We start from the raw sequence: 140,448 nt of genomic DNA, 5'->3' as shown, positions 1-140,448 counted from the left end.
CACAGACACAGGCCAGAACTGGCCTGCGCAGCACGCGCTGGTCTCGGGCTGAAAAGCGACCTGCTCCCTTCCCCTGCCCACACAGGACGGCTCCTGCCCTCCTACTCTAACTTTGAAACCCCTCCCGGCACATCCCAGCTCTGTCCCTCCCAGCCGCTCCCCAGCCCACATGCCTCACCTTAACTTTCAGAGGGCCGAAGGTACGAATCCAGCCCCCGCACAAATCACATGGGCGAACTGGGACCATCCGGCAGTCGCCAGGTTCCTCTTCATAGTCTCCAGTGAAGACAGTGAAAAAAACAACCACCACCAACACCAGCAGAATAGGCAGCAAGTAACCCATCAGCCAACACCAGCTACTTCGCCAAAAGCCCGCTACATCACGCCCACCACAGTGTTACGCGTACCTGCTCTTTCCAGGGTCACACCCTGCGGCCATCATCTCTCAGGGTACCTGACAAAGGAAGACGCACAGAATTAGCACAGCCCTTGCGAGAAGGCACTGGCCCCACGCTCCTCCGCCCTAAGGCGCAGCTCGCCTCAGACGCTCGTCCCGTTCCAACGATGGCCCGCGCAGCGCCTGCAAAACAAAAGGGAAACGCTTAACTGAGCAACCACCCAATACCTCTATATTCAACACGGACCCAGCCCACACCCACCTCACCTCCTCGGACCGCACGTCGGCCTGCGGCTCCACCCCAACCCTGACGTGACTCCCTAACCCTAAGCTCAAATGCTAAACTGACAACCTAATTCTAAGCCCTTGACAGCTGAGCTGTGACTGTTGACCCCTGACCCCCATGAAGTCTGGCCCTAGGCAGGCACTGTGAGCTTTCACCAGTGACCATGCGGACCTTTGACCCTGACCCCATGACATTTGACCACCTCCCCCATACGCTCCTATTGCTGTTGCACCTACCCCTGACTCCAGATCCCCGGGCAGAGCAGCTCCAAGCCAAACGCACCCACGCACCACACAAAACGTAGCAACGAGGCGATTCAAAGAGAGACAGAAAACTCTCCGCAAGAAGAATGACCCCCGGACGGGAGCTGCCAGCCGGCAAGATGAACTACGGCATCGAAGACCACGAAGGCAGGAGCCTCGACGACGGCCCCGAAGAATAAGAGGCAAAAGGAACGGCCCATTACAAGATGGTACCGTCAAAACCGAGATCGTGGACGCGCAAGAAGCCTGTCATCAAGACCTAGGAACATCAAGGGGCGGGGAAGAAGTCGTGTTCCGAGACAACACACGGCTAGAGAGCAGAGCTGACAAAGCAGCCCACAAGAGCGCCGCAAAAGAGAACCGGCTGGCACCTTCCGACGCCGATCCACGCTTTAGACCTCCGAGCGCAAGAAAAGCGGCACCCGTCTGGGACGATGCCGATGAGTAAGGCCGTTCGAAACCCTAGGGACTGCTGCCAAAGCGCACGCCACGCTCCCCGAGGGCAAAGACCGACGACGGCGTCGAGACCCGAACAAGGTCGAAGGCACACAAGACAGACTACACAAACTACACACCACCACAGGCACAGGCCGGAACTGCCCTGCCCGGCACGCGCTGGTCTCGGGCTGAAAAGCGACCCGCTCCCTTCACCTGCCCACAGAGGACGGCTCCTGCCCTCCTACTCTAACATTAAAACCCCTCCCGGCACTTCCCAGCTCTGTCCCTCCCTCCCTCCCTCCCGGCCGCTCCTCGGCCCGCATCCCTCACCTTACCTTTCAGAGGGCCGAGGGTACAAATTCAGCCTCCGCACAAATCACATGGGCGAACTGGGACCGTCCGGCAGTCGCCAGGTTCCTCTTCATCATCTGCAGTGAAGACGGTGAAAAAAACAACCGCCACCTACACCAGCAGAAGAGGCAGCAAGTAACCCGTCAGCCAACACCAGCTACTTTACCAAAAGCCCACTTCATCACACACACACACCACAGTGTTATGCTTACCTGCTCTTCCAGGGTCACACCCTGCGGCCATCTTCTCTCAAGGTACCTGAGAAAGCAAGACGCACAGAATTAGCACAACCCTCGCGAGAAGGCACCGGCCCCACGCTCCTCCGCCCTAAGGCGCAGCTCGCCTCAGATGCTCGTCCCGTTCCAACGATGGCCCGCGCAGCGCCTGCAAGACAAAAGGGAAACGCTTAACTGAGCAACCACCCAATACCTCGATGTTCAACACGGACCCAGCCCACACCCACCTCACCTCCTCAGACCGCATATGGGCCTGCGGCTCCACCCCAACCCTGATGTGACACCCTAACCCTAAGCTCTAATCCTAAACTGACAACCTAATCCTAACCCCTTGACAGCTGACCTGTGACTGTTGACCCCAGACCCCCATGAAGTCTGGCCCTAGGCAGGCACTGTGAGCTTTGACCACTGACCATGCTGACCTTAGACCTTGACCCCGTGACATTTGACCACCTCTCCCATACGCTCCTATTGCTGTTGCACCTACCCCTGACTCCAGATCCCCGGGCAGAGCAGCTCCAAGCCAAACGCGCCCACGCACACCACGCAAAACATAGCAACGAGGCGACTCAAAGAGAGAGAAAACTCTCCGCCAGAAGAATGACTCCCAGACAGGACCTGCCAGCCGGCAAGATGACCTACGGCGGCCAAGACCACGAAGCCAGGAGCCTCGACGACGGCCCCGAAGAAGAAGAGGCAAAAGGAACTGCCCATTACAAGATGGTACCGTCAAAACCGAGATCGTGGACGCGCAAGAAGCCTGTCATCATGACCTAGGAACGTCAAGGGGCGGGGAAGACCTCCCCTTCCGAGACAACGCACGGCTAGAGAGCAGAGCTGACAAAGCAGCCCACAAGAGCGCCGCAAAAGAGAACCGGCGGGCACCTTCAAACGCCGATCCACGCTTTAGACCTCCGAGCGCAAGAAAAGCGGCACCCGACTGGCACGGTGCAGATGAGTAAGGCCATTCGAGAACCTAGGGACTGCTGCCAAAGCGCACGCCACGCTCCCCGAGCGCAAAGACCGACGACGGCGTCGAGACCCGAACAAGGTCAAAGGCACACCAGACACACTACACACCGCCACAGACACAGGCCGGAACTGCCCTGCCCGGCACGCGCTGGTTTCGGGCTGAAAAGCGACCCGCTCCATTAAACCTTACCAAACAGAACAGTTCCTGCCTTCCTCCTCGAACTTTGAAACCCCCCCCGGCACTTCCCACCTCTGTCCCTCCCTCCCGGCCGCTCGCCAGCCCGCGTCCCGCACGTTAACTTTCAGAGGGCCGAGGGCACGAATCCAGCCCCCGCACAAATCACATGGGCGAATTGGGACCGTCCGGCAGTCGCCAGGTTCCTCTTCATCACCTGCAGTGAAGACAGTGAAAAAAACAACCACCACCAACACAAGCAGAAGAGGCAGCAAATAACCCATCAGCCAACACCAGCTACTTTCCCAACAGCCCACTTCATCACACACACACCACAGTGAAAAAAACAACTACCACCAAAACAAGCAGAAGAGGCAGCAAGTAACCCGTCAGCCAACACCAGCTACTTTGCCAAAAGCCCACTTCATCACACACACACACCACAGTGTTATGCTTACCTGCTCTTTCCAGGGTCACCCCCTGCGGCCATCTTCTCTCAGGGTACCTGAGAAAGCAAGACGCACAGAATTAGCACAGCCCTCGTGAGAAGGCACCGGCCCCACGCTCCTCCGCCCTAAGCCGCAGGTCGCCTCAGACGCTCGTCCCGTTCCAACGATGGCCCGCGCAGCGCCTGCAAAACAAAAGGGAAACGCTTAACTGAGCAACCAGCTAATACCTCGATATTTAACATGGACCCAGCCCACACCCACCTCACCTCCTCAGACCGCACATGGGCCTGCGCCTCCACCCCAACCCTGACATGACACCCTAACCCTAAGCTCTAATCCTAAACTGACAACCTAATCCTAACCCCTTGACAGGTGACCTGTGACCGTTGACCCCAGACCCCCATGAAGTCTGGCCCTAGGCAGGCACTGTGAGCTGTGACCACTGACCATGCTGACCTTTGACCCTGACCCCGTGACATTTGACCACCTCTCCCATATGCTCCTATTGCTGTTGCACCTACCCCTGACTCCAGATCCCCAGGCAGAGCAGCTCCAAGCCAAACGCGCCCACGCACACCACGCAAAACATAGCAACGAGGCGATTCAAAGAGAGAGAAAACTCTCCGCAAGAAGAATGACTCCCAGACAGGACCTGCCAGCCGGCAAGATGACCTACGGCGGCCAAGACCACGAAGACAGGAGCCTCGACGACGGCCCCGAAGAAGAAGAGGCAAAAGGAACGGCCCATTACAAGATGGTACCGTCAAAACCGAGATCGTGGACGCGCAAGAAGCCTGTCATCTTGACCTAGGAACATCAAGGTGCGGGGAAGAAGTCGCGTTCCGAGACAACGCACGGCTAGAGAGCAGAGCTGACAAAGCAGCCCACAAGAGCGCCGCCAAAGAGAACCGGCGGGCACCTTCCGACGCCGATCCACGCTTTAGACCTCCGAGCGCAAGAAAAGCGGCACCCGACTGGCACGGTGCCGATGAGTAAGGCCGTTCGAAACCCTAGGGACTGCTGCCAAAGCGCACGCCACGCTCCCCGAGGGCAAAGACCGACGACGGCGTCGAGACCCGAACAATATGGAAGGCACTCAAGGTAGACTACGCAAACTACACACCACCACAGACACAGGCCGGAACTGCCCTGCCCAGCACGCGCTGGTTTCGGGCTGAAAAGCGACCCGCTCCTTTCACCTGCCCACAGAGGACGGCTCCTGCCCTCCTACTCTAACATTAAAACCCCTCCCGGCACTTCCCAGCTCTGTCCCTCCCTCCCTCCCTGCCGCACCCCAGCCCACGTCCCTCAACTTGCCTTTCAGAGGGCCGAGGTAACGAATCCAGCCTCCGCACAAATCACATGGGCGAACTGGGACCGTCCGGCAGTCGCCAGGTTCCTCTTCAGCACCTGCAGTGAAGACAGTGAAAAAAACAACCACCACCAACACAAGCAGAAGAGGCAGCAAATAACCCATCAGCCAACACCAGCTACTTTCCCAACAGCCCACTTCATCACACACACACCATAGTGAAAAAAACAACTACCACCAAAACAAGCAGAAGAGGCAGCAAGTAACCCATCAGCCAACACCAGCTACTTTGCCAAAAGCCCACTTCATCACACACACACACCACAGTGTTATGCTTACCTGCTCTTTCCAGGGTCACCCCCTGCGGCCATCTTCTCTCAGGGTACCTGAGAAAGCAAGACGCACAGAATTAGCACAGCCCTCGTGAGAAGGCACCGGCCCCACGCTCCTCCGCCCTAAGCTGCAGGTCGCCTCAAACGTTCGTCCCGTTCCAACGATGGCCCGCGCAGCGCCTGCAAAACAAAAGGGAAACGCTTAACTGAGCAACCAGCTAATACCTCGATATTTAACACGGACCCAGCCCACACCCACCTCACCTCCTCAGACCGCACATCGGCCTGCAGCTCCACCCCAACCCTGACATGACACCCTAACCCTAAGCTCTAATCCTAACCCCTTGACAGGTGACCTGTGACCGTTGACCCCAGACCCCCATGAAGTCTGGCTCTAGGCAGGCACTGTGAGTTTTGACCACTGACCATGCTGACCTTTGACCCTGACCCGTAGACATTTGACCACCTCTCCCATATGCTCCTATTGCTGTTGCACCTACCCCTGACTCCAGATCCCCGGGCAGAGCAGCTCCAAGCCAAACGCGCCCACGCACACCACGCAAAACATAGCAACGAGGCGATTCAAAGAGAGAGAAAACTCTCCGCAAGAAGAATGACTCCCAGACAGGACCTGCCAGCCGGCAAGATGACCTACGGCGGCCAAGACCACGAAGCCAGGAGCCTCGACGACGGCCCCGAAGAAGAAGAGGCAAAAGGAACGGCCCATTACAAGATGGTACCGTCAAAACCGAGATCGTGGACGCGCAAGAAGCCTGTCATCTTGACCTAGGAACATCAAGGTGCGGGGAAGAAGTCGCGTTCCGAGACAACGCACGGCTAGAGAGCAGAGCTGACAAAGCAGCCCACAAGAGCGCCGCCAAAGAGAACCGGTGGGCACCTTCCGACGCCGATCCACGCTTTAGACCTCCGAGCGCAAGAAAAGCGGCACCCGACTGGCACGGTGCCGATGAGTAAGGCCGTTCGAAACCCTAGGGACTGCTGCCAAAGCGCACGCCACGCTCCCCGAGGGCAAAGACCGACGACGGCGTCGAGACCCGAACAAGGTCGAAGGCACACAAGACAGACTACACAAACTACACACCACCACAGACAGAGGCCGGAAACTGCCCTGCCCGGCACGCGCTGGTTTCGGGCTGAAAAGCAACCCGCTCCCTTCACCTGCCCACAGAGGACGGCTCCTGCCCTCCTACTCTAACGTTAAAACCCCTCCCGGCACTTCCCAGCTCTGTCCCTCCCTCCCTCCCGGCCGCACCCCAGCCCGAGTCCCTCAACTTGCCTTTCAGAGGGCCGAGGGTACGAATCCAGCCTCCGCACAAATCACATGGGCGAACTGGGACCGTCCGGCAGTCGCCAGGTTCCTCTTCATCACCTGCAGTGAAGACAGTGAAAAAAACAACCACCACCAACACAAGCCGAAGAGGCAGCAAATAACCCATCAGCCAACACCAGCTACTTTCCCAACAGCCCACTTCATCACACACACACCATAGTGAAAAAAACTACCACCACCAAAACAACCAGAAGAGGCAGCAAGTAACCCATCAGCCAACACCAGCTACTTTGCCAAAAGCCCACTTCATCACACACACACACACCACAGTGTTATGCTTACCTGCTCTTTCCAGGGTCACCCCCTGCGGCCATCTTCTCTCAGGGTACCTGACAAAGCAAGACGCACAGAATTAGCACAGCCCTCGTGAGAAGGCACCGGCCCCACGCTCCTCCGCCCTAAGGCGCAGCTCGCCTCAAACGTTCGTCCCTTTCCAACGATGGCCCGCGCAGCGCCTGCAAAACAAAAGGGAAACGCTTAACTGAGCAACCAGCTAATACCTCGATATTTAACATGGACCCAGCCCACACCCACCTCACCTCCTCAGACCACACATGGGCCTGCAGCTCCACCCCAACCCTGACATGACACCCTAACCCTAAACTCTAATCCTAAACTGACAACCTAATCCTAACCCCTTGACAGGTGACCTGTGACCGTTGACCCCAGACCCCCATGAAGTCTGGCCCTAGGCAGGCACTGTGAGCTTTGACCACTGACCATGCTGACCTTTGACCCTGACCCCGTGACATTTGACCACCTCTCCCATACGCTCCTATTGCTGTTGCACCTACCCCTGACTCCAGATCCCCGGGCAGAGCAGCTCCAAGCCAAACGCGCCCACGCACACCACGCAAAACATAGCAACGAGGCGATTCAAAGAGAGAGAAAACTCTCCGCCAGAAGAATGACTCCCAGACAGGACCTGCCAGCCGGCAAGATGACCTACAGCAGTGAAGACCACGAAGCCAGGAGCCTCGACGACGGCCCCGAAGAAGAAGAGGCAAAAGGAACTGCCCATTACAAGATGGTACCGTCAAAACCGAGATCGTGGACGCGCAAGAAGCCTGTCATCAAGACCTAGGAACATCAAGGTGCGGGGAAGAAGTCGTGTTCCGAGACAACGCACGGCTAGAGAGCAGAGCTGACAAAGCAGCCCACAAGAGCGCCGCAAAAGAGAACCGGCTGGCACCTTCCGACGCCGATCCACGCTTTAGACCTCCGAGCGCAAGAAAAGCGGCACCCGTCTGGGACGATGCCGATGAGTAAGGCCGTTCGAAACCCTAGGGACTGCTGCCAAAGCGCACGCCACGCTCCCCGAGGGCAAAGACCGACGACGGCGTCGAGACCCGAACAAGGTCGAAGGCACACAAGACAGACTACACAAACTATGCACCACCACAGACACAGTCCGGAACTGCCCTGCCCGGCACACGCTGGTCTCGGGCTGAAAAGCGTACCGCTCCTTTCACCTGCCCACGGAAGACGGCTACTGCCCTCCTCCTCTAACATTAAAACCCCTCCCGCCACTTCCCAGCTCTGTCCCTCCCTCCCTCCCGCTCGCCAGCCCACGTCCCTCACCTTACCTTTCAGAGGGCCAAGGGTACGAATCAAGCCTCCGCACAAATCACATGGGCGAACTGGGACCGTCCGGCAGTCGCCAGGTTCCTCTTCATCATCTGCAGTGAAGACGGTGAAAAAAACAACCGCCACCTACACCAGCAGAAGAGGCAGCAAGTAACCCGTCAGCCAACACCAGCTACTTTACCAAAAGCCCACTTCATCACACACACACACCACAGTGTTATGCTTACCTGCTCTTCCAGGGTCACCCCCTGCGGCCATCTTCTCTCAGGGTACCTGAGAAAGCAAGACGCACAGAATTAGCACAGCCCTCGTGAGAAGGCACCGGCCCCACGCTCCTCCGCCCTAAGCCGCAGGTCGCCTCAAACGTTCGTCCCGTTCCAACGATGGCCCGCGCAGCGCCTGCAAAACAAAAGGGAAACGCTTAACTGAGCAACCAGCTAATACCTCGATATTTAACACGGACCCAGCCCACACCCACCTCACCTCCTCAGACCGCACATCGGCCTGCAGCTCCACCCCAACCCTGACATGACACCCTAACCCTAAGCTCTAATCCTAAACTGACAACCTAATCCTAACCCCTTGACAGGTGACCTGTGACCGTTGACCCCAGACCCCCATGAAGTCTGGCTCTAGGCAGGCACTGTGAGCTTTGACCACTGACCATGCTGACCTTTGACCCTGACCCGTAGACATTTGACCACCTCTCCCATACGCTCCTATTGCTGTTGCACCTACCCCTGACTCCAGATCCCCGGGCAGAGCAGCTCCAAGCCAAACGCGCCCACGCACACCACGCAAAACATAGCAACGAGGCGATTCAAAGAGAGAGAAAACTCTCCGCCAGAAGAATGACTCCCAGACAGGACCTGCCAGCCGGCAAGATGACCTACGGCGGCCAAGACCACGAAGCCAGGAGCCTCGACGACGGCCCCGAAGAAGAAGAGGCAAAAGGAACTGCCCATTACAAGATGGTACCGTCAAAACCGAGATCGTGGACGCGCAAGAAGCCTGTCATCCTGACCTAGGAACATCAAGGTGCGGGGAAGAAGTGGCGTTCCGAGACAACGCACGGCTAGAGAGCAGAGCTGACAAAGCAGCCCACAAGAGCGCCGCCAAAGAGAACCGGTGGGCACCTTCCGACGCCGATCCACGCTTTAGACCTCCGAGCGCAAGAAAAGCGGCACCCGACTGGCACGGTGCCGATGAGTAAGGCCGTTCGAAACCCTAGGGACTGCTCCCAAAGCGCACGCCACGCTCCCCGAGGGCAAAGACCGACGACGGCGTCGAGACCCGAACAAGGTCGAAGGCACACAAGACAGACTACACAAACTACACACCACCACAGACAGAGGCCGGAAACTGCCCTGCCCGGCACGCGCTGGTTTCGGGCTGAAAAGCAACCCGCTCCCTTCACCTGCCCACAGAGGACGGCTCCTGCCCTCCTACTCTAACGTTAAAACCCCTCCCGGCACTTCCCAGCTCTGTCCCTCCCTCCCTCCCGGCCGCACCCCAGCCCGAGTCCCACAACTTGCCTTTCAGAGGGCCGAGGGTACGAATCCAGCCTCCGCACAAATCACATGGGCGAACTGGGACCGTCCGGCAGTCGCCAGGTTCCTCTTCATCACCTGCAGTGAAGACAGTGAAAAAAAACAACCACCACCAACACAAGCCGAAGAGGCAGCAAATAACCCATCAGCCAACACCAGCTACTTTCCCAACAGCCCACTTCATCACACACACACACCATAGTGAAAAAAACTACCACCACCAAAACAACCAGAAGAGGCAGCAAGTAACCCATCAGCCAACACCAGCTACTTTGCCAAAAGCCCACTTCATCACACACACACACACCACAGTGTTATGCTTACCTGCTCTTTCCAGGGTCACCCCCTGCGGCCATCTTCTCTCAGGGTACCTGACAAAGCAAGACGCACAGAATTAGCACAGCCCTCGTGAGAAGGCACCGGCCCCACGCTCCTCCGCCCTAAGGCGCAGCTCGCCTCAAACGTTCGTCCCTTTCCAACGATGGCCCGCGCAGCGCCTGCAAAACAAAAGGGAAACGCTTAACTGAGCAACCAGCTAATACCTCGATATTTAACATGGACCCAGCCCACACCCACCTCACCTCCTCAGACCACACATGGGCCTGCAGCTCCACCCCAACCCTGACATGACACCCTAACCCTAAACTCTAATCCTAAACTGACAACCTAATCCTAACCCCTTGACAGGTGACCTGTGACCGTTGACCCCAGACCCCCATGAAGTCTGGCCCTAGGCAGGCACTGTGAGCTTTGACCACTGACCATGCTGACCTTTGACCCTGACCCCGTGACATTTGACCACCTCTCCCATACGCTCCTATTGCTGTTGCACCTACCCCTGACTCCAGATCCCCGGGCAGAGCAGCTCCAAGCCAAACGCGCCCACGCACACCACGCAAAACATAGCAACGAGGCGATTCAAAGAGAGAGAAAACTCTCCGCCAGAAGAATGACTCCCAGACAGGACCTGCCAGCCGGCAAGATGACCTACAGCAGTGAAGACCACGAAGCCAGGAGCCTCGACGACGGCCCCGAAGAAGAAGAGGCAAAAGGAACTGCCCATTACAAGATGGTACCGTCAAAACCGAGATCGTGGACGCGCAAGAAGCCTGTCATCAAGACCTAGGAACATCAAGGTGCGGGGAAGAAGTCGTGTTCCGAGACAACGCACGGCTAGAGAGCAGAGCTGACAAAGCAGCCCACAAGAGCGCCGCAAAAGAGAACCGGCTGGCACCTTCCGACGCCGATCCACGCTTTAGACCTCCGAGCGCAAGAAAAGCGGCACCCGTCTGGGACGATGCCGATGAGTAAGGCCGTTCGAAACCCTAGGGACTGCTGCCAAAGCGCACGCCACGCTCCCCGAGGGCAAAGACCGACGACGGCGTCGAGACCCGAACAAGGTCGAAGGCACACAAGACAGACTACACAAACTATGCACCACCACAGACACAGTCCGGAACTGCCCTGCCCGGCACACGCTGGTCTCGGGCTGAAAAGCGTACCGCTCCTTTCACCTGCCCACGGAAGACGGCTACTGCCCTCCTCCTCTAACATTAAAACCCCTCCCGCCACGTCCCAGCTCTGTCCCTCCCTCCCTCCCGCTCGCCAGCCCACGTCCCTCACCTTACCTTTCAGAGGGCCAAGGGTACGAATCAAGCCTCCGCACAAATCACATGGGCGAACTGGGACCGTCCGGCAGTCGCCAGGTTCCTCTTCATCATCTGCAGTGAAGACGGTGAAAAAAACAACCGCCACCTACACCAGCAGAAGAGGCAGCAAGTAACCCGTCAGCCAACACCAGCTACTTTACCAAAAGCCCACTTCATCACACACACACACCACAGTGTTATGCTTACCTGCTCTTCCAGGGTCACCCCCTGCGGCCATCTTCTCTCAGGGTACCTGACAAAGCAAGACGCACAGAATTAGCACAGCCCTCGTGAGAAGGCACCGGCCCCACGCTCCTCCGCCCTAAGCCGCAGGTCGCCTCAAACGTTCGTCCCGTTCCAACGATGGCCCGCGCAGCGCCTGCAAAACAAAAGGGAAACGCTTAACTGAGCAACCAGCTAATACCTCGATATTTAACACGGACCCAGCCCACACCCACCTCACCTCCTCAGACCGCACATCGGCCTGCAGCTCCACCCCAACCCTGACATGACACCCTAACCCTAAGCTCTAATCCTAAACTGACAACCTAATCCTAACCCCTTGACAGGTGACCTGTGACCGTTGACCCCAGACCCCCATGAAGTCTGGCTCTAGGCAGGCACTGTGAGCTTTGACCACTGACCATGCTGACCTTTGACCCTGACCCGTAGACATTTGACCACCTCTCCCATACGCTCCTATTGCTGTTGCACCTACCCCTGACTCCAGATCCCCGGGCAGAGCAGCTCCAAGCCAAACGCGCCCACGCACACCACGCAAAACATAGCAACGAGGCGATTCAAAGAGAGAGAAAACTCTCCGCCAGAAGAATGACTCCCAGACAGGACCTGCCAGCCGGCAAGATGACCTACGGCGGCCAAGACCACGAAGCCAGGAGCCTCGACGACGGCCCCGAAGAAGAAGAGGCAAAAGGAACTGCCCATTACAAGATGGTACCGTCAAAACCGAGATCGTGGACGCGCAAGAAGCCTGTCATCCTGACCTAGGAACATCAAGGTGCGGGGAAGAAGTGGCGTTCCGAGACAACGCACGGCTAGAGAGCAGAGCTGACAAAGCAGCCCACAAGAGCGCCGCCAAAGAGAACCGGTGGGCACCTTCCGACGCCGATCCACGCTTTAGACCTCCGAGCGCAAGAAAAGCGGCACCCGACTGGCACGGTGCCGATGAGTAAGGCCGTTCGAAACCCTAGGGACTGCTCCCAAAGCGCACGCCACGCTCCCCGAGGGCAAAGACCGACGACGGCGTCGAGACCCGAACAAGGTCGAAGGCACACAAGACAGACTACACAAACTACACACCACCACAGACAGAGGCCGGAAACTGCCCTGCCCGGCACGCGCTGGTTTCGGGCTGAAAAGCAACCCGCTCCCTTCACCTGCCCACAGAGGACGGCTCCTGCCCTCCTACTCTAACGTTAAAACCCCTCCCGGCACTTCCCAGCTCTGTCCCTCCCTCCCTCCCGGCCGCACCCCAGCCCGAGTCCCTCAACTTGCCTTTCAGAGGGCCGAGGGTACGAATCCAGCCTCCGCACAAATCACATGGGCGAACTGGGACCGTCCGGCAGTCGCCAGGTTCCTCTTCATCACCTGCAGTGAAGACAGTGAAAAAAACAACCACCACCAACACAAGCCGAAGAGGCAGCAAATAACCCATCAGCCAACACCAGCTACTTTCCCAACAGCCCACTTCATCACACACACACCATAGTGAAAAAAACTACCACCACCAAAACAACCAGAAGAGGCAGCAAGTAACCCATCAGCCAACACCAGCTACTTTGCCAAAAGCCCACTTCATCACACACACACACACCACAGTGTTATGCTTACCTGCTCTTTCCAGGGTCACCCCCTGCGGCCATCTTCTCTCAGGGTACCTGAGAAAGCAAGACGCACAGAATTAGCACAGCCCTCGTGAGAAGGCACCGGCCCCACGCTCCTCTGCCCTAAGGCGCAGCTCGCCTCAAACGTTCGTCCCTTTCCAACGATGGCCCGCGCAGCGCCTGCAAAACAAAAGGGAAACGCTTAACTGAGCAACCAGCTAATACCTCGATATTTAACATGGACCCAGCCCACACCCACCTCACCTCCTCAGACCACACATGGGCCTGCAGCTCCACCCCAACCCTGACATGACACCCTAACCCTAAACTCTAATCCTAAACTGACAACCTAATCCTAACCCCTTGACAGGTGACCTGTGACCGTTGACCCCAGACCCCCATGAAGTCTGGCCCTAGGCAGGCACTGTGAGCTTTGACCACTGACCATGCTGACCTTTGACCCTGACCCCGTGACATTTGACCACCTCTCCCATACGCTCCTATTGCTGTTGCACCTACCCCTGACTCCAGATCCCCGGGCAGAGCAGCTCCAAGCCAAACGCGCCCACGCACACCACGCAAAACATAGCAACGAGGCGATTCAAAGAGAGAGAAAACTCTCCGCAAGAAGAATGACTCCCAGACAGGACCTGCCAGCCGGCAAGATGACCTACAGCGGTGAAGACCACGAAGCCAGGAGCCTCGACGACGGCCCCGAAGAAGAAGAGGCAAAAGGAACTGCCCATTACAAGATGGTACCGTCAAAACCGAGATCGTGGACGCGCAAGAAGCCTGTCATCCTGACCTAGGAACATCAAGGTGCGGGGAAGAAGTCGCGTTCCGAGACAACGCACGGCTAGAGAGCAGAGCTGACAAAGCAGCCCACAAGAGCGCCGCAAAAGAGAACCGGCTGGCACCTTCCGACGCCGATCCACGCTTTAGACCTCCGAGCGCAAGAAAAGCGGCACCCGACTGGCACGGTGCCGATGAGTAAGGCCGTTCGAAACCCTAGGGACTGCTCCCAAAGCGCACGCCACGCTCCCCGAGGGCAAAGACCGACGACGGCGTCGAGACCCGAACAAGGTCGAAGGCACACAAGACAGACTACACAAACTACACACCACCACAGACAGAGGCCGGAAACTGCCCTGCCCGGCACGCGCTGGTTTCGGGCTGAAAAGCGACCCGCTCCCTTCACCTGCCCACAGAGGACGGCTCCTGCCCTCCTACTCTAACGTTAAAACCCCTCCCGGCACTTCCCAGCTCTGTCCCTCCCTCCCTCCCTGCCGCACCCCAGCCCGCGTCCCTCAACTTGCCTTTCAGAGGGCCGAGGTAACGAATCCAGCCTCCGCACAAATCACATGGGCGAACTGGGACCGTCCGGCAGTCGCCAGGTTCCTCTTCAGCACCTGCAGTGAAGACAGTGAAAAAAACAACCACCACCAACACAAGCAGAAGAGGCAGCAAATAACCCATCAGCCAACACCAGCTACTTTGCCAAAAGCCCGCTTCTCACAGACACACCGCAGTGTTACACTTACCTGCTCTTCCCGGGGTCACACCCTGCGGCCATCTTCTCTCAGGATACCTGACAAAGCAAGATGCACAAAATTAGCACAGCACTTGCGATAAGGCACCGGCCCCACGCTCCTCCGCCCTAAGCCGCAGCTCGCCTCAAACACTCGTCCCGTTCCAAAGATGGCCCGCGCAGCACCTGCAAAACAAAAGGGAAACGCTTAACCGAGCAACCACCTACTGCGTCGATGTTCAACACTGACCCAGCCCACAACCACCTCACCTCCTCAGACTGCACATCGCCCTGCAGCGTGGCTCCTCTAATGCTGCGTGCACCACCTGCAAAAACCGAAGTGGGAGACGCATGCCGAGAGGCCACCCGAAACCGCAGCCTGCCTGGACCTATTCGCAACTCCCTCTCCTTTCCCTTGGCCGCTCAAATACCCCGCTCCTTCATCAAGAGCTTGCCACCTCAAGGCATGTGTATTGTCTGCACAAACACAAACAAGGGATGCTTTCAACTTTGCCAACAATACAACACTCCAAAGGAACAGTTCCTTTAACCCAGTAGTCATGACTCACCTTGCCCGAGTCACCTCCGCTACCCATGGCCTGCTTTGCTCCTTGCTTCCTACCTACAAAATAAAAGGAAAAAACAACCCTATCAGCCAGTCATAGAGCCACCAGCTGCATTTTCCCTCTGACTCCAAGCACAGACCCACCTCTTTAAGGCACTCCGCTCCCCTCCTTTGGCATTTGGGGCACGCATCTTGTCCCTCTGCATCTGAAAAAACCCCATATTGAGCAATTCAGCCTGGAGGCAGAGCAAGAGCTTAACAACTCCAGAGATCTTGATTCCATCTAGGAATAGCAGTACTCCAGCTACAACCAGCCATTTAAAAAAAAACAAAACAAGAAACCCAGGGCCAAACTTTAAGCCCATCACATGCAAGCCTCAACACTTTAGAGACTCAAATCCACTTCACCACCCCTCAACAGCCTCTGCCACAAGCCTACAATCATTTCCGTAAAAAAATCTCCACGTTGCTGTCCACACAGCCCACCAATGCCTACTCCATCCCAGATCAAGTACTACCCTCGCCTAAACCGTCTAGGCACAGCAACATTTCACCTGTAGACTCTTATCGCTGTTCCACCTACCCCTGACTCTAGATCCCCCGGGCAGAGCAGCTCCAAGCCAAACACACCTGTGCACAGACCAACACAAGACAGAATACTACAGACAAGGTGATTCAGAGAGAAAACTCTCAGCAAGAAGAATGACTCCTGGATGGGAGGTGCCATCAGGCAAGATGACCTACAGTGTCCAAAACACTGAGGCAAGGAGGCTCTACGGCAGACCCCTAGGAGTCCAACGTAACAGCCCGTTAGAAATTGGTACTGTCAAAACCGAGACCGTGGATGCGCCAGAAGCCTGTCATCAAGACCTAGGAACATGAAGATGCAGGGGAGAACTCCCAGTCTGAGAAAACAGACGTCTAGAGAGCAGAGCTGCCAAAGCAGCCCAAAAGAACACTGCAAAAAGCAACGGCTGGAATCTGCCGAGACCGATCCATGCTGTAGAGCTCTGAACGCAAGAAAAGCAGCACCCGATTGGCGCTGTGCCGATGAGCAAGAGCATTCGAAACCCTCGGGATGGCGCCTAAAACGCATGCTGCGCTCCCCTGGCACAAAGCGCAATGAGGACATTGATACCTGAGGAAGGTCTAAGGCACAGAAGACAGACTACACAAACTGCACGCCACCATGGACACAGGCTGGAACTGCCCTGCCCGGGACACTGCTCTCATGCTGAAAAGCAACCCGCTCCCTTTGCCTGCGCAAAGGCGGCTGCTTTGGGACAGCCCTCTATCCTGCACTAACTTTAGAACTCCTCCCTGCAATTCCCAGCTTTGTCCCTTCCTCCCAGCCTCTCCCCAGCCTGGGTCCCTCAACTTAGCTTTCAGAAGGCCAAGGGTCCAAATCCAGCCTCCACAAAACCACACAGGCTAACTGGGATGTTCCTCAAGGGGACACATTGCGCTTCAACATCTGCAATGAAAAAAACAAACGAACAAACAACAAATCAGAACAGGGAGTAAGCATCCCACTGGCCAACGCCAACTACTTCCCCAACTCCCACCTCCTCACAAGTGCCACCGTGTTCGCTTCCCCACTCATTCCAGAGTCAGACCCTGCAGCCGTAGTCACTCGTGGTACCTAAGGTACCGAGAGACACCAAGTGAGCGTGGCGCTCATGAGAATTCATCAGCCCCACGCTCCTCCTCACTAATCCACAGCTCACCTCAAATGCTCATCCAATTCAAAGACAGCCCACACAGCACCTCCACAACAGAAGGTAAACGCTGAACTGAGCAGCCCCATAATACTTTGCTATTGAACACCGACCCGGCCAATGACCGCCTCACCTTCTCGGTCCGCTCACCGGCATGCAGCTTCGCAGGAAATCTTATAGCTGACTTCAAGGGACATAAAGGGTGCCTATAGGAAACCTGCAGAGGAACTTTTTACAAGGGTGTACAGCAATAGGACAAGGCGGTAACGGCTTTAGTCCTAAAGAAGGTACATTTAGTTTAGGCATTAGGAAGACGTTTCTCACTAGGGGTGGCGAGGCACTGGAACGCGTTGCCCAGAGAACCTGCAGGTGCTCCCTCCCTGGAAGCATTCAAGGCCAGGTCAAATGGGGCTTTCAGGAACCTGGTCTCACAGAAGGTCTCGGGGGGGGGGGGGGGGGGGGGGGGGGGGGAGCATGGAACTAGAGGATCTTTATGGTGCCTTCCAACCCAAACCTTTCTACAATTCTATGACATTCAAATCCAACCGCAAAACTCCTCTGAGAAAGGCTAGTGAACCCTCCTCCCTTTCCCAGCAGTCCCAAAACTTAAGAAACCCCTTTTCTTCTCCTCAACTGTCAGGAAAGGAACCCCACTGCTTCCCGACACCTCCTGCCCTCAATCTGCAACCCTGAACCCCCTTCAGTGGCTACTCCTCAGGAGCCACTCTTCGGAGACACATCCCAAATTCTGGGGGCACCTCCTAACCTACAGCTTCCCAGAGACTCTGAGTTCTGCTACATGCCCACAAAATAAAGTCAAGTCCCAATCTACAAGAAGCCTGCCACCAGCTGCAAAGATTCTAGGGACAACATGGCATTATGTGGGCAATTAGGAAAGGCAATGAGGCATCCCAGAACCTGAAAAGCATTGAGCCTCACGGCCCTTCCGCTTTCATCAGTAATACTAAAGCTCCATAATCAAATACATACAAGACACTCACCCTAACCCCTGCAAAACAATATCACCATCAGTCCCGTTAAGAGAGATATCATCAACTTTTACAGCATACAGCAAAACTGGTGAAAAAAACAAGGTTCCATTTTCAGTAAAGTTGGGAATTCCAGGGAAACAACGCATGAAGAATTAAAAACAAACCAAAACAAACAATGCATACTATTAAACCATCTTTCTACCCCTGAACACTCAAAACAAAACTACTGACCTGAAACAAAAAAAGGAAAAAAATGCTGCATACAAATGTTACTTTCTACCACACATGCTGCTGAACCTTGACTGGTCCTGAAGCTCTTACCTCAGGCAGACACCTCTTCCCAAAGGGCTGAGCCAGCTCAAAAGCTGCAAAGCACTCAAGGAAGAGCTGAGCACCAACACCAGAGAAACCCAGGAGCACAATGAGCTCCCTCAGCAGAGGCTGTGGCTCAAATAGCCTGAGCCTCCGCCCACCACCCTTAGCACAATCACCTGGGAAAGGGAAGGGCAAACCACCAGCAGTTATAAAGTCAGCTGGAGGGGCAGCAGCACTGTTCTCACCTGCCTTAAATTTACAGCAAATGAGACCCTGAACAGAGAAAGTAACCCCCCCAGGAAGTGACACTACTTGCTCCTGTGCTACAGCTACACCTATTGCATCAGCAATGAGACCAGGCAGGGAATTCAAATTAATTTGTCTGGGGTGTAGACAGAAAGCCAGAGATGCCCTTCCAAACTAGGTAAGAAACTAGCTCATTAAATGCAATGACATTGTTGTTACCGAAATTGATGGGCTTCAGTTTCCTATAAAAAAACCAAAACGCTCTGGGGTTATGCTTCATTTCTAGCAAGGCTGTGCATACCACCTTACTTCTACCAGAACTACCTTCTGGATAGGAATGAATCAAAAAGCAGAATTCCATCCCTTAAGAATTCCATCTCCAAAATATCTCTGGTTGCAAAACAAATTCTTTACTGTGAATAGCCAATGATGCAGAGTCCCCCGAGCATGTCTCCAGCTGACTCCCTTAACAGAGGTACAAGAGCCCCAAAGCACAAAAGACACCACAAAAACCCATGGAAATACACGGGGGAAAGAGGCAACAGCCATGCCCCAGAAGGGCAGGGGGGCAACAACAGCCCCTGCAGTCATGCAGAAAAGGGTCAGCTGAAGCCACACCCCTGCACTTTGGAGAGGGGTGGGGGGGTGGCAGCCACAAATAACACCAAGAAAACATGGAACTTCAGGGATACAAAGCAGGTGGGAGGAAGGGGGTGACGCCCCCACCAATCAGCATGGGAAAAAACTCACAGGGAAGGTGGGTTAGATGGATAATTCGCCATGGTAAGATACATGCGCAAGAACATGCACAGGCTGGGGGGGTCATGCATGAGGTTTATCTTCACCAGGGGCTCCACCTAGGTAATCCATAGGAGGTAAACTCACCTGGGATCATCTGCAGCAGCAATTCCACTCTGGGGAAACCTCCTAAACTACAGCTTCCCAAAGACTCTGAGCTCTGCTCCATGCCCACAAAGTAAAGTCAATTCCCAAGGCTTGTAATCTACAAGGGGCCTGACACAAGCTGCAAAGATTCTAGGGACAACGTGGCATTCTGTGGGCAATGAGGAAAGGCATCCCAAACCCTGAAAGGCACTGTGCCTCACGGCCCTTCTGCTTTCTTCAGAAATACTGAAACTCTATATACAAATACATACAGGACATTCACCCTAACCCCTGCTAAACAATGTCACCATCAGTCCCATTAAGAGAGATACCATCAACTCACACAGCATACAGCAAAACTGGTGAAAAAAACAAGGTTCCATTTTCAGTAAAGTTGGGAATTCCAGGGAAACACAATACATGAAGAATTAAAAAAAATACAATACATACTATTAAACCATATTTCTACCCCTGAACACTCAAAACAAAACTACGGACCTGAAACAAAAGAAAGAAAAAAAGCAGCTGTATACAAGTGTTACTTTCTACCACACATGCTGCTGAACCTTGACTGGTCCTCAAGCTCTTACCTCAGGCAGACACCTCTTTCCAAAGGGCTGAGCCAGCTCAAAAGCTGCAAAGCACTCAAGGAAGAGCTGAGCACCAACACCAGAGAAACCCAGGAGCACAATGAGCTCCCTCAGCAGAGGCTGTGGCTCAAATAGCCTGAGTCCCCGCCCACCACCCTTAGCACAATCACCTGGGGAAGGGCAAATCACCAACAGTTATAGGGTCAGCTGGAGGAGCTGCAGCACTGTTCTCACCTGCCTTAAATTTACAGCAAATGAGACCCTGAACAGAGAAAGCAACACTTACTGGTAACAACAATACCTGCTCCTGTACTACAGCTACAACTATTGCATCGGCAATGTGACCAGCTAAGGAGTTAAACTTAATTTTTCTGAGGCGTAGACAGAAAAATATACATGTGCCTCCAAACTAGATAGGAAACAGTATAGGACAGATAGGAAAGAATTAAAAAGCAGTAATATGCAGCATCATAAAAGTAGACATAGAAGAAAAATTCAAATAGTGATGGGCTACAGGACAGGAAAGAATTAAAAAATAGGGACAGAACTGGTTAACAGAGATAGAAAATTTTGAAAAGTAACAGAACCAGTAATAATGGAAAAGTATGAAAAATAGGGACAGCAAACTAAAGAAATGAAGATGTAGAAAACAATCTAAGAAGTGACAGGACAGACAAGAAAGTATTAAACAGTAGTGACAGCAAACTACATAGAGAAATAGAAATGAAATTTAAAGGTGATGGAGTGCAACACAGTGGAAAAACTTAAAAACAAAGTGAACTGGATAAAAAGTGACACAGAAAGAAAATTTTAACAGTGACAGCATTAAAGAAAGGCTAGAAAAAAATAAGGCTAGGGTAAATAATAGAGAGACACAGAAAAAGTAAATGTAAGAAGTGGCAGGGTACACAAACAGCCAGGAAAGAACCAAAAGCTGTGGTACACTGCTTGCTAAAAATAGACATAGAAGGAAAATGTAAAAAATGATGGCATACAGGACAGGAAAAAAGTTTAAAAATGGGGAGAGAAAGATAGATAAATAGAGGTATGGAAAGAAAATTTTAAAAACAAGGTGGTGCAAGACAGGTGAAAAACCTAAAAATATACAGACAGTGAACTAACCATAGAAAGAAAATTTAAAAAGCAACCGCTTACAGGACATACAGGAAAGAACTCAAAAATAGGGACAGCAAACAGACACAGAAAGAAAATTTTAAAAGTGAGATGGTACAGGACAAAGAATAAAATTAAAAAACACAGACAGTGAATAGGTTAAAGTAGGCATAGAAAGCAAACTGGAAAAAAGTGACAGGTGTCATGTTTTAACCCCAGCTGGCAACTAATCACCACCCAGCTGCTTGCTTGCTGCCCCCCTGCAGCAGGATGGGGGAGAAAAATCAGCAAAAAACTAAAACTCACAGATTGAGATAAAGGCAGTTTAATAGGTAAAGCAGAAGCCACACAGACAAGCAAAGCAAGACCAGGAATTCATTCCCCACTTCCCCTCAGCGGGCAGGTGTTCAGCCATCTCCAGGAAAGGAGGGCTCCATCCTGTGTAACGGTTACATGAGAAGACAAATGCCATCGCTCTGATTGTCCCCCCTTCCTTCTCCTTCCCCCCAGCTTTATATGCTGAGCATGACACCATATGGTCTGGAATGGCCCTCGGGTCAGTTGGGGTCAGCCATCCTGGCTGCGTCCCCTCCCGGCTCCTTGTTCAGCCCCAGCCTGCTCCCTGGTGGGACACGGTGAGAAGCAGAACGGCCCTTGACTCTGTGCGAGCGCTGCTCAGCAATAACAAAAACATCCCTGGGTTATCAATGCTGTTTTCGGCACAAATCCAGAACCGAGCCCCATACGAGCTACTGGGAAGAAAATTAACTTGATCCCACCCAAAACCAGCACAACGGGGTACGTGACAGAGGCAAAAGAATTAAAAAATGGGGACAGCTAACTAAACAAACAGACATAGGAAGAGAATTTAAAAGGTGATAGGCTACATGACAGACAGGCATAACTTAAGACAGTGAATAGGTTAAAGTAGACATAGAAAGAAAAAGCAAAAAGCAACGGGGTACACAATAATCAGGAAAAAATTAAAAACAGTGATACACAGCTTGATACTAGTAGACATAGAAGGAAAATTTAAGAAGTGATTGGGTACAGGACAGAAAAAAAATTTTAAAATAGCCACAGTGAACTAAAACTGAAAGATAGAAAGGAAATTTAAAAGTGACACAGGGGCACAGGACAGTGTAAAAAAAATAAAGACAGCAAACAGGATAAAAGTAGACATAGAAAGCAAATTTTCAAAGAAACAGGGTACACAACAGACAGGAAATAAATAAAAAAATAGCAGTAGGCAGCTTTATAAAAGTAGATATAGCATCCTGGTTTAACCCTGGCCAGCAGCTAAGTACCATACAGCTGCTCGCTTACTTGCTCCCCAACAGTGGGATAGGGGGATAATGGGGAAGATAAATGTGAGAAACTCAAGGGTTGAGATAAAAAGATTAGTAATTAAAAAGACATTTTTTAAAAAAGAGTTATAAGAATAAAAAAACCCCAGCAAATGAAAACTATTGCTCACCACCAACTGATCAAGACTCAGCTGTTCTCTCAACCACTCTATAAGCCCCCCCCACCCCAGCGCCCACCCGTTCTCCAAACCGCCCTGAGCCCCCCCATGCATGTTCTCTCAGGCAACCTGTGAAACCCCCCACCCCCGCGCGCCAGTTCTCTCAGCCGCCCTCTGAGCCTCCCCCACCCCCGCGTGCACATTCTCTCAGCCGCCCTCTGAGCACCCCCCTCACCCCCATGCGCACGTTCTCTCAGCTGCCCTGTGAGCACCCAGAGCACACCCCAGCCTCCACAGAGGCAGCCCCCACCTCCCCCGGGCCACCCCCGCCTCTGACTTTCCCGGTCCAGGGGCGCCCCACCCGCTCACCTTCTCCCTCCGGGCAGCCGCAGCCAGGACACCCTTCAGCTCCGCTCCTGCCTGGGCTCCCGGCAGCCCCTCCTCGGCCCCTCCCACAGCAGGAACTTCCCTAGCAGCCCCCCCCTCAGCCCCTCCCCCGAGGCCCCGCCAACAGCAGTCTGACCACGCCCCTCCCCATAGGAAGATCAAGGGGCACAGAAGAACTCCCATTCCAAGACAACACACAGCTAGAGAGCAAAGCTGCCAAAGCAGCCCAGAAGAGTGCAGCAAAAGAGAAACAGCAGGAACCTTCTGACGCCGATCCACGCTTCAGCCCTCTGAGCACAAGAAAAGCAGCACCTACTTGGTACAGTGCTGATGAGTAAGGGCATTCGAGACCCTAGGGACTGCTGCCAAAGCACACTCCACGCTCCCTGAGCACAAAGACTGATGATGGCGTCGAGACCCGAACAAGGTCTAAGGCACACAAGACAGAGTACACAAAGTACACACCGCCACAGACACAGGCCAGAACTGCCCTGCCCGGCACATGATGGTCTTGGGCTGAAAAGCAACCCGCTCCCTTCACCTGCCCAAACAGGACTGCTCCTGCTCTCCTACTCTCACTTTAAAACCCCTCCTGGCAATTCCCAGCTCTGTCCCTCCCTCCCAGCCGCTCCCCAGCCCGCATCCCTCAACTTAACTTTCAGAGGGCCAAGGGTACGAATCCAGCCTCCACACAAACCACATCAGCTAACTGGGACCATCTGGCAGTCACCAGGTTCCTCTTCATCACCTGCAGTGAAGACAGTAAAAATAAAAACACCACCAACACAATCAGAAGAGGCAGTAAGTAACCCATCAGCCCACACAAGCTACTTTACCAACAACCCACATAATCACACACACACCACAGTGTTATGCTTATCTGCTCTTTCCAGGGTCACCCCCTGCGGCCATCATCTCTCAGGGTACCTGAGACAGGAAGAGGCACATAGTTAGCACAGCACTCATGAGAAGTCACCGGCCCCATGCTCCTCCTCCCTAAGCCACAGCTCACCTCAAAGGCTCATCCCATTCCAAAGCTGGCCCGCGTAGCACCTGCAAAACAAAAGGTAAACGCTTAATCAAGCAACCACCCAATACTTCGATATTCAACACCGACCCAGCCCACAACCACCTCAGCTCCTCGGACTCCACATCAGCCCGCAGCTTCACCCCTCCGAGGCTGCGTGCACCACCTGGAAAAAACAAAGCGGAACACGCGTGCTGATAGGCCGACCAAAACTGCGGCCTGCCCGTTTGATTTGCAACTCCCTCTCCTCTACCTTGGCCACTCAACTACCCTGCTCTGTCATCAAGAGCTTGCCACCTCAAGGCATGCATATCATCTGCAAAAAACACAAACAAGGGATGCTTTCAACTTGGCCAACAATAAAACACTCCAAAGGGACAGTTGTTTTGACCCAGCAGTCACGACTCACCTTGCCCAAGTCACCTCCTCTACCCATGGCCCGCTTCGCTCCTTGCTTGCGACCTTCCAAATACAAGGAAAAAAGAACCCGCTCAGCTAATCCTAGTGCCACCAGCCACATCTTCCCTCTGATTCCTCTCACGGACCCACCTTCTTATGCTCCGCTCCCCTCCTTCGTCACACGCAGCTTGTCCCTCTGCATCTGAAAAACATCCCATATCGAACGAGTCACCTGGCTGCAGGCAAGAGCTTCACAATTCCAGAGGTCTTGATTCCGTCTACGAAGTCCCTCTGGAGCGCAACTACAGCCTGCCATGTGAGAAAAAGAAAAAAATAGTAAAAAGGCCAAAACTTTAAGCCCTTCCCATGCAAGACCTGAGACCTTAGAGACTGAAATCTGCTTCATCACCCCCCAACAGCCCATGCCACACAGCTCCAATCACCTCTGTAGAACACTATCAATGTGGCTGTCCACAAAGCCCACCAACGGCTACACGATCCCAGACGACTTTACAACCCTTGCCTAAACCATCAAGGCAAATCAATGTGTCACCCATAGGCTCCTATTGCTGTTCCACCTACCCCTGACTCTAGATCCCCGGGCAGAGCAGCTCCAAGCCAAACGCACCTACGCACACAACACACACAACACAAAACGTACCAACAAGGTGATTTTGAGAGAGAGAAAACTCTCAGCAAGAAGAATGACTCCAGGATGAGAGTTGCCAGCCGGCAAGATGACCTACAGCGTCCAAGACCACAAAGCCAGGAGGCTCTGCAACAGCCCCAAAGAAGAAGAGGCAAAAGGAACGGTCCGTTACAAGATGGGGACTGTCAAAACCGAGATTGCGGATGCACAAGAAGCCTGTCATCGAGACCTAGGAACATCAAAGTGCGGGGAAGAACTCCCATTCCGAGACAACACACGCCTAGAGAGCAGAGCTGCCAAAGCAGCCCACAAGAGCACCGCAAAAGAGAACCGGCGGGAACCTTCCGACGCCGAACCACGCTGCAGACCTCCAAGCGCAAGAAAGCGGCACCCGATTGGAACAGTGCCGATGAGCAAGGCCATTCGAGACCCTAGGGACTGCTGCCAAAGCACACGCCACGCTCCCTGAGCGCAAGGATTGATGACTGCGTCGAGGCCCGAACAAGGTCAAAGGCACGCAAGTCAGACTACACAAACTACACACCGCCACAGACAAAGGCTGGAACTGCCCTGCCCGGCACGCGCTGGTCTCGGGCTGAAAAGCAACCCGCTCCCTTCACCTGCCCACGCAGGACGGCTCCTGCCTTCCTACTCTAACTTTGAAAACCCTCCCGGCAATCCCAGCCGCTCCCCAGCCCGCGTGCCTCAACTTACCTTTCAGAGGGCCGAGGGTACAAATCCAGCCCCCGCATGACTCACATCGGTTAACTGGGACCGTCCGGCAGTCGCCAGGTTCCTCTTCCTCGTCTGCAGTGAAGACAGTAAAAAAAACCAAACACCACCAACACAATCAGAAGAGGCAGGAAGTAACCCATCAGCCAACACCACCTACTTGCCCAAAAGCCCACTTCATCACACACACCACAGTGTTATGCTTACCTGGTCTTTCCAGGGTCACACCCTGCGGCCATCGTCACTCATGGTACCTGAGACAGCAAGACACACAAAATTAGCATAGCAGTCGTGAGACTCACTAGGCCCGTTCTCCTCCTCCCTAATCCAGAGGTCACCTCGAGCACTCAATCCAAATCCAAAGGTGGCCCGCACTGTGCCTGCAAAACAAAAAATAAATGCTTTATCAAGCAACCATGTAATATTTGATATTCAACACCAACTCAGCCCACAACCACCTCACCTTCTCAAACTCCTCATTGGCCTGCAGCATGGCTCCTCTGAGGCTGCGTGCAACACCTGCAAAAACCAAAGCGGGAGATGCATGCTGAGAGGCCGCCTGAAAGCTCAGCCTGCCCGGACCGATTCCCAACTCCCTCTCCTCTACCTTGGCCACTCAACTACCCCACTCCGTCATCAAGAGCTTGCCACCTCAAGGCATGCATATCGTCTGCAAAAAACACAAACAAGGGATGCTTTCAACTCGGCCAACAATACAACACCTCCAGAGGAACAGTTCCTTTAAGCCAGCAGTCACGACTCACCTTGCCCGAGTCACCTCCTCTACCCATGGCCCGCTTTGCTCCTTGCTTGCGACCTTCCAAATACAAGGAAAAAAGAAACCGCTCAGCTAATCCTAGTGCCACCAGCCACATCTTCCCTCCGATTCCTCTCACGGACCCACCTTCTTATGCTCCGCTCCCCTCCTTCATCGCACGCAGCTTGTCCCTCTGCATCTGAAAAACATCCCATATTGAACGAGTCACCTGGCTGCAGAGCAAGAGCTTCACAATTCCAGAGGTCTTGATTCCGTCTACGAAGACCATCTGGAGTGCAACTACAGCCTGCCATGTTAGAAGAAGGAAAAAAAATAGAAGAAGGCTAAAACTTTAAGCCTTTCCCATGCAAGACCTGAGACCTTAGAGACTCAAATCTGCTTCATCACCCCCCCCAACAGCCCATGCCACACAGCTCCAATCACCTCTGTAGAACACTATCAATGTGGCTGTCCACAAAGCCCACCAACGGCTACACGATCCCAGACGACTTTACAACCCTTGCCTAAACCATCAAGGCAAATCAACGTGTCACCCATAGGCTCCTATTGCTGTTCCACCTATCCCTGACTCTAGATCCCCGGGCAGAGCAGCTCCAAGCCAAATGCACCCACGCACACAACACAAAACGTACCAACGAGGTGATTCAGAGAGAGAAAACACTCAGCAAGAAGAATGACTCCAGGATGAGAGTTGCCAGCCGGCAAGATGACCTACAGCGTCCAAGACCACAAAGCCAGGAGGCTCTGCAACAGCCCCAAAGAAGAAGAGGCAAAAGGAACGGTCCGTTACAAGAGGGTACCGTCAAAACCAAGATCACGGACGCATAAGGGGCTGTCGTCAAGACCTAGGAACGTCAAGAGGCAGGGAAGAACTCCCATTCCGAGACAACGCACGCCTAGAGAGCAGAGCTGCCAAAGGAGCCCACAAGAGCGCCGCAAAAGAGAACCAGCGGGAACCTTCCGACGCCAAACCATGCTTCAGACCTCCGAGTGCAAGAAAGCGGCACCCGATTGGAACAGTGCCGATGAGCAAGGCCATTTGAGACCCTAGGGACTGCTGCCAAAGCACACGCCACGCTCCCTGAGCGCAAAGATTGATGACTGCGTCGAGGCCCGAACAAGGTCGAAGGCACACAAGACAGACTACACAAGCTACACACCGCCACAGACACAGGCCGGAACTGCCCTGCCCAGCATGCACTGGTCTCAGGCCGAAAAGCAACCCGCTCCCTTCACCTGCCCACGCAGGACAGCTCCTGGCCTCCTACTCTAACTTTGAAAACCCTCCCGGCAATTCCCAGCTCTGTCCCTCCCTCCCTCCCTCGCAGCCACTCCCCAGCCCACGTGTCTCAACTTAACTTCCCGAGGACCGACGGTACGAATCCAGCCTCCGCACAACTCACATTGGCTAACTGGGACCATCTGGCATTCGCCAGGTTCCTCTTCATCATCTGCAGTGAAAACAGTAAACAAAACCAAACCACCAACAACACAATCAGAAGAGGCAGTAACCAACCCATTAGCAAACACGAGCTAATTTCTCAAAATCCCACTTAATCACACACACACGCACCCCCACCACAGTGTTATGCTTACCTGCTCTTTCCAGGGTCACACCCTGCCGCCATCGTCTCTCTGGGTACCTGAGACAGCAAGATACACAGAATTAGCACAGCAGTCGCTAGAAGTCACCGGCCCCATGCTCCTCCTCCCTCAGCCACAGCTCACCTCAAAGGCTCATGCCATTCCAAAGCTGGCCCGCATAGCACCTGCAAAACAAAAGATAAACACTTAACCGAGCAACCACCCAATACTTCGATATTCAACACCGACCCAGCCCACAACCACCTCACCTTCTCAAACTCCTCATTGGCCTGCGGCATGGCTCCTCTGAGGCTGCGTGCCCCACGTGGAAAAAACAAAGCGGGAGACGCATGCTGAGAGGCCGCCTGAAACCTTAGCCTGCTTGGACCGATTCCCAACTCCCTCTCCTCTACCTTGGCCACTCAACTACCCCACTCTGTCATCAAGAGCTTGCCACATCAAAGCATGCACACTGCCTGCAAAGTCAAACAAGGGATGATTCCAACTTTACCAACAATGCAACACCTCCAAAGGAACAGTTCCTTTAAGCCAGTAGTCAGAGCTCACCTTGCCAGAGACACCTCCAGCACTCATGGCCCGCTTCACTCCTTGCTTCGCAACTTAAAATTAATAAAAGAAAAAAGAAGTCCCTATCAGCTAGTCAGAGAGCCACCAGCCGCATCTTCCCTCCCACTCCACTCACAGATCCACCTCCTTATGGCACTCCGCTCCCCTCTTCCGTTGCTCTGGGGCACGCATCTCATCTCTCCGCATCTGAATAAAGCCCCATATTGAACGAATCAGCCTGGATGCAGAGCGAGAGCTTAACAAGTCCAGAGACTTTGATTCCATCTAGGAATACCAGTACTCCAGCTACAACCAGCCATTTAAAAAAACAGTACAACCCTCTTATCACTGTGCCACCTACCCCTGACTCAACTGCCCCGGGCAGAGCAGCTCCAAGCCAAGCACACCTGTGCACGGACCAACACAACACAGAAGACTACAGACAAGGTGATTCAGAGAGAAAACTATCAGCAAGAAGAATGACTCCCAGATGGGAGGTGCCATCCGGCAAGATGACCTACAGCGTCCAAAACACTGAGGCAAGGAGGCTCTACGGCAGACCCCCGAGGAGTCCCACGTAACAGCCTGTTAAAAGATGGTACTGTCAAAACCGAGACCATGGATGCACCAGAACCCTGTCATCAAGATCTAGGAACACCAAGAGGCAGGGAAGAACTCCCAGTCTGAGAAAATGGACGACTAGAGAGCAGAGCTGCCAAAGCAGCCCAAAAGAACAACGCAAAAAGAACCGACTGGAATATGACGAGACCAATCCATGCTTTAGAGTTCCAAACACATGAAAAGAAGCACCGGATTGGCACTGTGCCGATGAGCAAGAGCATTCGAAACCCTAGGGACGGCACCTAAAGCGCATGCCGCGCTCCCCCGGCAAAAAGCGCGATGAGGACATCGAGACCTGAGGAAGGCCTAAGGCACAGAAGACAGACTACACAAACTGCACACCACCATGGACACAGGCTGGAACTGCCCTGCCCGGGACACACTGCTCTCATGCTCAAAGGCAACCCGTTCCCTTTGCCTGCCCACACAGGACGGCTCCTGCCCTCCTACTCTAACTTTAAAACCCCTCCCGGCACTTCCCAGCTCTGTCCCTCCCTCCCAGCCTGGGTCCCTCAACATAGCTTTCAGAAGGGTCCCAATCCATCCTCCACAAAACCACACAGGCTAACTGGGATGTTCCTCAAGGGGACACATTGCTCTTCAACATCTGCAATTTAAAAAACAAACAACAAATCAGAAAAGGGAGTAAGCATCCCACTGGCCAACACCAACTACTTCCCCAACTCCCACCTCCTCACAAGTGCCACCGTGTTCGCTTCCCCACTTGTTCGACTCAGACCCTGCAGCTGTCGTCACTCCTGCTACCTAAGGTACCGAGAGACAGCAAGTTAGCATGGCACTCATGAGAATTCATCAGCCCCACACTCCTCCTTCACTAATCCACAGCTCACCTCAAATGCTCATCCAATTCAAAGAGAGCCCACACAACACCTCCACAACAGAAGGTAAACGCTGAACCGAGCAGCCACATAATATTTTGCTATTCAACACCGACCTGACCGACTACCGCCTCACCTTCTCAGACCAGCATGCAGCTTTGCAGGAGACCTTATAGCACACTTCACGGTACATAAAGGCTGCCTATAAGAAACCTGCAGAGGGACTTTTTACAAAGGAGTACAGCAATAGGACAAGGCCGTAACGACTTTAGTCCTAAAGAGGGTACATTTAGTTTAGGTGTTAGAAAGACATTTCTCACTAGGGGTGACGAGGCACTGAAACGCGTTGCCCAGAGAACCTGCAGGTGCTCCCTCCCTGGAAGCATTCAAGGCCAGGTCAAATGGGGCTTTCAGGAACCTGGTCTCACAGAAGGTCTCCCGGGGGGGGGTGGGGGGGTGGGGGCATGGAACTAGAGGATCTTTATGGTGCCTTCCAACCCAAACCTTTCTACAATTCTATGACATTCAAAACCAACTGGAAAACTCATCTGAGAAGGGCTGGTGAACCCTCCTCCCTTTCCCAGCAGTCCCAAAACTTAAGAAACCCCTTTTCTTCTCCTCAACTGTCAGGAAAGGAACCCCGCTGCTTCCTCAATCTGCACTCCTGAACCCCCTTCAGTGGCTACTCCTCAGGAGCCACTCTTCTGAGCCACATCCCAAATTCCGGGGGCACCCCCTAACTTACAGCTTCCCAGAGAATCTGAGGTCTGCTACATGCCCACAAAATAAAGTCAAGTCCGAAGGCTTGTAATGTAAGAGGGGCCTGCCACCAGCTGCAAAGATTCTAGGGACAACGTGGCATCCTGTGGGCAATGAGGAAAGGCATTGAGGCATCCCAAACCCTGAAAGGCACTGTGCCTCACAGCCCTTCTGCTTTCATCAGTAGTACTAAAACTCCATATTCAAATACATACAAGACACTCCCCCTAAGCCCTGCTAAACAATGTCACCATCAGTCCTGTTAAGAGAGATATCATCAACTTATACAGCATACAGCTGAAGTGGTGAAAAAAACAAGGTTCCATTTTCAAAAAAGTTGGGAATTCCAGGGAAACACAACACATGAAGAATTAAAAAAACACAACAATGCCTGCTACTAAACCATCTTTCTACCCCTGAACAATCAAAACAAATGTACTGACCTGAAAAAAAGAAAGGGGGGGGAAAAAAAGCACAGCTGTATACAAGTGCTACTTTCTACCACACATGCTGCATAACCTTGAGTGGTCCTGAAGCTCTTACCTCAGGCAGACACCTCTTCCCAAAGGGCTGAACCAGCTCAAAACCTGCAAAGCACTCAAGGAAGAGCTGAGCACCAACACCAGAGAAACCCAGGAGCACAATGAGCTCCCTCAGCAGAGGCTGTAGCACAATTAGCCCAAGCCTCCGCCCACCACCCTTAACACAATCACCTGGGAAAGGGGAAGGGCAAACCACCAGCAGTTATAGAGTCATCTGGAGGAGCAGCAGCACTGTCCTCACCTGCTTTAAATTTACAGCAAATAAGACCCTGAACAGAGAAAGTAAACTCCCCCAGGAAAGGACACTAATTGCTCCTGTGCTACAGCTACACCTATTGCACTAGCAATAGGACCAGGTATGAAATTAAATTTAATTTGTCTGGGGTGTAGATAGAAAACAATAGATGCCCTTCTAAACTAGGTAAGAAACTAGCTCATTAAACGCAATGACATTGTTGTTGTTACCAAAATTTATGTGCTTCAGTTTCCTATAAAAAAACCAAAACACTCTGGGGTTATGCTTCACTTCTAGCAAGGCTGTGCATACCACCTTACTTCTACCAGAACTACCTTCTGGATAGGAATGAATCAAAAAGCAGAATTAGATCCCTTAAGAATTCCATCTCCAAAATATCTCTGGTTGCAAAACAAATTCTTTACTGTGAATAGCCAATGATGCAGAGTCCCCCTGAGCATGTCTCCAGCTGACTCCCTTAACAGAGATACAAGAGCCCCAAAGCACAAAAAACACCACATGTTCATGCTCCTTTCCATGGCGGGGCATGGAAATACATGGGGGGAAGAGGAGCAGCCATGTCCCAGAAGGGCAGGGGGGCAACGACAGCCCCTGCAGTCATGCAGGAAATGGTCAGCTGAAACCACACCCCTGCACTTTGGGGCAGGGGGGGACACACAGACAGGACAGCAGCCACAAATAACACCAAGAATACATGGAACTTCAGGGATACACAGCAGGTGGGGGGGAAGGGTGTGACACCCCCACCAATCGGCATGGGAAAAAACTCACAGGGAAGGTGGGTTAGATGGATAATTCGCAGTGGTAAGATACATGCACAAGAATATGCACAGGCTGGGGGGGTCATGCATAAGGTTTACCTTCACCAGGGGCTCCACCTAGGTAATCCACAGTAGGTGAACTCATCTGGGATAATCTACAACAGCAGTTCCACTCTGGGGGAACCTCCTAACCTACAGCTTCCTAGAAACTCTGAGCTCTGCTACATGCCCACAAAGTAAAGTCAAGTCCCAAGGCTTGTAATCTACAAGGGGCCTGCCACAAGCTGCAAAGATTCTAGGGACAACTTGGCATTCTGTGGGCAATGAGGAAAGGCATCCCAAACCCTGAAGGGCATTGTGCCTCACAGCTCTTCTGCTTTCTTCAGAAATACTAAAACTCCATATATAAATACATAGAGGACATTCACCCTAACCCCTGCTAAACAATGTCACCATCAGTCTCATTAAGAGAGATATCATCAGCTTACACAGCATACAGCAGAACTGGTGAAAAAAACAAGGCTCCATTTTCCAATAAAGTTGGAAATTCCAGGGAAACACAATACACAAAGAATTAAAAGAAAAAAACCAAACAAAAACAAACAATGCATACTATTAAACTGTCTTTCTACCCCTGAACACTCAAAACAAAACTACTGACCTGAAAAAAAGAAAAGGGGAAAAAAAAGCTGCATACAAGTGTTACTTTCCACCACACATGCTGCAGAAACTTGGCTGGTCCTGAAGCTCTTACCTCACACAGACACCTGTTCCCAAAGGGCTGAGCACCAACACCAGAGAAACCCAGGAGCACAATGAGCTCCCTCAGCAGAGGCTGTGGCTCAAATACCCCTGAGCCCCCGCCCACCACCCTTAGCACAATCCCCTGGGAAAGGGGAAGGGCAAACCACCAGAAGATATAAAGTCAACTGGAGGAGCAGCAGCACTGTTTTCACCTGCATGAAATTTACAGCAAATGAGACCCTGAACAGAGAAAGCAACACTTACTAGCAACTACAATACCTGCTCCTGTACTACAGCTACAACTACTGCATCGGCAATGTGACCAGGTAAGGAGTTAATTTTAATTTTTCTGAGACGTAGACAGAAAAAGACATGTGTGTCTTTAAACTAGGTAGGAAATTAGCTCGTTAAATGCAATAACAATGTAGTTATTAAAATCACATCGGTCAACGGCGAGGCCAGCAGACGCAATGGTAAGTTGGCGGCTAAGCGATAGATTGAGGCAGACCGGGAGGTTCCCGAGGTCCAGGAGCCCCGGCGAAGAGCAGAGGGACCGTGCAGAGCAGGCAGCTCTCACGAGACAGGCTGCCGCTGCATGGGCATTGCCAGGGGCAACTGTGGGAGATTTAAATGGCCCTGAGGAGCACAGGAAGCAGGGTGTGGTGCGTCAGAAAGGTGTGCCGTGGTGCGGCAGTTTGCGCGGCAGTTCGTGAGGGCAGGGCGCAGTGCCCCCCCCCCCCCCCCCCCAGCTCAAGCAGGCTACTGAAGCGGTAGGCATCATCCTCAGGAGACGACCCCAGTATCGCTGCCACTGAGGTGAAAGCCATCGCTAGGAAAAATGCGGTGACGCAGACTGAGCTCCCATGTAAAGGTGCAGCTGTCCGGGTATCTGGCTGCGGGGAGTGCCCAAGTCTATCACTGATGCTGGAGGGCAGCGGGGACACCTCTTGTGTGAGATGTGACCAGGTAGATGATCTGCTCAGCCTGGTGGCAGAGCTGAAGGAGGAAGTGGAAAGGTTGAGGAGTATCAGGGAGCATGAGAGGGAGATAGATTGGTGGACCCACACCCTACCATCCCTGGGGCAGAGGCAGCAGATGGAGGCTCCGCGAGAAGCGGAGGTTCCCCTGCCCCCTCGCCACCGGGCAGGAGGGGACCTAAGACATGCAGGGGAATGGATACAGGTCCCTGCTCAGCGAGTCCCCTCCCGGTCTCCCTCACCTTCCCAGTTGCCCCTACGGAACAGGAACGTGGCTCTGGAACTTGAGGACCAGGTCAATGAAGATCAGGGTGTAGGTTAAGCCCTAACCAGGGAGGTGCCCAGGCTCAGTCGGGCAGCCCCACGCGTTCCCAAAGCCCCCGAAAAAAAGAAAAAGGAGGGTAATTGTCATAGGCGACTCCCTTCTGAGGGGGACAGAGGGCCCAATATGCAGTCCTGACCCATCCCACAGGTTGAGGAGGAGAGGGAAGGCCGATAAGGCAGATATTGTGCTGAGAGTCTGTAACAGACCGCCTGACCGGGTTGAAGAGACGGATGAATCATTCTACAAGCGACTGGCAGGGCACTGGGGCGATTAGTGGAAGGAGCACAAGTAGTGTTTTCCTCAATCCCTTAGTGGCAGGGAAATATACTGAAAGGAACAGGAAACCACACCTGGTGATGACGTGGCTCAGAGGCTGGTGCCATCGGTGGCGTTTGGGGTTTTTTGATCACGGGGAGGTTTACATGGCACCGGGCTTGCTAGTGACAGATGGTATCTGGCTATCTCAAAGGGGTAAAAGAATCCTCGCTCGTGAGATGGTGGGCCTCATAGAGAGGGCTTTAAACTAGGGTTGAAGGGGGTAAGTGTTGAGGAATGGTTAATGGAACAGGGTCACAAGTCTGCAGAGGCATTGTGCAAGCAAGAAGATTTCTGCTTCAACAAGACAGTGGCGAAAGTAAGGAACTTTGTGAAGAGAAGTTGTGGTTGAAGAAATGTAAAAATAAGTAGCCTGTAACCGCAAGTACGTACAGTATGTGAGTGTAACTTTTTTATCATGTAACCAATAAGAGAATGAGTAGTAGGCATATGTTATAGAAATCATATAAAAGAACCGTGTTAGAAATAAACATTGAAGACGCTTGCAGGATCTCATATTGAGTGTTCTGTGTCTTCCCTGCTCAAAACTCTCCGCAAGTGGTGCCCAAACAGGGACCGACAGGGACTTAACACTTTCCCTGTGGAAACCAGTGGAGAGGAGCAGATCAATGGAAAAGTCCTGCCGTGCAGCCAGCAGGAGCCTTTGCACATGTGATAATGCAGATGGAAATGGGTCCCGAGAAATGTCTGGAGTCCATGCGTTTGGCTCGGGAAGGCCTGTCAAACGTAAGGGAAGCTCCAGCCACTCCATCATATATGTCAATCAAACAGGGAACCCAAGAGCCTTTGTGGATAGGCTCACAGCAGCCTTGAATAAGGCAAATATGCCTCCGGCTCTAAAAGCTGCACTGTTGCGACAATGTGCTTTGGAAAACGGTAACGCTGCCACCAGAGCTGTATTGGTTACTTTGCCAGCTGATGCATCAATTGAACTAATGTTAGAACGTATGAGCAAGGTCCCTGTAGGTCCACAAGCAATGTTAGTGGAATCATTGGAGAAACTAGGGGAAAAGTTAATTGAAGGTCAACAACAGCAACAACAAGCCTTTGCAGCCGCCCTTGCACCTTTAAAACCAGCAGGGGGCAATAGAGGCTTTAATGACAGTAGGGGTGGAAAGTTTAAGTGTTATAGATGTGGAAAGCTAGGTCACAAGAGACAACAGTGTAGGGAGCCAGGAGTTTGGTGCCAGAACTGCCGGCAAGACACCCACAGTACCACTGCGTGCCGTTGATCGGGAAACGGGATGTCGAGCGCTAGGGGTCGCAGCGCAAGGACACCAATCGCGGCTCCGGTATCATTGAGGGACGACCTTATGCCAGCTCCAGAGCCACATCTCAACTCACCCCAGCGGGACAACCATCTCCAGCAACGCTTGGCAGCCTCGGATTGGACTTGGCAACAGCAGTAGATGTTACACTTATTGACCCTAAACCACAAAAGATTGCTACAGGAATATGTGGAAAAATAATTATAAATGGCGAGAGACAAGGGGCATTGCTGTTGGGACGTTCATCAAGTGGAATAAAAAGAATATTTGTGCTGCATGGAGTAATAGACAGTGACTTTGAAGGTGAAATCTATATTGTAGCACAAACTTTGTTTCCTCCAATTGTTATACCGAAGGGAAGCAAGATAGCACAGTTGGTGCCATTGTTACAATTAAGCAAGGGAATGACAACTGGAAATCAGCAAATTAGAGGTGATAGAGGATTCGGCTCGACAGGAGGATTAGTGATGTTATCCATGCCTCTCACAGAAAGACCAATAACAACAGTCACTCTGGAAAATAAAGGGGAGAGAGTTATTTTACAAGCCTTGTTGGACACCAAAACTGATATTTCTATCGTCGGCGAACATTTTTGGCCAGAATCGTGGCCAACAAGGACTGGTGCTGGAGGCGTGCAAGGAGTTGGGGGAACAGCTAGTGTTCAACAAAGTCAGGATAGAATTGTAGTTTATCTAGATGGACAAAGAACCAATGCCACAATTACTGTAATGCCCTTCCCTCATGGAGTTTCAGCCTTGATTGGATGAGATATTCTTCTCCAGTTAGGAGTAAGATTGACAACTGAGTCACCTTTTTAGGAGCGGTCACGGATTGGACTTTCCTGATTCCTTTAGTTTGGACAAATGATGAACCTGTCTGGATCGAACAGTGGCCGCTAAGGAAGGAAAGTCTGGAACAAGCAGAAATATTGGTAGATGAACAATTAGCGTTGGGACATATTAAACCTTCAACTAGCCCGTGGAATACACCCATTTTTGTTATCAAGAAAAAAATCGGGCAAATATCAGCTATTACATGATCTCAGAGCAGTCAATGAACAGATGCAAGCCATGGGAGCGCTTCGACCGGGAATGCCTAGCCCAGCTATGTTACCGATAGGCTGGCATTTATTAATTATTGACTTAAAAGACTGTTTTTTCACCATCTTTTTACATCCCAGAGATACTGAACGCTTTGCTTTTACGTTACCATCGGTTAATCGAGCTGGCTCAGCTCGCAGGTTTGAATGGATTGTACTTCCACAAGGCATGAAAAACAGTCCTACTTTATGTCAACTTTTTGTGGACAATGCCCTGAGAGAAATCCGATCAACCTGGGACAAGACGATAATATATCACTATATGGATGATGTTTTGTTGGCCCAACAACAACCATTTTCTGCAAACCAGGAACAATATCTTGAAGAGACATTATATAAGCATGGTTTGAAAATTGCAACAGAAAAGATACAATGTCAACCAGTGTGGAAATATTTGGGATGGCTTATTACAGACTCCCAGGTACGGTCACAAAACCTAGAAATACAGACTGATGTCAAGACTTTGAACGATGCACAAAAGCTGCTAGGAGACTTACAGTGGCTGAGACCAATAGTGGGAATTACCAATGAGGAGTTAGAAGTTTTACGACCTTTGTTAAACGGAACTGATCCGTCCTTACCAGTGAAATTATCAAGTCTGCAAGAAGAGACAATAAAAAACATCTCCACTGTCATTACATCTTGTATGGTGGACCGCTTTGATCCAGATTTACCTGTCGATCTCACTATCTTACACTCCAAGAATCGGTTCATAGGTACATTAACCCAATGTGAAAAGAAAAAGGGGGAGCCTCGGGTTTTAGAGTGGCTCTTTACGTCTTTGCGACCAAAAAAGACGATACGACAAAAAGATGAAAATTTGGCAGAGTTAATTCGTAAAGGTAGAATGCGATTGTTACAGATTTTGGGTAAAGAACCGGGAACAACTTATCTCCCAATTCGGCGAGAAGATTTGGACTGGTGGTTACAACATTTGGAAATGTTGCAATTGAGTTTATTGACCCAGGGTGTGTCTATCAGTTTAAGCCTGTTAAAAAGTCCAGTGCTAAAATGGATGTCTGGAACAGGATGGATTGAAAAACCAAAGAGAAGTGAAGCTCCTATTAAGAATGCATTAACTGTTTATACAGATGCGGGTAGAAAATCGCAGACAGCAGCTGTCACCTGGGAAGTGAATGCACAGTGGAGTCATCAGATAATTGCAGCAGAAAAAGGAGATTCGCTGCAATTGTTAGAATTGTCAGCAGTCGTATGGACTTTTGTTAAGTCGATAAATGAACCAATTAATGTTGTTTCTGATTCGTTATATGTGGCTGGAATAGTATACCGAATAGAAGGAGCAAGGATAAAAGAGGTTAACAATCCTAGATTGTTTGAGTTATTACGGCAACTTCAATCTGCCGTACATCAACGGTCAGAACCATATTGCGTGATTCATATTAGAAGTCATAAATGGTCAGAAGGTTTGGGTGAAGGTAATCAGAAGGCTGATCAATTGGTATCTTTGACTGTACCTCTAAGTGAGTTTGTGAAAGCTCGTGAGGCACGTGAAGCCTTTCGCCAAGATGCCAAGGGACTGTTCAAACAATTCAGAATTACCATAGATGAGGCTAAAGGTATTGTACGAAGCTGTCCAAAATGTAGCCGTTTTGGTCCGGGTTTGGGAATAGGAGTAAATCCCAGGGGTCTTGGTCCGAATGAACTATGGCAAATGGATGTAACCCATGTAAATGGATTTGGGCGTTTAAAATATGTTCATGTAACCATTGATACTTACAGTAAATATATATGGGCAACAGCTCAGGCTGGAGAAAAGGCACTCCATGTAGTTAGACATCTTACTACATGTTTAGCTGTTATGGGGGTGCCTCAAGAGATTAAGACTGATAATGGTCCAGCATATATCAGTACAAAAGTTCAAAAGTTTGTGCAAATGTGGAGGGTGAAACATGTAACAGGTATACCACACTCACCCGCTGGTCAAGCTATTATAGAAAGAACACATCAAGTATTAAAACGATATTTAGTAAAGAATGATGATACCGTGGATATACAAGAACGTCTAGCTCGTACATTGTTTACTTTAAATCATCTTTGTATTCTGGGGCAAGATCAGCCTGCAGCCTGGGTTCATTATATAAAGCCAAAACCAAAGTCTGCTGAGTCGCCAAAAATTAGGGTTAAATATAGAGATTTGAAAACTGGGATTTGGCAAGAACCAGCTGAAGTTGTTTATCAGGGAAGAGGTCACATGTGTGTACTTACCCCAATAGGGTTACAATGGATTCCGTCCAGATGGACTAGACCAGCTGTAAACGATGTTTCTACTGAGATGCCTGGTTTGTAAATAGAACTATAGACTGTTTAATCATTACTAACAACTTTGAACCTTCTCTTGCTTTATAACAGAAAATGGATAGAATTATAACTGGGATGAAGATTTTAATCACATTGTCTGTTATCTTAGGAAAGGGATTGGGAAACCTTCACAAGATTGATCTTCGACAGAATATGTGGATTACTTGGGCTAACGAGACAGCACAGGATTAATTTTGTCCATCATTAGCTACCCCATCTGATCCGTTTCGTACGTGCTTAATTGGGGTCCCTTTAAAAAACATGAGAGGATTTGGGCCTTGGACGACAGCCAAAGTTTATGATGATCTAAATCAAGCAAAGACTGATTTCTGTACCATTCGGCCTGGATTAACCACAAACAATTGGTGTGACACATTAAATATCTCCATAAATCCTTTGGGAGCCCAAACACATAGCATTCTTAAGAAATTGAATGTTACTGGTATAGAGCCTCAGGAACTTAATATTTTGGGGTCTGTACCTGGAGATTATTGTTTAACTTTTGGGGATGATCAAGGTAAAGATTTAGTTAAAATTAAGAACTTTAGACCTGAAAAGCCAAGAAATGATAGTATCTGGATTACCCCTAAATCTTTTTGGTACTATAACATTACTGGTTATTGTAATGGTTGGAATTGGCCCGTAACCGGGTATGGCAAAGTAAAAAAAGGCAAAAATATTACCACCAGGACTATTTCTTATTTGTGGGGATCGTGCTTGGCCAGCTATACCTACAAAAGCACAAGGAGGACCATGTTATCTTGGCAAATTAAAGTTGTTTGCCCCCAGCATTCATCAATTGTTGAATATGAGTAATATAAGTCACAAATCTAAACGTGCTAGATGTGATACATATCAATTGGGACCTGAATGTAAAGATAATGTGGAATTGTGGGAACGCCCGACTTATTTTAGCATCTCTTTTTACACCCCAAGCTGCCTCTGCCAAAGCACTAACCCAATTAAAACGGCTAGCTTGTTGGACAGGAAAACAAATTAATATTACCTCCAGAATAGTAGATGAACTCATCACTGATTACGGCATACCTTATTGCAAAATCGAGCTGCCATTGATTTTTTGTTGTTAGCACAGGGCCACAGTTGTGAAGAGTTTGAAGGAATGTGTTGTATGAATCTTTCTGATCACTCTGAATCTATTCATAAGAAACTTTCCTAATTGCAAGATAACATGAAAAAGCTTACTGTTGTTATAAATCCTGTTGATGACTGACTTGAAAATGGGGAATTACTGGTTGGTTAAAAACCTTGATGAAGGTAGGCATTCGGTTTTTTGTTATTATCATTATTGTACTTATTTGTCATACTTTTTCTTATGTGAAGAAGGGTCTAGAATCAGTTGTGAATCCAGTTTGGATTGTTCAACAAAAAGAAAAAGAGGGAATTGTTGAGGAATGCTAAATGGAACAGGGTCACAAGTCTGCAGAGGCATTGTGCAAGCAAGAAGATTTCTGCTTTGACAAGACAGTGGCGGAAGCAAGGAACTTTGTGAAGAGAAGTTGTGGTTGAAGAAATGTAAAAATAAGTAGCCTGTAACCGTAAGTATGTGCAGTATGTGAGTGTAACTTTTTTTATCATGTAACGAATAAGAGAATGACTAGTAGGCATATGTTATAGAAATCATATAAAAGAACCCTGTTAGAAATAAAGATTGAAGACGCTTGCAGGATCTCATATTGAGTGTTCTGTGTCTTCCCTGCTCGAAACTCTCCGCAGGTAAGGGATAAGACTAGGTGCACCAGAGATGAGCCTGGGGGCAGCGTGTACCGATGTTAGGGGTGGATTCGATAGGCCAGCTCGAATGCATCTATGCCAACGCATGCAGCACAGGCGATAAACGGGAGGAGCTGGAAGCCATCGTGCGGCAGGATACATATGACTTAATCCCCATCACGGAAACACGGTGGGGCACCTCCTGTGAGCGGAGTGCTGCAACGGATGGCTACGAGCTCTTCAGAAGGGATCGGCAAGGTAGAAGAGGTGGCGGGGTGGCTCTCTATGTTAGGCAGGGTTTGGACAGTACAGAGCTACCTGAGTGCGATGACAAGACAGAGCGCTTATGGGTAAGGATGAGAGGGAAGGCCAATAAGGCAGATATTGTGCTGGGAGTCTGTTATAGACCGCCTGACCGGGTCGAAGTGACAGATGAATCGTTCTAAAAAGAATCAAAGGAGCATATCTATCCTTTAAGGGATACAGAAGGGAACGTTGCCACCAGAGATGAGAAAAAGGCCGAGGTACTTAATGCCTTCTTTGCCTTAGTCTTTAAGAGGGAGACCAGTTGTCCTCAGGGTACTCTTGCCTCCTGAGCTGGAAGGTGAGGATGAAGAGCAGAATATATTTCCCCCCCCCCCCCCCCCCCCTTTAATCCAGGAGGAAATAGTTAGTGACCTACTACGCCATCTGGATGCTCACAAATCCATGGGACCAGATGGAATCCATCCAAGAGGGCAGAGGGAACTAGCAGAGGTGCTTCCCAAGCTGCTCTCCGTCATCTATTGGTGATCCTGGTCAATGGGGGAGGTCCCAGAGGACTGGAGGCTTGCCGGTGTGATGCCCATTTACAAGAAGGGTTGGAGGGAGGATCCAGGGAACTACGGGCCTGTCAGCCTGACCTTGGTACCGGGGAAGATTATGGAACAGTTTGCCTAGAGCGCTCATGTGGCAAGTCTGGGACAAGCAGGGGATTGGGCCTGGTCAGCGTGGGTTTATGAAAGACAGGTTCTGCTTGACCAACCCTATCTCCATCTATGACCAGGTGACCCACCTAGTGGATGAGGGAAAGGCTGTGGATGTTACCTACCTTGACTGCAGCAAGGCCTTTGATACCGTCTCTCATGGCATACTCCTCGAGAAGCTGTCGTCTCCTGTCTTAGACAAGCGTACTCTTTGCTGGGTGAAAAACTGGCTGGATTTGATTCCATTCTAGGGAACAGAACAGAGATGTAGCAGGAAAGGAAAAAAAAGAAGGCAGGGAGAACAAAGGGAGAGAGACACAAAGACTGGAAGAAGGACAAAGGGATGACAGAGGAAAAAAAATAGAGATAGGCTGCAGGAGAGAGATGGAGGAGTTCAAAAAAGACACAGGGAGCATGACAGAACGAGAGTGAGAAACAAGGAACAGAGCAGGACAGCACCGGAGAAAAAAACAACTGTGATTGATAGGCTGTGAGAGAGATATGGAGGAAGAGAGAAAAGAGAAAGGACAGCTAGCTTGAGAGGGAGATGCAGTTAGAAAGGATAGAAGAGGGAAGGAAACAAAGAAATACAGAAAAGATAGCAAGAGGAAGCAGGGCAGAGGGACAGCAATAGAAGAGAAAAAGGGACAGGGATCTGGACAGATGGAGAAAAAAGCAGGAGGAATAGATACAACATGATATGATGGGACAGGAAGTAAGATAGCGCGACAGATGAGAATAATGGCGAGAGAGACTATGAAAAGCACAGGAGGTTGAAGAGAGAGAGGAGACATGAATAAAAATAATACAGAGCACCACAAAGGGTCAGGGAAAGAGAAGAAGAGGAAGGACAACAGGGACAGTGAAATACAGAATTAAAAAAAACCTCACCTATTACACACATCTTATCCTCTCATCAAGCCCATTTCAGAGTTACACAGTACCTCAGCCCCTTTAAGAAAAGTAACACTGCGCCCGAGCCCATTTCGGCGCCGCACCGCGCCCGAGCCCATTTCGGCGCCGCACCGCGCCCGAGCCCATTTCGGCGCCGCACCGCGCCCGAGCCCATTTCGGCGCCGCACCGCGCCCGAGCCCATTTCGGCGCCGCACCGCGCCCGAGCCCATTTCGGCGCCGCACCGCGCCCGAGCCCATTTCGGCGCCGCACCGCGCCCGAGCCCATTTCGGCGCCGCACCGCGCCCGAGCCCATTTCGGCGCCGCACCGCGCCCGAGCCCATTTCGGCGCCGCACCGCGCCCGAGCCCATTTCGGCGCCGCACCGCGCCCGAGCCCATTTCGGCGCCGCACCGCGCCCGAGCCCATTTCGGCGCCGCACCGCGCCCGAGCCCATTTCGGCGCCGCACCGCGCCCGAGCCCATTTCGGCGCCGCACCGCGCCCGAGCCCATTTCGGCGCCGCACCGCGCCCGAGCCCATTTCGGCGCCGCACCGCGCCCGAGCCCATTTCGGCGCCGCACCGCGCCCGAGCCCATTTCGGCGCCGCACCGCGCCCGAGCCCATTTCGGCGCCGCACCGCGCCCGAGCCCATTTCGGCGCCGCACCGCGCCCGAGCCCATTTCGGCGCCGCACCGCGCCCGAGCCCATTTCACGGTTCTCTAGCTACAGCTCCAATTTCAAAGTTGTGCAATTACTAGAGCCAGGAATGCACCCCCTTTCCATTAGCACAGCAGCAGCTACATTTACCTCAAGGTATCTACAACTCGATGCCTAATTCCAAGAGACACTTTCACTTACTTCAACATATAAGTTTACCTATGGACACTAAACACCCATGCTTCCCTCTACGCTTCCCTTTGTGATTGCCATTAGTACTGTGATTCCCACAAGGACACCTGTCTTTTTGTCATTTTGTATTTAGTGCTTCATTTGGTCCATTACACATTCCACATACTTTCAGCTATGTCAGTGTTTCAATCCAATTCTACAATTGAGGAGGTATTCTGTTTGATAAGAAAATATGTTCTGTCTCTTGTGATGACTGAGCTCTACAGAGAAGACCACCAGAGGACTCCAGAACACCACTGAAGACCTTCAACACACATGCATAAAGGACACTTACATATGCTAATGACTTCTCAGAAAAAAATCAATGATAATGTATATTATTTCTCGGAAATTTTATGAATATGTATGCAAGGCAGATATTTAACCTATACAATTAGTCCCAGCCAGGAAGCACGTTTGGAGGAGCGATCCCCCGTGCTTCCAGCACTGCAATAAAGAATACTTAACTCCATCACCGAATGCTCATTTCGAGAAACAGAACACTCAAAACAAAATTACTGATCTGAAAAAAGAAAGGGAAAAAAAAAAGCTGCATACAAGTGTGTCGTGGTTCCAGCCCAGCCGGTAACAAAGGACCACGCAGCTGCTCGGTCACTTCTCCTGCCCCCCTCCGGTGGGACAGGGAGGAGACAAAGGAGAGAAAAGAAAAAAAAAAATGGAACCTCAAAGGTTGAGATAAAGGCAGTTTCCTGGGACAACACAAAACAAAATTGCAACAACAACAACGGTACTAACGAAAGACTAAACAAAAAGAGTGATGCACAGTGCAACTGCTCACCACCTGGAACCCGACGCTCCGCCACTTCCCCCACCGAAAGTCGAGCGCTCCCCGGGCCCGCTCCCCATTTAGATACTGAGCATGATGTCACATGGTATGGAATAACTCCTTGGCTAGTTCAGGTCAGCTGCCCCAGCTATGCCCCCCACATCCCAGGTTCCTGTAAAAATTAACTCTATCCCAGCTGAACCCAGGACAAAGTGTTACTTTCTACCACACATGCTGCTGAACCTTGACTGGTCCTCAAGCTCTTACCTCAGGCAGACACCTCTTCCCAAAGGGCTGAGCCAGCTCAAAAGCTGCAAAGCACTCAAGGAAGAGCTGAGCACCAACACCAGAGAAACCCAGGAGCACAATGAGCTCCCTCAGCAGAGGCTGCGGCTCAAATAGCCTGAGCCTCCGCCCACCACCCTTAGCACAATCACCTGGGAAAGGGGAAGGGCAAACCACCAGCAGATATACAGTCAGCTGGAGGGGCAGCAGCACTGTTCTCACCTGCCTTAAATTTACAGCAAATGAGACCCTGAACAGAGAAAGTAACCCCCCCAGGAAGTGACACTACTTGCTCCTGTGCTACAGCTACACCTATTGCATCAGCAATGGGACCAGGTAGGGAATTCAACTTCATTTGTCTGGGGTGTAGATAGAAAACAATAGATGCCCTTCTAAACTAGGTAAGAAACTAGCTCATTAAATGCAATGACATTGTTGTTGTTACCAAAATTGATGTGCTTCAGTTTCCTATAAAAAAGCCAAAATGCTCTGGGGTTATGCTTCATTTCTAGCAAGGCTGTGCATACCACCTTACTTCTACCAGAACTACCTTCTGGATTGGAATGAATCAAAAAACAGAATTTGATCCCTTAAGAATTCCATCTCCAAAATATCTCTCTTTGCAAAACAAATTCTTTCCTCTGAATAGCCAATGATTCAGTGTCCCCCTGAGCATGTCTCCAGCTGACTCTCTTAACCAAGGTACAAGGGCCCCAAAGCACAAAAGACACCACAAAAACCCATGGAAATACATGGGTGAAAGAGGCAGCAGCCATGCCCCAGAAGGGCAGGGGGGCAATGACAGCCCCTGCAGTCATGCAGGACAGGGTCAGCTGAAGCCACACCACCGCAGTTTGCGGGGGGAGCAACCACCAATGACACCAAGAAAACATGGAACTTCAGGGATACACGGCGGGTGGGGGGAAGGGGGTGACACCCCCAGCAATCGGCATGGGAAAAAACTCACAGGGAAGGTGGGTTAGATGGATAATTCGCGGTGGTAAGATACATGCACAAGAACATGCACAGGCTGGGGGGGTCATGCATGAGGTTTAACTTCACCAGGGGCTCCAACTAGGTAATCCACAGTAGGTAAACTCACCTGGGATCATCTGCAACAGCAGTTCCACTCTGGGGAAACCTCCTAACCTACAGCTCCCCAGAGACTCTGAGCTCTGCTCCATGCCCACAAAATAAAGTCAAGTCCCAAGGCTTGTAATCTACAAGGGGCCTGCCACAAGCTGCAAAGATTCTTGGGACAATGTGGCATTCTGTGGGCAAGGAGGAAAGGCATCCCAAACCCTGAAAGCACTGTGCCTCACTGCCCTTCTGCTTTCATCAGTAGTAGTAAAACTCCATATACAAATGCATTCAAGATGCTCACCCTAACCCCTGCTAAACAATGTCACCATCGGTCCCGTTAAGAGAGATACCATCAACATACACAGCATACAGGAGAACTGGTGAAAAAACCAAGGTTCCATTTTCAAAGAAGTTGGGAATTCCAGGGAAACAAAACACATGAAGAATTAAAAACAAACAATGCATACTATTAAACTATCTTTCTACCCCTGAACACTCAAAACAAAACTACTGACCTGAAAAAAAAGAAAGGGGAAAGAAAAAAAAGCAGCTGCATACAAACAATACTTTCTACCACACATGCTGCTGAACCTTGACTGGTCCTGAAGCTCACTCCTCAGGCAAACACCTCCTCCCAAAGGGCTGAGCCAGCTCAAAAGCTGCAAAGCACTCAAGGAAGAGCTGAGCACCAACACCAGAAAAACCCAGGAGCACAATGAGCTCCCTCAGCAGAGGCTGTGGCTCAAATACCCCCGAGACCCCGCCCACCACCCTTAGCACAATCACCTGGGAAAGGGGAAGGGCAAAACACCAGCAGTTATAAAGTCAGCTGGAGGGGCAGCAGCACTGTTCTCACCTGCCTTAAATTTACAGCAAATGAGACCCTGAACAGAGAAAGTAACCCCCCCATCAAGGAAATGACACTACTTGCTCCTGTGCTACAGCTACAACTATTGCATCGGCAACATGACCAGCTAAGGATTAATCTTAATTTTTCTGAGGCATAGACAGAAAAAGACACATGTGTCGCTAAACTAGGTAGGAAATTAGCTCGTTAAATGCATTAACAATGTAGTTATTAAAATCACATCGGTCAACGGTGAGGCCAGCAGACGCAATGGTAAGTTGGCGGCTAAGCGCTAAATTGAGGCAGACTGGGAGGTTCCCGTGGCCCAGGAGCCCCGGGGAAGAGCAGAGGGACCGTGTAGAGCCGGCAGCTCTCGCGAGAGAGGCTGACGCGGCGTGAGCATTGCCAGCGGCAACCGTGGGAGATTTAAATGGCCCCGAGGAGCGCCAGCGACCAGGAGCGTGGCAAGCAGGGCGTGGTGCGTCAGAAAGGTGTGCCGTGGTGTGGCGGTTTGTGCGGCGGTTTGTGTGGGCAGGGTGCAGCCCCCTCCCAGCTCAAGCAGGCTACTGAAGCGGTGGGCATCGTCCTCAGGAGGAGACCCCGGTATCGCTGCCACTGAGGTGAAAGCCATCGCTAAGAAAAATGTGGTGATGCAGACTGAGCTCCCATGTAAAGGTGCAGCTGTCCGGGTATCTGGCTGCGAGGAGTGCGCAAGTCTATCAGTGATGCCGGAGGGCAGCGGGGACACCTCTTGTGTGAGATGTGACCAGGTAGATGATCTGCTCAGCCTGGTGGCAGAGCTGAAGGAGGAAGTGGAAAGGTTGAGGAGTATCAGGGAGTGTGAGAGGGAGATAGATTGGTGGACCCACACCCTACCATCCCTGGGGCAGAGGCAGCAGACGGAGGCTCCGCGAGAAGTGGAGGTTCCCCTGACCCCTCGCCACCGGGCAGGAGGGGACCGGATACAGGTCCCTGCTCGGGGAGGCAGGCAAGTCCCCTCCCGGTCTCCCTCACCTTCCCAGTTGCCCCTACGCAACAGGAGCGTGGCTCTGGAACTTGAGGACCAGGTCAATGAAGATCAGGGTGTAGGTGAAGCCCTATCCAGGAAGGCGCCTAGGCTCAGTCAGGCAGCCCCACGCATTCCCAAAGCCCCCAAAAAAAAGAAAAAGGAGGGTAATTGTCATAGGTGAGTCCCTTCTGAGGGAGACAGAGGGCCCAATATGCAGTCCTGACCCATCCCACAGGATGAGGAGGAGAGGGAAGGCGGATATGGTGCTGAGAGTCTGTAATAGACCGCCTGACCAGGTCGAAGAGACGAATGAATCATTCTACAAGCGGCTGGCAGGGCACTGGGGCAATTAGTGGAAGGAGCACACGTAGTGTTTTCCTCAATCCCTTAGTGGCAGGGAAATATACTGAAAGGAACAGGAAACCACACCTGGTGATTACGTGGCTCAGAGGCTGGTGCCATCAGTGGCATTTGGGGTTTTTTGATCATGGGGAGGTTTACACGGCACCGGGCTTGCTAGCGACAGATGGTATCTGGCTATCTGAAAGGGGTTAAAGAATCCTCACTCGTGAGATGGCGGGGCTCATAGAGAGGGCTTTAAACTAGGGTTGAAGGGGGTAAGGGATAACACTAGGTGCACCAGAGATGAGCCTGGGGGCAGCGTTGTTCTGACGTTAGGGGTGGATTCGATAGGCCAGCTCGAATGCATCTATGCCAACGCACGCAGCGTGGGCGATAAACGGAAGGAGCTGGAAGCCATCGTGCGGCACGATACATATGACTTAGTCCCCATCACAGAAACACGGTGGGACGCCTCCCGTGAGCGGAGTGCTGTGACGGATGGCTACGAGCTCTTCAGAAGGGATAGGCAAGGTAGAAGAGGTGGCGGGGTGGCTCTCTATGTTAGGCAGGGTTTGGACTGTACAGAGCTACCCGAGTGTGATGACAAGGCGGAGTGCTTATGGGTGAGGATGAGACGGAAGGCCGATAAGGCAGATATTGTGCTGGGAGTCTGTTACAGACCGCCCGACCAGGTCGAAGTGACGGATGAATCGTTCTACAAGCGGCTGGCAGTAGTCTTAGAATCGCGTGCCCTTGTTCTCGTGGGGGACTTCAACTGTCCAGACACCTGCTGGAAATATGCCACAGCTGAGAGTAAACAGTGTAGGAGGTTCCTGGAGCGTGTGGAAGATAACTTCCCGACACAGGTGGTAGGTGAGCCGACCAGGGGAGGAGCCTTGCTAGATCTATTGTTTACAAACAGGGAAGGACTGGTGGGAGGTGTGATGGTCACAGGCCGTCTTGGGCTTAGCGACCGTGAAATGACAGAATTCTCAGTTCTTGGTGAGGCAAGGAAGGGGGTTAGCAAAACCAGCGCTCTGGACTTCCAGAGGGCAAACTTTGGCCTCGTTGAGGCACTGGTTGAGAGAGTCCCTTGGGAGACGGTCCTGAAGGGCAAAGGGGTCCAGGAGGGACGGACATTCATTAAGAAGGAAATCTTAACAGCTCGGGACCAGGCTATTCCCCCGTGCCGCAAGTCGAATTGCCGAGGAAAACGACCGGCCTGGATGAACGGGGGGCTTTTGCTAGGAGTCGGGAATCAAAAGGAGAGTTTATCATCTCTGGAAGAAAGGGCGGGCAACCTGGGAGGAGTGCAGGGATCTTGTTAGGTCATAGAGAAAGGAAATTAGAAAGACAAAAGCTCAGCTAGAACGAACCCTGTACGCTGTCGTAAGAGACGACAAAAAATGTTTTTACAAATACATTAACGGTCAAAAGAATCCCAAGGAGCATATCTATCCTTTCAGGGATACAGAAGGGAACGTTGCCACCAGAGATGAGGAAAAGGCTGAGGTACTTAATGCCTTCTTTGCCTTAGTCTTTAAGAGGGAGACCAGTTATCCTCAGGGTACTCTTGCCTCCTGAGCTGGAAGGTGAGGATGAAGAGCAGAATACACACACACACACCCCTTAATCCATTAATCCGGGAGGAAATAGTTAGTGACCTACTACGCCATCTGTATGCTCACAAATCTATGGGACCAGATGGAATCCATCTAAGAGGGCAGAGGGAACTGGCAGAGGTGCTTCCCAAGCTGCTCTCCATCATCTCTTGGCGATCCTGGTCAACAGGGGAGGTCCCAGAGGACTGGAGGCTTGCCGGTCTGACGCACATTTACGAGAAGGGTCGGAGGGAGGATCCGGGGAACTATGGGCCTGTCAGCCTGACCTCGGTACCGGGGAAGATTATGGAACGGTTTGCCTTGAGAGCGCTCACGTGGCAAGTCTGGGACAAGCAGGGGATTGGGCCTGGTCAGCGTGGGTTTACGAAGGACAGGTTCTGCTTGACCAACCCGATCTCCTTCTATGACCAGGTGACCCACCTAGTGGATGAGGGAAAGGCTGTGGATGTCACCTACCTTGACTGCAGCAAGGCCTTTGATACCGTCTCTCATGGCATACTCCTCGAGAAGCTGTCGTCTCCTGGCTTAGACAAGCGTACTCTTTGCTGGGTGAAAAACTGGCTGGATGGACGAGCCCAGAGGGTTGGGGGAATGGGGTTAAATCCGGTTGGCGGCGCGTCACTAGTGGTGTTCCCCAGGGCTCGGTGTTGGGCCCGGTTCTGCTTAACGCCTTTATCGACGATTTGGACGAGGAGACCGAGTGCCTCCTCAGCAAGTTTGCAGACGACACCAACTTGAGAGGCAGGGTCAATCTCCTTGAGGGTAGGAAGGCTCTATGCAGATATCTGGACAGTCTGGATCGATGAGCCGAGGCCAGCTGTATGAAGGTCAGCGAGGCAGAGTGCCGGGTCCTACGCTTCAGTCGCGGCGACCCCGTGCAGCGCTATGGGCTTGGGGAAGAGTGGCTGGAAAGCTGCCCAGCAGGGAAAGACCTGGGGGTGCTGGTTGACAGCCGGCTGAATATGAGCCAGCAGTGTGCCCAGGTGGCCAGGAAGGCCAGTGGCATCCTGGCCTGTATCGGAAATAATGTGGCCGGCGGGAGCAGGGAGGTAATTGTTCCCCTGTATTCGGCACTGGTGACGCCACACCTCGAGTACTGCGTTGAGTTTTGGGCCCCTTGCTACGGGAAAGATGGTGAGTTGCTGGAACGCGTCCGGAGAAGGGCAGCCGAGTTGGTGAGGGGCCTGGAGCGTAAGTTTGATGAGGAACGGCTGAGGGAACTGGGGTGGTTTAGTCTGGAGAAAAGGAGGCTGAGGGGAGACCTTATCGCTCTCTACAACTACCTGAAAGGAGAGTGTAGCGAGGTGGGTACTGGTCTCTTCTATCAAGTAACTAGAAATAGGATGAGAGAAAATGGCCTGAAGTTGCGCCAGAGAAGGTTTAGATTGGATATCACGAAAAAAATCATTTACTGACAGGGTTGTCAGGCATTGGAACAGGCTGCCCAGGGTAGCGATGGAGTCACCATCCCTGGAGGTGTGTCATGGTTTAACCCCAGCCAGCAACTAAGCACCACGCAGCCGCTCACTCACTTCCCCCCCCCCCCCCATCCAGTGGGATGGGGGAGGAAATCAGGAGAAAAAGTAAAACTTCTGGGTTGAGATAAGAACAGTTTAATAGAACAGAAGAGAAGAAACTAATAATGATTATAACACTAATAAAATGACAACAGTAGTAATAAAAGGATTGGAATGTACAAATGATGCACAGGGCAATTGCTCACCACCCACCGACCAACACCCAGCTAGTCCCCGAGCAGTGATTCCCTGCCCCCCCACTTCCCAGTTCCTAAAACTAGATGGGACGTCACATGGTATGGAATACACCGTTGGTCAGGTGTATTGGGTGTTTGGGTCAGGTGCCCTGGCTGTGTCCTGTGCCAACTTCTTGTGCCCTGGCTGGGCATGAGAAGCTGAAAAATCCTTGACTTTAGTCTAAACACTACTGCGCAACAACAACTGAAAACATCAGTGTTATCAACATTCTTCACGTGCTGAACTCAAAACATAGCCCTGTACCAGCTACTAGGAAGACAGTTAACTCTATCCCAGCTGAAACCAGGACAGTATCCACCCCTTATTCTATACCATTGACGTCATGCTCAGTTACCATACCTTTAGTTACATCCTGATTAATCATCGCCACCTTTCCGTCCCTTTAAGACATATGAACAATGAGACATATATATATATATGTATACACACAGAGTGATATCATTCCTTTAGTTCATGAGTTATGTTCATAAAACATTTGTTGAGTTCAATTAGTTTCTGACTTTGGGCTCCATCTGTCATACCAGTCTGTCTAGGCAGGAGGAATGGTGCAACGTCCTCTCAGTCGGTAGAGCAGAATTGGGCTTCAGTGCGGTGGGACGAGCAGCTGACATTTGACGCAGCAGGAGGATGGTGTGCACCGTTGGATTGCTGCATGCTGGAGTCAGTTCTGGTTCCATCACTACTGCATTTTGCTCAGTTTTATCGCAGTTCTTTCTTGCTTGATCCAAGTGAGTCTTACTATAGTACTATGGGTATAGCATATAACAATTATCATAATGATAACATACAGTAGCAGGGTTATATAGCAACTAATATCATACAGTTTAATTCTGGCTATTTTCACCTAAAATCAAATCCCCTTGAGGCACATATCGGACTTCTCCATCTTTTCGCATCACCCACCAAGTGCACCCAGGCCCTTGAGCAAAAGCAATCCCACGAATGGGTTTACCTTTGCTTGAGGCAGGAGTAACCCAGACTGTTTTCCCGAACATATTTTTCATGTGCACTACAGGGATGTCCTGGTTTCAGCAGGGATAGAGCTAACTGTCTTTCTAGTAGCTGGTACAGGGCTATGTTTTGAGTTCAGCATGCAAAGAATGTTGATAACACTGATGTTTTCAGTTGTTGCTCAGTATTGTTTAGACTATAGTCAAGGATTTTTCAGCTTCTCATGCCCAGCCAGGGCACAAGAAGTTGGCACAGGACACAACCAAGGCACCTGACCCAAACTGGCCAACAGGGTATTCCATACCATGTGACATCCCATCTAGTTTAGGAACTGGGAAGTGGGGGAGGGCAGGGAATTGCTGCTCAGGGACTGGCGGGGTGTCGGTCGGCAGGTGTTGAGCTATTGCCCTGTGCATCATTTGTACATTCGAATCCTTTTATTACTACTGTTGTCATTTTATTAGTGTTATCATTATCATTATTAGTTTCTTCTTTTCTGTTCTATTAAACTGTTCTTATCTCAACCCAGGAGTTTTACATTTTTCCCCGATTTCCTCCCCCATCCCACTGGATGGGGGAAGCGAGTGAGCGGCTGCGTGGTACTTAGTTGCTGGCTGGGGTTAAACCACGACAAAAGACTTGATCCCCTTCTACAGTATGTAAAAATTCTGATTGGGCAGGGCCACTCCGAGTGGCAGATCCTCTGGTGTTGACTAACCAGGTGGCTTTTGCTAAGTGTGTATATCCCAATGTTTGAAGGTTCCACCCCCCTTTGCTCTCAATGTAGGCTTTAACAGTCCATTGTATCGCTGGATTTTCCCAGAGGCTGGTGCATGATAGGGAATATGATACACCCACTCAATGCCATGCTCTTTGGCCCAGGTGTCTATGAGGTTGTTTTGGAAATGAGTCCCGTTTTCTGACTCAACTCTTTCTGGGGTGCCATGTCGCCACAAGACCTGCTTCTCAAGGCCCAGGATAGTGTTCCAGGCAGTGGCGTCGGGTACAGAACACGTTTCCAGCCATCCGGTGGTTGCTTCCACCATTGTCAGCACATAGCACTTGCCTTGGCAAGTTTGTGGGAGTGTGATACAGTCAATCTGCCAGGCTTCCCCAGATTTATATTTCAGCCATCGCCCTCCATACCACAGGGGCTTTAACCGCTTGGCTTGCTGAATTGCAGCACATGTTTCACATTCATGGATAACCTGCGCGATAGTGTCCATGGTCAGGTCCGCCCCTCGATCTCGAGCCCATCTATATGTTGCATCTCTTCCCTGATGGCCTGAAGTATCATGGGCCCACCGAGCCATAAATAGCTCACCCTTATGTTGCCAGTCTAGGTCCACCTGAGCCACTTCAATCTTGGCAGCCTGATCCACCTGTTCGTTGTTTCGATGTTCCTCAGCGGCCCGACCCTTGGGTACGTGAGCATCTACATGACGTACTTTTACAACCAGATTCTCTAGCCGGGACGCAATATCTTGTCACAGTGCGGCAGCCCAAATGGGTTTACCTCTGCGCTGCCAGTTGCTCTGCTTCCGTTGCTGTAACCACCCCCACAGGGCATTTGCCACCATCCATGAGTCAGTATAGAGATAGAGCACTGGCCGCTTTTCTCTTTCAGCAATGTCTAACGCTAGAACGCTAGCTGGATGGCTTTCACCTCTGCAAACTGACTCGATTCACCTTCTCCTTCAGCAGTTTCTGCAACTTGTCGTGTAGGACTCCATACAGCAGCTTTCCACCTTCGATGCTTTCCCACAATGCGACAGGACCCATCAGTGAACAGGGCATATTGCCTCTCATTTTCTGACAGTTTTTTATACAGCGGGGCCTTTTCAGCACGTGCCACCTCCTCCTCTGGTGACATCCCAAAATCTTTGCCTTCTGGCCAGTCCGTGATCACTTCTAACATTCCTGGAGGACCGGGGTTTCCTATGCGAGCCCGCTGTGTGATCAGTGCAATCCACTTACTCCACGTGGCGTCAGTCACGTGATGTGTAGAGACCCTCCCTTTGAACATCCAGCCCAGCACTGGCAGTTGAGGTGCTAAGAGGAGCTGTGTCTCAGTACCAACCACTTCCAAGGCAGTTCAAACTCCTTCATACACTGCCAGTATCTCTTTTTCAGTTGGAGTAGAGCGAGCCTCGGATCCTCAATATCCTCAACTCCAAAACCCCAGGGGTCGGCCTCGGGTTTCCCCAGGTGCTTTCTGCCAGAGGCTCCAGGTAGGGCCATTCACCCCAGCTGCAGTGGAGAGCATATTTTTAACATCTTGTCCTGTCCAGACTGGTCCAAGAGCTACGGCATGAACAATCTCCCATTTAATTTGTTCGAAGGCTTGTTGTTGTTCGGGGCCCCATTTAAAATCATTCTTCTTCCTGGTCACTTGATAGAGAGGGCTTACAATCAAACTGTAATTTGGAATATGCATTCTCCAAAACCCCACAACACCTAAGAGGGCCTGTGTGTCCTTTTTGTTAGTTGGGGGAGACATAGCTGCTATTTTGTTAATCACGTCCATTGGGAGCTGACGACATCCATCTTGCCATTTTATTCCCCAAAACTGGATCTCCTGTGCAGGTCCCTTGACCTTACTTTCTTTTATGGCGAAACTGGCTTTCAGAAGAATTTGGATTATTTTCTTCCCTATCTCAAAGACTTCTTCTGCTGTGTTGCCCCATACGATGATGTCATCAATGTATTGCAGGTGTTCTGGAGCTTCACCTTTTTCCAGGGCAGTCTGGATTAGTCCATGGCAAATGGTGGGGCTGTGTTTCCACCCCTGGGGCAATCGATTCCAAGTGTACTGGACACCCCTCCAAGTAAAGGCAAATTGTGGGCGACACTCTGCTGCCAAAGGGGTTGAGAAAAACGCATTAGCAATGTCCATTGTGGCATACCACTTGGCTGCCTTTGACTCTAGCTTGTATTGAAGTTCTAGCATATCTGGAACGGCAGCGCTCAGCGGTGGGGTAACTTCATTCAGGCCGCGATAGTCAACTGTTAATCTCCATTTCCCATTAGACTTCCGCACTAGCCATATGGGACTATTAAAGGGTGAGCGAGTTTTGCTGATCACTCCTTGGCTCTCCAGTTGGCGAATCAGTTTGTGGATGGGAATCGGAGAGTCTCGGTTGGTACGATATTGCCACCGGTGCACCGTCATGGTAGCAATTGGCACTTGTTGTTCTTCAACCTTCAGCAACCCCACAATCGAAGGGTCTTGAGAGAGACCAGGCAGGGTAGACAACTGTTCAGTGCCCTCCGTCTCCAAGGCAGCTATACTGAAAGCCCATCGATACCCCTTCGGGTCCTTAAAATACCCCCTCCTGAGATAGTCTATGCCAAGGATGCACGGAGCCTCTGGACCAGTCACAATGGGGTGTTTCTGCCATTCATTTCTAGTTAGGCTTACTTCAGCTTCCAATACAGTTAACTCTTGGGATCCCCCTGTCACAGGAGAAATACAAATGGGTTCTGTCCCTTTATAACTTGATGGCATTAGAGTGCACTGTGCGCCAGTGTTTACTAGAGCCTTATACTCCTGTGGGTCTGACATGCCAGGCCATCGAATCCACACAGTCCAATAGACCCGGTTATCCCTTTCCTCCACCTGGCTGGAGGCAGGGCCCCTCTAATTCTGGTCAGAGTATTCAGTATTCACTTCTCATAAAATTGGCTCAGAATTCCCTTCAAGAGGATCGGAAATAAAATCAGCCTTTCTACTCCATTTGGAAACTGGAGTGGCATTTTTCCTGGTAGAATCCCCTTTTGTGGTGTTTTTTTCCTTGCAGCTCACGTACCTGTGCATTTAGGACCGAGGTAGGTTTTCCATCCCATTTCCTCATGTCCTCTCTATGATCACATCGGTAAAACCACAGGGCACCTCGCGGTGTGCGTCTTCTATAGTCTCTCTCTTGGGCAGAAGAACGCTCACTCCTAATAGCTGAGACATTGGTCCTTACAAGTGTGGAGTAGGACATATCCTCTTTGAATTGCTGGAAATCCTCAGACAGATTCTCCACAGCCGAAATGCAGGCATGTAGCGAGGAGGAGAGATTTTCTTCGTATTGATGGAGTTGGCAAGCCACTTCATGCACTGTCGGTGCCTCTTCGTCTTTCCAGGCCATTATTGCCAGTGAGTTGGCATAGGACAATGGTGCGCTCCATACAAACTTCCACCATGTGGGTCGCGTGCATTGAACTTTGTCTGGATCTTTGGGTAGTTGTGGGTTGTCCGGGTCACGATGAATTGTCTCTAGCGCAGCTAATTCCCTCAGATATTGAATACCTTTTTCCATGGTGGTCCACTTGCTTGATTGACATATAACATCTTCCTTAAAGGGGTACCTCTCCTTCACACTTGACAGTAGTCATCTCCAGAGGCTGATGGCCTGTGTCCCTTTTCCAATTGCCTTGTCAATGCCACCTTCCCTGGCAAGCGATCCCAGCTGCTTGGCTTCCCTACCTTCTAATTCCAAGCTATTAACCCCATTGTCCCAGCATTGGAGGAGCCAGGTGATAATATGCTCACCTATATGGTGGCCAAAATCCTTTCGCAAATCCTGCGGCTTACTCAAGGATAGGGACCGGGTTATTACCTCTGGTTCTACCTCTTCCTCCAGTTCCCGTGATGGCCTTGGTTCATCTTCATCCTTCACTAAGCGAACTGATTTTTTTGTATATTTCCTTTTCTGTACGGGGGCAACCGATACTGGTCCAGGTTGGTCCTCTGGTTCAGTTGCGGTATCGCTCGTCGGGTTCTGGATAACCGCAGTGTCTGTCGCCGAGGTTTGGGTAGCAGCAGTGCTCATCAGTGGGGCTGGAGGGACAACAGTGCTTGTTGCCAAGATTTGGGTAGCTGCTGTGCTCATTGCCGGGGCTGGAGGGGCTGCAGTGCCTGTTGTTGAGGTTTGGGGAGCCCGACTTCTCGTCGCCGGGGCTGGAGGGGTCACGGTGCCTGTCGCCAAGGTCTGGGTGCCTGCAATGCTCCTTGCCAGGCCTAGAGGGGCCGCAGCGCCCATTGCCGAGGTTTGGGTGGCCGCGGTGCTCATCGTTTTGTTGTTAGGCCTAGAGACTTTCTCTTCCCCTTGAGGGTACTGAGTAATGTCAAACAGGACTCGATAGGCATGGGCCAGGCCCCAGCACGTTGCAGTGATTTGTATCTCTCTGGAGCTGCCGGGGTGACAGCATACCTTTTCCAAATATTTTACTATTCTTCTGGATCCTGCACTTGTTCAGGGGTGAATTTCCAAAACATGGGAGGTGCCCACTTTTCTAGGTACTTGCCCATACTACCCTACACACCCTGACACTCATAATTATCTAGCCTGGGGGCACATCTCTGGGTGATCTTCTTAAATAGCTCTTTAACCTTAAACGAGAGCTGAACCACATTCAGAAGTATGCTAATTCCTAGCAGTAGGGCTAGGACCGTGCTAGTCCCAACACCCCAGGAGTATTCAAATTTTTCAAAATTCTCAGACACCAGAGTAACTGGACTGAAGGAGAAAGGAGAGGGGAAGAAAGGTACCCCACCCATAGACTGGTTTTCCATGGGGAAAGGTAAATGGTATAATTAGTAATAGTTTCCCACAGGTGGCTCCCGCCGTATAAAGGTGACAATGCTAAGTGCAAATACCAGATTAATCCCACAGCCGATGACTTTATCATACCATAAACCAGTGTTATACCATACATCAAAGCGAAAACCTTAATCCACCTCCCACGGATAAGCAGTAAAAGAGGAACTATATACAGCAAGCGAGGTGATACATAACAGAGCTTTAAAAGCCAGAGCAACAACTCTAAGAACGCATAAATCAACACAATGAACACTTGGACCAAATTTGTTTTAACAAGCTCTGGTCAGGTTTGTCGTTATCTCAAGCCTTCGTGCCCCACATTGGGTGCCAAAATGGACTGTCGTGGTTTAACCCCAGCCAGCAACTAAGCACCACGCAGCCGCTCACTCACTCTCTCCCCCCCTATCCAGTGGGATGGGGGAGGAAATCGGGAAAAGAAGTAAAACTCCTGGGTTGAGATAACAACGGTTTAATAGAACAGAAAAGAAGAAATTAATAATGATAATGATAACACTAATAAAATGACAACAGTAGTAATAAAAGGATTGGAATGTACAAATGATGCACAGGGCAAGTGCTCACCAGCCGCCGACCGACACCCAGCTAGTCCCCGAGCGGCGATTCCCTGCCCCCCCACTGAAGAAGGTCAAAGGCAGACAAGACACACTTCACAAACTACACACCACCACAGACACAGGCCAGAACTGCCCTGCCCGGCACACGCTGGTCTCAGGCTGAAAAGCAACCCACGCCCTTCATCTTCCCAAACAGGACTCCTGCCCTCCTACTCTCACTTTAAAACCCCTCCTGGCAATTCCCAGCTCTGTCCCTCCCTCCCAGCCACTCCCCAGCCCGGGTCCCTCAACCTAACTTTCAGAGGGCCAAGGGTACGAATCCAGCCTCCGCACAAATCACATGGGCTAACTGGGACCGTCCGGCAGTCGCCAGGTTCCTCTTCATCGCTTGCAGTCAAGACAAAACAAAAAAAAAAACCACCACCACCAGCAAAATCAGAAGACGCAGTAACCCATCAGCCAACACCAGCTACTTTCCCAAAAGCCCAATTAATCACACACACACCACAGTGTTATGCTTACCTGCTCTTTCCAGGGTCACACCCTGCAGCCATCAACTCTCAGGGTACCTGAGACAGCAAGACTCACAGAGTTAGCACAGCACTCACGAGAAGTCACTGGCCCCATGCTCCTCCTCCCTCAGCCACAGCTCAACTCGAAGGCTCATCCCATTCCAAAGCTGGCCCGTGCAGTACCTGCAAAACTAAAGGTAAACGCTTAACCAAGCAACTACCTAATACTTCGATATTCAACACCGACCCAGCCCACAACCACCTCACCTCCTCAGACTGCACATCGCTATGCAGCTTCACCCCTCCAAGGCTGCGTGCACCACCTGCAAAAACCAAAGCAAGAGACGCATGCCGAGAGGCCGCCCGAAACCGCAGCCTGCCCGGACCGATTCGCAACTCCCTCTCCTTTCCCTTGGCTGCTCAACTACCCCGCTCTGTCATCAAGAGCTTGCCACCTCAAGGCATGCGTATCATCTGCAAAAACACAAACATGGGATGCTTTCAACTCTGCAGTTGCCAGGTTCATCTTCATCATCTGCAGTCAAGACAAAAAAAAAACCTCTCAAAATCAGAAGACGCAAGAAGTAACCCATCAGCCAACACCAACTACTTTCCCAAACTCCCACTCTTAATCACACACACCACAGTGTTATGCTTACCTGGTCTTTCCAGGGTCACACCCTGCGGCCATCATCGCTCATGGTACCTGAGACAGAAAGACACACAAAATTAGCGTAGCAGTCGTGAGACTCACCAGGCCCATTCTCCTCCTCCCTAATCCACAGGTCACCTTGAGCACTCATCCAAATCCAAATCCAAAGGTGGCCCGCACTGCGCCTGCAAAACAAAAATAAATGCTTAATCAAGCAACCATGTAATATTTGATATTCAACACCAACTCAGCCCACAACCACCTCACCTTCTCAAACTCCTCATTGGCCTGCGGCATGGCTCCTCTGAGGCTGCATGCCCCACCTGCAAAAACCAAAGCAGAAGACGCATGCTGAGAGGCCGCCCAAAACCTCAGCCCACCCGCACGGATTCCCAACTCCCTCTCCTCTACCTTGGCCGCTCAACTACCCCACTCTGTCATCAAGAGCTTGCCACATCAAAGCATGTGCACTGCCTGCAAAGACAAACAAGGGATGATTCCAACTTTGATAACAATGCAACACCTCCAAAGGAACAGTTCCTTTAAGCCAGTAGTCAGAGCTCACCTTGCACAAGACACCTCCAGTGCTGATGGCCCACTTCACTCCTTGCTTCACACCTTCAAAATAATAAAAGAAAAAAAAACCCTATCAGCTAGTCATAGAGCCACCGGCCGCATCTTCCCTCCGACTCCACTCACAGATCCACCTCCTTACAGCACTCCCCTCCCCTCCTCCGTTGCTCTGGGGCACGCATCTCATCTCTCCGCATCTGAATAAAACCCCATATTGAACGAATCGGCCTAGATGCAGAGCAAGAGCTTAACAACTCCAGAGATCTTGATTCCATCTAGGAATACCAGTACTCCAGCTACAACCAGCCATTTAAAAAAAAAAAAAAAACAACCAAAAAACCCAGGGCCAAACTTTAAGCCCATCACATGCAAGGTTCAACACCTTAGAGACTCAAATCTACTTCACCACCCCTCAACAGCCTCTGCCACAGGCCTACAATCATTTCCGTAAAAAAATCTCAACGTTACTGTCCACACGGCCCACCAATGCCTACTAAATCTATTGTTTACGAACAGGGAAGGACTGGTGGGAGGTGTGATGGTCACAGGCCGTCTTGGGCTTAGTGACCATGAAATGACAGAATTCTCAATTCTTGGTGAGACAAGGAAGGGGGTTAGCAAATCCAGCGCTCTGGACTTGCGGAGGGCAAACTTTGGCCTCGTTGAGGCACTGGTTGAAAGAGTCCCTTGGGAGACGGTCCAGGAGGGACAGACGTTCTTTAAGAAGGAAATCTTAACAGCTCGGGACCAGGCTATTCCCCTGTGCTGCAATGTCGAATTGCCGAGGAAAACGACCGCCCTGGCTGAACGGTGGGCTTTTGCTAGGAGTCAGGAAACAAAAGGAGAATTTATGATCTCTGGAAGAAGGGGCGGGCAAACTGGGAGGAGTGCAGGGATCTTGTTAGGTCATAGAGTAAGGAAATTGGAAAGACAAAAGCTCAGCTAAAACGAACCCTGTACGCTGTCGTAAGAGGAACGGCTGAGGGAACTGGGGTGGTTTACTCTGGAGAAAAGGAGGCTGAGGGGAGACCTTATCGCTCTCTACAACTACCTGAAAGGAGATCATAGCGAGGTGGGTACTGGTCTCTTCTATCAAGTAACTAGAAATAGGACGAGAAAAAATGGCCTGAAGTTGCGCCAGAGAAGGTTTAGATTGGATATCACGAAAAAAATCATTTACTGAGGGGGTTGTCAGGCATTGGAACAGGCTGCCCAGGGTACTGATGGAGTCACCATCCATGGAGGTGTTCAAAACACACATAGCTGTGGCACTTTCGGACATGATTTAGCAGGCATGGTGCTGTTGGGTTGATGGTTGGACTTAATGATCTTAGAGGTCCTTTCCAAATTTCACGATTTGATTCAATGCGATTTGATTCTATTCTAGGGAGCAGAACAGAGATGTAGCAAGAAAGGAAAAAAAGGAAGGGAGGGAGAACAAAGGGAGAGAGACACAAAGACTGGAAGAAGGACAAAGGGATGGCAGAGGAAAAAATAGTGATAGGCTGCAGGAGAGAGATGGAGGAGTTCAAAAAAGACACAGGGAGCATGACAGAACGAGAGTGAGAAACAAGGGACAGAACAGGACAGCACCGGAGAAAAAAACAACTGTGATTGATAGGCTGTCAGAGAGATATGGAGGAAGAGAGAAAAGAGAAGGGACAGCTAGCTTGAGACGGGAATACAGTTAGAAAGGATGGAAGAAGGAAGGGAACAGAGAGAAATACAGAAAATATAGCAACAGGAAGCAGGGCACAGAGACAGCAATAGAAGAAAAAAAGGACAGAGATCTGGAGAGATGGAGAAAAAAGCAGGAGGAACAGATACAACATGACATGATGGGACAGGAAGTAACACAATGCAACAGATGAGAATAATGTCAAGAGATAGAGAGAGACTGTGAAAAGCACGGGAGGTTGGAGAGAGAGAGAAGACATGAATAATAAAAAGAGTAACGGAGCACCACAAAGGGTCAGGGAAAGAAAAGAACAGGAAGGACAACAGGGACAGTGAAATACAGAATAACACCACACACACAAACATATTATCCACTTATCAAGCCCATTTCAGAGTTACACAGTACCTCAGACCCTTTAAGAAAAGTCGCACCGCGCCCGAGCCCATTTCGGCGCCGCACCGCGCCCGAGCCCATTTCGGCGCCGCACCGCGCCCGAGCCCATTTCGGCGCCGCACCGCGCCCGAGCCCATTTCGGCGCCGCACCGCGCCCGAGCCCATTTCGGCGCCGCACCGCGCCCGAGCCCATTTCGGCGCCGCACCGCGCCCGAGCCCATTTCGGCGCCGCACCGCGCCCGAGCCCATTTCGGCGCCGCACCGCGCCCGAGCCCATTTCGGCGCCGCACCGCGCCCGAGCCCATTTCGGCGCCGCACCGCGCCCGAGCCCATTTCGGCGCCGCACCGCGCCCGAGCCCATTTCGGCGCCGCACCGCGCCCGAGCCCATTTCGGCGCCGCACCGCGCCCGAGCCCATTTCGGCGCCGCACCGCGCCCGAGCCCATTTCGGCGCCGCACCGCGCCCGAGCCCATTTCGGCGCCGCACCGCGCCCGAGCCCATTTCGGCGCCGCACCGCGCCCGAGCCCATTTCGCATTTATGGAGCTACAGCTCCAATTTCAAAGTTGTGCAATCACTAGAGGCAGGAATGCACCCCCTTTCCATTAACCCAGCAGCAGCTACATTTACCTCAAGGTATCTACAACTCGCCCTTGGATGCCTAATTCCAGCAGACACTTTCACTCACTTCAACAGCTAAGTTTACCTATGGACACTAAACACCCATGTTTCCCTCTACGCTTCCCTTGGTGATTGCCATTAGTACTGTGATTCCCACAAGGACACATAACTACCTGTCTTCTTTTCATTTTATTTTTAGTGCTTCATTTGATCCATTACTCATTGCACATACTTTCAGCTATGTCAGTATTTAAAGTCCAATTCTACAATGTACTTTTTGTACAATATATAGAAAAGACTTTACGGCCTCACTCATCAAATATTTGACACTATTAGTTCTAGTCCTCTTTTAATCCTTATTTTTACAAATACATTTAAACTCCAAAAAATTAGCATTACCTGAAGAAGAAATGCCACTATTTAGTACCTGCAGTGCTCTACGGAGTGGTCTTTTCCACATTCCTCGCTCCCATTACATCCATCGCTGCACATCCAGAAGCTTTACTCCCTGAGGTGATATTAGCTGCACAATCCCCGTTCCCGGGCAGCAAACGAGGGAGCTCTGCTCATCTTGACAGACCGTCCACTTCCACACCTCGACACAAAACCAGAAATTGAAAAATATCATTACATCACAAGCTACAAAGAGCAACCAAATATTTTACAAACCCACCACAGACAAATACAGTTACACTCACACACTTCACAACCCTGGCCTACTCCATGCTGGCCATCTAGTCCAACTCCCCCCACCCTTCGCCCACAAAATCCTCAACTGTCTTCCAAAGACCATCCACCAAACAACATATTTCCCTGCGCTGACTGGCAATTACCAGGTTCCAGGGGAGCGCTCCACAGGAATGCCGTTCCTGGGAACCTTGAAAAAAAAAAAAATCACCCTGCCAGTGAAAACCCAGGCACGAACCAATGCCCTGTCCAAACATTGGCAATAACCATTGCCTCATGGAGCAGCTGGGGCCAGGGAAAAGAAAAAAAAAATGGGGCACAGGAGGACACACCAAAAACCAACCCAGATCCCAGCTGCGGTTTTTTATTCTAAGTTTTGGGGATTTTTCCCTAATTCCTTGAAAAAAATCTCAGGTTTACATCCAACCTGAAAGGAAAAAAAACCCAAAAAGTCTAAACCACATAACCCTACAAGGTTAGATACATTCACAACACACCACTCATTCAGACAACACACACGCCAGCCCGCACTCTCACCTCATCTATCCTACCGCCCACAGGCCTGGAGAGGCCGTCACCCCGTGCCTGCAGCAGCAGGGGCCTCAAAAATCGCCCTACCTGCAAAAACCCGGGCCCCAGCCCAACCTCCTTCCAACCTCCCCACAAACTGCCCATCTGTTACACCAATGTTTCAACACGCACCATCATCTCCACCATCCGCTCATGTTCAACCCGATACTGAGCTTTCACAGTACCACATGTCACAGTCCAACCTCCGTAGCAGCCATGTCACCTAAACGCAAGGTTCCTTTAAGCACCTCTCGTGCCCTGTCATCACCTGCAAAAACAACACACAAAGCTTGTCAACGGACACTTCATCCTCGAGAGAGAAGTCAAGTCCTCCACTGCTCCCCTACCCTGCTTCCCACCTATTCCAAAAATAACACATCCTCACAGCCAGTGTCCTCCATGGCACTTGAAAAAAAAAAACAGAGCATCACAAACACAGAGCTCTCCCAAAGTTACCGATCGCTCCAAGACCCGTCACGCTGCTACTCAGACCTCAAGGCCTTGACCAGTTCTAGAGACCTGCCACAAAGCATCCGCATAAACAAGATGAACACCATTGCCCAGTTCCTGCCTTACTCAATGCTAGTTCACAGTCCAATTGCGATCCCCTCAACTCTTTGCATGCAAAGAGCCCAAAGTCATTAAACCTTCTACGCTGCCTCTACAATGCCATACAAGACACACACAAACGTAGAGCCATGTAATTCACATGCAAATGTAATGCCATACAAGGCAGTACTCTTACCTTGGTCAAGGCAAAACAACTCAGAGCACTGCCATACCAGTCAAAACGGAACAGGGCCAATGCAAGAGACTCTCACGTGACAGTCAATACAAGTACAGATCAAAACAATACAAAACCAATACAGAACCGTAGAAGGCAAGGCAGCCTCAGGTGGCAATCCATACAAGTACAGAGCACTGCAATACAAAACACAATGCAGGGCCAGGCTACGCGAGACAGTCTCACACGACAGTCGATACAAATACACAACAAAACAACATAGGGCAAAGGCAAATACAGACCAATACAATGCAAGAAAACTGCAAAACACAGCAAAGCAAAGCAGTCTCATAGAGCCACCGGACGCATCTTCCTTCAGAGTCCACTCACGGACCCACCTCCTTACAGCACTCTGCTGCCTTCCCCCATCTCTCTGTGGGTCACATCCTGCCCCTCCACGTCTGAAAAAAAACCCCACAAACATATTGAACGAGTCACCTGGATGCAGAGCAAGAGCTTCACAACTCCAGAGGTATTGATTCCATCTACAAAGTCCATCTGGAGTCCAGCTACAGCCTGTCATAAAAAAAAAAAAAAAAAAAAAAAAACAAAAAACCCAACAAACAAACAACAAAAACACCCCACACCCCCCCCCCACTGTAGGGTTCAATTATATGGAACTTAGTTACTGGGCCTGAATGTAGCTCATGGTCGCAAGAGCGTTCCAGACACCTTTGAAGGCCCTGAACAGAACAAACAAGAAGATAGAAGAAGAAAGATCCCAATTAGAAAAACACAGGTGCACATTCCATGATAAAGGGAACTTGGCACAACCAACCTCAATTCAGGGGCTTATCTCGACCGATTGAACTAAGACAAGTTTTGCATGCTCTAATATCGCCAATTACATCCTGTGCGTATGCGTGTGTACAGAGCAAGTATAACTAACTGTATCTTATGTTTATACGCGTGGACAGTATCGATGTAACCAATCACTGCTTACGCTTCTGCGCGTGGACACCACATGCTTGCGTGCAGCAGCCAATCAAAGCTTCTAAACAACTTAGAGAATTGTATAAGAATGATCAGCTAAGCTCAATAAAGGGGCAACTTTAATCATCATACTGGTGTTCTATCATCTGGGTCCCACACGGAGTAACCCTAAACCCTACACCCCCACCAACAAAAAAAAAAAAATCAGGGCCAAACTTGGAGCCCATCACGTGCAAGTCTTAACACCTTAGAGAGTCAAATCCGCTTCACTGCCCCTCAACAGCCCCTGCCACACGGCTCCAATCGTCTCCGTGAAACACTATCGGCATGGCTGTCCGCGCAGCCCGCTGATGGCTACTCGAGCCCAGATGACTGTACAACCCTCGCCTAAACGGTCTAGGAACATCAACGTTTCACCCGTAGACTCTTATCGCTGTTCCACCTACCCCTGACTCTACATCCCCGGGCAGAGCAGCTCCAAGCCAAGCACACCGTGTGCAGAACGTCACCACGCGGAACGCTACCAACGAGGTGATTCAAAGAGAGAGAAAACTCAGCAAGAAGAATGACCCCCGGACGGGAGGCGCCATCAGGCAAGATGACCTACGGGGCCGCAACTGCGAGGCCAGGAGGCTCCACGGCAGACCCAGAGGAGTCAAACGGAACGGCCCGTTACAAGACAGCACTGTCAAAACCCAGACGACAGATGCGCCAGAAGCCTGGCGTCGAGACCTAAGGATGTCAGGATGCGGGGAAGAAGTCCCAGTCCGAGAAAACGGACGGCTAGAGAGCAGAGCTGCCGATGCCGCCCGAAATAATGCTGCTGTAGAGCACCGACCGGAACCCGCCGAGACCGATCCATGCTTTAGAGCTCCGAGCACGAGAAAAGAAGCACCCGATTGGCACCGGGCTGATGAGCAAGAGCATTCGAAACCCTAGGGACAGCACCCGAAGCGCATGCCTCGCTCCTCCGGCGCAAAGCGCGACAAGGACATCGAGACCCGAGGAAGGTCTAAGCGCACAAGACAGACTACACAAACTACATGCCACCACGGACACGGGCTGGAACTGCCCGGTCCGGCACACACGGGGCTCGTGCTGAAAAGCAACCCGCTCCCTTTCCCTGCGCAAAGGCGACTGCTTTGGGACAGCCCTCTCTCCTGCGCTAACTTTAAAACTCCTCCCTGCAATTCCCAGCTTTCTCCCTTCCTCCCAGCCTGGTCCCTCAACTTAGCTTTCAGAGGGCCGAGGGTCCAAATCCATCCTCCACAAAACCACACAGGCTAACTGGGATGTTCCTCAAGGGGACACATTGCTCTTCAACATCTGCAATGAAACAAACAACAAATCAGAAAAGGGAGTAAGCATCCCACTGGCCACCAACTACTTCCCCAACTCCCCCCTCCACACAAGTGCCACCGTGTTCACTTCCCCGCTCATTCCAGAGTCAGAACCTGCAGCTGTCGTCACTGGTGGTACATAAGGTACCAAGAGACACCAAGTTAGCATGGCGCTCATGAGAATTCATCAGCCCCACGCTCCTCCCCACTAATCCACAGCTCACCTCAAATGCTCATCCAATTCAAAGATAGCCCACACAGCACCTCCACAACAGAAGGTAAATGCTGAACCGAGCAGCCCCATAATACTTTGCTATTCAACACTGACCTGGCCAACAGCCGCCTCAACTGCTCGGATCGCTCACCAGCATGCAGCTTTGCAGGAGACCTTATAGCGGACTTCACGGTACGTAAAGGGTGCCTATAAGAAACCTGCAGAGGGACTTTTTACAAGGGTGTACAGCCATAGGACAAGGCGGTAACGACTTTAGTCCTAAAGAAGGTACATTTAGTTTAGGCGTTAGGAAGACGTTTCTCACTAGGGATGGCGAGGCACTGGAACACGTCGCCCAGAGAACCTGCGGATGCTCCCTCCCCGGAAGCATTCAAGGCCATGTCAAATGGGGCTTTCAGCAACCTGGTCTCGCAGAAGGTGTCTCTGGGGGACTTGGAACTAGAGGATCTTTATGGTGCCTTCCAACTCAAACCATTCTACGACTCTATGACATTCAAATCCAACTGCAAAACTCCTCTGAGAAGGGCTGGTGAACCCTCCTCCCTTTCCCCAGCAGTCCCAAAACTTACGAAACCCCTTTTCTTCTCCTCAACTGTCAGGAAAGGAACCCCACTGCTTCCTGACACCTCCTGCCCTCGGTTTGCACCCCTGAACCCCCTTCAGTGGCTACTCCTCAGGAGCCGCTCTTCTGAGCCACATCCCAAATTCTGGTGGCACCTCCTAACCTACAGCTCCCCGGAGACTCCGAGCTCTGCTCCATGCCCACAAAATAAAGTCAAGTCCCAAGGCTTGTAATCTACGAGGGGCCTGCCACCAGCTGCAAAGATTCTAGGGACAACGTGGCATTCTGTGGGCAAGGAGGAAAGGCATCCCAAACCCTGAAGGGCACTGTGCCTCACGGCCCTTCTGCTTTCTTCAGAAATACTAAAACTCCATATACAAATACATACAAGATGCTCACCCTAACCCCTGCTAAACAATATCACCATCGGTCTCGTTAAGAGAGATATCAACAACTTACACAGCAGAATTGGTGAAAAAAACAACGTTCCTTCTTCAATAAAGTTGGGAATTGCAGGAAAACACAATGCATGAAGAAAAAATAAAAAAAAAACAAAAACAAAAAAACAAGAACAATGCATACTATTAAACCATCTTTCTACCCCTGAACTGATGCAGAGACTGACACTAGGCCTAGTAGATGTAGAAATAGAACGTATGTTTAGACTCAGTGTATTGCTAAATAAAAGACTCAGGAATTTGTTAGAAGGTTAACAACTGCCTCCGTAAGTTGATTTACGTAGACAAGCCAAGGACATAAAGCACAGGATTCCCATGTCTGTAATATAAGACAAAATAACATGCCCTCTTTGAGGAGGTATTCTGTTTGATAAGAAAATATGTTCTGCCTCTTGTGATGACTGAGCCAAAAGCTAGGTGATAAGCAGAGAAGTTGTTTGTGGGGCCCAGAAGGGGATCATACTGCGCAAACTCATACAACAAAGTCCAAACAGCGGACAAGTGAGGAAGACTATGGAAGACCACCAGAGGACTCCAGAAGACCACCGAAGACCTTCAACATGCATGCATAAAGGACATTTATATATGCTAATGACTTCTCGGAAAATCAATGAATATGTATATTAGTTCTCGGAAATTTTATGAATATGTATGTAAGGCACGTATTTAACCTATACAATTAGTCCCAGCCAGGAAGCACGTTTGGAGGAGCGATCCCCCGTGCTTCCAGCGCTGCAATAAAGAATACTTAACTCCATCGCCGAATGCTCATTTTGAGAAACAGAACGCTCGAAACAAAATTACTGACCTGAAAAAAAAAAAGTTGCATACAAGTGTGTCGTGGTTTCAGCCCAGCCGGTAACAAAGGACCACGCAGCCGCTCGCTCACTCCTCCTGCCCCCCTCCGGTGGGATAGGGAGGAGACAGAGGAGAGAAAAGGAAAAGAAAAAAAGGAACCTCGAGGGCTGAGATAAAGGCAGTCTACTGGGACAACACAAAACAAAATTGCAACAACAACAACGGTACTAACAAAACAGTAAACAAAAAGAGTGATGCACAGTGCAACTGCTCACCACCCGGAACCCAACGCTCCGCCGCTTTCCCCACCGAAAGTCGAGCGCTTCCCGGGCCTGCTCCCCATTTATATACTGAGCACGATGTCACATGGTATGGAATAGCTCCTTGGCTAGTTCAGGTCAGCTGCCCCAGCTATGCCCCCCCACATCCTAGGTTCCTGTAAAAATTAACTCTATCCCAGCTGAACCCAGGACAAGGTGTTACTTTCTATCACGCATGCTGCAGAACCTTGACTGGTCCTGAAGCTCTTACCTCAGGCAGACACCTCTTCCCAAAGGGCTGAGCCAGCTCAAAAGCTGCAAAGCACTCAAGGAAGAGCTGAGCACCAACACCAGAGAAACCCAGGAGCACAATGAGCTCCCTCAGCAGAGGCTGTGGCTCAAATACCTCCGAGCCCCCGCCCACCACCCTTAGCACAATCACCTGGGAAAGGGGAAGGGCAAACCACCAGCAGTTATAAAGGCAGCTGGAGGGGCAGCAGCACTGTTCTCACCTGCCTTAAATTTACAGCAAATGAGACCCTGAACAGAGAAAGCAACACTTACTGGCAACTACGGTACCTGCTCCTGTACTACAGCTACAACTGTTGCATCGGCAACGTGACCAGCTAAGGAGTTAATCTTGATTTTTCTGAGACGTAGACAGAAAGAGATATGTGTGTCTCTAAACTAGGTAGGAAATTAGCTCGTTATATGCAATAACAATGTAGTTATTAAAATCACATCAGTCACCGGTGAGGCCAGCAGACGCAATGGTAAGTTTGACGTGCGGAAAACAGACTCCACAATCAGCGAGACTGTAAAGTAGGTATGTGCATTCAGCGCTGGGCGGCACGGGGGGTAGTCCCACCAAAGTCGTGCGCGCCCGACTTGGCGGTTCGCCTCAAGTTTATACCGTCGGGTGTTACATATTTACAATACGCTTATACATATGCATGACCTATCCCCGCTTCATATTAAAATTAGCTCCGAGAGGTCATTTCCATAGTCCCCTCCCAACTGCGCCTGCGCAGGGCCTCTTTATGGTGGTCGCAGAGATGAAGATGGATGACTCCTCTTCGTCACCGCTAGTAACCTCTTTCCTTGTGCAGGCTCAGTGATTCCTTGGTATTCACCCAAGCCGCAAGACCAGTCTTAGCTGGCTCTTGGGGCCTGCTCCTGCTTCTTATCAAGGACTGTCTTTACCTCATTGGCTGGTTCTTGGCACCAGCTCTTCTTATCAAGGACTGTCTCTACCTCAGCTAATTTCAACAATGTAAGCACTAACTTTCACCCCCCTTTATTATGTCTACTAAGATTCTTTTGACTCCCCTTGTCTCAGTCCCCCCTTTTCTAGAAAATAGTAAATTCTTTTACTATATTTAATCCTAGTACTTCTAACACATTATTTCCCTATCTAGCATCCTCTCAAAGTATTTGTTGGTCTCGAGTCCTTGTCGTAACTGATTCTTTTTCCATTCACTGTAAGAGTCTCCTGTACTCTTACAGCACAAAAGGCCACATCGAACCACTATGCAAAGGACCACAGACAAGAGAATGATGATTATTATAGTGACAAACAAATGCTTTAACCACGTCAAATTTGGCAACCAAGAGATTAGTTTTCCTAATATGCCTGTCAAGCCCCAAGAAGCGTCATCTTGGGAAACTTCATGTAGTATTTTAGTCCTTTCCCATATCTCCTCAAGATCTGTTTCAATTCGTTGGTTTTGATTGATATAGGTACAGAAGCTTTGGTCTATAACTACACATAAGCCCCTTTCTTTTGCTAAAAGCATGTCCAGTCCCATTCTATTTTGGAGCACTACTTAGGGATTGCATTTCCAGTTGCAACCCTTGAATTGCATCAATTGTAGCACTTTCTATAATCTCTCACGTAGCAGATAGATTCACAATAGCTTCCTCCAACTCGCTTACCCCTAAAGAGGGGATTAACCATCGGAAGAAACTATGGTACCCAGTACCTCAAATAACTAGTGGGTTTTCAACCCGTTTTACATGGAGCCAAGGTGTTCTGAAAAACCCTCGGGGAGGCGAAGCTCCCTCAAATACACCGGCCTGAGGTGCGAGGTATCCTCGAACACAGTGTCCCTTCCAGTTGTGGGGTGGTAAACTCTTTCTGGCCCTGCCATCCCCACAGAGCCACCAGTATCCTGGCCCTGTGGTGCATCTTGGACCGAGATGCGTCTCCCTTCTGTCTTGCTCTTGCCCCTTCTTCCCTGGCCCACCCTTTGGTTTCCGGATATAACAGAAACTGATACTTAAGTTTAGCCCAAGACGTTCTAATTTTCCTTTATCAAAAGTTCCCAGATTTTCCGCAAGGCTACAATTATCCACGTCTCCCCAAATATTATCAGTAACATTTAAGTAACGGCCAGTAATTAAGAGCTCTTTAGGGTTGGGCACCTCCAGGTCAAAGTTGGGTCCCCGCTGGGTATTTCCTTTTCCATGAGGGCATGATCCATTCCTGTCTGGCCCGCCTTTAAGAAGAGATGTCCAATTTGTAGTCGGGATTCCTAAAAAGGGGAGTTCCATGTTCCCCTGAGTAAGGGGATTACAGACCCAACAATCTGATAAATTTAGTACTTTCGAGATACTCTCTGTCATATTTAAACAAGTATTTCCATCCCAAGCCTGCCCCTTAGACAAGGTCCAACTCGGGAACATATCAACATCTCACCAATTTGAGCTTCAAAGGTCCTTTTTCTTGTGAAGTCCATTGTCCTTTGGGTGCCTTCTTCACCCTAGTGTGATGGATCCAGGCATTCTGTTCCTTGATCTTAATCGCGGTGAAGGAGGCAAGTAGTCCTTGAAACGGTCCTTCCCACGGCGGCTCCAAAGTTTTTTCTGTAAGAGACTTTATATACACATAATCTCCTGGTTGTATATTATGCACAGGCCCATCCAAACCTCTCCCTCGAGTCCCTACCGCATGCTTCCTGATTTTATTAAGTTGCTTACCTAACGCCACCATGTAAGAAGTCATAATTTCATCCCCCGCTTGTACAGACACCCCTCTCTGTATCCCATAGGGTTGATAGGGTTGTCCATACAGAATTTCAAAGGGGCTCAGTCCTCCTTTCGCCCTTGGTCTCGTCCGTATACGCAGAAGGGCTAAAGGGAGAGACGGAGGCCATGTCAAATTTGCTCCTTGTCCTAATTTCACAATTTGCGGTTTGATTAAGGGGCTCATTTTTTCCACTTGACCGCTCGACCGGGGGTGATACGGAGTATGAAGCTGCCAATCTATACCCAAGTGGCGGCTAATTTGTTGTACTATTTTTGAGACAAAATGTGGTCCCCTGTCAGAGGATACGGTTGCTGGAACCCCAAAATGTGGTATTCTCTCTTGTACCGGTATTTTAGCTACCTCCCGAGCTTTAGCCGTTCTTGTTGGGAATGCTTCTGGCCAACCTGAAAAGGTATCAGTTAATACCAATAGATATCGATACCCCCCTTTTCTTGGAAGGTCTGTAATATCAATTTGCCATTGTTGTCCAGGCCCATTGCCTTTTCCAATCTGGCCCATTTCCAGCTCGGGGGTGTTCTTAGGATTGGTGTGGAGGCAAAGATCACACTGTTGTGTGATCACACTGTCTCACCGTGGTGTATAAATTCCTAGCCACAATTTCTCCTATCAAATGATTATACAGAGCTTCTGTTCCCCAATGTCTTTTCCTATGTTCCTCCCCTATCAAATGCCGTAATAAGCAAGAGGGAACGATTAGCTTTCCCTGTGGGGTATGAGCCCACCCCTCTTCATTAGATGACCCTGCTAAACCTGTAATGAGCTTTTGATCTTCCTTAGTGTATTCTGGCTTACCTTCTAGGGAAATCCGCCTATCAGGAATTAAGGCCCCTTCTGTTTTTACCTGTGTTTTGGACACTTGTTTTGCCTCTCTGTCCGCCAGCTTGTTCCCTTTTTCCAAATCTGAGCTCGCTTTCTGGTGTGCCTTAATATACATAATTGCTACTTTCTTAGGGAGCTGGACAGCTTCCAGTAACTTCAGAATTTCTTCTGCATGTTTGATATTTTTCCCTTGAGAACTCACTAGTCCTCTCCTTCCAAATTGCTCCATGTGCGTGTACAACTCCAAAGGCTTATTTTGAGTCTGTATAAATGTTCACAACTTTGCCATGGGCCAATTCCAGGGTGTGGGTTAGAGCAATTATTTCTGCCTTCTGTGTGGAGGTGTTCATGGGCAAAGCCCCTGATTCTATTACCTCTTGGCTGGCGGTGACGGCGTATCCCACGTGTCGATTACCGTTTAGGACATAACTGCTTCCGTCTGTGAAGCGAGTTTCCCCGTTTTCTATGGGGCTGTCTTTCAGGTCGGGGCGACTGGCGTATGTTGCTTCGATGGATTCCAAACAGTCACGATGTACCGGTTCTCCTGTGTTCCCGCTGAGAAAAGAAGCTGGGTTGACAATGTTAGCGACTACAATCTCCATGTCATCCCGCTCTACCAATACAGCTTGATATCTCAGGAATCTTTGTGGAGAGAGCCAGTATCCGCCTTTTGCTTCTGGTACTGCTGTTACCGCGTGAGACACCAGAACAGTCATTTTCTGGCCCAGAGTAAACTTTCGGGCTTCCTGTGTGTTTAGTACCACAGCCGCAACCGCCCGCAGGCATTCAGGCCAACCTCTTGCAGTCACGCCTAACTGCTTAGAGAGATAGGCAACTGCCCGTCGATACGGACCCAGGTTTTGTGCTAATATTCCCAGGGCAATGCCCTGCTTCTCATGGGAGTAAAGAAGAAACGCCTTACTCGCATCTGGGAGACCCAAGGCTGGGGCTGACATCAAAGCCTTTTTTAGCAGGGGGATGGTGAAGACCAGCAACAGCTTTCAGGGCTGCCACCTTCCGTGTGGGACAAGGAGCCTGACATGCGCCTTTTCGGAAACAGGCCCTGCCGAGGACGAGAGCCATGAGATGTTCCTCCTCTGGGCAAGCCCGGGTCCCAAATCCTGTTGTGCCTGTGAATAGGCTGCAGGGGGACAGTGAAGACCAGCAACAGCTTTCAGGGCTGCCACGTTCCGTGTGGGACAAGGAGCCGGACGTGTGCCTTACCGGAAAGAGGCTCTGCCGACGACGAGAGCCATGAGATGTTCCTCCTCTAGGAAAGCCCGGGTCACAAATCCTGTTATGCCTGTGAATAGGCTGCAGGGGAACGGTGAAGACCAGCAACAGCTTTCAGGGCTGCCACCTTCCGTGTGGGACAAGGAGCCGGACGTGTGCCTTTTCGGAAACAGGCTCTGCCGAGGACGAGAGACTAACCCTAACCCTAACCCCTAACCCTAACCCTAAGCCCATCCCTAACGACCCTAACCCTAACCCTAAGCCCTTAACACTAACCCTAACCCTATATCCTAACCCTAACCCTAACTGTAACCCTAACCCGGACCCTAACTCCTAACTCTAACCCTAACCCCTAACCCTAACTGTAACCCTAACCACCTAACCCTAACACTCACCCTAACACCTAACCCTAACCCCTAACCCTAACCCTAATGGACCCTAACCCTAACACCTAACCCTAACCCTAACGCTAACCCCTAACCCTAACCCTAATGGCCGTAACCCTAACCCCCTAACCCCCTAACTGTAAACCTTTTCTGACAAGGTGCAGGATGTGTGCCGTTTCCGAAACAGGTTCTGCTGAGGACAAGAGCCATGAGATTTTCTTCCTCTGGGCAAGCCCGTATCCCAGATCCTGTTGTGCCTGTGAATAGGCTGCAGGGGGACGGTGAAGACCAGCAAGAGCTTTCAGGGCTGCCACCTTCCGTGTTGGAAAAGGAGCCGGACGTGTGTCTTTTCGGAAACAGGCCCTGCCGAGGATGAGAGCCATGAGATGTTCCTCCTCTGGGCAAGCCCGCATCGTGAATCCTGTTGTGCCTGTGAATACGCTGCAGGGGGACAGTGAAGACCAGCAACAGCTTTCAGGGCTGCCACCTTCCGTGTGGGACAAGGAGCCGGATGTGTGCCTTTCGGAATCAGGCTCTGCCGAGGACGAGAGCCATGAGATGTTCCTCCTCTGGGCAAGCCCGGGTCCCAGATCCTGTTGTGCCTGTGAATAGGCTGCAGGGGGACGGTGAAGACCAGCAACAGCTTTCAGGGCTGCCACCTTCCGTGTGGGACAAGGAGCCGGATGTGTGACTTTTCCGGAATCAGGCTCTGCCGAGGACGAGAGCCATGATATGTTCCTCCTCTGGGCAAGCCCGGGTCCTGAATCCTGTTGTACCTGTGAATAGGCTGCAGGGGGACGGTGAAGACCAGCAACAGCTTTCAGGGCTGCCACCTTCCATGTGAGACAAGGAGCCGGACGTGTGCCTTTTCGGAAACAGGCTCTGCCGAGGACGAGAGACTAACCCTAACCCTAACCCCTAACCCTAACCCTAAGCCCATCCCTAACGACCCTAACCCTAACCCTAAGCCCTTAACACTAACCCTAACCCTAAACCCTAACCCTAACTCTAACCCTAACCCGGACCCTAACTCCTAACTCTAACCCTAACCCCTAACCCTCACCCTAACCACCTAACCCTAACACTCACCCTAACACCTAACCCTAACCCCTAACCCTAACCCTAAGCCCATCCCTAACGACCCTAACCCTAACCCTAAGACCTTAACCCTAACCCTAAACACTAACCCTAACCCTAACTGTAACCCTAACCCGGACCCTAACTCCTAACTCTAACCCTAACCACCTAACCCTAACCCTAATGGCCCTAACCCTAGCCCTAACCCTAATGGCCCTAACCCTAGCCCTAACCCTAACCGAACCCTAACCCCAACCCTAACCCTAACCCCTAACTGTAAACCTTTTCTGACAAGGTGCAGGATGTGTGCCATTTCCGAAACATGTTCTGCTAAAGACGAGAGCCATGAGATTTTCCTCCTCTGGGCAAGCCCGTATCCCAGATCCTGTTGTGCCTGTGAATAGGCTGCAGGGGGACGGTGAAGACCAGCAACATCTTTCAGGGCTGCCACCTTCCGTGTGGGACAAGGAGCCGGATGTGTGCCTTTTCGGAAAGAGGCTCTTCCGAGGACGAGATCCATGAGATGTTCCTCCTCTGGGCATGCCCGGGTCCTGAATCCTGTTGTGCCTGTGAATAGGCTGCAGGGGGACGGTGAAGACCAGCAACATCCTTCAGGGCTGCCACCTTCCGTGTGGGACAAGGAGCCGGACGTGTGCCTTTCTGGAATCAGGCTCTGCCGAGGACGAGAGACATGAGATGTTCCTCCTCTGGGCAAGCCCAGGTCCCAGATCCTGTTGTACCTGTGAATAAGCTGCAGGGGGACGGTGAAGACCAGCAACAGCTTTCAGGGCTGCCACCTTCCGAGTGGGACAAGGAGCCGGACGTGTGCCTTTTCGGAAACAGGCTCTGCCGAGGACGAGAGACTAACCCTGACCCTAACCCCTAACCCTAACCCCTAACCCTAACCCTAAGCCCATCCCTAACGACCCTAACCCTAACCCTAAGCCCTTAACACTAACCCTAACCCTAAACCCTAACCCTAACTCTAACCCTAACCCGGACCCTAACTCCTAACTCTAACCCTAACCCCTAACCCTCACCCTAACCACCTAACCCTAACACTCACCCTAACACCTAACCCTAACCCCTAACCCTAACCCTAATGGACCCTAACCCTAACCCCTAACCCTAACGCTAACCCCTAACCCTAACGCTAACCCCTAACCCTAACGCTAATGGCCGTAACCCTAACCCTGACCCTAACCCTAACCCTAACCCCCTAACTGTAAACCTTTTCTGACAAGGTGCAGGATGTGTGCCGTTTCTGAAACAGGTTCTGCTGAGGACGAGAGCCATGAGATTTTCTTCCTCTGGGCAAGCACGTATCCCAGATCCTGTTGTGCCTGTGAATAGGCTGCAGGGGGACGGTGAAGACCAGCAAGAGCTTTCGGGGCTGCCACCTTCCGTGTTGGAAAAGGAGCCGGACGTGTGTCTTTTCGGAAACAGGCCCTGCCGAGGATGAGAGCCATGAGATGTTCCTCCTCTGGGCAAGCCCGCATCGTGAATCCTGTTGTGCCTGTGAATACGCTGCAGGGGGACAGTGAAGACCAGCAACAGCTTTCAGGGCTGCCACCTTCCGTGTGGGACAAGGAGCCGGACGTGTGCCTTTCCGGAATCAGGCTCTGCCGAGGACGAGAGCCATGAGATGTTCCTCCTCTGGGCAAGCCCGGGTCCCAGATCCTGTTGTGCCTGTGAATAGGCTGCAGGGGGACGGTGAAGACCAGCAACAGCTTTCAGGGCTGCCACCTTCCGTGTGGGACAAGGAGACGGACGTGTGCCTTTTCGGAAACAGGCTCTGCCGAGGACGAGAGACTAACCCTAACCCTAACCCCTAACCCTAACCCTAAGCCCATCCCTAACGACCCTAACCCTAACCCTAAGCCCTTAACAGTAACCCTAACCCTAAACCCTAACCCTAACTGTAACCCTAACCCGGACCCTAACTCCTAACTCTAACCCTAACCGTAACCCTAACCACCTAACCCTAATGAACCCTAACCCCTAACCCTAACGGCCCTAACCCTAATGGCCCTAACCCTAAACCTAACCGAACCCTAACCCTAAACCCAACCCCAACCCCAACCCTAACCTAACCCTAACCCTAACCCTAAGCCCTTAACACTAACCCTAACCCTAACTTTAACCCTAACCCAGACCCTAACTCCTAACTCTAACCCTAACCGTAACCCTAACGGCCCTAACCCTAACGGCCCTAACCCTAACCCCAACCCTAACCCCTAACCCCTAACCCTAATGGCCCTAACCCTAACCCTGACCCCAACCCCAACCCTAACCCCTAACCCTAACCCCATCCCTAACGACCCTAACCCTAAACCCTTAACACTAAACCTAACCCCTTAACACTAACTGTAACCCTAACCCGGACCCTATCTCCTAACCCTAACCCTAACCCCTAACCCTAACCGTAACCCTAACCAACTAACCCTAACACTCACCCTAACACCTAACACCCAACACCTAACAGTAACCCTAACCCTAAACCCTAACCCTAATCCTAACCCGAACCCTCACCCTAACCCCTAACACTAACCCTAACCCTAACCCTAACTGTAACCCTAATCCGGACCCTAACTCCTAACCCTAAACCTAACCCTCACCCTCACCCTAAACCTAACCCTAACCCCTAACCCTAACCGTAACCTTACCCTAACCTCTAACCCTAACCCTAACCCCTAAATGTAAACCTTTTCTAACAAGGTGCAGGATGTGTGCCGTTTCCGAAACAGGTTCGGCTGAGGACGAGAGCCATGAGACGTTCCTCCTCTGGGCAAGCCCGGGTCCTGAGTCCTGTTGTACCTGTGAATAGGCTGCAGGGGGACGGTGAAGACCAGCAACAGCTTTCAGGGCTGCCACCTTCCGTGTGTGTCAAGGAGCCGGACGTGGGCTTTTTCGGAAACAGGCTCTGCCGAGGATGTGCACCGTGAGATGTTCCTTCTCTCAGTAAGCAGAGGTGCCCAGTGCTGTTGTTCCAGTGCATAGGGTGCAGGAGGACGGGGAATACCAGCAAGGTGTTCCAGGCCTTGTAGCTTCTTTGTGGTAGTAAGAGCCGGACGTTTGATTTTTGGGAGAAAGGCTCCGACGAGAACGAGCATCATGAGATGCTGAGTGTCTGGCGAATTAGAGATGCTTTCCATTGCCTTGTCAATGCCACCTTCCCTGGGAAGTGATCCCAGCTGCTTGGCTTCCCTACCTTCTAATTCCAAGCTATTAGCCCCATTGTCCCAGCATCGGAGGAGCCAGGTGATAATATCATCACCTATACGGCGGCCAAAATCTTTTCACAAATCCCGCAGCTCACTCAAGGATAGGGACCGGGTTATTACATCTGGTTCTGCCTCTTCCTCCTGTTCCCGTGATGTCCCTGGTTCACCTTCATCCTTCGCTAAGCAAACTGATTTTTTTGTATATTTCCTTTTCTGTACGGGGGCAACCGATACCGGTCCAGGTTGGTCCTCTGGTTCAGTTGCAGTATCGCTTGCCAGGCTCTGGATAACTGCAGTGTCTGTCGCCGAGCTTTGGATGGCCGCGGTGCTCATCGTTTCGTTGTTAGGCCTAGAGACTTTCTCTTCCCCTTGAGGGTACCGAGTAGTGTCAAACAGGGCTCGATAGGCACGGGCCAGGCCCCAGCACGTTGCAGTGATTTGTATCTCTCTGGAGCTGCCGGGGTGACAGCATACCTTTTCTAAATATTTTACTAGTTCTTCTGGATCCTGCACTTGTTCAGGGGTGAATTTCCAAAACATGGGAGGTGCCCTCTTTTCTAGGTACTTGCCCATACTACCCCACACACCCTGCCACTCATCGTTATCTAGCCTGGGGGCACATCTCTGGGTGATCTTCTTAAATAGCTCTTTAACCTTAAACGAGAGCTGAACCACATTCAGAAGTATGCTAGTTCCTAGCAGTAGGGCTAGGACCGTGCTAGTCCCAACACCCCAGGAGTATTCAAATTTTCCAAAATTCTCCAACACCACTGTAACTGGACTGAAGGAGAAAGGAGAGGGGAAGAAAGGTACCCCACCCATAGACTGGTTTTCCATGGAGGAAAGGTAAAGGGTATAATTAGTAATAGTTTCCCACAGGTGGCTCCCGCTGTATAAAGGTGACAATGCTAAGTGCAAATACCGGATTAATCCCACAGCCGATGACTTTATCATACCATAAACCAGTGTCATACCATACATCAAAGCAAAAACCTTAATCCACCTCCCACGGATGATAAGCAGTGGAAGAGGAACTATATACAGCAAGCGAGGTGATACATAACAGAGCTTTAACAGCCAGAGCAACAACTCTAAGAACACACAAATCAACATAAAAAAACGCTTGGAACAAATTTGTTTTAACAAGTTGTGGTCAGGCTTGTCATTATCTCAACCCTTCGTGCCCCACGTTGGGCGACAAAATGGACTGTCGTGGTTTAACTCCAGCCAGCAACTAAGCACCACGCAGCCTCTCGCTCGCTCCCCCCCATCCAGTGGGATGGGGGAGAAAATCGGGAAAAAAGTAGTAAAACTTGTGGGTTGAGATAAGAACGGTTTAATAGAACAGAAAGGAAGAGACTAATAATGATAACGATAACACTAATAGGATGACCCCAGCAATAATAAAGGAGCCGAATGTACAAATGATGCGCAGTGCAATTGCTCACCACCCACCAATCGACACCCAGCTAGTCCCCGAGCAGCGATTCCCCCGCCACTCCGCAGTTCCTATACTAGATGGGACGTCGCATGGTATGGAATACCCTGTTGGCCAGTTTGGGTCAGGTGCCCTGGCTGTGTCCTGTGCCAACTCCAGCTTTCTCGCTGGCTGGGCATGAGAAGCTGAAAAATCCTTGACTTTAGTCTAAACACTCCTCGGCAACAACTGCAAACATCAGTGTTATCAAGGTTCTTTGCATACTGAACTCAAAACATAGCACTGTACCAGCTACTAGGAAGACGATTAACCCTATCCCAGCTGAAACCAGGAGAGCAGCTTTGCGGGAGACCTTATAGCAGACTTCACGGTACGTAAAGGGTGCCTATAAGAAACCTGCAGAGGGACTTTTTACAAGGGTGTACGGCCATAGGACAAGGCGGTAACGGCTTTAGTCCTAAAGAGGGTACATTTAGTTTAGGCGTTAGGAAGACGTTTCTCACTAGGGATGGCGAGGCACTGGAACGCATTGCCCAGAAAACCTGCGGATGCTCCCTCCCTGGAAGCATTCAAGGCCAGGTCAGACAGGGCTGGAAGCAACCTGATCTCGCAGAAGTTGTCCCTGGGGGGGTTGGAACTAGAGGATCTTTATGGTGCCTTCCAACCCAAACCATTCTACGATTCTATGACATTCAAATCCAACCACAAAACTCCTCTGAGAAGGGCTGGTGAACCCTCCTCCCTTTCCCCAGCAGTCCCAAAACTTTAGAAACCCCTTTTCTTCTCCTCAACTGTCAGGAAAGGAACCCCACTGCTTCCTGACACCTCCTGCCCTCAATTTGCACCCCTCAACCCCCTTCAGTGGCTACTCCTGAGGAGCCACTCTTCTGAGCCACATCCCAAATTCTGGGGGCACCTCCTAACCTACAGCTCCCCAGAGACTCCGAGCTCTGCTCCATGCCCACAAAATAAAGTCAAGTCCCAAGGCTTGTAATCTACGAGGGGCCTGCCACCAGCTGCAAAGATTCTAGGGACAACGTGGCATTCTGTGGGCAATGAGGAAAGGCATCCCAAACCCTGAAGGGCACTGTGCCTCACGGCCCTTCTGCTTTCTTCAGAAATACTAAAACTCCATATACAAATACATACAAGACATTCACCCTAACCCCTGCTAAACAACATCACCATCGGTCCCGTTAAGAGAGATATCAGCAATATACACAGCATACAGCAGAACTGGTGAAGAAAACAAGGTTCCATTTTCAATACAGTTGGGAATTCCAGGAAAACACATTTCATGAAGAATTAAAACAAACAAACCAACAATGCCTACTATTAAACCATCTTTCTACCCCTAAACACTCAAAACAAAACTACTGACCTGAAAAAAGAAAGACAGAAAAAAGAAAAAAAAAAAAGCAGCTGTATACTAAATGTTACTTTCTACCACACATGCTGCTGAACCTTGACTGGTCCTGAAGCTCTTAGCTCAGGCAGACACCTCTTCCCAAAGGGCTCAGCCAGCTCAAAAGCTGCAAAGCACTCAAGGAAGAGCTGAGCACCAACACCAGAGAAATCCAGGAGCACAACGAGCTCCCTTAGCAGAGGCTGTGGCTCAAATACCCCGAGCCTCCACCCACCACCCTTAGCAAAATCACCTGCGAAAGGAGAAGGGCAAACCCCCAGAAGTTATAGAGTCAGCCGGAGGGGCAGCAGCACTGTTCTCACCTGCCTTAAATTTACAGCAAATGAGACCCTGAGCAGAGAAAGTAACCCCCCCAGGAAATGACACTACTTGCTCCTGTGCTGCAGCTACACCTATTGCATCAGTAATGGGACCAGGTAGGGAATTAAACTTAATTTTTCTGGGGTGTAGATAGAAAATTATAGATGCCTTTCTAAACTAGGTAAGAAAGTAACTCATTAAATGCAATAACAATGTAGTTATTAAAATCACATCAGTCACTGGCGAGGCCAGCAGACGCAATGGTAAGTTGGCAGCTAAGCGCTAGACTGAGGCAGACTGGGAGGTTCCCAAGGCCCAGGAGCCCCGGTGAAAAGCAGAGGGACCGTGCAGAGCTGGCAGCTCTTGTGAGAGAGGCTCTCACCTTCTCTGAAAAACTCAAGAGGAGATCAGAGCTAATAATAGATGTCTTTGGGGTACCAGGGACCGAATGGAAAAAGTCATAAGCGAGACAGGAACTGAACAGAGACACCCTAGACAGCAGAGAAAATATAAGGATGTGCTAGGTGGCAAAGAGAGACGGGAGACTCTGAGGGAATACTAGAGATGGAAAGGGAGCAAAATTGCTACAGGGTGCCATGGAGAACAAGGAAGCATCCTGACTGGGAGGAGGAGAGGTGTCCTGAGGGGCCAGACAGACAAAAAGCGGCTCTGGGACAACAAGGAGGATCTTGGGTGGTCTTCTCACCAGGGTACAGATGTCCTCAGGTGGCCAGAGTAATCCTAGTGGTCTGTGGCTCAAAGATGGCCTCACCTAAAGTGCCTCAAGACTGCTATGGAGCACAAGGCATTGGGGCTGGGAGTAGAAATGTCTCAAGGGAGCCAGAGAGACAGAAAAAGGATTGGGGACACAATGATTAAATCCAGAAGGGGTTTGAACTGAGTAAAGGTGAAGTTGGAGAGCCAGGGGCCAACTAGAGGCACGGCTAGAAGGGAGAGAGGACAGAATAACTGGGCTGGTCACAGATAGGGACTCGGGAAGGTTTCTGAGGGAACGAGAGGGGTGCAAGGTCCGCTACAAAGCTAACAGTGCGCTAACAGCAACCTCGAAGGCATCAGAAGGCATCATGATGCCAACAGAAGGCTCCTGAAAGGGGCTAGAGGGACCAAAGAAGGCTAGGGGACACAGGGAGGAAGTCTAGAGGGCATTTGAACAGAGTACAGATGTCCTCAGGGGGCTGGAGACCAAACAGAGGCACCCTGGATGACAGAGAGGAAGATAAGAGTGCTCTGAGGCACAAAGTAAGCCTGAGGCGGGGTTCTGAGGAAACAAGAGAGGATCAAAGTTTGCTACAGAGCAAAGAGAGAGCTACAGGACACAAAGAAGGTCTCGGGGGGTATGGTGCCTGGGAGCACCGCAGTCGTGAAAGGCTCGGAGGGATGAGAGAGATCAAAAGGGAAGTAAAGTGATACCAGAATGCTGTGGAGCACAAGGAAGGTCTCAGTAGGCATCCTAGATCGCGTAGGGAAGGAAAAAGACCGCTTTGGGGAGTGGAGATCTTGGAAGAGGTGAGACTGGAACAATACTAGTCCAAAGGGGGCCTACAGAGCTAAAGGTGTGCTGGGGGGAACCTCTAACACCTCGGGAGGCATTGTGACAGTAGGGGAGGGGTTCCAAGGGGGACAGACCAAAGAAGGCTGTAGGACACACAATGAAGTCCAGAGGAGATTTGAACAGACTGTAGATGTCCTCAGGGAGCCTGGGACTGAACCGAGGTATCCCAGCTAGCGTAGAGGACAACGTGAGCGTTCCGGAGATGAAATAAGGAAAGGTTCTCGGGGACCAAGAAGGTTGCGAAGTGTGCTACAGAGCCAAAAAGGGGCTGTGGAGCACAAGGAGGGCCACAAAAGGCACAGTGAAGGGAGCAGCACGGTACTAAGAGCGTGAGAGACAGAAGGCGGCTCTGGGACACACCACAAAATTCAAGGGGATCTTCCAGCAATGTACTGAAATTCTCAGGGGATGAGCGACTAAGCGCGACCGCTGGAGGGCTGACGGGCACTTCCGGGGACCGGGAGGACCGACGGGCCATAGAGTGTGACCGCTGGAGGACTGATGGGCACTTCCGGGGACCGGGAGGACCGACGGGCCATAGAGCGTGACTGCTGGAGGACTGACGGGCACTTCCGGCACCGGGAGGACCGACGGGCCATAGAGTGTGACCGCTGGAGGACTGATGGGCACTTCCGGCACCGGGAGGACCGACGGCCCATAGAGCGTGACTGCTGGAGGACTGACGGGCACTTCCGGGGACCGGGAGGACCGACGGGCCATAGAGTGTGACCGCTGGAGGACTGATGGGCACTTCCGGGAGCGGGAGGACCGACGGGCCATAGAGTGTGATGCTGGAGGACTGATGGGCACTTCCGGGGACCGGGAGGACCGACGGGCCATAGAGTGTGACCGCTGGAGGACTGATGGGCACTTCCGGGGACCGGGAGGACCGACGGGCCACAGAGTGTGACTGCTGGAGGACTGACGGGCACTTCCGGCACCGGGAGGACCGATGGCCCATAGAGCACGACCGCTGGAGGACTGACGGGCACTTCCGGGAGCGGGAGGACCGACGGCCCATAGAGCGCGACCGCTGGAGGACTCCCGCCTTAGCCCCGCCCCCACCTTAGCCCCGCCCCTCCCGCCTCAGCCCCCTCCCCAGCAGGGTTTGTAGCCAAAATCGCTTTAATTCGCCTCATTACAGGACTAGCCCCTCCCCCGCCGGGGGGGGGGGGGGGAGGGTTAATGCTCGTGGATGGGGACAGGGGTCCCTCCCGGATGCCGGGGTCCCTTTTCCACGTGGGGTCACGTGTCCTCCGGGGGCGGGGCCTGGGCGGGGTCACCTGCCCCCTCCCACCTGGCCCCGCCCCTCCCGGGGGCGGAGCCGAGGCGGCACGGGCGGGTGTTTGCCTGCGTCGGCGGGCATCTGTGATTGGTCCGTCGGTGGGCCCTGATTGGCCGGCAGACCCAGGGAGACAAGTGGGCGGGGCAAGGGCCGTGGCGCGAGGGGATTGGCTGCGGCCTCCTGGCCGGGCGACGCCAGTGGGTAGAGGTGGGTGGGGTCCGGGTGGGCATCGGCCAATGGCAGGGTGAGGGCAGGGCCAACAGGGCATCCCATTGGCTGCCCAGCACCGCCTTCGTGCTTCACCCCCCGCTGGGGCCCCGGCCCTTGCACCCCATTGGTCGGCTCGGCAGAATCCACCCTCTGATTGGCTGCGGTCGGGGTCCGGGGCGGGCTGAGGGAGGCTGGGGGGGACACGGGGGAGGCGCGTCCTGGGGGTCAGAACAGCAGGGGGTCAGGGAGGACCCCGACCCCCCCCCCCCCCCAGGACCTTCATTGCCAGGGGACACCCCTGAACCCCCAGGGCCCCCCCCCAAACCCTGGGACCCCCCACGGGACCCCTCAGTCCCGCCCAAGACCCTCAATGCCCCCCCCGAGCCACTGAGGGATCCCCCAAACACTGGGACCCCCCCCATGGGACCTCCAGGACCCCCCAAGACCCTCTAGGACCCCTCAGACATGTCCGTCCCCCCCCCCCCAAACCCTCCCCAGGCTCCCCCAAAAATTCCCACCACCACTCAAGACCCCCAGGGACCTTCCCCTAACCTGGAGACACCCCCCCCTTGCCCTCACCCAAAACCCTAAAAGCCCCCCTTGACACACACCCCCACACCACACACACCCCCCCCCAGAGCCCTGGAACCCCCAGCCTCCCAAAAGTGTCCCAAAAGTGTCCCCCTCACCGTTGGGTGCCTGGGGGGGCCCGTCAGGGGGTGGGGGGGGGCTGGATGGGGCTGGGGGGGGCCGTGAGGCTTTTCCCCGGAGGATGTCAATGACCTGGGGAGAAGCTGGGGTCAGCACAGCGGAGCACACAAACCACCCCCCCCCCCCCAGTACTCCCCCACACCCCAAAACAACCTGCGCCATCCCACCAGTCCCCCTAGTGCACCCCTGGGTCCTTCCCCAGCACCCCCTGCCGTGTCCCCCCCCCCCCCCATATCTCCCCAAACCCTTCCACTGCACCCCAAAGCCGAGTGGCTCACCCCCCCTGCACCCCAATACCCCCATTGCACCCCACTCCTGCACCCCAGTACCTCCACTTCACCCCAGTACCTCCATTGCACCCATTGCACCCCCCTCCCTGCACCCCCATACCCCCATCGCACCCCAATACCTCCATACACCCCAATCCTGCACTCCATTACACCCCGCTCCTGCACCCCAATACCTCCACTGCACCCCAGTACCTCCATTGCACCCCCCTCCCTGCACCCCAATACCTCCATCGCACCTCAATACCTCCATTACACCCCATTACCCCCATTCCACCCCAGTATCTCCATTACACCCCACTCCTGCACCCCAATACCTCCATCACACCCCCCTCCCTGCACCCCAGTACCTCCACTGCACCCATTGCACCCCCCTCCTTGCACCCCCATACCCCCATTACACCCCACACCTGCACCCCATTACCCCCATTCCACCCCAGTATCTCCATTGCACCCCGCTCCTGCACCCCAATACCTCCATCGCACGCCCCTCCCTGCACCCCAATACCCCCATTTCACCCCAGTACCTCCATTACACCGACTGCACCCCACTCCTGCACCCCAATACCTCCATCGCACCCCACGCCTGCACCCCAGTACCCCCATTCCACCCCATTACCTCCATTACACCCCACTCCTGCACCCCAGTACCTCCATTACACCCATTGAACCCCCCTCCCTGCACCCCAATACCCCCATTACGCCCCCCACACCTGCACCCCAGTACCTCCCTCGCACCCCAGTACCTCCCTCGCACCCCAGTACCTCCATTGCACCCCACTCCTGCTCCCCAGTACCTCCATTACACCCACTGCACCCCACTTCTGCACCCCAATGCCTCCATTACACCCCACGCCTGCACCCCAGTACCCCCATTACACCCCATTACCTCCATTCCACCCCATTACCTCCATTACACCCCACTCCTGCACCCCAGTACCTCCATTACACCCACTGAACCCCCCTCCCTGCACCCCAATACCCCCATTACGCCCCACGCCTGCACCCCAGTACCCCCATTCCACCCCATTACCTCCATTACACCCCACTCCTGCACCCCAGTACCTCCATTACACCCACTGAACCCCCCTCCCTGCACCCCATTACCCCCATTCCACCCCATTACCTCCATTACACCCCACTCCTGCACCCCAGTAGCTCCATTACACCCACTGCACCCCACTTCTGCACCCCAATATCTCCATTGCACCCCACACCTGCACCCTAATACCTCCATTACACCCCACGCCTGCACCCCAGTACCCCCATTCCACCCCAGTACCTCCATTACACCCCACTCCTGCACCCCAGTACCTCCATTACACCCACTGAACCCCCCTCCCTGCACCCCAGTACCCCCATTACGCCCCACACCTCCACCCCAGTACCTCCTTTGCACCCCACTCCTGCACCCCAGTACCTCCATTACACCCACTGCACCCCACTTCTGCACCCCAATACCCCCATTCCACCCCAGTACCTCCATTACACCCCACTCCTGCTCCCCAGTACCTCCATTACACCCACTGCACCCCACTTCTGCACCCCAATGCCTCCATTACACCCCACGCCTGCACCCCAATACCCCCATTCCACCCCATTACCTCCATCGCACGCCCCTCCCTGCACCCCAATCCCCCCATTTCACCCCAGTACCCCCCCAGGAGACCCCCCCCCCCGCCCCGTACCTGCCGGCTGCTGGCCACGGCCAGGGGGGTGTCGTTGTGGTAGTTCTTGAGGGCGCAGTCGGCGCCGCTGCGCAGGAGCAGCCGCAGGACCCCCAGGAGCCCCCGGCCCGCCGCCGCGTGCAGCGCCGTGCACCCCGCGTACGACTGGGCGTTGACGCTGGCGCCCCGCTGACGGCACCCCAGATCAGCCCCGGGACCCCTGTGTGTGGCCCCGGGACCCCCCGATTTCTCATACCCCCCGCTGCATCCCCAAAGCCCCCCAATTTCTCATAGCCTCCCAATTTCTCATACCCCCCGCTGCATCCCCAAAGCCCCCCAATTTCTCATAGCCCCCCAATTTCTCATACCCCCCGCTGCATCCCCAAAGCCCCCCAATTTCTCAAAGCTCCCCAATTTCTCATACCCCCCCGCTGCATCCCCAAAGCCCCCCAATTTCTCAAAGCCCTCCAATTTCTCATAACCCCCACTGCATCCCCAAAGCCCCCCAATTTCTCATACCCCCCACTGCATCCCCAAAGCCCCCCAATTTCTCAAAGCCCTCCAATTTCTCATAACCCCCACTGCATCCCCAAAGCCCCCCAATTTCTCATACCCCCCACTGCATCCCCAAAGCCCCCCAATTTCTCAAAGCCCCCCAATTTCTCATACCCCCCGCTGCATCCCCAAAGCCCCCCAATTTCTCAAAGCCCCCCAATTTCTCATATCCCCCACTGCATCCCCAAAGCCCCCCAATTTCTCAAAGCCCCCCAATTTCTCATACCCCCCCGCTGCATCCCCAAAGCCCCCCAGTTTCTCAAAGCCCCCCAATTTCTCATAACCCCCACTGCATCCCCAAAGCCCCCCAATTTCTCAAAGCCCCCCAATTTCTCATACCCCCCGCTGCATCCCCAAAGCCCCCCAATTTCTCATAGCCTCCCAATTTCTCATACCCCCCACTGCATCCCCAAAGCCCCCCAATTTCTCATAGCCCCCCAATTTCTCATACCCCCCGCTGCATCCCCAAAGCCCCCCAATTTCTCAAAGCCCCCAATTTCTCATACCCCCCCGCTGCATCCCCAAAGCCCCCCAGTTTCTCAAAGCCCCCCAATTTCTCATAACCCCCACTGCATCCCCAAAGCCCCCCAATTTCTCATACCCCCCGCTGCATCCCCAAAGCCCCCCAATTTCTCATAGCCTCCCAATTTCTCATACCCCCCACTGCATCCCCAAAGCCCCCCAATTTCTCATAGCCCCCCAATTTCTCATACCCCCCGCTGCATCCCCAAAGCCCCCCAGTTTCTCAAAGCCCCCCAATTTCTCATACCCCCCACTGCATCCCCAAAGCCCCCCAATTTCTCATAGCCCCCCCCCCAGCCCCAATACCCTCTGAAGCCCCCAAATTCCAAGCCCCCTCCAAAACCCCCAAACCGACCCACATCCCGCAAACACGCCAAATGCCCCAAACCGCCCCCACCACCCGCCCAGCCCCCCAAACTGCCCCCCCCCCAGCCCCCCCAAAACTCACCTGGATGAGCAGCTCGGCCATCTCCAGGCTGTTGCTCTCCACCGCGTGCAGCAGCGGCGAGCGGCCGCTCTTGATGTCCTGCAAGCCCAGGGTGGGCAATGGGGGGGGGGGGGGGGGGAAGTGAGGGGATGGCAACCCCCCCCCCCCCCCAAACCCCACCACCACCACCCTCCCCTGTCCCAGTCCCCCTCTGGGCACTGCCTCCCCCCCCAGCCCCCCAAAATCCCCCAGACTCCTCCAACCTCCCCACCCCAATGCAGCTCAGACCCCTCCAGCCCATCAGTGTCCCCCTCCCAGGACCCTCCAAGCCCCCCCAGGATCCCCTGAGCCCCCCCCCCCCCCCCCCAACAAACACCCCCCCCCCCCCAAGCCCTACCACCGCGTCGACGTCGGCCCCGTGCTCCAGCAGCAGCAGGACGTTTTCGCGGGCGCCCGAGCTGACGGCCACGTGCAGGGGGGTCAGACCTGGGGGGACCAGGGGTAAGGGGTCACAGGTTGGGGGGGGGGGGGGAGGGGCCAGTCGTCATCACCCCTCCCCCCCCCCCGAGCCCACCCCAGTCCCACGCAGCTTTGGGGCAGCACGAGATGGTTTTGACAGCCCCGTCGGCCCTTGTGGTGGTGCACCCCAATTTCTGGGCCACCCATCAGCGCCCCCCCCCCCCCCACTCCTTTCAGCACCCTCATTTCGGTGCCTGCCCCCCCATTTCCATGCACCCCCACTCCCGCATTCCCCACCCCCACCCCCATTTTGGGGTGCCGCCCCCTCGTAGCCACCTGCCAGCAGCGCGGGGACCCCAACCCGCTGCCTCCCCCCCACCCCCCCACCCCATTTTTGGGGTGCTTACCCTCGTAGTTGCGAGCCTGCAGGTCGGGCCCCCCCCGGGGGCCGGGGCGCAGCAGCTCGCGCAGGCAGCGGGGGCTGCGGCTCTCGCAGGCCAGGTGGGCGGCCGTGCGTCCCAGTCGGTCCAGCGCCATCGGCGAAGCCCCGTGGGCCACCAGTAGCCGCACCAGTCCCGGTTGGCCCGTGATCACCGCCAGGTGCAGCGGGGTCTGAGGAAGCGGGTCAAGGTGTGGCCAGGGCGTGGCCAGGGTGTGGCCAGGGTGTGGCCAGGGCGTGGCCACCGACGGGCGAGGGCGCGCAGCATCCAGCTCCTCGCCTATTGTCCCCCCACGCCCCCCCCCCCCCGTGTCCCCGTATTCCTGTGTCCCTCCAGCACCCCCCTTCCAGCCCACCCCCCTCCCCCTGCTCCCCCCACCCGGACCCCACCCACCCCCCACACCCCCCCCGTGTCCCCCCACACCCCGTCCCACCTGCCGCAGGCGGTTGTAGACGTCCAGCTCCCGCCCCCCCTGCAGGAACAGCCCCACCAGGCGTCGGGCGGCCCCCAGGGCCCCCTGAGCCACGGCGATGTGCAGAGCCCTGGGGGGGACACGAGGGGACACGGGGTCACGGGGGGACGTGGGGGGACACGGGGCCATGGCGATGTGCAGAGCCCTGGGGGGGACACGGGGTCACAGGGGGACACAGAGGGACGTGGGGGGACACGGGGCCATGGTGACGTGCAGTCCCTGGGGGGGACACGAGGGGACACGGGGTCACGGGGGGACATGGGGGGACATGGGGGGACATGGGGGGACACAGGGCCACGGCGATGTGCAGAGCCCTGGGGGGACATGGGGTCACGGGGGGACACAGAGGGACGTGGGGGGACACGGGGCCATGGTGACGTGCAGTCCCTGGGGGGGACACGAGGGGACACGGGGTCACGGGGGGACATGGGGGGACATGGGGGGACATGGGGGGACACAGGGCCACGGCGATGTGCAGAGCCCTGGGGGGACATGGGGTCACGGGGGGACACAGAGGGACGTGGGGGGACACGGGGCCATGGTGACGTGCAGTCCCCGGGGGGGACACGAGGGGACACGGGGTCACGGGGGGACATGGGGGGACACGGGGGGACACGGGGCCATGGCGATGTGCAGAGCCCTGGGGGGGACACGAGGGGACACGGGGTCACGGGGGGACACAGAGGGACGTGGGGGGACACGGGGCCATGGTGACGTGCAGTCCCCGGGGGGGGCACGAGGGGACACGGGGTCATGGGGGGACATGGGGGGACACGGGGCCATGGCAATGTGCAGAGCCCTGGGGGGGACACGAGGGGACACGGGGTCACAGGGGGATGTGGGGACATGGGGTCACGGGGGGATGTGAGGGGACGTGGGGGGACACAGGGCCATGGTGACATGCAGCACCCTGGGGGGGACATGAGGGGACACGGGGTCACAGGGGGACATGGGGGGACGTGGGGGGACACAGGGCCATGGTGACATGCAGCACCCTGGGGGGGACACGAGGGGACACAGGGGGATGTGGGGGGACACGGGGCCATGGTGACATGCAGCACCCTGGGGGGGACAAGGGGACATGGGGTCATGGGGTGACGTGGGGTCACGGGGGGACATGGGGGGGGACACGGGGCCATGGCGACGTGCAGAGCCCTGGGGGGGACACGGGGACATGGGGGGACATGGGGTCACAGGGGGACACGGGGGGGCCATGGCGACGTGCAGCACCCTGGGGGACACAGGGGGACACGGGTGGACATGGGGGGGGGGGGACACAGGGGTCACGAGGGGACACGAGGCCATGGCGACGTGCAGTCCCCGGGGGGGGGCACGGGGGGACACAGGGTCACGGGGGGGACACGGGGGGACACGGCGACACGAGGGGACACGGGGGGGGGGGGACATGGGGAGGGGCGTGGGGGGACACGTTGGGGTGTCACTGAGGGGGGACACGATCGGTTTGAGGACACGAGGGGCCGCGTTTCGGGGGGAGGTGGCAGGGACCTGGGTGGGGGAGGGGGGGGAGGAGGAAGCGGCCCCTCCCCCCCCGCGCTTCCAGTAAAGGGGCGTGGCCGGGGCGGTGACGTCAAGCCGAGGCGGGGCGGGGCCGGGGCAGCCCGGCGGGGCCGGGGATTCCCCGCGGGGGGGGGGGGGCACTGAGGGGTCCCCGAGGGGGGGTCCCATGGGGAGCCATTGGAGGGCTCCTCACTTTGGGGGGGGGGGGTGTCCCATCAGGGGGGCCCCCATGGGGGGGGGTCCCTACGGGGGGGGGGGGCAGAGGGGCCCATTAAGGGGAGGGGGGGCTATTAAGGGGGGGGGGGGGCCATTAGGGGGGGGCCCAGGGGAAGGCTCATTCTGGGTTTCCCATTTCGGGGGTCGATCGGGAGGGTCCTCCTGGGGTGGGGGTGGGGGGGTCCCTACTGGGGGGACCCCCATCGTGGCGGGGGGGGGGGGTCCTCGACTCACGTGTCACCGTCCTCGTCCTGCCCGGTGGCGGCGGCGATGTCGGCGGCCAGTTGGGTTTCGGGGGGTCCCAGTAAAGCCAGGGGGGCCGGGGGGAGGGCCAGGACCCCCGGGGGGGCCGCCAACCCCGCTCCGGCGCCCCCCAGCAACGGCAACGGCAGCTCCCCCCGCAGCCCTGCATGGCGAGTGTCAGCGTGGGGGGGACACAGGACACACAGGGGGACACCCCGGGCGGCTGGGAGACCCTCAGCCCCATCCCACCCACGAAAGACCCCGGGTGGGGAGGGGGGGGGGGGGAGGTCTGGGGGGGGGTCTCACCTGAGAAGAAGGCGGAGGGCGGGGGGGGGAAGCCGAGGCCGAGGCCGGGGGGGGCGCAGGGGGGGGGCGGCGGTGCGAGGGGGACCCCGCGGGGCGCTTTCCCCGGGGGGGGGGTCCCTGCCCTTGCCCCGGGGGGGTTCCTTGCCCCGGGGTGGGGGGGGGTCCCCCTCTATCCCCCCGCATCACCGAGCGTCGCTTCCGCAGAGGCAAAGACGTTTCGGGGGGTCCAGAGCCTGGGGGGCCCCCGCGTCGCGTCCGGAGATCCACGGGCAGCTCGTCCGCCATTTGGGGGGGGGGGGGGGGGTGGTTTGGGGGGGGGGGGGGTGGGCACCGGAGTCCCCCCCCCCCCCGGGAACCTGGGTCCCCCCCGGTCGTCTGGGTCCCCTCCCGGACGCCTGGATCCCGCTGCGGAGCGGAAGAGACCCCGGGACTTCCCCGCCGGCAGCGACGGGACTTTCGGGGCCGCCTCCGCCGGGGGGGGGGGGGGGGGCCCCGGGGCCGCCCCCCCCCCCCCTTCCCCGTCCCGGCCCCCGGCCCTGGCTCCGCCCCCGCCCCGGGGACCCCTGGAGGGGGCGGGGGGTTCCCCGCCAGTGGCTCCGCCCACTGGGAGGGGTCACAGGAGGCCCGGTGTTGTACCGCCCCCTGGCGGGCGGGCGGGGGACACGCAGGCGGCCCGGCAGCCCCCACCCCAATTAAAAGGGGGAGGTGGGTGGCCCTGCAGCCCCCACCCCAATTAAAAGGGGGAGCTGGGTGTCCCTGCAGCCCCCACCCCAATTAAAGGGGGGAGCTGGGCGGCCCTGCAGCCCCCACCCCAATTAAGGAGGGACCTGGGCGGCCCTGCAGCCCCCACCCCAATTAAAGGGGGGACCTGGGCATCTTGCAGCCCCCACCCCAATTAAAAGGGGGAGCTGGGCGTCCCTGCAGCCCCCACCCCAATTAAAGGGGGGAGCTGGGCGGCCCTGCAGCCCCCACCCCAGTTAAAGGGGGGAGGTGGGCGTCCCTGCAGCCCCCACCCCAATTAAAGGGGGGAGCTGGGCGTCCCTGCAGCCCCCACCCCAATTAAGGAGGGACCTGGGCATCTTGCAGCCCCCACCCCAATTAAAAGGGGGAGCCGGGCGTCCCTGCAGCCCCCACCCCAATTAAAGGGGGGGGACGACCCAGGTGGCCAGTGCAGCCCCCACGCATGCACACACCCGCAGACGTGCACCGGCCAAAGCCTGTCCCACGTACACCTCACAGTTCCCCTGTGCAACGCACCACTGCTGTACGCCCTTGCACACGCGTGTGCACGTGTGTGTGTCCTGGCCTGACTCCCCCAGGGCCACCCACCCCCCCCGGCTCCGCCCCGGCCACGTACCAGAAACGGCACGGAAAGTCCCGGTGGTGTCACGCAGTCAGGGCCGTGCAAAGCTCCCCGAGCCCCTCGCACGCCCCTCGCACACCCAGGGCCATGCAAAGCTCCCTGAGGCCCTTGCACGCCCCTCGCACGCCCCTCACACACCTGGGGCCGTGCAAAGCTCCCCGAGCCCCTCGCACGCCCCTCGCACACCCAGGGTCATGCAAAGCTCCCTGAGCCCCTCGCACGCCCCTCGCACGCCTGGGGCCGTGCAAAGCTCCCTGAGCCCCTCGCACGCCCCTTGAATGCCCAGGGCCGTGCAAAGCTCCCCGAACCCCTCGCACGCCCCTTGCACGCCCCTCGCACACCCAGGGTCATGCAAAGCTCCCTGAGCCCCTTGCATGCCCCTCGCACGCCCCTCGCACACCTGGGGCCATGCAAAGCTCCCCGAGCCCCTCGCACGCTCCTTGCACACCCAGGGCCGTGCAAAGCTCCCTGAGGCCCTTGCACGCCCCTCGCACGCCCCTCACACACCTGGGGCCGTGCAAAGCTCCCCGAGCCCCTCGCACACCCCTCGCATGCCCCTCGCACACCTGGGGCCGTGCAAAGCTCCCTGAGCCCCTCGCACGCCTGGGGCCGTGCAAAGCTCTCCGAGCCCCTCGCACGCCCCTTGCACACCCAGGGCCATGCAAAGCTCCCCGAGGCCCTCGCACGCCCCTCGCACGCCCCTCACACACCTGGGGCCATGCAAAGCTCCCCGAGCCCCTCGCATGCCCCTTGCACGCCCCTCGCACACCCAGGGTCATGCAAAGCTCCTTGAGCCCCTTGCACACACCTCGCACGCCCCTCACACACCTGGGGCCGTGCAAAGCTCCCCTCGCCCCTCGCACGCCCCTCGCACACCTGGGGCCCTGCAAAGCTCTCCGTGCCCCTCGCACGCCCCTCGCACGCCCGGGGCCGTGCAAAGCTCTCTGAGCCCCTCGCACGCCCCTCGCACGCCCCTCACACACCTGGGGCCGTGCAAAGCTCCCCAAGCCCCTTGCACGCCCCTCGCACGCCCCTCGCACACCTGGGGCCGTGCAAAGCTCCCTGAGCCCCTCGCACGCCCCTTGAACGCCCAGGGCCGTGCAAAGCTCCCCGAGCCCCTCGCACGCCCCTCGCACACCCAGGGCCATGCAAAGCTCCCTGAGCCCCTTGCACGCCCCTCGCATGCCCCTCGCACACCTGGGGCCGTGCAAAGCTCTCCGAGCCCCTCGCACGCCCCTCGCACGCCCGGGGCCGTGCAAAGCTCCCCGAGCCCCTCGCACGCCCCTCGCACGCCCCGTGCTCATGCACGGGCAAGCAGCTGCCGCCCCCCCCCAGGGCCCCCAGCAAACACCCCCTGCCAAGCACATGCCTGCACACGCCTGCCCTGCGCACCCACACGCGTGTGCACACGCGTGACCGGGCCTGCCCCCGGTCCCGCCGCCCCGTGACTCAGGCCCGACAGGTTCGGCGGCTCGGGGAGCGTCTCCCCACGGCCATGGGGCCCCCGTGGGCAGGCGACCCGCGGCCCCCCGCCATAACCGGCCCCCCCAGCACCGGGTCTCCCCCGGCTTCTCCCTCCGCGACGCCCGACGGCACCCCTGAGCCCACCGGGGCGCCGGCTTCGGGGCCGGCCGGGACCCCCCCATTCCTGGCCTGGGTGGTGGCGGGGGCTCTGGTCGGGGTCCTGCTGGCGGGGGCCCTGGTGGCCGCCATGCTCCACCGGCGAGTCCGGCCCCACGCTAGACGCCCAGGGTAAGGACGCCCGGACCCCTGGGTCCCCCCCTCCCCAGGTGCCGGGGTCATCCCCGGTCCCCCACCCTGGACACCAGGGCTCCTACCCACCTGGGTGGGTGCTCTGCCTCCCCCCCCCCCCGCCGCCCCCAGCCCAAACTGGTGTCGTCCCCCCCTGGACCCTGGGGTCTCCCCCCACCCAGGGTCCCCCTTGGCTCTTTACAGGGACGCGAGGAGCGGGCACCCGGGAGAGAGAAAACCCGCGGCCCCCCGGGAGGGGGATCGAGGCACGCGGACGCCTGCGTCCCCCCCGGTGGCCGGGGTCCACCTCCGGAGACCTGGGTCCCCCCCGGATGCCGGGGACCCCCCATCTCCGCTGGTGCCCCCAGAGGTGGAAGCACCGAGCTGTGAAGCGGGGGAGTCGCCGTCCCGGGTGCTGCGCCGGGGGGGGGGGGCCGGTTTTGGGGTTCCCCTGACCCCCCCCTCCGCGATTAAAACACCACTGACTCCCCCCCCTCGTCTTCTTCTGCCTAGGGGGGTGCGGGGGCCCGACCTTTGGGGGAAGGTACTGGGGGGGGGGGGCTGGGGTGAGGGGACAGTGAGATGAGGGGCTGGGTTAGGGTTAGGGTGGGTTAAGTAGGGTTAAGGCCGGGTTAGAGAGGGTTAAGGTAGGGTTAGGATGGGTTAGGGTGGGTTAGGGTTAGGGTTAGGGTGGGTTAAGTAGGGTTAAAGCTGGGTTAGAGAGGGTTAAGGTAGGGTTAGGATGGGTTAGAGAGGGTTAGGGTTAAGGTGGGTTACGTAGGGTTAAGGCTGGGTTAGAGAGGGTTAAGGTAGAGTTAGGATGGGTTAGAGAGGGTTAGGGTTAGGGTGGGTTAAGTAGGGTTAAGGCTGGGTTAGAGAGGGTTAAGGTAGGGTTAGGATGGGTTAGGGTGGGTTAGGGTTAGGGTTGGGGTGGGTTAAGTAGGGTTAAAGCTGGGTTAGAGAGGGTTAAGGTAGCGTTAGGATGGGTTAGAGAGGGTTAGGGTTAGGGTGGGTTACGTAGGGTTAAGGCTGGGTTAGAGAGGGTTAAGGTAGGGTTAGGATGGGTTAGAGAGGGTTAGGGTGGGTTAAGTAGGGTTAAGGCTGGGTTAGAGAGGGTTAAGGTAGGGTTAGGATGGGTTAGAGAGGGTTGGGGTTAGGGTGGGTTACGTAGGGTTAAGGCTGGGTTAGAGAGGGTTAAGGTAGGGCTAAGGCAGGGTTAGGATGAATTAAGGCAGGATTAAGTCAGGGTTAGGATGGGCACAAGGAAGAAACATTTTACTTGGGGCGTGGCACCCCAAGCGTCGCACGCGTGTGCGAGAGGCCGCGCGCGTCATGCGTGTGCACGAGGGTCTCTCCTCCTGTCACCTCCTTTATTACAAAGCCAGCCCCACATGGGGCAACTCCAGACCCCCGGGACCAGCCGGGGGGCCCTGACCCCCACCCCCCCCTTCATGGAGACCCAGGCATCCGGGGTGGCCCCCCTATTTCCGTCTGACCTCGGAGTACACAGTGCCGCTGTCGAGCCGGGGGGGGCCGTGGGGTGCCGGCCCCCCCGGGGCGCTGAAGGTCAGGGTTGAGTACTTGACCTCCTCCTGCAAGGCACCACCATGAGTCTGGACCCCACAGCGCCCCCCCCCCCCCCCCAGGAACGGGGAGGGGACCCACTTGTCCGGGCCCCACAGCCCCCCCCGGAATGGGGAGGGGACCCAGGCGTCCGGGTCCCCCAACTACCACCCAGAGCCACTTACCATGCCGTCTATGCCGTCCGTAGCCGGGGCCTCTGTGGGGCAAAGAGGGGGGTGAGATGAGCCCCCCCCCAAGGCCTGGGGGTCCCCACGATACCCCAAGACATGGTGGCGGGGCAGAAAAGGACTCACCGCGGGAGGAGGCGCTGGGTTTGGCTCCGTTGAGGGAGATGGGAGCGGAGGACCTGGGGGCAGAGGGGAGCTCTAAGCAGGGCCGGGGGGGCCAGGGGGGCTCCAGGGGGGTCAGGGGGGTCCCATCCCGTTACCTGCCGACGCGGCGCCAGAGCAGGTACCCGGCAGCCCCCAGCAGCCCCAGCCCCAGCAGCGTCCCCAAGACGATGCCGGCGATGGCCCCGCCGCTGAGACCTGTGGGGAGGCGGAGGGGCACCCCAAAAAGGAGGGCCCCAGCAGAGAGGGAGCAGGGGCACCCGCCTCATCGGGGACCCTCGGCATCAGGCAGGACGGCCGCCCCTGCTCCCATCGCCCCCGGGCCCCACTCACCCTCGTCCTGCAGCAGCAGCACGGTGGCCTCGGCAGCACGGCCCAGGATGGGGTTGGTGGCCCGGCAGCGGTACTCGCCGGCTTGGCCGGGGTCCCCAAAGTCGAGGCGCAGGTGGCTGCCGGTGGCCAGGCTGGCGTTGCCGTGGGCCCAGGCGAAGAGGGGCGAGGGGACGGCGGCGGCGGTGCAGCGCAGGTCCAGGTGGGAGCCCAACGGCAACCGCAGGGGGCCCGGTGGGGTGACGGTGACACCATCGGGGCCGTCTGCGGGCGGAGGGTTGAGGGGTCGCGGGGGTGGTGGTGGGGAGATGGGGGGCACGGGGATGGGGATGGCGTAGGGTCCGGGACAGGGACGCCACGGGACACGTGGGGATGGGGACGGACACAGGGAGCGGTGATGGCGTGGGGACACACGGACAGGGACAGAGGGGACACGGAGACGGGGATGGGGACAGAGGAGGTGCGGGAGATGCGGGACAGCGATGGTGTGGGGGCACAGGGATGGGGATGGCGTGGGGGCCGGGATAGGGACAGCACGGGACACGTGGGGATGGGGACGGAGACGGGGACAGCACAGGGGATGCAGGGATGGGGACAGCACAGCGGACGGCGGGGACAGGGACGCCGTGGGGACTCACAGAGGATGGTAACGTTGACATCGACGCTGCGGTTGGTGCTGATGGCGTTGCTGACCTGGCACGCGTAGGCACCGGTGTCACCCCGCTGCACCGGCCGCACCGTCAGCGTGCGGTTGTCCGGGGACAGGGACAGGCGGCCGCCGGCCGACACCACCGCCCCGTCGCGCAGCCAGGCCACCGTTTCGGTACCAGGGGGGCTGCGGCAGGTCAGGGTGATGGTGTCGTTCTCTGTCACCGTCACGTTGTCCGGCGTCACCGCCGGCTGCGTCAGCAATTCTGCAAGGAAACGGGCACGGGGCGTCAGGGGGTCCCAGCTCGCGCAGGGCCCTTGTACCCACTCCCCCCACGGCTCCCCTCTCGCTCCGCGGCGCAGTGGCGGGGATGGCGGCGGTGGCATCGGTGGGAACAGTGGCGGCGGCGGCGGCAGCCCTGGCTACTCACCCCAGACCCGCAGCTCGAGCCGGGAGCTGTTCTGGCCGTGGCCGCTGTGGGGGTTAAGGGCCTGGCAGACGTAGCCCCCCGCGTGCGCCACAGACAGGCGGTCAAGGACCCAGCTGGCCCCGGGGTGCCGGGTCTCCCCAAAAAACCAGGTGAAGATGGGGGCCGGGACGGCGGCGGCGGTACAGGTCAGCGTCAGGAGGGACCCAGCCGGCAGATCGAGGGGTCCCGGCGGGGTGACGGCGACGGCGTCAGGACCGTCTGCGGGGGAGAGGGGTCAGGGACGGCAGGGGGACGACGCAGGGACCGACGGGGGGCAGGGGTGGCACAGGGTGGTGCAGATGGAGACGATGATGGCGCTGGGAGACACAGGGACAGCATGGGGACGTGGGGACGGACACGGGGAGGCTGCTGGGGAGAGCGTGGGGGACATGTGGACAAGCACAGCGTGGGGTCGTGGGGATGGGGCTGACGACGGTGTTGAGGACATGGGGACAGACAGAGGGACAGCTCGGGGACACGGGGACAGAGACGGGGCCAACGCTGGGGCCATGGGGATGAAGGTGGCGTCAGCACTAGGGATGCGGGGACGGACAAAAGGATGGCACTCGGGACACGGGGACAGACGCGGGGACGGCGCAAGGGACACGGGGATGGACACAGGGTCGGCACTGAGGACGTGGGGACAAACATGGGGTCGGTGCTGGGGACATGGGGATGGCCCAGGGGACGCGGGGATGGGCACGGGGCCAGCGCAGGGGACAGGGATGCCGTGGGGACTCACAGGCAACGGTGACGGTGGCATTATCACTGCGGTTGGTGCTGATGGCGTTGCTGACCTGGCACGCGTAGGCACCGGTGTCACCCCGCTGCACCGGCCGCACCGTCAGCGTGCGGTTGTCCGGGGACAGGGACAGGCGGCCGCCGGCCGACACCACCGCCCCGTCGCGCAGCCAGGCCACCGTTTCGGTACCAGGGGGGCTGCGGCAGGTCAGGGTGATGGTGTCGTTCTCTGTCACCGTCACGTTGTCCGGCGTCACCGCCGGCTGTGTCAGCGGGACTGCACGGGGGACAGACAGTGTCACCGGGGCCTGAGGACACCGGGGAAGGGAAACGGGGACGGACAGGTCGGGATCGGGCTGGTGCTGCCCCGCGCGGGGACGGGGACAGCGATGAGGGTCCCGAGTGCCCCCCACGTCCGGATGCTCCCCCCTCTCAGTGTCACCCTGTCTCTCCGTCCTGAAACCCCTGGGGGGTGGGGTTGTCCCCACACCCCCATCCTGAAACCCCAAGGCGGGGGAGTTCTGTCCCTGTGTCCCTGTCCCAAAACCCACAGGGGGACACGGGCTTGTCCCCACGCCCCCATACGGAAACCCCGGGGCTCGTCCCTGACCCGAAACCCCACAGGGTTTTGTCCCCACGTCCCCGCTCAACCACCCCAGGGGTTTCCCCGCGCACAACACCCCAGGGGGACACATACGGCCCCCCGAGTCGAGGTGGCCTCCGCAACCCCCGTACCCCCAGTGCCCGGGGCGGCGCAGGAAGGCGGAAGCACGGCCGGTGGTTAATGATTCACCAGGTGCCACTGGCAGCGGGGAGAGGATGGGGACGGGGATGCCTCCAGCACCCCGAAACGGCGCAGCAGGCAGGGGCGTAGCATGGCCAAAGGCCGCCAGGCACGTCACGGTCCCCACCCTCGCCGTGCCCTTCGCTCGGCGGAGAGGGGGGGGGGGTTCGGTGCTCGCTGGGGCGCGGCGGCAGCCAAGAGGAAGGATGGATGGACGGACAGACGGCGGGTCGCCCTGGAGAGGGCCCGGACTGTTGAAGAGTGCTACAGGCGGCAGGGACTCACCGTAGACGGTCAGGTTGATGCTGGCGGTGGTGATGGTGGGGTGCCGCACGGCCACGGTGTAGGCGCCGGTGTCGTTCAGGCGCAGGCGGCTGATGTGCATGGAGCAGTCGGCGGCACCCGTCTCCCGCTCGGTGTACGCCGGCCCGTTCTGCTGCCCCAGGTCCGGCTGCTTGAAGTAGGTGAAAATCTCGAATTCCAGGCTGGCGGTGGGTGCCCGGTGCCAGGAGCAGGACACGACTCCGCTGGGCAACAGCTCCAGCGCAAAGGTGACGTTGCCCCCGAGCCTGGCAGCCTGGGGGTCCTGGCGGATGGTGAAGCGGGGGGCTTGGCCCCGTGCCGGCGGCGGGCAGGAGAGCAGGAGGGCGGCTGAGGGGCGAGGAGGCGGCGTCAACCTCAGGGGATGCGTCCCCGGCGGGTTTTCAAGGCAGGATAGGGACGGACCCCCGAGACGGACCCCTAGGTGGGTCCCAGGCCGGAGGGAACCCCCGAGGGACCCCGAGGAGACCCTGGGGCAGAAAGTAACCAAGACAGACCCCAGGGGAGACCCCGGGAGACAAAGGCGACCCCCGAGGGAGCCCAGGAGGGCCCCAAAGGCAGAGGGACCCCGTCGCACCCCACCACTCCCCCCCCACCTGCCAGGACGGCGCTCCAGGGGGTCTGCTGGGGGCCCGGTGTTCGGTGGCCCATGGCCGCTCACCCGGATGCCCGGAGACCTCCGCCCGCAGCTGTGCCTGGCGAAAAAGGGAAGGGACGGCCCAGCCCTCCCCGGGGGGACGGGCTTCCCCGCACCAGCCCCACGGTGGCAATGGCACGTATGCCAGGACCCGCCGGCGTCACCGCGGCAGAGAGCCCGGGGTGCCCCAGCAAAGCCGCAGCCCCTTCCCGGGGAACGGAGCCCCCACCTAGGGGGGCACCGCTGGGACCGGGGGGGTTTGGGGTGAAAGAGGCAGGAGCCGGTGACGGCTGCCATCGGGGCACCCTAACGGCCCCCCCAAACCGGGGCCTGTGACGAGGGCGCCCCGAAAGGCCGCAAGGAAGACGGGGACGGAGGCGGAGATGGCGTGAGGGCAGGGGGACGTGGATGAGCGTGGCGACAGCGTGGGGGACGTGGGGACAGACAGAGGGACCAGGACGGACGTGGGGACAGCACAGAGGGTCCGGGGATGGCACAGGGAGATGGGGACAGACGCGAGGACAGGGACAGCAGGGGGGAGGTGGCGCCAGGGCTGGCCACAGGGACACGGGGAGGGTGGGGGGCACTCACCCCACCAGCACGGCGTCACCCCGGCTCCGGCATGAAGATGATGTCCTCCCGCTCCCGGCTGACATCGGGGTCCCGCGGCGGGGGGTCGAGGGGGGGCCACAGCCCCACGGTGGGGGCAGAAGCCCAGAGGGCAGCTGTGGGGAAGGAGACGCCATCAGTTGGGGGGGGCCTGGGGGCAGGAATGGGGGTCTCGGGTCCCAGTGAGGGTCCCGGGCCGGTGTGGGGGTCCCAGTGCCACTGTCCTGCAGCACCCGGATACTGTGAGCCCATTCCCACCCATCCCAAGGAGAGCGCACCCCAGGCTCCCCCCCTAGTCCTAGCGGGGGGGGAGCCCTGCCGCACCAACCCCGGGGGGGGGGCTTTGGGGTGAGCCCAAACCCCATGAAGCCCCAGGGTCTTCCCGGGGGGGGGGGGGGGGGGGGGGGGGTGTGGCTGGAGCCCCTGGGCAGGGGCCCAGCTCCTTTGTGGGGGGGCAAGTGCCCGTTTTGGGGGGCATCAGGCGCCGGCGTGGGTGCGGCTGGTGGGCGCCTGGCCAAACCCCTCCAGGTGCTTCCCGGCAGCCGCCGCCCCACGCCGGGGGGGTCGCGGGTAGCAAACGGGGGGGGGGGGGATAAAGGTGCGGCTGGGCCTCCCCCCAAGGGGCAAAATGGGTCCGTTGCTGCTGCTGCTGCTGCTTCTGCTGCTGCCGCCGCCACTCCCGGGGGTCCTCGCCGCTCCCCGGCCCCCCCAGAGCCTCCCAGGGGTGGGGGCTGCCTGCCGGCATCGCCCCTCCCTGCCGATGCCCCCCGCGAAATCTGGGGGTGCTTGCGGCGTTGGTGGCCTGGCGGCCCACCCTGGACGGTCGTCGTGTGCCTGCAGGAGAAAGGGTGAGGGAGTGAGGTGGGGGGGGGGGGTCGGTGGTTTTGGGGGACCCCTCTGACCCCCTCTACCCTCCCCCCCCTCCAGGGTCCTCTCGCCTCCCCAGGAGCCGCCAGGAGCGACGGCGAGCGCCACGCTGCTGCCTGCGAGCCCCCACCAAGGGGCTCTCCCTGCCTCTCTAGGGACCCCCCCCGGACCCCCTGAAACTCCACAGACCCCCCCCCCCCCAGGATCTCCTTGGAACCCCCGCCCCCACGACCCCTACAGATCCCCTCTGTCTGCCCTGCAATACACCCCCAAACCCCCTAAACCTCCCCCGACCCCCTTTAACCCCCCCCAGGCCAGACATGGCCCCCCCCTCACCCCATAAACCCTTGTTAGACACCCCCACCCCCCCCCAAAACCCCCTCTGTGACTTCCCCCGACCCCCTGGACCCCCCCCCCCAGAACCCCTGGACCTCCACAGGACCCCCCCAGGATCTCCTTGGACCCCCCCCTTCCCCGACCCCCTACAGATCCCCTCTGTCTGCCCCTCAGTGCCCCCCCCCCAAACCCCCTAAACCTCCCCCGACCCCCTTTAACCCCCCCAGGCCAGACATGGCCCCCCCCCCATAAACCCTAGTTAGACACCCCCCCCCCCCCCCCCCCATAAACCCTAGTTAGACACCCCCCCCCCCCCCCAACACCCCCCTGAGACTTCCCCCGACCCCCTGGACCCCCCCCCGTGACCCTTCTGACCTCCTTGACCCCGTAACCCCTGGGGGGGTCAGGGGTCACGCCCCGCCCCCAATAAAGGCCTCAGCATAAACGCCGACACCGTCGCGCCGGGGTCAGGGGTCGCGACCCCGCTGGGAGGGGGTCGGTGCGCATGCGCGGCGGCGGGGCGGGGCGAGGGGGTGGTTGCCAGGGCGACGCGCGCGGCGCCCGACAGCGATTGGGCGGCGGGCGTCACGTGTCCGGAAGCGGCGGGGAGGGGCGGCGGAGCGCAGGTGGGAGACAGCCGGGGGGGGGGGGGGGGGAGGGGGGAGCACCCCGAAATTTGGGGGATACACACCCCCCCCAAAAAGGGGGTGGGGGGAGAATGGGCGAGAGAAACACCCCAACGTGGGGGGGGGCGGTGGAGCCAGGCCCGAAACGGTGCGGGGAGGGGGGGGGGCTGTGACGGGGGGTGGGGGTCACAAGAGCGGGGTCGGCCGCGCACCCCACGGTCACCCCACGGTCACCCCACGGTCACCCCAGACACCGATCTGTGCCCCACGGCTGCCCCACGGTCACCCAGACACGTCCCTGTGCTCCACGGCTGCCCCACGGCTGGCCCACAGACACCCCACGGTCACCCAGACACGTCCCCGTGCTCCACAGACACCCCACGGTCACCCAGACATCTCCCTGTGCCCCACAGACAACCCACGGTCACCCAGACACGTCCCTGTGCTCCACGGCTGCCCCACAGCTGGCCCACAGACACCCCACGGTCACCCAGACACGTCCCCGTGCTCCACAGACACCCCACGGTCACCCAGACGTCTCCCTGTGCCCCACAGACACCCCACGGTCACCCAGACACGTCCCCGTGCCCCACAGACACCCCACGCTCACGCAGACACGTCCCCGTGCCCCAGCGCTGCCCCCGCAGTTGCCCCACAGACACCCCACGGCCAACTGGGCTTGTGCCATGCCCTTGGCCCCAGTGCGGGGCCACACGGGGACGTCCCTGTCCCCATCCCCGCAAGCACCCCCGTCCCCGTCCCCCCTGCCCCAGTGTCCCCGTCCCGTCCCCGTCCTCCCTGCCCCGCTCCCTTGCTCAACCCTGGCTGGCCCCTGCCCCAGACACCCCCTTGGGACCCCCACCACCGGCCCCCGCCTCACGCTCCCCGCTCCGGGGAAGGAGTTGCTGGTTTATAAAGGGGTGACAGCACCCTGTAGCCCTTCCTCGTGCCCTCTGCCCCACTTGCTCGGCCCACCCAGCCCCAAACACCTCCCCGGGGGCCCCCAGGGAGAACCAGCGCAGAACCAGCCCCCACAAATCCCACGTCCTTTGCTCCTCCTTGGGGTGGAGCCGGTGGTTTATACTGGGGCACTGGCACCCTGCAGCTGATCCTCGTCCCCCCCTGCCCCACACCCTTGGCCCCATAAGTGACCCTCGTCCCCCATAACCCTTTCTCACCCCGCCGCCTTGGCCCCGTAGCCCTTCTTTGCCCCACCGCCCTGGCTGGACCAGCCCTGGCCAACTCCCGGGGGTCCCCTGTGCCAGCCACCCCCCCCCGGGCTCCCGCTTCTCCTGGGGGCGGAGGGGCCGGTTCATAAGGGGCTGCGGGCACCCCCTGACCCTCCCGCCTCGGCAGCATGGACGCCCGGCCGCTTTTCCAGTCGCTGCAGGCACTGGCGGAGGACAACGCCTCCTTCTTCCAGCGGAGCGGCACCGAGAGCGGCCGTCGCTTCGCCGCCGCCTTCGCCGCCTTACGGGAGCATGGCCGGCGCCTGGAACCGGCCCTGCGGCATTTCGCCCGCCTCTACCACCGCTTCGACCTGGACGAGGCCACGCCGGGCAACGGCTACCGTAGCCTGGTGCAGACGGCGCGTTGCTGCCTGGCCCACGCCGTCCATAAGAGCCGCTACGTGGCCGCCCACCGCCGCAGCGTCTTTTTCCGTGCCGGGCACAACGTAGCCGAATTGGAAGCCTACTGCGCTGCGCTGGCCCAGTTGCGTGCCCTCCTCTGCCTGGCCCAGCGGCTACTGGCCCACAACCGCCCCGGTTGCCTCTTTCCACCCGAGGAGGATGGCCTGAGCGAGCTGGTGCTGCGTGAGTACAGCACCATGCACAACGGCTGCTTCTACGGCCGCTGCCTCGGCTTCCAGGTGACGGGGGGGGCGCGGGGACACCGAGGGAGCTTTGCGTGGGGGTTTGGGTCTGCAGGGGGACAACGGGGACACGGGGACGGTTTTGTGTGGGGACGAAGGGACGGGCTGGCAGGGGGACGAGCTCGCGCGGGGGTCTTGGGTTTGCGGTGGATTGGGGATGCGGTGCCTCGGAGCCACGGGACGTGCCGGGACGTGGCGTTGCGCTCACACGGTGCCCGGGGCCACAGGCGTGCCAGGACACGGGAACACGGTGACGTGAGGACATGTCCCGGGGCGGCGGGGGGGGGGGGGGCTGCGTTTGCACGGGGCTGGGGTTACAGACGTGCCGGGACACGGGGCCACCAAAAGCGTGGCCGCCTGCGCGGGGACAGGGGTGGGCTGCCATGGGGGACACGCGGTGACAGGCGGTGCCGTCCCCACAGTTCGCTCCCTCCATCCGCCCCTTCCTGCAGACCATCGCCATCGGCCTCGTCTCCTTCGGGGAGAACTACAAGCGCAACGACATGGGGCTGGGTGAGCGCTGGGGCGGGGGGGGGGGCTTGAGGGCTTGGGTGGGGGCAGTCCCAGGTGCCAGCCCACCCTGTCACCCCTCTGTTCCCCCCCCCAGGGGTGGCTGCCGGGTCCCTCTTCACCAGCGGGAAGTTTGCCATCGATCCCGAACTGCGGGGGGATGAGTTCGAGCGCCTGACGCAGAACCTGGACGTGCATTTTTGGAAGAGCTTCTGGAACCTGACCGAGACCGAGCTGCTGGCGGTGAGCGGGGGCCACAAGGGACCCCTCCTCGAGACCCCCTGACCCCCTCCCCGGGGGGCATATCAGTCTGCTGGGGGACATGGGGGTCCCGCTATGGGGGCAGAGGGAAAGGGCCATCTCCTATGGGGGTCTCTGCTCCGGGGGCTGCCTGCCAGGGGGCCTGAGCCCCCTGACGTCCCCCCCCCCTCCCCGCAGTCGGTGGCCAGCATGACGGCCACCCAGGTGGGGGTGTGCCGGGCGCTGACGGTGCCCCCTGAACCCCTGGAGCTGCCGCTGGCTGCCGACCCCTCGGTCACCGTCACCATCGCTCCCCCCGTGGCCCACACCGGCCCCGGCCCCATCCACATGCGGCTGCTCTCCTACCAGCTGCGCGAGGGGCAGGTGAGGGGCTGGGGGGGGGCGGGGGGGGCGTCACGCAATTTGGGGGTGCATGGGGGAAGCCGCTGTGGGGTGCGTGGGGTGGAGAACCTGCTGGGAAGGGCTGTCTGCTGGGTGGGCACGGGGTTAACCCGCTGGGGGGGGGCACAGTGGGGTGTCCCTGCTGGGGGACACACACACACTGCGGGGGTCTCTGTTGTGGGAGGGCAAGCTGGGGGTCCCTGCCACGGGGGTGCGGGGCAGGGGCTGTCTGGGGGGGAAGGGGGCACACTGGGCGGCAAACTGGGGGCTCCTGCTGGGGAGGGAAGGTGTGGGGCAGGGGCTGTCTGCTGGGGGTCCCCTACAGTGGGGCTCACCCTGCTTTCGCCCCCCCCCCCCACCAGGACAGCGCGGCGCTGAGCGCCCTGACGCGCGCCGAGGGTCCGCGGGCGCCGCTGCGGTGGTGGCGGGGACCCCCCCTACCCCCCTCGCCCGCCTTGCTGGTGCATTTCCACGGGGGGGGCTTCGTGGCGCAGACCTCCCGCTCCCACGAGCCTTACCTGCGGGGGTGGGCCCGCGAATTGGGGGCCCCCATCCTCTCCGTCGACTACGCCCTGGCCCCTGAAGCCCCCTTTCCCCGCGCCTTGGAGGAATGCTTCTACGCCTACTGCTGGGCCCTGCGCAACTGCCGCCTGCTGGGTCAGACCCTGGGGGGCTGCTGGGGTGGGGTGGGGGGGCGTGGGGAGGGGTGGATTGGGGGAGCAGGATGCGGGGAGTCCCCCCCGGCTGCTCCGGAGGGGGGCAGAAAGCCCCCCACCCCTTTACCCCCTCCGCAGCCGTGCCGCCATCGTCGGCGTCAACCGGCCGACGCCTGCGGCGTCGCCGTCGGCGTGACCCCCCCCCTATTCCGTCCATCCGTGTTCCCCCCCCCCCCCACCCCGTCGCAGGCTCGACGGCGCAGCGCGTGTGCTTGGCGGGCGACAGCGCGGGCGGCAACCTCTGCCTGACGGTGTCGATGCGGGCGGCCGCCGTGGGGGTACAAGCGCCCGACGGCATCATGGCCGCGTACCCCGTCACCCTGGTGCAGGCGGCCGCGTCCCCTTCCCGCCTGCTGACGTTGCTGGACCCCCTCCTGCCCCTCGGCGTCCTCTGCAAGTGCCTCAGCGCCTACGCAGGTGGGGTGGGGGGGTCGTGGGGGGGGACACACACACGGGCGTTTGGGGCTGGGACGCAGGTATCTGGGGCTGGGGGACACGAGGGGTTGGTTGGGGGACGATGGGGGCGCAGGGTGATGGGGCTGGGAGACACGAGGGGCTGGGGGACACGAGGGGTTGGGGACACGAGGGGGTGGGGGACACGAGGGGGTGGGGGGCACAGGGTGGCATGGGGGGGGGGGTCATGGGATATGGTGGGGACCAGGGGCAGCCCTTGGGGGTGCGATGCCCCTGTGTCGTCGTCCCCCCCTCCCCAGCCCCAGCAGGGGTGCTGGGGCGGGTTGGGGACTTTCTGCCCCCCCCCCCCCCCCCCCCCCCCCAGGCACGGAGGGGGAGGCAGAGCCCCCCACCCTGGAGACCCTCAGCCCCACGCGACTGCTGCGCCGGGACACGGCCCTGCTGCTCCGCGACCTGCGCCGGGGGGCGGCTGCTTGGCTAGGGGGGCTTTTCCGTGGGGCCCCCCCCCACCCTGGTACGGCAGGGGAGTGGGGGGGGGCAAACCCTGCCCCGCACCAGGGGGTTTGGAGAACTTGGGGGCACGGTGGCAGGGGGATTTGGGGACATGGCGGGGGGGGCTTTTGGGGTCCTGGGGAGCATGGGGGAGGGTTGGGGACGTGGGGGGGGGGGTGTTGGGAATGTGGGGGGGGGCGGTGGGGGACATGGGGGGGCTGTTGGGGTCCTGGGGAGCATTAGGGGACATGGGGGAGGGTTGGGGACACAGGGGGATGGGACACCAGGAGTTTTGAGGGACACAGGGAGGGGATTTGGGGACATGAGGGGGGGGGGTGTTGGGGACCCCGGGGGGAGAGGATTTGGGGTCCTCACACACCCCCCACCCTGCAGACCCGCCACGCAAAAGCATCTCGGAAGCGGCGGGGGCACCGCAGGAGGAGTCGTCCCCCACCAGCTGCCCCCCGGGGGCTCCCCACGACAGCGAGGAGACCCCCGAGGACGGGGGGGACTCACTGGAGTACCCAGACGAGTTCCAGCCCCTGCGCAGCCGGGGACCCCCTGCCCGCTTCGACCTGCCCCCCGCTCCCCTGGCCAGGAACCCCTACATGTCCCCGCTGCTGGCTCCCGACGGCATGCTGGGGGGGCTGCCCCCCGTCCACCTGGTGGTGAGTCCCCCGAGACCCCCACAGCCGCCCCAGGGTGGGAGGCGACACAGACACCCCCCCCATCCCTAACGTGTCCCCACAGACACCCCCGCGTCCCCACCGATGTCCCGCGTGTCCCCCAACACCCCCCCCGCGCCCCCACCGACAACCTGCGTCCCCTTGGACCCCCCCCCACCCCACCTCCCCCTGACTCCCTGATCCCCCCCCCCAGGCCTGCGCGCTGGACCCAATGCTGGACGACTCGGTGGCGCTGGCCCGGCGGCTGCGGGCGCTGGGGCGACCGGTGACGCTGCGGGTGGTCCCTGACCTGCCCCACGGCTTCCTCAGCCTGGGACCCCTGAGCCCCGAGACCCGCCAAGCCACCGCCATCTGCACCCGCCTCATCCGAGACATCCTGCAGCCCCCCAGTGCCCCCCCGGACGGCGCCCGCCGTGGGTCGCTGCTGCTGGGTCCCCGCAGGGACAGCCTGGCCCCACAGGACGGTCTCCGCCGTGGGTCGCTGCTGGTGGGTCCCCGAAGGGACAGCCTGGCCCCACAGGACGGTCTCCGCCGTGGGTCTGTGCTGTTGGGGGGCCCCCGCCGGGACAGCCTGGCCCCACAGGACGGTCTCCGCCGTGGGTCTGTGCTGTTGGGGGGCCCACGGCGGGACAGCCTGGCCCCGCAGGACAGCCCCCGCCGTGGGTCGCTGCTGCCGGGGGCACGGCGGGACAGCCTGGCCCCACAAGAAGGTCCCCGCCGCGGGTCGCTGCTGCTGGGGGGGGGGCCGCCGGGAGAGTTTGGTGACCCACGGCGTGGGGGCCACGGCGAGCCTTGGGTCCCCAGCTGCAGCGATCCACAGCGTGGCAGGCGCGGGGGGGCTCGGAGCTGCGCCGAGCCACGGCTCAGTGGCTGCAGCCAACCCCGGCGTTGGGGGCACAGTGACCCACAGCGATGGCACCACCCTGACCCACGGCTCTGCAACCGCACCGACCCACAACGATGGCACTACCCCGACCCACGGCTCTACAACCGCACCGACCCACAACGATAGCACTACCCCGACCTACGGCAATGGCACTGCTCCAACCCACGGCACTAAGGCTGGATTAACCCACGGCATCGGCACCACGTCGACCCACGCTGACGGCGCCATCCTGACGCACGGCATCGGCACCGCGTCGACCCACGCTGACGGCGCCATCCTGACCCACGGCATCGGCACCGCGCCGACCCACGCTGACGGCGCCATCCTGACCCACGGCATCGGCACCGCGCCGACCCACGCTGACGGCGCCATCCTGACCCACGGCACCAGCACCACCCTGACCCACGGCATCGGCACCGCGTCGACCCACGCTGACGGCGCCATCCTGACGCACGGCATCGGCACCGCGTCGACCCACGCTGACGGCGCCATCCTGACCCACGGCATCGGCACCGCGTCGACCCACGCTGACGGCGCCATCCTGACCCACGGCATCGGCACCGCGTCGACCCACGCTGACGGCGCCGCCCTGACCCACGGCACCACCGCCCCCCGGCCCCACCACGCGGGGTCCCTATCAGCCCCCGAAGCTGGGGGCCCCCCCCGACGCCCCTCAGCAGTGCAGCCACCCCCGTGCTGCGGGGCCCTGGCAGAGGGGGGGACCCCCAGCCCCCCAGATGGCCCCGGCCCCCCCCGCGCCCCCCCCGGACGGCGGCACAGTGGGGCCCAGCCAGTTGCCCGCCGCCCCAGTGGCCCTGCAGGGCGTGAGGTGGGGTCCTGAGCGCCCCCCCCCGGGGGGGGGGGCACCCCCGGGCGCAATAAAGACCCTCTGATACCACCAAGGCCTGTCTGCGCCAATGAGGGGGGGGAGTTTGCGACCCACGGGCATAGGGCAGGCGGTGGTCGCTGCCGTGGGAGTGGGGTGGGGGTACCTGGGCTGCCCCCCCCCCTCCCCCAAAAGGTCACCCACAGCTGCAGCTGTTCCCCCTAACCCAGGGCAGAAGGGTTTGGGGTCTCCAGGGTGAAGGGGAGGGGTCTGGGGGCACCCCAAGGGGTTTTGGGGGGCCCCTGCTGACCCCAAATGGAGGGGATTTGCCCCATAACCTGGGTGAGGCAACCCCCAGGACAGCAGAGATACCCTGAAATGGGCAGATTCACCCCAAAATGGGGCTACTCACTTGGGAATGGAGAATCCCACCCCAAAAAGTGGGGATTTACCCCAAAATGTGGTGCGTGTCCCCCCCCACCCCCGTGTCCTGGCTGATTTCAGGAACAGACTGGGGGGGGGGAGAGGGGAGGGGGCAAATAGTGTTTATTAAACCTCCCCCATGACAGCTGGGGAGGGGGTACAAAACAGGGAGCAAGGAGCCCCCCCCCCCAAAAAAAATGCTAGAGTGACCTCCCATGGTAAAGTGCTGGAGGCAGCACCCCCATTCCCCCCCAATAAATACAGGCATAAATGGGGGGGAGCAGCACCCTGACGCACCCCCCCCCTCCCTAAAATAGGGGGCAAAAAGCTGCCCCCCCATAAATACTGGAGTGGTTTGTGTTGGATGGGGGCAGGGGCAGCGCCTGCTCCCCCAAATAGGGGTGATGAGCTGCCCCCCCCCCCCAATCCAAGAGTGCTGGCAACACTGCAGGCAGCCCCTGCCCCCCCCCGCCCCCCAAATGTTGGGGTAACACATTGTACCTGCCCCCAAAATACTGGGGGGGGGGGGGGGCACAGAGCTCTGGCTCTCCCTGCGAACAACCAGGGTGCTGCACCCCCCTATCCCCCCCCCCAACACAAGAGGGCTGTTCTCTGACCTGGGGTGCAGACCCCCCCCATTCCCCCCCCCCCCCCCCCCCAGATACTGGGGTGCCATACCCCCACTCCCCCCCATAAACCAGGGGGGTGCCCCACACCGCAGACATGAGGAGCAGCACCCCCCCCTTCCCCCCCTCCCCAAGGCCAAGGGTCACCCCAAAAGCAGGGTGCCCCCCCCCCCCCCAGCCCCTTTCAGAGCGCCATGGAGGTGAGCTCGTGGGCCAGCCCCCCCTTGCGCGCCGGGGGGCCACCCCCATATTCCTGCAGCCCCTGCCGCAGCGTCACCAGGGCAGAAGCCAGGGCGGCACGGTGGGGTCCCCGCGGCCCCCCCGGTAGCTGCAGCAAAAGGGTGGCCACCGCCGCCACCCCGTCTTCGGTGGGCTCCAGCGTCACCGGCCCGGCGCCAGGCGGAGGGGGGACCGGGGTGCCGGCGGGACGGCGGCGGGGGGGCCCGGCGGGCGCCCCCCGCTCGAAGCAGACGGTGACCTTGGCGAAGGGGCGGCTGGCCATCTTGCTCATCTCCTGGAGGTGCCGGCGTTGTTCGTGGCGGGCGTCCAGCCCCTGTTTGGCTTTCCAGAGCAGGACGCAGAGGGCGAGGAAGAGGAAGAAGCAGGAGAAGAAGACGGAGAAGAAGACGAAGAGGTCGATGTGGGCCTGGTCCTGGCGGAAGAAGAGCAGCCCCTGCGAGGGGCCGCCCCGTGGACCCCCCACTCCAAGCAGCAGCAGGTAGAAGCGGCTGGACTTGAGGGGGTGCAAGGCGTGGGGGTAAGTCAGCACCAACCGGTCCCGCACCCCCCGGACCACCAGCGCCGCCGCCGCTTCCCGCACCGTCAGGTAGGTCACCAGCCCGCCGGCGCGTTCTTCCCGCAACCGCGTGGCGTTGGCGGCGGCGCCGGTACCGGCACCGGCGGCGGGGTGGGGGGTCTGGAGGCGGACGACGTGGCGGCCGGTGGCGGGGTCGACGTCGACGGCGAAGGTGTCGTAGGCGGTGGAGACGAAGAGGTCGACGCCGCCGAAGGTGACGTCCAGCGTGATGCGGATGTCGACGTTGGTGAATTTGGGCTGGACGCCGAAGAGGACGGTGCGGCCGGGTCCAAGGTGCTGGAGTTGGGGTTGGTGGAAGCAGTTGCTCTGCGAGGTGGGGTCCAGGCAGTATTCCTGCTCCACCGCCATCAGCCGGTAGCACTGCTGCCCACCCACCGGGTGCCCGTGGAAGGAGTCGCGGCACTTGGCGCACTGAGGAGGGACGCGCACGGGGCATCACCACCGGAGCGACGGCAGCACCGGCACCGCGGGTGCAGGGAGTCGGGGTCGTGGGGACAAGAGCGGGAGCACGGAGAGAGCGCCGGGATGCTGGGCGCACAGAGGGAAGCACGGGGACGTCTGACACGGGGACAACGACATGAGGGCGCGGGGATGGCGCGGGGATGGCGCGGGGACACGCAGCTGCGGGGACGACGACGGCACGAGGGCGCGGGGATGGCGCAGGGACACGCGGCTGCGGGGACGACGACGGCACGAGGGCGGGGGGATGGCGCGGGGACACGCGGCTGCGGGGACGACGACGGCACGAGGGCGCGGGGATGGCGCGGGGACACGCGGCTGCGGGGACGACGACGGCACGAGGGCGCGGGGATGGCGGGGGGACATGCGGCTGCGGGGACGACGGGGACGCGGGCGCTGGGACGGTGCTGGGACAGTGCCAGGACGTGGGAGGGGGCGACGTGGGGACACGGGCGGTGTCGGTGACGCGGTGCCGGAGCCCTGACCTGCTGCTTGTAGCAGTCCTTCTTGTCGGCGGGGCTGTTGCCCTGGCAGCTGCCCGTCTCGGTGTTGTTCTGGCAAGGACACCCCGTCCCGTCCAACTCGTTGCACGTATCCGCGTGTCCGTTGCACTGGCACCTGGGGGACGTCACACGACTCTCGCACGAGGGGACGGACCCCCTTGCACGAAGGCCCTGCCTCGCACGAGGGTCCGTACGTACTTGGTGCAGGCGCCATCGAGGAGGAAGAAGCCGGGCCGGCAGCCATCGCAGCGCTCGCCCACGCTGTTGTTCTGGCAGTTGACGCAGACGGCCGCCTCCTCGCTCGGCCCCTCCGACACCCACGTGGGGATCTGGGGGGCAGCAGGGTGAGTGGGGGGCACGACGGTCCCACGGAAGGAATGGGGACCCCTCCTCGCAGCAGGGGGGCGGCAGCAGAGTGGTGGTGGGAGGTGTCGGGTGAAGGGTATGGGAGGTGGTGGGGCAGGGGGAAATGGGGACCCCCAGGACCCCCAGGATGTGGGGCAGGGGGAAATGGGGAGCCCCAGGACCCCCAGGACATGGGGCAGGTGAGCGGAACCCCTCCACCCGCTTTGCTGTGGGGCAGCCCACGGGGCCCCCTCCCCACCCCGGGAAACCCCCAGCCCCATGCCGTGGGGGGACCCCACTGACCATGGCGGGCTCGAGGGGGAAGCGGGCCGGGTCGCGGCGGGCGCGCTCGTACTCCTCCCGCGAGATGCAGACAGCGGCGTTGTGGCGGCAGAAGCTGCGGCAGGGTCGGCACGAGCCCCCTGCCCGCGCCGAGCCCACGAAGAGGGGCCGGCACCGCTCGCACTGCGGGCCCTGCCGTGGGGCAGGCTCAGCTTGCGCTGCAGCCTGCCCCACAACCTCCTTTACGTGCCCCGTAGCCCCCCTACCTCCTACCCCACATCCCTCCCGGCTCCCTCCCCGCATCCCGGACCCAAGCAGCCCCCCAAAACCGTCCCACAAACCCCCAACCCTGCCCCACAGCCTCCCCACCTTGGTGTTGTTGAAGCACTGGAGGCACTGGTCGCGGGCGGCGGGGTCGCGGCACTGGCTGTGCCCGTTGCACTGGCACTGCACCGAGCAGTTGTGCCCCACGTAGCCGAAATGGCAGCGGCAGCGGTTGGGCTCCACGCACGTCCCGTTCACGCAGCCCTGCTCGCACACCGGCCGGCACAGCCCCGTGGCGCTGCGAGGAGGGCTCGCACGGGGGCACGGGGGGCACGAGGGGGGTGCCCCTCGCACTCCCGGCGGGGGGGGGGGGGGGGGGGGGTCCCTGCACCGTTGCGAGGATGCACGGCGCACCTTGTGCGTGCAAACCCGCTCAGGAGTTTGCACGGGGCGCCTCGCGTGCAAACTCGCTACCTGCACGCTCACGGGGCTCGCTTGCACGAGAGGGGGGTACTGCGGTAGTGCAAAAGCCGCACGCGTGCTGCCCCAAAAGCTCAGGCGGGTCACTCGGCGCAACTTGTGCAAGGCCCTCGTGCAAGCTCAGAAGGGCCGTTTGCTCTCCGGTGCAAGACCCTGTGGCTGCACACTTAAGGGGGGGGATTTGCACCGGCCCAGCCCTCGCACGCCCACTCACTTGTCCAGCGTGTAGCCGCTCTTGCACGCGCAGCGGTAGCCGTGTGGGAGGTCACGGCAGTCCTGGGTCTCGTTGCAGTCGTGGTGCCCGTTGAGACACTCGTTTTCGGGGGGGCAGCCCAGGAAAGCCCACTCTGCCTCTGCCCCACACGCCTGCGCCAGCCCTGGGGCGGCAGGGAAGGGGCTGGGGGAAAACCTGGCTTCCCCTGCTCCATACCACCCCCCCAGGCACCCCACTGCCCCCCCCCCCAAGCACCCTAAAACCCACCCCCAGCCCCCTGTCCCAGGCACCCCACAGCCCACCCCGGGCACCCCATAGCCCACCCCAGGCACCCCATACCTGTCAAAAACATCCCGTAGCCCACCCCAGGCAGCCCACGGCTGTCCCAGGCTCCCCCCCAGCACCCCATAACCCACCCCGTGGACCCCACAGCCCACTCAAACACCCCCATCCCTGCCCAGGCACACCACAGCCCCCTCCTCAAGCCCCCCACAGTCCCTGACCCCCAGCGTACCGTGGCGGGGGCCGTGGAGACCACCCTCCAGGCAGCGGCCGCTGCCGTTGTGTCCACGGCGGGCGCACCAGCCGCAGCGGGGCTGGCGGAGGCAGCGGGAGCACTGGGGGGCCCCCGCGCAGCCCGGGGTGCAGCTCTCGGCCCCCCGCAGCAGCCGCCCGCACGCCCCGGCTGCGCATCGCAGGGGGACGTAGCTGGGGCTCATGCACTGGGGAGCGGGGGGAAAGAAGTCAGGGGGGCCCCTGTGCCCCACAGCATGCTCCCAAACCCCCCCCTAGGTCCCCCAGCCTGACCCCGGCCCCCCTGGCCCATAACCCACGCCAAACACCCCATACGTCTCCCCCCAGTCACCCCCTGATGCTGTGGCACCCCCAACTCCCCCCATACACCCCATAATGGGGGACCTTAAGACCCCGTACTCGGACCCCCAAGCCTCCCATCTCCCCCAAACCCCCGACACCCTACAGCTGGACACCCCCCCCCCCCCATATTCAGACCTCCCTGTCTCCCCTAACCCCCCCACACCTGGTCCCCCAAGTCCCCATACTCGGACCCCCAGACCTCCCTACCCCTCGAGTGCCCCCCCACACCCCCATACACCCCACAACTGGTCCCCCAAGTCCCCATACTCGGACCCCCAGACCTCCCTACCCCTCGAGTGCCCCCCCACACCCCCATACACCCCACAACTGGTCCCCCAAGTCCCCACACTCAGACCCCCAGACCTCCCTGTCTCCCCCAAGTCCCCATACTCGGACCCCCAGACTTCCCTGTCTCCCCTAACCCCCCACAACTGGTCCCCCAAGTCCCCATACTCGGACCCCCAGACCTCCCTGTCTCCCCTAACCCCCCACAACTGTTCCCCCAAGTCCCCACACTCAGACCCCTAGACCTCCCTGTCTCCCCCAAGTCCCCATACTCAGACCCCCAGACCTCCCTACTCCTCGAGTGCCCCCCCACACCCCCATACACCCCACAACTGGTCCCCCAAGTCCCCATACTCGGACCCCCAGACCTCCCTGTCTCCCCTAACCCCCCACAACTGGTCCCCCAAGTCCCCATACTCAGACCCCCAGACCTCCCTACCCCTCGAGTGCCCCCCCCACACCCCCATACACCCCACAACTGGTCCCCCAAGTCCCCACACTCAGACCCCCAGACCTCCCTGTCTCCCCCAAGTCCCCATACTCGGACCCCCAGACCTCCCTGTCTCCCCTAACCCCCCACACCTGGTCCCCCAAGTCCCCATACTCAGACCCCCAGACCTCCCTTGTCTCCCCTAACCCCCCACAACTGGTCCCCCAAGTCCCCATACTCGGACCCCCAGACCTCCCTGTCTCCCCCAAGTCCCCATACTCAGACCCCCAGACCCCCCTACCCCTCGAGTGCCCCCCCCACACCCCCATACACCCCACAACTGGTCCCCCAAGTCCCCATACTCAGACCCCCAGACCTCCCTACCCCTCGAGTGCCCCCCCACACCCCCATACACCCCACAACTGGTCCCCCAAGTCCCCACACTCAGACCCCCAGACCTCCCTGTCTCCCCCAAGTCCCCATACTCGGACCCCCAGACCTCCCTGTCTCCCCTAACCCCCCCACACCTGGTCCCCCAAGTCCCCATACTCAGACCCCCAGACCTCCCTTGTCTCCCCTAACCCCCCACAACTGGTCCCCCAAGTCCCCATACTCGGACCCCCAGACCTCCCTGTCTCCCCCAAGTCCCCATACTCAGACCCCCAGACCCCCCTACCCCTCGAGTGCCCCCCCACACCCCCATACACCCCACAACTGGTCCCCCAAGTCCCCATACTCAGACCCCCAGACCTCCCTGTCTCCCCTAACCCCCCACAACTGGTCCCCTAAGACCCCATACTCGGACCCCCAGACCTCCCTGTCTCCCCTAACCCCCCACAATTGGTCCCCCAAGTCCCCATACTCAGACCCCCAGACCTCCCTACCCCTCGAGTGCCCCCCCACACCCCCATACACCCCACAACCGGTCCCCCAAGTCCCCATACTCGGACCCCCAGACCTCCCTGCCCCTCGAGTGCCCCCCCACACCCCCTAACCCCCCACAACTGGTCCCCCAAGTCCCCATACTCAGACCCCCAGACCTCCCTGCCCCTCGAGTGCCCCCCCCCACCCCAAAAGCCCCCCACCTGCTGCAGGCTGACGCTCCAGACGCAGTGCTGCCAGCCCCCGTCTGCCCCCTTGGAGGCCAGGCAGAGCGGGCAGGAGCTGTGGTTGTGGCAGGGAGTGGGGCAGGGCAGGGGGGGCGAGGACTCCACGGGCATGGGGGAGACGTTGAGCAGCGAGTGGCTGAAGCAGGTCCAGTCGTAGGTGGGCTGCACGCTCAGGATGCGGCGGGTCTCGCCTGGGGGGGGCAAGAGGGGCTGGTGGGGTGACCCACGCTGTCGTCCCCCCCCCAGCTCAGTCCCATTGCACCCCCTGATCTTGGCCCCATTACACCTCCGGATCTTGGCCCCATTGCACCCTCAGCCTCAGCCCCACTGCGCCCCACTCTCAGTCCCACTGCACCCCCTGATCTTGGCCCCATTACACCTCCGGATATTGGCTCCATTGCACCCTTGGTCTCAACCCCACTGCAGCCCACTCTCAGCCCCATTACACCTCCTGATCTTGGCCCCACTGCACCCTCAGTCTCAGCCCCATTACACCTCCTGATCTTGGCCCCATTGCACCCTCGGTCTCAGCCCCACTGCACCCCACTCCCAGCCCCATTGCCCCTCCTGATCTTCACCCCACTGCACCCCCAGTCTCAGCCCCACTGCACCCCCTGATCTTGGCCCCGTTGCACCCCACTCTCAGCCCCATTGCATCCCACTCCCAGCCCCATTGCACCCCCTGATCTTGGCCCCACTGCGCCCCCACTCTCAGCCCCATTACCCCTCCTGATCTTGGCCCCATTACACCTCCTAATCTTGGCCCCATTACACCCTCAGCCTCAGCCCCACTGCACCCCACCCTCAGTCCCACTGCACCCCCTGATCTTGGCCCCATTGCCCCTCCTGATCTTGGCCCCACTGCACCCTCAGCCTCAGCCCCACTGCACCCCACTCTCAGCCCCATTACCCCTCCTGATCTTCACCCCACTGCACCCTCAGCCTCAGCCCCGCTGCCCCCCCCCCAACTCCCAGCCCCGCCGTACCCCCCGGTCCCGTACCGGTCCGTTTGAACTGCCGCGTCCACATGCATTTGCCGGAGGCGGTGCACTTGGGGCAGTCGGAGGCCTCGCACGACACCTCGGAGCAGTTGGCGGCGGCGAAGATCTCCCGCTGGTTGATGCGACAGTCGTTCTCCGACGTGCAGCTGCCGCCGCTGCCGATGCACGCACCCTCCGGGCAGTTGGTGCACCACTTGCACTGTGGGGGGGTCTGGGGATAAAGGGGGGTGCAAGGTGAGGGGCGTCCGGGGCGGGAGGGGGTCCCCAGACCCTTCCCAGGGTCGTGTCCCCCCCGCAGCTTACCGGGGTGCCCTGCCGCAGGGCACGGGGGTGCTGAGCCAGGCACTCGCTGCAGGTCCGCAGGCGCCGGCAGTCCTCGGGGGAGCGGGGTGTCGGGGAACAGGCGGCCGGCCCCGGGGCGCAGCCCAGCCTGGTGGGATTTGCATCTCATTTGCATGCTCCACCCCCTCGCCCCACGCTGTAGACCTTTCAACCCTAATTCATACCTCCCATCCCGCCGCTGCCCCCACCCCACAGCACCCCGTACACCCCCCATACCCCCTCCCACCCCACAGCTGGCTCCCCCAGACTCACCCTGCCCTTGCTCTCCAAACTCCATTGCCCCCTGTACCCCACAGCCGCCCCCCCCCCAAGACCCCCACTCACCGCTCAGCGGCATCGGCGGACAGGCAGCTGCCGTGGCACCAGGAGCAGGCAGCGCCCGAGCGGTTGCAAGCCTCGGGGCCGGGCAGGGACAGGCAGGGGTCTGCGGGCAGCCGCAGGGCCGACAGCCGCCCCAGGGCCACCCCGTTGAAGCCCCCCGAGACGTAGACCCGACCTCCCGCCACCGCCACCGCGTGGGCCACCGATCGGTTCATGGGCTCGCCCACCACTGCCAGCTCTGGGGACAGAGAGACAGACAGACAGGGGGACAGAATCAGTCCTGGGGTCCCCAGGCCCTCTGGGGTCCCCCTGCCCCTCTGGGGTCCCCCAGTCCCAGGCTGCAGCCCCTTCCCCATGGAGTACCCCGCTCCCCTGAGCGTTTCAGAGACTCCAATCCCCTTGCAGGGTTCCCCAGCCCCATTTCCCCCCCAGTACTGGGGGTGCAGTCCCACCCACAAGGTTTCAGGGTCCCCTCCCCGTCTTGGGGTGCCCAGCGCCGCCCCGGCCCCTCACCGGTGTGGGGGGGCAGCACCCAGGCGTTGCAGCGCAGCTGGTAGAGCAGCAGGTGGTTGCTGAAGTCATGCGTCTCCGTCCGGCCCCCCAGGACCACCATCACGTCCCCCACCACCGCCGCCGCGTGGAAGAAGTGGGGCAGGGGCTAGGGAGGACACACGGGGGTCACAGAGGGGACCCCACATCCCCCAAAAGCCCCGCCTGCCCTAATGCCAAACAGATGCCCCTTACGTGCCCCCCCCCCCACACACAAGCACCCCCAAATGCTCCGTGGATGTCCCACAGATCCCCTCCAGTGCCCCACGGATGCACCCAACGTGTCCCCAATCCCTAATACCCTACACATGCCCCCAGACACCCCTCAAAGACCCCTGGACGCCCCCCAACCCCCCTCAGCTGCCCCCAAAGGACCCCCAGACACCCCCAAGGCCCTCCCCCCCCCCTCACCTTGCGGCCCTGGGAGGGGGCGAGGAGGCTCCAGGTGAGGTTGGGGCAGTAGAGGCTGTAGAGCTCCGGGGAAGCCGAGACACTCTCCACGTGGAAGCGGTGGCCCCCGAAGACGTAGACGGCATCTGTGTCCTCGTGGTAGACAGCTGAGTGGCCGTAGAGGCCTGGGGGGGTAGAGGGGGGCGGCGAAATGGGGCTGAGCCCAGCACAGAGGGGGCCGGGCAGCACCGGGGGGTCCCAGCCCCATTAGCGGGGGGGGTACTGGCTTGGCACCCCTTACTGTAAGGATCTGGGAGGTCCCAGCCCCGTTACCTGGGGGTCCCAGCTTGCTACCCCCCCCCCCGCCCCATCATCTAGACCCAGAATCCCCAATACCTGTGGGGGGGGTCCCGGACTGCTGGCCCACCTCCCAGCTCTCCGTCTCCACTCGGTATTCCAGCAGCTTCTTGTTGAAGCCGTTTTCGGGCGAGTACCCCCCAATGAGCAGCAGCGAGGTCCCACGCCGGGGGGTCAGCGTGTGCCCCGCCACCGCCGGCAGCAGCGGGTCCTGGTGGGAATGGGGTTGGTGTGGGGGGGGGGGGGGGGGGGTGTGCTGCAGGTGACATCGAGCCCCCCCACCCCAGCGGTTCGGCACGGGGTCGTATCGCGGGGGTCCCTACCTGCTCCTGCCGCCACTGCAGCGTGGTGAGGTTGAGCACCCAGGCGTCGCTGGCCACCCCCGCGGCCGTCAGCCCCCCCAGCACCAGCATGGCGCGGCGGGCGGGCAGGGGGGCGGCCGCGTGGAAGTAGCGGGGCGAGGGGCCGGGACCCCCGTCTTCCGCCCCTGCCAGCATCTGGGTCCAGCGGCGCTCGGGGATGGAGTACCTGCAAGGGGGCAGAGTAAAGGGGATGCACGGGGGAGGGGGGGGGGGGGGCTTGGGCGAGGCCGGGGCGAGGCCAGGGTGTGGCCAGGGCGGGGCCTGCTGACCTGTAGACGTTTCCCAGCAGCCCCTGGGGCAGTGAGAGCCCCCCAAACATCCAGAGCGTCCCCTCCGGACCCTCTACCAGGCTGTGGCCCAGGCGGTGCAGGAATCGGCTGGCTGTGTCCTGGGGGGGACATGGGGACAGGGAGGGGGTCAGGGGAGCCATGGGGAGCAATAGGGGTGGTCTTGGGGGGGCTGTTGGGGGATCTATGGGGTAGTGGGGGATGATGGGGGCAGTCCTGGGGGGATATCAGGGGTCTGTGGGGTGATGGGGGTGATGGGGGCAGTCCTGGGGTGGTATCGGGGGTCTATGGGGCATTGAGGGACAATGGGGGCAGTGCTGGGGGGGTATCAGGGGTCTATAGGGCACTGGGGGGGTGATGGGGGCAGTCTTAGGGGGGAATCAGGGGTCTACAGGGCACTGAGGGACGATGGGGATGGTCCTGGGGGGATATCAGGGGTCTATGGGGCACTGGGGGGTGATGGGGGCAGTCCTGGGGTGGTATTGGGGGTCTATGGGGCATTGAGGGACAATGGGGGCAGTGCTGGGGGGGGTGTCAGGGGTCTATAGGGCACTGGGGGGTGATGGGGGCAGTCCTGGGGAGGAATCGGGGGTCTATAGGGCACTGGGGGGTGATGGGGGCAGTCCTGGGGAGGAATCGGGGGTCTATGGGGCACTGGGGGACAATGGGGGTGGTCCTGGGGGGGGTGTCAGGGGTCTATAGGGCACTGGGGGGGTGATAGGGGCAGTCTTAGGGGGGAATCAGGGGTCTACAGGGCACTGAGGGACAATGGGGATGGTCCTGGGGGGATATCAGGGGTCTATGGGGCACTGGGGGGTGATGGGGGCAGTCCTGGGGTGGTATTGGGGGTCTATGGGGCATTGAGGGACAATGGGGGCAGTGCTGGGGGGGTGTCAGGGGTCTATTGGGCACTGGGGAAGGAGACAAGGGACCCCCCAGACCTGTGGGGCAGGATCCGTGGGGACATAAGGAGGATCTGGGGGATTCCAGCCCCTGAGGGCTCCCCTGAGGTGGAGGGCGGTGCCTCACCCCCCCAAATGTGGGGCACGGGGGGTACTCACAGCTGCCAGGTGCCCGTCGACGAGGGTCTCCCAGACGATGCTCCCCGGCCCCAGCGGCACCGAGCAGTCGGGGCCGGCGAAGCCCTCGCTGCAGATGCAGAGCCCCAGGGTCTGGGGGCAGGGGTGAGGGGGGGGCTGCCAGCTTCCCCCTGCACCCCCAACCCCCCCCCCCCCCGTGTGTCCCCTGCATCCCCCTGCACCCCCAAACCTCCTGCATCTACCCTGCACCACCCCCTCCACCCCCAAACCCCCTGCACCCCCTCCCGCATCCCCAAACCCCCTCCTCCCCCCTTCCCCAACCCCCCCCCCCAGCCCCCCACCCCACTCCTGCCCCCCCATCTCGCCCCTCACCGCGTTGCAGATGCCATGCCCGACACGGGCACCACAGTCCCCGGGGCAGAGACGCTGGCGGCAGCCGGGTCCCCCATGCCCCCCCCCGGCAGGCGCAGCGGCCCCCCCGGCACTCCTGCCCCCCGGGACAGGGTGGGTGACAGCTCTGGACCCCCACGCTGGCGTTGAACCCCGTCGGCTCGCTGCCGTTCGCCTCGTAGTAAAGCACCAGCACCCCTGGAGAGATGCGGCGGGTCAAGGCGGGGGTCCCAGGGCACCCCGGCCCCCCCCCCCCCCAAAAATCCACGCTATCCCCCCCCACCTGAGTGGGCCTCCAGGGTGAGGGGCTCAGGGCGGCCGTGCCCGCAGAAGGCCCCCAGCAGCGTGGGGTCCCCCTGCAGCACCCCACTGTCCAGGAAAGCTGGCACCCCATCAAAGGCATAGGCGTAGCTGGTCTGGCGGGGGGGGGGGCGGAAACACAGGGGTCTGGTGATGGGGGGGGGGTGCACGGCACCAGCAGCACCCCCCTGTGCTCTCATGTGCCCCCAGCAGACCCCTGTGCGCCCCACAAGTCCCCAGCACCCCCTCATCTCCCCAGCAACCCCCTGTGCACCCCCCCCCCAAGTCCCCAGCCCCCCCCCCCCCCCCCCCCTCAGTGCCCCCCTCACCATGCAGGGTGTGTGGAGGTCTGGCTGCAGGGTCAGGCTGATGGTGGGGCAGGGGTCCCCGGGGGGGCACGGCTCCAGGCCCCCCGTGGCTGACAGCACCCATACGCAGTAGGAGAGGGCTCCCCCAGCTGCCGGACCCCCCCCGGCTAGCCGGGACCCCAGGGCCACAGGCGAGGAGAGGTTGACCAGCAGCGAGCGGCCCCCGCACTCCCGGTAGCACGTGCCCCCGTCCCTGGGGGGGGGCAAAGAAAGGAGTGGGGGGGGGTGCTGAGCGGGGTTCGGGGCTTGCGTGAGGGGCAGGGGGCTGCAGAGGGGGTCAGGGGCCGGTGCACGGGGTTCTGGGGCTGGGGCAGGGGGTCAAGTGCATGGGGCAGGGGCTCGCACGGGGGTCTGGGGCTGCTGAACAGGGGCTGGGGGCTCGCACGGGGGTCTGGGGCTGCTGAACGGGGGCTGGGGGCTCGCACGGGGGTCTGGGGCTGCTGAACGGGGGCTGGGGGCTCACACGGGGGTCTGGGGCTGCTGAACAGGGGTTGGGGGTTCACATGGGGGTCTGGGGCTGCTGAACGGGGGTTGGGGTCTCGCACGGGGGTCTGGGGCTGCTAAACAGGGGCTGGGGGCTCGCACGGGGGTCTGGGGCTGCTGAACGGGGGTTGGGGGCTCGCACGGGGGTCTGGAGCTGCTGAACAGGGGTTGGGGGTTCACATGGGGGTCTGGGGCTGCTGAACGGGGGTTGGGGGCTTACATGGGGGGCTGGGGGCTTACATGGGGGGCTGGGGCTGGTATATGGGGGCTGAGGCCAGTGCACGGGAGGGCTGGGGGCTCACACTGGGGGCTTGCACAGGGGTCTGGGGGCTCGCACACGGTTGGGGTTCCATTGGGGGGCTGCGCTCAAGAGGGTGCTTTGCCCCCTGTCCTCACCTGGGGTCCCCGAAGTACCCAGGGGCGCAGCGCTCGCAGTGTGGCCCTTCGGTGGGGGGGGCGCAGAAGCAGGCGCCGGTGGTCCCGTGGCAGTGTCCCCGCTCAGGCTGGCCGTGGCCGTGGCACCGGCACTGCCGGCAGCCCCCGGGTCCCGTGGCATCCCCGAAGCTGCCGGGGCGGCAGAGCTGGCAGCGCTCCCCATGGGTCCAGTCTGCGAGGACAAGGGGACACGTGGGGACACGGGGGGACGCGCCACGGTGCGGGGGGCAACGCTGGGGTCCCTCCGGGGACTCACTCTGGCAGCGGTCGCAGACGCCGGGTCCAGCCGTCTCGCAGCTGCTGTGGAAGTGGCAGCCACAGTCCACGGAGCAGAGGGCGGCCGTGTCCCCCGCGGTGTCCCCGACGGCCGCGTCCCCCGCGGCGTCCCCGTGGCCGGTGGCATTGGCAGGCGGCGAGGTCCAGCCCAGGTGGCAGACGCAGGTGTAGTTGGGGGCCCCGCTGCAGTAGCCGTGGCCGCAGTCCTCGTAACACCTGGGGGGGGGACACGTAGGGGGGGACGGTGTGGGGACCCCCGACAGCAGCACCCGTTTCCCCCACACATCCCCGCAGCACCGGGATGGTGGGAGCCAGCTCCTGCGTCCCCTCGGCATCCCCAGGACATGGGAAGGGTGTGCGTGGTCCCCATGTACCCCCAAACATCCCCATCCCATGGGGTGGAAGCACATGATCCCCATGCCCCCCAAATATCCCCATCCCACGGGGTGGACGTGCGTGATCCCCATGCCACCCAAACATCCCCATCCCGTGGGATGTCCACTGCGTGTTCCCTGTGGCCCGCAGGATGGCCGTGTCTTGTCTCTGTGCCCCCCAAACGCTGGCCACCCCCCTCGCCCCCTGTGCCCGGCTCACGTGCGGTTGCAGTGGGTGGTCCCGTCCCCAGCGTAGCCGCGCCGGCAGCGGCACTCGAAGGCCTGGGGGGTGTTGTGGCAAGCGGCAAAGGGGTGACAGGCGGCCATGCCCAGGCGGCATTCGTCCACATCTGGGCACTGACCATAGGACCAGGCGGCTGCCCGGCCAGGGGGCAGCCCCCCCGGCTCCCCCAAAGCCACTGAGCAGTTGGGGTAGCCCCGCAGTCCTGAGAAGTCCCCCTCCAGGCACCTAGGGGGACAGGGGGGGCTCAGCCGACACGGCTTGGGGGGCGTCCCCGGGGCTCAAGGGGTGCGCTCAGCCCCCTGACTCTTGGGGACCACCCGCCCCCCCCCCCCCCCCGGTCCCCACTCACCGTCCCAGCGTGGGGTTGTCGGCGTCGCCGCACCAGCCGCACTCGAGGTTCTGTAGGCACTCGCGGCACGTGTTGAAGCGGGAGCAATCCAGGCACTGGGGTGCCGAGTGGACGCTGCCGGGACACCGGGGGTCACCCACCCAGCCATGGGACCCCCAGGGCATCCCCCGGGCGCCCAGGCTGTCCCCCTGCTCCTCAGGACCCCCAAGATGTCTACTGGAACCCCAGGATGCCCCTGTGCCACCCAGGACATCCCTATGCCCCCCAGGACCCTCCAAGATATCCTCTGGACCCCCAGGATACCCCTGTGCCCCCCCAGGACCCTCTAGGACATCTCTGGGACCTCCAGGATGCCCCTGTGCCTGCCAGGACCCTCTAGGACATCTCTTGGGCTTCTAGGATGCCCCTGTGCCCCCCAGGACCCTCTAGGACATCTCTTGGGCTTCTAGGATGCCCCTGTGCCCCCCAGGACCCCCTAGGACATCTCTGGGACCTCTAGGATGCCCCTGTGCCCCCCAGGACCCTCTAGGACATCTCTGGGACCTCTAGGATGCCCCTGTGCCCCCCAGGACCCTCCAGGACATCTCTTGGGCTTCCAGGATGCCCCTGTGCCCCCCCAGGACCCTCTAGGACATCTCTTGGGCTTCTAGGATGCCCCTGTGCCCCCCAGGACCCTCTAGGACATCTCTGGGACCTCTAGGATGCCCCAGTGCCCCCCCAGGACCCTCTAGGACATCTCTTGGGCTTCTAGGATGCCCCTGTGCCCCCCCAGGACCCTCTAGGACATCTCTTGGGCTTCTAGGATGCCCCTGTGCCCCCCAGGACCCTCCAGGACATCTCTTGGGCTTCCAGGATGCCCCAGTGCCCCCCCAGGACCCTCTAGGACATCTCTTGGGCTTCTAGGATGCCCCTGTGCCCCCCAGGACCCTCTAGGACATCTCTTGGGCTTCCAGGATGCCCCAGTGCCCCCCCAGGACCCTCTAGGACATCTCTTGGGCTTCTAGGATGCCCCTGTGCCCCCCAGGACCCTCTAGGACATCTCTTGGGCTTCTAGGATGCCCCTGTGCCCCCCCAGGACCCTCTAGGACATCTCTGGGGCCTCCTGGATGCCCCTGTGCCCCCCCAGGACCTCCCTGCAGCCCTCCGCCCAGCCTCACCTGTCGTACCAACCCCGGCAGTCCCCGTAGGGATACTTGGCCAGGTAGGCGGCGAAGAAGAAGCAGCTGCGGGTGGACTGGCACCAGGCGCACTGGCTGGAGTTGGAGAGGCACTCGGAGCAGGAGCTGCGCCTGTGAGGTGGGCACTGTCAGACCCCTGCCCGCCAGACCCCCTCCCCTGGACCCCCCCGGACCCCTGTCCCCAGCACTCACTGGCTGCAGAGGCTGGGGCAGTGCTGGGGGGCACGGACAGCCCCCGCCTGCCGCCCTCGGCGGCTGCAGACAAAGTCGCCCTTCTTGCTGCTGTGCACCTGCCACTCGCAGAAGGGGTCCTGGGGGCCCAGGGGAGTGAGCCCCCCTGCAGCCCCCAACCCCTCCCCACGCCCCCCTGCAGACACAAACCCTCTACCCAACCCCTCCGCAGACCCCAAACCCCCCCCAAAACCTCCCTGCAGCCCCAAGAACCTCTGCAGCCCCCCAAACCCCTCCCAGACCCTCTGCAGCCCCCCAAACCCCCTTCCCAGACCCCAAGCCCTTCTCCAGCCCTCAAGCCCCCTCCCCAGACCCTCTGCAGCCCCCCAAACCCCCTTCCCAGACCCCAAGCCCTTCTCCAGCCCTCAAGCCCCCTCCCCAGACCCTCTGCAGCCCCCCAAGCCCCCTTCCCAGACCCCAAGCCCTTCTCCAGCCCTCAAGCCCCCTCCCTAGATCCTCTGCAGCCCCCCAAACCCTCCCAGCCCCTCTGCAGCCCCCCAAAACCCCATCCCAGACCCCAAGCCCTTCTCCAGCCCTCAAGCCCCCTCCCCAGACCCTCTGCAGCCCCCCAAACCCCCTTCCCAGACCCCAAGCCCTTCTCCAGCCCTCAAGCCCCCTCCCCAGACCCTCTGCAGCCCCCCAAACCCCCTTCCCAGACCCCAAGCCCTTCTCCAGCCCTCAAGCCCCCTCCCCAGACCCTCTGCAGCCCCCCAAACCCCCTTCCCAGACCCCAAGCCCTTCTCCAGCCCTCAAGCCCCCTCCCAACCCCTCTGCAGCCCCCCAAACCCCCTTCCCAGACCTCAAGCCCTTCTCCAGCCCTCAAGCCCCCTCCCCAGACCCTCTGCAGCCCCCCAAACCCCCTTCCCAGACCCCAAGCCCTTCTCCAGCCCTCCAGCCCCCTCCCCAGACCCTCTGCAGCCCCCCAAACCCTCCCAGCCCCTCTGCAGCCCCCCAAACCCCCTCCCCAGACCCCAATCCTTTTCTCCAAGCCCTCAAGCCCCCTCCCCAGACCCTCTGCAGCCCCCGGCTCTCACAGCGGCGCAGGCATGGCAGTCGCGATAGTCCTCGCAGAGGACGCAGTTGGCAGGGGCCAGGACGAGGCGGGGGCCCCCCCCTCCACAAAGCCCCCCCGGGGGGTGCAGGCGGCCGTGGCAGGAGGCGCTGGGGGGGCACCAGCCGCAGCCCTGGTCAGCCAGGCAGGCCAGGCAGGAGGGGTAGAAGGGGCAGCGCCCCGGGGGGGAGCGGAAGGGCTCCAGGAAGAAGAAGGAGATCTCCTGGGGGGCACGGGGGGGGGTGTCAGGGTGGGGGGCACCCCCAGAGCTGTGCCTGCACCCCCAGACCCATGGCCCCCAGAGAGAGGCCCCTGGCCGGAGTCGGCACCTCCGCCACAACCCACAGCCCCATACAGACCCCTATGCACCCCATAAGGACCCCCCTACCCCAACCTGCACCCCACAGAGACCCCCTACCCCAACCTGTGCCCCACAAGGCACCTCTTACCTTAATCTTGTACCCTGCAGGAGCCCCTTACACGAATTCAGGATCACAGAGACCCCCTACCCCAACCTGGACCCCCATACAGACCCCTCAGACCAGCTCTACAACCCACAGAGACCCCTAACTCCAACCTGCACCCCCTGAGACCCCCCCAACCCAATTCTGCACCTCCATAGGGACCTCCAACCCCAAGCTGCGCCCCACAAGGAACCCTTTACCTTAATCCTGTACCCCACAGGAGCCCCTTACACAAATTCAGGATCACAGAGACCCCCTACCCCAACCTGGACCCCCGTACAGACCCCTTAGACCAGCTCTACAACCCACAGAGACCCCTAACTCCAACCTGCACCCCCTGAGACCCCCCCAACCCAATTCTGCACCTCCATAGGGACCTCCAACCCCAAGCTGCGCCCCACAAGAAACTCTTTACCTTAATCCTGTACCCCACAGGAGCCACTTACACCAATTCTCCACCCCATAGAGACCCCCCACCCCGACCCACTGCCCCCCAAAGACCCCCGCACTCACGCTGCCCCCCGGGACACCGGTGCGGTCCCAGACGAGTGTAAGCTCGCTGCTCTGCCCGCTGCCCGAGCTGTTGAAGTGTCCCTCCACCTGCACCGCGTACTTGTTGCCCCGCTCGGGTGCCCCAAAAAGCCGCTCAGGGCGCGGACGCTGCAGGGGACGCGTCTCCCGCTCCTGCTGCACTGACCAGCGTCCCACCTCCTCCTGCAAGGGGGACCCCAAAACCCCATGAGGACCCTGAGCCTTGCTGGGACCCCTGGCATAGCATGGCACCCCACCTCCTCCTGCAAGGGGGGACCCCAAAACCCCATGAGGACCCTGAGCCTTGCTGGGACCCCCAGCACAGCATGGCACCCCACCTCCTCCTGCAAGGGGGGACCCCAAAACCCCATGAGGACCCTGAGCCTTGCTGGGACCCCCAGCACAGCATGGCACCCCACCTCCTCCTGCAAGGGGGGACCCCAAAACCCCATGAGGACCCTGAGCCTTGCTGGGACCCCCAGCACAGCATGGCACCCCACCTCCTCCTGAAAGGGGGGGCAAGGGAGACCCTAAACCCACGGGGAGGTCCCCAAACTCCCCCAGCCCCTATTATCCTACCTCTTCCTGCATGGGGATGACCCCAACCCCGCCCAGGACCCCCTCCCAAACCCCATTATCCCCCCTCCTCCTGCAAGGAGGGAGCCCGAACCCCCTGGACGCCCCCCGCCGCACCCCGTTACCAGCTCGGGGGAGTTGGGGTGCCGTCCAAGGCGGGCGACGACATAGAGGCGCTGGATGCGAGCCCAGACGCTGGGGCCAGGGCCAGGGACCAGCGGGGGTCCCAACAGCGGGTAGATGAAGCCCCGGTAAACGAGGGAGACGTCGGTGTCACCGCTGGGGCTGAGCGTGATGGTGGTGCTGCGGACGATGGAGACCTGGGGGTGTGGGGGGCAGCTGCCACCGGGACCCCCCCGCCTGGACCCGGGGGGACCCTCGGGGAGGGGGGGGGAGCAGGGGGCACCCACCTTGTCAGGCTGGGAGTCGTTGCGGGGCTGCTGGTAGGTGACGAGGTGGAGACCGGGGAGGAAATTGGCGGTGCGGCAGTGCTGCAGCGCGGTGACAAAGACGGGGCGCGGACCCCACCAGCCGTAGGTCCCCGAGATCTGCCCCACGCGGCAGCGGCTCTGCTCTGGGCAGGGGGACACCGTGGGGGGGGGGGGGGGGAGGTGTGGGGCAGGGGGGGGCTGCATCCCCTCCGCGGACCCCCATTCCCTCTACAGACCCACCATCTCCGGCGTGGACCCCCACTCACCCGCTATGGGCATGCAGGTGTCGTTCTGCACGCACCAGCCGAAGGGGCCGGGGGCGCGGGGGGGGCCCGGCCCGGCCCCCCCAAAGGCCAGGCAGGACTCGCAGTCCACCAGCAGACGGGCCAGGCCCAGGCAGCCGGTGCTGGGACACTGAGGGGGGAGAACATGACATGGGTCAGCAGGGACCCCCCGCATCCCCAAACAGGGGGCTACACGTGGCGCTGAGCTCCCCCCGATGCATCTATGCATCCTGGCCCCAAAACTCCCACCCCCCCACCCCCCCAATGGACCCAGGTGTCCTGGACCCCCAGCTGACCCCACCAAGGGGACCCCAACACCCTGACCCCCAACACTGCTCCCTCCCAGGGGTCCCCAGCATCCAACCCCCCAGTTTCCCCAGGGGAGCCCAGCATCCACGACCCCCGCCCCCCCCAAATTTCCCCATAGGATCCCGGCATCTGCCCCCCTGCCGTTTCCCCAGGGGACCCAGCGTCCGAGCCCCCCCCACACTCACGTTGCTGTGGGGTGTGGGGCTCTGGCACCCCCCGAGGCACCAGGCGCACTGGGGGTCCTTGGTGCAGGTCCCCCTCTCGGCGTAGAGTGAGCAGTAGTCCAGGTGGTACTGGGGGGACAGCGGGATGGAAATTCCCAGCACTGGGGGGGCGGGGGAGGGTCGAGGACCCCACAGCCCAGGGGCTGGGGACCCCATGGCGAGGGGACGGGGGAGCCCAGGGACCCCATGGCATGGGGAGAACTGGGAACCCCACAGGGAGAGGTGGAAGGGGCGGGGGGACCCAGGGACCCCCAGGGTGGGCTGGGGGACTGGAGGACCCCCTCAACCAGAACAGAGACCCCCAGGGTGGGTTAGGGGACCTGGGCACTCCCCCCGGATGGGAGCAGGGACCCCATAAATGAACCAGTGGAACTGCTAACCCCCCCCAGATGGGAGCAAGGACCTCCAGGGGGAACTGGGGGCTCCAGGGACCCCCCAGATGGGCTCAGGGACCTTAGGGGTGGGTGGGGAACTCTAGGGACCCCCCAGATGGGCACAAGGAACCCAGGGGGCAACACTCACGTTCTGGGCCGGCACCTGGAAGACGAAGGCCGGCACTTTGTAGGCCAGAAGATCTCCTCGGGGGGCCCCGCTGAAGCCCCCCGCCACCAGCAGCACACTGCCCCGCAGCACCCCGGCCACGTGGGCGTAGCGGCCCTGCCCCGGGGACCCCCGGGACCCCTGGTCTGGGAGCACATGTCAGCATCGAGGGACCCCAGGGACCCACTGGGATCCCCAGGACCCCCAAACCCCTGTGTGACCCCCAGTGTGGGGGCACATGTCAGTATCGAGGGATCCCCAGGACCCCCAGACCCCCCAGGACCCCTGGTCTGGGGGCACCTGTCGGCATCACAGGATCCCCAAATCCCTCAGGGATCCAAAGACCCCCCCCGTCAGGGGGCACATCAGCATCACAGGACCCCCTGACCCCCAACACCCTAGTGTCCCATGTCAGACCTATCCCTGTGTGTCCCCCCACCATGGGGCAGCCCCACGCGTGTCCCCCCCACCCGTGGGGCAGCCCCCACCCCCTCACCGTGGGGCAGCCCGTGGGCCAGTTCGGCACTGGGGACCCACTGGTGGCAGCCGAGGTGATAGAAAAAGATCTCATCCTCGTAGCACTTCTCCTCGTGGTAGTGGATGTGCACGTTCCCCCCTGAGTGGTCAGGGCGGGGGTCAGCCCCCGGTGGACCGGACCCCCGCCTGGGGTAGCGGGGACCCCCTGGGGGGCAGCAGGGCCCTGGGGACCCCATTCACCGCAAACCACAACCATGGTGATGAGCGGCGGGTCCCTGGGGGGGTCTCGGGGCTCGCCCTGGAGCGCCCTGCTGCCCCCAATGGTGGGTCTACGGGGGTCCCTGCTCACCGTAGACCACCATGTAGTCGCCAATGACGGTGGCGGTGTGGAAAGCACGTTCGCGGGGACCGCGGGCGCCGTCCCGAGCCCGCAGCGTGGTCCAGTGCCGCAGGTCAACGTGGAAGAGGTCGGTGGTGTTCACCCGCATGCTGAACCTGGGGGCGGCCGTCGGGGGGGCAATGCCGGGGGTCACGGGGAGCATGGGGACAGCGCCATAGGTGACAGGGATGGGACACTGGGACAGGGATGTGGGGCTGGACAGGATGTGGGGCAGGGATATCCCTGGGACCCCCCCCTACAGGGTCCCCCCACGGCCACCCCCAAGCCCCCTGGCCTGGCCCAGGACCCTCCAGGGTCTGCCCATGGCCCCCCTCCAGCCCCCCTGTCCCCCCTACCGTGCGGTGGAGGGTCGGTGTCCCCCATAGACGAGGAGGGTGCGGGAAGGGGGGTGGAAAACCATGGAGTGGCCGGCAGCGGCGGGGGGCTTCCCGCCCCACGGGACCACCCGCTCCCAGCCCCACGTCTCCAGGTGGAAGCGGAAGAGCTGGGAGGAGAAGACGTCCTCGGCCGTGCGACCTGGGGTGGGGGGGGGGGGGAACCACTCAGATGGGGACCCTGGTGTCTGGGACCCCTGCTATGGGGTGCCCAGCCCCTCTGCCCCCCATGTGCCGTCCCACGGACCCTATAGACAGGAGGGACCCTGGTATCCACCCCCACAGCCCCCCACAGACCAACCCACGGGCTCCAGAGCTTGGAGGGATGGTCTGGCCCCATCACCCCCCCCCAGACCCCACAGCTCTAAGGGACCCCAGGTGCCCAGCCCCCCCTTGCCCCCCACCTCCAAAGATGTAGAGCCAGTCGTCAACGAGGGCAGCAGCGTGGCCGGCCAGCCCGGGGGGCCGGGTGCCGTTCTGGGGCTGCAGTTCCCGCCAGCCCCCCCGGAAGGGGTCGAAGACCCAGACGTCGTGGGCCAGCGCCCCCCCTGCCAGCTCGCCCCCGCTCAGCACCAGGGCATCGCGCCAGCACACGGCCACGTGCGAGTGCCGGGGGGCCTGTGGGGAGGCGTCAGTGGGGAGACGGGGACCCCCAGCTTTAGGGGGGACGGGGGGGGGGACACGCCAGGGCCATGGTGGGGAGACACGCACCGGCGCCGGGGTCAGCTCCAGCCGGGACCAGCGGTTGGTGGTGAAGTTGTAAACCACGAGGTCGCCCAATGCCGTGTTGAGGTCCAGACCTGGGGGGACACGCACACGGGCTGGGGACCCCCACATCAGGGCCCAGCCCCTTCCCCTGCAGCCCCCCGAGGGTCCCATAACCCCCCTGCTGCCTGCGTCTCTGTGACGGCCCCCCAAAGCCCTCCAACGGCAGCTCCTGGCCCCCCAAATCCCATCTCTCCCTACAGACCTCCACATCCCCCTATACCCCACAGACCCACATCCTTCCCCACACCCCTCTACAACCCCCCAAACCCTTCCATAATTCTCTATAGCCCCCCCCAGTCCAACAAACCTCTCTATGACCCCCACAGTGCTCTAGAGAACCCCAGACCCCTCCATGGCCCCTCTATACCCCCGTATTAATCCCCATAGCCTTCTAATAGCCCCCCACAATCCCATATCCCACCTCATAACCCTCTGTAGCCCCCCAGGATCCCATATCCCTCCCTAGAGCCCCCCCAGAATCCAGTATCCCACCCTGTAGCTCTCCAGAGCCCCCCCCAGCCCCCAGCTGCCCCCTGGCCCCCCCATCTCACCCCCGAAAACGTAGAGGGCCCCAGCACGGGGCAGGACAGCACCGGCGGCGGCAGTGCGGGGCGGGAAGCCGGGGTCCCCCTCGCTGACGTTGTACCAGCGGCCGCCCCCCCGGTTCTCCCCCAGCGCCAGGTCACAGGCTCGCCCCACAAAGCCCGGTCGGCACTCACAGCGCCCTGTAGCCTGAGGGCAATGGGATGATGGGGGGAACGTGGGGGCACACGGCTCTCCCCGTGGGACCCCAAATTGGGGGACGCAGAAGCCCTGGCCCCAGCAGGCTCTGGTTTTGGGGGTCCCAGAGTCCCATCCCTGGAGGTTTGGGGCGGGGGGGGGGGTGGCAGCAGGTTTGGGCATCGCCTAGCTTCACCTGCAGCATGTCTGGGGGTCTCCCAGTGGGTTTGGGGGTCCTGCAGCCCCATCCCTATGGGTACAGGGTGTTTCCCATCCCCATCTGTCCAAGCTTAGGGCCTCTAAAGTTCAGAGCCCCATCTCTGGAGATACAGAAATCTCCCATCCCCATCCACGCAGGTTCGGGGGTCTCCCAGCCCTATCCCTGGGGGTACAGGGATCACCCATCCCCACAGGTTTAAGGGTCCCACAATCCTGTGGGTTTGGGGCTCTCCCATCCCCATCCCTGCAAGTTTGTGGTCCCACAGCCCCATCCCTGAGGGTACGGGGGGGGGTCTCCCAGCTCCCCAGGTTTGGGTATCCCCCAACCCCACAGGTTCAGGGGTGCCCACCTGGTTGCAGGTGCCACCGTGGGCCTGACAGTAGGTCGCACAGTGGGGCTGGGCGCAGTCGGGACCCCCCCAGCCGGGCTGGCACTGGCAGCGGCCCTGGGGGTCGCAGACCCCTCGCCCCGAGCAGCCCCGCGGGCACAGCGAGACGCTGTAGGTGGCGTTGAAGCCCAGCAAGTTGTAGTTGGCGTCGCTGAAAAGGTGGAGCAGCATCTGGGGGGACAGAGAGGGGTCAGGGCACCCCACAGATGCCCCACGGCAGCCCCCTGCACCCCACAACCACCCCATCACCTTCCTACACCTCCCCACAACCATCTCGCAGCCCCCCCAACTCCCCACAGCCACCCCAGCCTTCCCTCACGCCCCACAACTACCCCACAGCCTCCCCCTGCACCCCACAACCACCGCGTAGCCTTTCCCTGCACCCCACAGCCGCTCCGCAGCCTCCCCCTGCACCCCCCAAAGCCACTCCACGCCCCCGCCCAGGGGGGGCACCTTGCCCGAGGTGGCCTCAAGGGGGGCGGGCAGGGTGCTGCCGCTGAGGCTGGCAAGGAGGGGGCTGCGGGGGGAGTCTCCGTCGTAGACGAAGAGGTAGTCGTAGGTGCACTCCGTGTCCATGAAGGTGAAGGTCAGCAGTACCCGGTGCCGTGGGCTGGGGGCTGGGGGGGACGGGCCATCAGGGGGGGGCCCCCAAACCCCGGGGATGGGGGGCAGCACAGCCCTGGGGCGCATGAGCCCCCCAGGATGGGGGCAGCAAGTCCCCACCCCAAACCCCAGGCGATGTAGGGTGTCCCAAACCCCTGTGAGCCCACCTCAGCCTCCCCCCAAACCATGGGGACCCAGGATGGGGTAGCCCAGGGGGAGTGGGGAGGGACTGGGGGGAACATAAGAATATTGGGGGAAACTTGGGCTACCCTAGAAGGGACTATAGGGATCCTGGGGGGGTCTTTGGGGTGCTCCAGGTGTTTTGGGATGTCTCAGGTGGGGCTTTAGGGTGACTGGGGGTTCCTTGGGATGTCCCAAGGGGGCCTGGGGGGGGACTTTAAGGATGCTGGGGAGCACTTTTGGGTGCCCCAGGGGTTGCAGGAACACTGGGGGCCCTGGGTTCACCCTGGGGTCCCGTCCCCGTGTCACCTTCCACCAGCCACTCGCAGTTGCCATTGACCGAGTAGTTGCCGGGGCCGTCGGTGACGAAGCCGGAGGGACCCCGTAGCACCCGCCGCTGCCCCTTGCAGTCGCCGGCGCTGGCCCCCCGCACCCCGCTCAGCGCCAGGGCCAGCGCCAGCAGCACCTGGGGGGCCGCCATGGCGGGGCACGGGCCTCAGCGCCGGGGCAGCCCCATGCCGCCTGCGGGGAAAGCGGGGTGAGCCCTGGGGGGGGGGGAAGGGGGGGGTCCTGGCTGAGGTCACCCGTCCCACAGGGGGTCCTTGGCCTCTGAGGGCAGCCCGGCCCCACAGGGACCCCGTGGGGAGCCCCTGGCCCCATAGGGACCTTATGGGGAGCCCTGTCCCACAGAGAGCCCTCGAGAACCCCCTGCCCCACAGGGACCCCCCCCAATCCCACAGACAACCCACAGGGACCCCCCCCAACCCCACAGAGACCCCCCAATGCTACAGAGACCCCACAAGAAGCCCCTGCCCCACAGGGACCCCCCCAACCCCATACAGACCCCCCAACCCCACAGAGACCCCACGAGAACCCCCTGCCCCACAGGGACCCCCCCAAACCCTTAGAGACCCCCCCAAACCCACTGAGACCCCACGAGAACCCCCTGCCCCACAGGGACCCCACCATACCCATAGAGACCCCCCCAACCCCACAGAGACCCCATGAGAGCCCCCTGCTCCACAGGGACCCCCCCAACCCCATACAGACCCCCCTGCCTCACAGGGACCCCCCCAAACACTTAGAGACCCCCCAACCCCACAGAGACCCTACAAGAACCCCCCGCCCCACAGGAACCCCCCCAACCCCATACAGACCCCCCAAACCCACAGAGACCCCACGAGAACCCCCTTCCCCACAGGGACCCCCGCAAACCCTTAGAGACCCCCCCAACCCCGCCACAGGATGCTACGGGGCCCCTCCCCACCGCTATAGGATGCTGCAGCCCCCCCCTCCCCCCATATGTCCCCCCCCGTGGGTCGGAGCGGGCCCCCCCCACAGGGGTCTGGGGGGTCCCACGGGCCTCTACCGGGGTCTGAAGGGGCTGGGAGGGGGCCCGGAGGGATGCCAGAGCGCTGGGGGGGGGCTCTACGGGTTCCCCCGGGCCCCCATAGGGCGCCTATAGGACGCCTATAGGGCCCCTATACATCCTCACCCCACCCCTCACCCGCTGGCGGCGGCTCCTCAGGGCGGAGGCGGTATCCCAGGCCCGGAGCAACGAGACGAGGGGCCAGAGCGGCCTCGCCGGAGGGAGGGGAGGGAACGAAGCGGCGCCGCGGAGCAGCGAGGGGAGGGGCTAGAGCGGTCGCGCCGCGGAGGGGGGGGCGGGGCTACGGCGGAGGAGCGGAGCAGAGAGGTGCCAGGGCCAGAGTGGTGCTGCAGGACCAGCGAGAGGAGCGGCTAGAGCGGGCCCGCCCGGCGCGGCTTCCGGAGGCTCCCGGCCTCCTTCCCCCCCCCCCACCCCCCCCTTTCCCAGTCACTCCACAGCCCGTGGAAACACGAGAAATCGCTTTATTTTGGCAAAATCCTTCTCTCCAGAAACTGGGGGGGGGGCGGGTGGAGGGGCCTGCTGCGCCCGGGGGTGGGGGGAAGAGGGCCCAACCCTGGGAGGGGGCTCTTCGGGTCCCCCTGGGGCAATATTTGGGGTCTTGTGGGGCAGGATTTGGGGTCCTTGGGGGGGCTGGATTTGGGTCCCTGGGGGGCAATACTTGGGGTCCCCCTGGGGCAGGATTTGAGGTCCCTGGAGGGCAATACTTGGGGTCCCCCTGGGGCAGGATTTGGGGTCCCTGGGGGGCAATACTTGGGGTCCCCCTGGGGCAGGATTTGGGGTCTCTGGAGGACAATACTTGGGGCCCTGGGGGGCAGGATTTGGGGTCCCTGGAGGGCAATATTTGGGGTCCTCCTGGGGCAGGATTTGGGGTCCTTGTGGGGCAAAATTTGGGATCCTTGTGGGGCGATACTTGGGGTCCTTGGGGGGCAATACTTGGGGACCCTGTGGGGCAGGATTTGGGGTCCCTGGAGGGCAATACTTGGGGTCCCCCTGGGGCAGGATTTGGGGTCCCTGCAGGACAATACTTGGGGTCCTGTGGGGCAGGATTTGGGGTCCTTGTGGGGCAATACTTGGGGTCCCCCTGGGGCAGGATTTGGGGTCCCTGGAGGGCAATACTTGGGGTCCTTGGGGGGCAGGATTTGGGGTCCCTGGAGGGCAATACTTGGGGTCCCCCTGGGGCAGGACTTGGGGTCCCTGGAGGGCAATACTTGGGGACCCTATGGGGCAGGATTTGGGGTCCCTGCAGGGCAATATTTGGGGTCCCCCTGGGGCAGGATTTGGGGTCCCTGGAGGACAATACTTGGGGCCCTGGGGGGCAGGATTTAGGTCCCTGGAGGATAATATTTGGGGTCCCTGGAGGGCAGGATTTGGGGTCTCCCTGGGGCAGGATTTGGGGTCCCTGTGGGGCTGGATTTGGGTCCCTGGAGGGCAATACTTGGGGGCCCTGGAGGGCAGGATTTGGGGTCCCATTGGGGCATAAATTGGGGTCCCTGTGGGGGCAGGATTGGGGGTGGCCATGGGGCAGGACAGCCCCCCCCCCCGTGGTGGGGGGGCTACAAGTGCCGCCCCCCGCCCGTGTGCATGCTGAAGTACTCGGTGTAGCCGTTTGTGGGCGTGGGGGGGGGGGGGCCTGGAGCTGGGAGGGGGGGCCCTGGCCCTCGCCCCCTGCCCCTGTGCCCTTTTGGGGGGGGCGGGGGGCCCCCAGATCCGTCGTGGTCACCACGCGCCCGGGGGGGGGTCCCCACTCCGCCGCCGGCGTCTCCTCCACCTGCTTCCGTGCCTGCCGGTGGGGCACAGAGACATTTTTTGGGGGGTCCCCTCCCACTCCCAGTTCCTGGCTGGTTTCGGGGGGGGGGGGGTGGTGTCC

The 140,448-nt window shown here is 58.3% G+C and overlaps 5 protein-coding genes across 8 annotated transcripts; 1 reads left to right on the top strand and 4 right to left on the bottom strand.

Annotated features, from left to right (window-relative positions):
• Positions 1–85,600: 85,600 nt before the first annotated feature.
• Positions 85,601–95,558, bottom strand: BCL3 (BCL3 transcription coactivator). The gene is made up of 10 exons (XM_049793215.1): positions 95,317–95,558; positions 93,820–93,959; positions 93,505–93,676; positions 91,498–91,606; positions 91,032–91,236; positions 90,563–90,651; positions 90,187–90,264; positions 88,683–88,850; positions 86,686–86,779; positions 85,601–86,214 (listed from the first exon to the last, which is right to left on the bottom strand). The coding sequence occupies exons 1-10, from the start codon at positions 95,556–95,558 to the stop codon at positions 85,781–85,783; spliced, it is 1,731 nt and encodes a 576-aa protein (XP_049649172.1). The 3' UTR covers positions 85,601–85,780.
• A 2,647-nt stretch (positions 95,559–98,205) lies between these two features.
• LOC126035153 (carcinoembryonic antigen-related cell adhesion molecule 5-like) lies at positions 98,206–103,730 on the bottom strand. 2 transcript variants are annotated; one of them, XM_049793289.1, is made up of 11 exons: positions 103,370–103,730; positions 102,738–102,836; positions 102,106–102,471; positions 101,038–101,313; positions 100,257–100,514; positions 99,816–100,091; positions 99,181–99,441; positions 98,946–99,045; positions 98,812–98,864; positions 98,683–98,714; positions 98,206–98,526 (listed from the first exon to the last, which is right to left on the bottom strand). In XM_049793289.1, the coding sequence occupies exons 2-11, from the start codon at positions 102,790–102,792 to the stop codon at positions 98,416–98,418; spliced, it is 1,788 nt and encodes a 595-aa protein (XP_049649246.1). In that variant the 5' UTR covers positions 102,793–102,836; positions 103,370–103,730; the 3' UTR covers positions 98,206–98,415. The 2 variants fall into 2 exon arrangements, with proteins under 2 accessions (XP_049649246.1, XP_049649245.1); XM_049793288.1 differs by lacking the exon at positions 103,370–103,730 and having other exon boundaries at positions 98,207–98,526; positions 102,738–103,360.
• A 1,447-nt stretch (positions 103,731–105,177) lies between these two features.
• LIPE (lipase E, hormone sensitive type) lies at positions 105,178–111,643 on the top strand. 3 transcript variants are annotated; one of them, XM_049793287.1, is made up of 10 exons: positions 105,178–105,216; positions 106,573–107,086; positions 107,512–107,602; positions 107,697–107,842; positions 108,038–108,223; positions 108,604–108,898; positions 109,147–109,374; positions 109,736–109,885; positions 110,257–110,531; positions 110,743–111,643. In XM_049793287.1, the coding sequence occupies exons 2-10, from the start codon at positions 106,574–106,576 to the stop codon at positions 111,559–111,561; spliced, it is 2,703 nt and encodes a 900-aa protein (XP_049649244.1). In that variant the 5' UTR covers positions 105,178–105,216; position 106,573; the 3' UTR covers positions 111,562–111,643. The 3 variants fall into 3 exon arrangements, with proteins under 3 accessions (XP_049649244.1, XP_049649242.1, XP_049649243.1); XM_049793285.1 differs by lacking the exon at positions 105,178–105,216 and adding an exon at positions 105,559–105,618 and having other exon boundaries at positions 105,681–107,086; XM_049793286.1 differs by lacking the exon at positions 105,178–105,216 and adding an exon at positions 105,581–105,658 and having other exon boundaries at positions 105,864–107,086.
• A 1,846-nt stretch (positions 111,644–113,489) lies between these two features.
• MEGF8 (multiple EGF like domains 8) lies at positions 113,490–138,817 on the bottom strand. The gene is made up of 42 exons (XM_049793282.1): positions 138,699–138,817; positions 137,501–137,713; positions 136,862–137,025; positions 136,370–136,579; positions 135,632–135,812; positions 135,024–135,112; positions 134,717–134,930; positions 134,274–134,454; positions 133,888–134,033; positions 133,558–133,677; positions 133,044–133,207; positions 132,483–132,590; positions 131,971–132,118; positions 131,684–131,847; positions 131,399–131,593; positions 130,680–130,880; positions 129,686–129,925; positions 128,613–128,731; positions 128,400–128,531; positions 127,243–127,356; positions 126,870–127,118; positions 126,256–126,491; positions 125,961–126,171; positions 125,043–125,274; positions 124,396–124,611; positions 124,045–124,155; positions 122,966–123,084; positions 122,658–122,862; positions 122,374–122,545; positions 121,999–122,162; positions 121,552–121,696; positions 121,042–121,276; positions 120,679–120,805; positions 120,376–120,586; positions 119,351–119,565; positions 117,189–117,396; positions 116,675–116,837; positions 116,086–116,278; positions 115,738–115,908; positions 115,288–115,418; positions 115,072–115,204; positions 113,490–114,538 (listed from the first exon to the last, which is right to left on the bottom strand). The coding sequence occupies exons 2-42, from the start codon at positions 137,670–137,672 to the stop codon at positions 113,495–113,497; spliced, it is 7,953 nt and encodes a 2,650-aa protein (XP_049649239.1). The 5' UTR covers positions 137,673–137,713; positions 138,699–138,817; the 3' UTR covers positions 113,490–113,494.
• Positions 138,818–139,042: 225 nt separating this feature from the next.
• LOC126035159 (proline-rich protein 2-like) lies at positions 139,043–140,361 on the bottom strand (the record flags this gene model as incomplete). The annotated part of the gene is made up of 3 exons (XM_049793295.1): positions 139,043–139,430; positions 139,523–139,696; positions 139,790–140,361. Coding segments are annotated over 3 exons (1,134 nt in total), but the record flags the coding sequence as incomplete, so codon positions are not given.
• Between the last annotated feature and the right edge of the window lie 87 nt (positions 140,362–140,448).

The sequence above is a fragment of the Accipiter gentilis genome, chromosome 37, assembly GCF_929443795.1.
Source record: "Accipiter gentilis chromosome 37, bAccGen1.1, whole genome shotgun sequence".
In the NCBI taxonomy this organism is placed as follows: Eukaryota; Metazoa; Chordata; class Aves; order Accipitriformes; family Accipitridae; genus Astur; species Astur gentilis.
The sequence above is the reverse complement of the archived record's forward strand: the minus strand, read 5'-3'. Positions and strand labels throughout refer to the sequence as shown.

What these genes read in the sequence shown, in the direction of transcription:
- BCL3 (XM_049793215.1), bottom strand. Translation starts at nt 95,558, where the DNA reads ATGCAAGGGGCTCAGGGAGCTTTGCATGACCCTGGGTGTGCGAGGGGC. An exon ending in GCAGGCTCGCAACTACGAGG is followed by an intron (nt 90,652 to 91,031) that starts GTAAGCACCCCA and finishes TGGTCCCCCCAG; the next exon opens with GTCTGACCCCCCTGCACGTG. An exon ending in GCCCCCCCAGGCACCCAACG is followed by an intron (nt 86,215 to 86,685) that starts GTGAGGGGGACA and finishes TCTGACCCCCAG; the next exon opens with GACGCGCCTCCCCCGTGTCC.
- LOC126035153 (XM_049793289.1), bottom strand. Translation starts at nt 102,792, where the DNA reads ATGGGCCACCGAACACCGGGCCCCCAGCAGACCCCCTGGAGCGCCGTC. An exon ending in TGTCAACGTTACCATCCTCT is followed by an intron (nt 99,442 to 99,815) that starts GTGAGTCCCCAC and finishes CTCCGCCCGCAG; the next exon opens with ACGGCCCCGATGGTGTCACC. An exon ending in GCTGCTGCTGCAGGACGAGG is followed by an intron (nt 99,046 to 99,180) that starts GTGAGTGGGGCC and finishes GCCTCCCCACAG; the next exon opens with GTCTCAGCGGCGGGGCCATC.
- LIPE (XM_049793287.1), top strand. Translation starts at nt 106,574, where the DNA reads ATGGACGCCCGGCCGCTTTTCCAGTCGCTGCAGGCACTGGCGGAGGAC. An exon ending in TGGGGCCCCCCCCCACCCTG is followed by an intron (nt 109,886 to 110,256) that starts GTACGGCAGGGG and finishes CCCACCCTGCAG; the next exon opens with ACCCGCCACGCAAAAGCATC. An exon ending in TGCCCCCCGTCCACCTGGTG is followed by an intron (nt 110,532 to 110,742) that starts GTGAGTCCCCCG and finishes CCCCCCCCCCAG; the next exon opens with GCCTGCGCGCTGGACCCAAT.
- MEGF8 (XM_049793282.1), bottom strand. Translation starts at nt 137,672, where the DNA reads ATGGCGGCCCCCCAGGTGCTGCTGGCGCTGGCCCTGGCGCTGAGCGGG. An exon ending in CTGCGAGTGGCTGGTGGAAG is followed by an intron (nt 137,026 to 137,500) that starts GTGACACGGGGA and finishes CGTCCCCCCCAG; the next exon opens with CCCCCAGCCCACGGCACCGG. An exon ending in ACTGCCATGCCTGCGCCGCT is followed by an intron (nt 128,732 to 129,685) that starts GTGAGAGCCGGG and finishes CTGGGCCCCCAG; the next exon opens with GACCCCTTCTGCGAGTGGCA.